We start from the raw sequence: 114,329 nt of genomic DNA, 5'->3' as shown, positions 1-114,329 counted from the left end.
TCTAATAAATTCAAAACAAATTAATTAATGATTAAAAAAATGAAATTACAATCTTTTAAATAATGAGATCAAACCTAGGACAGAGTTTTAGACTCAAAACTCCCTAAAAACATGACTTAAATATAAATAGTACCATTCCTATTAGACTTCATGATTTTTGCCAAAAAATAGTAAGTAATTTAGCTTAACCACTTTTTTCTCTTAACTTTTCTGAGCCCTTTTCATGTTCGGCACAACTCTTATAACTCAAAGGATCAAAAGTTATATGAGAACTAGAACTTACTACTACTAGTAAAAATGAAAATAAAATGGACTTTTGACCGTTGATATGATGGAATCTCACAAATTTAGCATGGGCAACCTAGTCTAGCCAGTTTATTGGCTAAAGTAGCTTCTCCTACCCAAAACTATATAAGATTTGTCAAAAAACTCATCCTGACTTGTGAGATACGATTGTTTTAAGGTAATAATGATAGTCTAGATCATTTCTGCCTCTAATTGGGCCTTCTCTGGTCCATCTTTGCCATGAAATTTTCTGCAACCCACTTTACATCAACATATACCCCACAACCAACTCTAAAGAAACCTTACTTGGGACTAAACCCCTCTCTAAGGTTGCCATAACTACTTCATCAGGAAAAGGGTCCAATGGATAGAAGAGGTGAGGTCGCATACAGCCTGGTAAGTCCTGCTAAAATGAGATTTGTTATCCAATCGAGCCAAACTATCCACTACTCCATTCGCCTCTTTGTAGACAAAAATAGCCCGACATGACTTGATATACACACTTGTTATATCTTCCAAAGGTGTCATTCTAATCCCAACTTAGGCTACCCTTCCACCCTTCCATACTATATATATTCTACCATATTATCACATTATATATATATATATATATATATATATATATATAAAAACAATAGTAGCAGCAACAGTGTTCTTTCATACATTTGTCTTGCTAAAGAGGAGGATGTATCACAACAAACAAGAAAAAAAAAAAATCAATTCTTTTGACCCTTGTGACCTCTCCCTGTCGTCTTTCCTTTCCTATATCCAATCCCTCTCTAGTTCATTTTCTTCATTCAGATGATTCTAGAGGAGATGGAGGGATGCCACAAGAATTTGATTCTCGCAATTATATTTCACCATTTGAAATTTCGTTGTATAAAATTCAGAAATTATGTTTTAGTTTTGAATATTTGGAAAGGTTTGTTAGCAACTTACGGTGTATATTCATAAGAAATATTTATTCGTCATTCAACTTATTCATAAGGTTACACAATCTTGTATGAAGGAAAAACATAAATATCAACTTGATCTATGTCAAGCTTTAAATCCCCAATGCTTCATATGGTGTGGTACACTTGCGACTGTGATTTGCTTCATTTTTTAGCTCATGCACTCAAATGATAAGGCAAAATATATGAATGTCAAGGTAAAATATATAGATCAGTGTGGACCCCACAAAGCCCCTAACATGACCATCTGTCTCTAGCCTGGTCCGATGGGGTAGCACCCAATCCACGCCCTTGATAAGTACTTAACGACAGTCTTTAAATCATCACTACTTCATGTGGTGTGGTCTACTTGAGACTTGGATCTGCATCATTTTTTACTCATGCACTCAAATGATATGTCAAAATATATGAATGACATGGTTAAATATATAGATCAATGAGCCCCACATAGCCCCAAACATGACCGTTTATCTCTAGCTTGGTCCTTGTAGGGTAGCATCAAATCCATGCTCCTTTATCTTTTAGCTCGTGCCCTAAAATGAGCTGGTAAAACAGATGGGCTGGTGGGGCCTACTGACAAGTTCAGTAGCCAAATCGCTATTGAAGTTCACCAAGCTTTGTGGACCCCATCATGATGCATGTGTTGTATCCATACCGTGCAACCATTTGTAGAGATTGTTTTATGGCATGAGAAAAAGAACGAGATAGATCTAAAGTTCAAGTGGACCCACCACAGAAAACCATGGGATCAGTCACACTCAACGTTGAAACATTTATAGGGCCCACCATGATGTATTTTTAGATCCAACCTATTCATAAGTTAACATAGAGATAGATGAAGTGAAAACAAAAATGTAAGCTTGATCCGAAACTTCTGTGGCCCCTAAGAAGTTTTGAATGGTGGATGTCATTGTCCCCACTATTTTCTATAGTGGGGTCCACTTGAACTTTAGATCTATCTCATTCTCTTTGTAATGACATAAAATGATCTCTAAAAATGGTTGGACGGTATGGATACAACACATGCATCATGGTGGGGTCCACATAGCTTGGTGACGTCACTTCAGTAGCCATTGGCTACTGACCCTGCCAGTGTCTACTCCGCGACCGGGTTCGTAGGCAGTCGGGGTCGCCTGTGAAGGGTGCGCTGGTATTTCCTAGTGCGTGTTGTTGGTTGTTTCTCTCTTGCGTGGGAACGAAGAAATCAGATTGTCTGAGTTGCTCAGTACGCACTCATCGTACTGAGTAAACTCTGTTGGGCCCACAGTGAATGTGTTTGGTTAATTCACACCGTCCATCCATTTTCTCAGCTCAGTTTAGTGGTTGAGCCCAAAATTGAAGCTTATTCAAATCTCCAGCCAACCATACCACAGGAAACAGTGGAAATAATGATTTCCACTGTTGAAACCTGGATGAATAGTGATGTTTATTTATCATCCAACCATCTCATAAGATCACAGAAACATGGATGAATTGAAAATAAAAATATAAGCTTGATCCAAAACTTCTATTGCCCCTAAGAAATTTTCAACGGTGGACATTCAATTCACACTGTTTCCTGTGGTGTGGTCTATTTTAGATTTTTATATGCTTCATTTTTTGGATAGCGCCCTAAAATCATCTGGTAAGATGTATGGACGGATTGGATAAAATACATAAATTATAGTGGACCCCACAGAGTTAGCCTACTGAGTTACTCATTACCAATCCGCCTCCGGGAATGAAAGGATGACTCTCTCGGAGATGATACGGTGGATTCAGCAACATTTTCGATCATTCTCTTGATGGTACAAGTGGCAATGTAACAAATGAATCAAAACCGTACATCTAGTAATGATCATGTTGCATGGTCTCTTTTCTAAAAGCTATCTATAATTTACTATTCTATCTGATTTAATTAACTTATCTGCAAGAAAGGTGATCGTAAAATGGCGGTTGTTTACAGCCACTGATCAAATGGATATAATAATCTGATGAATGATTTATTATTATTATTATTTTTTTAAAAACCTTCTTCCACCGATCCAGCAAGAAAGTGAGCTAGATGGACAGTCCCGATTGCATATAAACTGTGTGTTGTGGAGAGATGGATCTACCATATGCACCTTTTCTTTTTTCGGATGGAGGGACCCACCTCTATATGATGTCAGTGCTGACGCATAGGAACCCACTTTCCTTGGTATGATGCGTGGCCATGCCTCTTGGCTTACTATGGATTTTCAGTTTTGATAATGGGGGTTCATAGGTTGGTGATCAAGACCATTGGTGCGTTAGATCCAACCGTTGAACGAATAGATATAGATTGTCCAATTGTGATAGATTTTAGAGCTTATAAGCTTGATTTCATGGTGTAAGCCACTCTCTTGGTTCCGTTGATCTTTATGATGAGGCCCACCTTTTTGGCCGAGTGGATGGTGGAAAAGAAATGCATGTACCATGTTTGAACATTTCCATTGGACTAAGGGTAATTAAATAAGTATGCTAGCCTCTTTTGACTTATATATATATATATATATATATATATATATATATATAGAGAGAGAGAGAGAGAGAGAGAGAGAGAGAGAGTAATGGTCTCCCGCAAACCATACCGTAAGAAATTTATCTGCGAACCTTCATGTAAGCCATGAGATGACGAGAGTAACTGGGATTCAGCTACATTGAGAGAGGAAGAGTCTTAAAAAAAAAAGACTCTCTCATACACTCAAAGAGATACTCTTGGAATTGTAAGCAGATCTTTCGTTAGAAGATCCTATGCAAGGATTTCGTGTGGGGCCTACTATTATGTTTGTCATAAATCCAATCTATCCATCCGTTTTTTAAAATCATTTTAGGACATGTGACCAGAAATAAGGAGAATCTAAAAATTAAATGGGCCACATGAGAGGAAACAGTGCAGATTTAGTGACCACCATTGAAACATTCATATGGCTACAAAAGTTTTGTATCGGTTTATGTTCTCAGTGTTTTCATTTCATCTCAGTGAAAATAACCATAAAAACGATTTGAATGGAATACCAAGGTTTCAACGGTAAGCATTCATTTCCCCACTATTTCATCTTGTATGGCCCACCTGAATTTTGTATCCTCCTCAGTTTTGGTATAATGTCCTAAAATGATATCTAAAAATGAATGGACGGGTTGGATTTCACATGAAGATCACAGTGAGCCTTACATAGAATCCTTCGCGGGATTTTCTTGGAAAAGGCTTTAGCGGGAAATCCGTGTCCCTTGGGTTTGGTAAACGGACTGGCTACTCCCCTGCCACCGACCAATAGCAGGTGGTCAGTGCTATGTGGGCCCCACCATGATTATTTGTTTCATCTATGTCATCTATCTGTTTTTCTAGATCATTTTATGGTATGAGACCAAAAATGAGGTATATCCCAATCTCAAGTGGACCACACTACAGGAAACAGTGTTTAATGGACGCCAACCATTAAAATTTTTTTGGGGGCCATAAAAGTTTTGGATCAAGCTGATCTTTGTTTTTTCCCTTCATATGGGTTTGTATGACCTAGTCAACAGATTGGACGTCAAATAAACAGTACAGTGGGCCTTAGGATGATTTTAACCGTGGGCATCACTCTAAGGAATTTATGTGCGAGCCTTCATTGGAAGGTCCTTCATGTAAGCCGTGAGATGAGGAGAGCGGCTGGGATGCTGCATTGAGAGAGGGAGTGTCTTAAAAAAAAAAACTCTCCTATACTCATGAAGACACACTCTTGGAATTGATTTCATGCAAAAGCCTTTCGTTGGAAGATCCTATGCAAGGATTTTGTGTGGGGCTCACTATGATGTTTGTGATAAATCCAACCCGTCCATTCGTTTTTTGAAATCATTTTAGGACATGCGACCAAAAATGAGGAGGATCCAAAAATTAAATGGGCCACATGAGAGGAAACAGTGGGGATTTAGTGACTACTGTTGAAACATTCATATGGCTACAAAAGTTTTGTATTGGTTTATGTTCCTTGTGTTTTCATTTCATCTCAGGGAAAATGACATTATAAATGGTTTGGATGGAATATAAACATCAAGGTGGAGCCTATGAAGGTTTCAACGGGAAGCATTCCTTTCCCCACTGTTTTGTCTAGTATGGCCCACTTGAATTTTGGATCCTCCTCATTTTTGGTATAATGTCCTAAAATGATATCTAAAAACAAATGGATGGGTTGAATATCACACAAAGATCGCAGTGGGCCCCACACAGAATCCTTCCACTAATCTTCGTGGGAAAGGCTTTAGGAGGAAATTCGCGTCCCTAAGTTTGGGAAACGGGCATGGATTGGATACTGACAAGGTAGGTCGATAGCCAAATGGCTACTGAAGTGATGTCACCAAGCTCTATGGACCCCACCATGATGCATGTGTTGTATCCATATCGTCCAACCATTTGTAGAGATCATTTTATGGCATTACAAAGAGAATGAGATAAATCTAAATTTCAAGTAGACCCACCCGAGAAAACCATGGGAGCTGTCACACCCACCGTTGAAACATTTATAGGGCCCACAGTGATGTATTTTTGAGATCCAACCTATTCATAAGTTAATATAGAGATAGATGAAGTGAAAACAAAAATATCAACTTCATCGGAAACTACTGCAGCCCCTAAGAAGTTTTGAACGGTGGATGTCACTGTCCCCACTATTTTCTATGGTGGGGTCCACTTAAACTTTAGATCTATCTCATTCTCTTTGTAATGACATAAAACGATCTCTAAAAATGGTTTGACGGTATGGATACAACACATGCATCATGGTGGGGTCCACAGAGCTTGGTGACATCACTTCGATTTAGCTACTGACCTTGTTAGTTCCCAATGCGCCCCCTTGGGAAACGGACTGGCTACTCCCCCGCCACCAGCCAATGGGGGGTGGTCGGTGCTATGTGGGCCTTGCCATGATGTATGGGGGTGGTCGGTGCTATGGGGGGTTTCAATGGTAAACGTTCAATCCCTAACTGCTTTTTGCAATTTGGTCAACTTGATATTTATATCTGTCTTATCATTCTACTCATGCCTTAAGTCGAGCTTGCCAAATGGATGGACGTTTTGGATATAACACATACCTCATGATGGGACCCAGAGAACTTGTTGACATTAATACACCAACCATATAGCTGGTGTGTGGTACACCAGCCAATCCACTTCCGTCTCGGAGTGGGACGCGGATTGCCTAATGAGAGGTGGAGTAGCTGAAGTGACATCAGCAAGTTTTGTGGGTCCCACCATGATGTATGTATTATATCCACACCGTCCATCCATTTTGAGAGATTATATTATGGCAGTATCAAAAGCTCTAGTGGACTCCACCACAGAAAAAAGTGGGGAGAGTGATGCCCACAGTTAAAATCATCCTAAGGCCCGCTGTACTATTTATTTGACATTCAATCTATTGATTAGGTCATACAAACCCATATGAAGGGAAAAAACAAAGATCAGCCTGATCAAAACTTTAATGACCCCTAAAAAAATTTTAATAGTTGACGTCCATTTAACACCGTTTCCTGTAATGTGGTCCACTTGAGATTGGGGTATACCCCATTTTTTGTCTCATACCATAAAATGATCTAGAATAACAGATAAACAGCATAGATGAAACACATACATCATGGTGGGGCCCACATAGCACCGACCACCCGCCATTGGCCTGTGGCGGGGGAGTAGCCAGTCTGTTTCCCAAACCCAGGGGACACGGATCTCTTGTTAAAGCCTTTCACATGAGAATCCCGCGGAAGGATTCTATGTGGGGCCGACTGTGATCTTTGTGTGAAATCCAACCCGTCCATTTGTTTTTAGATATCATTTTAGGACATTAGACTGAAAACGAGGAGATCCAAAATTCAAGTGGGCCATATATACGAGATGTAACAGTGGGGAAAGGAATGCTTACCGTTGAAACCTTCGTAGGCTCCACCTTGGTGATTATATATATTCCATCCAAACTATTTATATGGTTATTTTCACTGAGATGAAATGAAAACACCAAAAACATAAACTGATACAAAACTTTTGTAGTCATATGAATGTTTCAATGGTGGTCACTAAATTCCTACTGGTAGCTCTCATGTGGCCCATTTAATTTTTGGATCCTCCTCATTTTTGGTCACATGTCCTAACATAATTTTGAAAAACAGATGGACAGGTTGGATTTATCAAAAACATCATAGTTGGTCCCACACAGAATCCTTACACAGGATCTTCCAACAAAAGGCTTTTGCGTGAAATCCCTTGCAATTCCAAGAGTGTCTCTATGAGTGTAGGATATTCTTTTTTTTAAGACTCTCCCTCTCAATGTAATTAAATCCAATTGCTCTCCTCATCTCACTTAATGGTTCGCAAGAGACCATTATATATATATATATATATATATATATATATATATATATATATATATATATATATATATATATATATATATATATATATATATATATTGTAGTGACACTAGATGTCGTACTTTGAATTTCACACATGGATATCGTGTTGTAAAATAGTTGTTCCCTTGTGACCTTATGCGAAACGTCGCAAGATAGTGCAAGAAAATGTAATATGACTTGAGTTTTATAGGCTGTTAGAAACGGTTAAATCAATGAATCTAAAACTATCAATCATATTAAGAATGATTAGTGGCCTTAATAGGCAAAACAGTCTAAAAATGAATGGGCCTTGATGATCCAACGATCTAAAACGTTCAGAATTAGTGCAAACAGTCATAAATGTTTCACAAACGTTCTGAATCATTTATGACCACCTAGCAATGGTCCACACCTTAAATAGTATATAAACCGGACCATTCAAGTACAGAATCATCCAAGTCCAACAAATTCAATAAGAATATGATCCGATCTCTCCAAATATTTTCATTTAAAGAAATTGTTGAGTAGCTCGAACATTGTTTGAGTTACTGAGTTCAATCACTCATCAGATTTATTAGACGACCAAATACGTTAATCGAGTTACCTTGTAGAGACCCCTCCTCAGTTCGAGTTTCTCGGACTCGAATTCAGTAATGACCCCACGTGCAGACGTCGGTGCTGGAAAAGCTGTGTGTGCCCCCACCATGATGTATTTGTTTTATCCCCACCTTTCATCCATTTTGCTAACTCATTTTAAGGCATGATCCCAAAAATGAGGCAGATCCAAATCTCAGGTGGACAACACTACATGGCATATGGTGGTTGAATTGCTATCATTAAAAATGTTATGGAGGCCACAAAATATACATTCTTTTTCATTTAAGTGATACTATTTTATTGTTTGACAATGGCTATGCTTGATTTGGCTAATTGAGTGTGTGAGAAACTCATAATAAACTCTTTTTGTGATTGAGAAAAGAAAAGAGAGTGGAAGGAAAAAAGAGAGAGTAATCTACTTCATTTCAATCTCATCCATAGATCAAGGTTTAGTTGCTGTCTACGGTATCTGTTATGACCAGCATAAAAACAACATGCATGTTGAGCTAGATGTTCCAATTGAGTGTCCCACTTGATGAGAGAATCGGCTAATTAATTCCACGCCAAGCGATTTTAGCAGTGGCAAGGTAAAATCCCCACATGGCATGGTTAGATCCTTGACTGGGTCCATTGTAATGTATGTGTCTTATATCCACACTGTCCATCCGTTTCTCCAGCTCTGTTTTGCACATGAATACAAAAATGAAGCAGATCGAGGAGGCTGATTTTCTGTGAAGAACCCAAAAATGAGGAAGATCTAGGAGGCTGATTGCCTGTGAATGGCTGGGAAGTTCGGTGGTGCTCACTGTGATGTTTGTGATAAATTCACACTATCCGTACATTTTCGGGTTCATGTAAGGGCATAGATCTGGCTTATTTTTTTAGGAAGTTGGATTGGCGGGTGTACCACACACCACGGATCTTGCTGGTGTCACCAGGTTCTGTGGTTCCCGTCATGAGGTATGCATTCTATGCCAACTGTCCTTTCATTTGACGAGCTCGTCCTAAGTTTTGAATTTAAAAATAAGATAAATCCAAATATCAAGTGGACCACACTGCAAAAAGCTGTGGGTAATTGAATGTCTACCATTGGAACCCTTTTCATGGTTACAAAAGTTTTGCATCAATATGATATTTGTTTTTCCTCTTCATCCAAGTCTGTGTGCCCTTATTAACAGATGAGATTGAAAATAAATGCTATGGTGGGCCCTACGTAAATTTTAATGGTGAGAATCATTGTCCCACTGCTATTTCTCGTGTGGTCCACTTAAGCATTGAATATGATATTCATTTTAATTTGGTATCATGCTCTAAAATGATCTCATTGGATGAGCGGTTTGGATATAATAAATACATCATTATAGAGCCCTGGTAACTTTAATCTCCGTTAAGCAGGAACAATTTAGAGATCGATGATCGGCAGTGCTCGTCTCCGCACGATCGTAACCACACCAGCCAGATCGCTGATGTGCGGTACACCAGCCAATCTGCTACCTACTTTTTATTGCATGATTAATGGCGCCACCAAACTTTAGCAAAGGAACTTTCTGCGAAAGCCTTCGGCAGCCAATCAACGTCCGGATATCCATATCTCGAGCCCTCTTTTCTTCTTCTTTTTTCTATGTTTCCTTTTTGATTTTTTATTTTTTTTCTATGTTTCCTTTTTGATTTTTTATTTTTTTTCTATGTTTCCTTTTTAATTTTTTGTGTCCTTTTCGTTTGTCTCCTCGATGTTTGTTTGCTTTTTGCTTCGCCTTTATTAGGCAGCGGACCGGGGACGCGGCTTTCCTGCGGAAGTCTTTAGCAGGAAGTTCATGTTTGTGGGAAACCTATTCCATTCATCCTTCTTTCGAGATCATTTTACAACATTCAATAAAAAAATGAGTTGATCCAAAACTCTAAGTAGTCCACACGAAAGGAAACAGTGGAGATTTAGTGAGAACCGTTAAAATATTCTTATGGCCATAAAAGCTTTGTTTTAGGTTAAATTTTTTGTCTTTTTACTTCATCCAAGTGGTAATGACCTTATAGACGGTTTTGATGGCATATAAAAATCCAGGTGGAGCCCAGGAAAGTTGTAGCGACAGTTCAAAGAAGATCAAAGTTACATGGACCTCACATTTATGCATTTATTATATCTACACAGTTCATCTATTTTTAGATATCATTTTAGAGCATTATCCGAAAAATGAACCGTATTCAAAGATCATGTGGACTACACCACAAATAGTAGCAACTGAGATAATAATTTATATCATTAAAAAATTCATAGGCCCACTGTAATATATACTTTCCATCTAATCTATCTATAAGGTCACAAAGACCTTAATGAAGAGGAAAAACAAATTTCATATTGATCCAAAACTTCTGTGAACCCAAAAAAGATTTCAATGGTAGATGTTCAATTCCCCACTAATTTTGCAGTGTGGTCAACTTGATAGTTAGATTTGTCTTATTTTTCGTCTCAACCCTCAAGCCAAGCTCGCTAAATGTATGGACAGTTTGGATATAACACATATCTCAAAACCAGACTCACAAAACTTGCTCATGTCATGTAGCTGGTATGAGGTACACCAGCCAATCCACTTCCTTTTATTTTCTCTTTCTTTCATCTTTAGCTTTGGTTTCCCACTCTAGCTCATTTTGCCTCTTCTTGCGGCCCACATGCTGAGTGATGTCGTATAGCTGGTGTGAGGTACACTAGCCAATCTGCTTCCTTTTATTATCGGGTTCTTTATCTTTGGCTTTGGTTTTCCAATTCCAGCTCATTTTGCCTCTTCTTGCGGCCCACATGTCGAGTGATATGGCTTGAGCTGTGCATGTCTTGCTGGGACGTGCTGATGTCATATAGCTGGTGTGAGGTACACCAGCCAATCCGCTTCCTTTTATTATCTCTTTCTTTATCTTTGGCTTTGGTTTTCCAATTCCAGCTCATTTTGCCTCCTCCTGCGGCCCACATGCTGAGTGATACAGCTTGAGCTGTCCATGTCTTGCCAAGACCAATGAATTATTGGTAGATAAGCATACTTTAAAGAGGATTCTAATTTTTGAATTTTACAATTGAATGCTATTTTGTGGGAAGTTTTTTTCCATTGTTACAAACTCATCTACATAGAGTGCTGATAAAAATCATCAGATTATCTACACACTCTATAATAAGCCACGCCAGTAGCAAAATAAACATTTTTTTAAAAAGGACGGATCAAATCCACTTGTGGGGCTCATCTTGATGTTTTTGCAACATCCAATCTATCCTTCATTGATGCCCCAACCTAATCTTTTTGGCTTCTGAAACTTAAGTTGGTCCAAAACTCCAATGGGCCTTATCTTGTAAAATCATGCTTAAAACCTCTAAAATCACATTTTGTGGCTCATCTGATTTTTGGAATGGCTCGATTTTTTTTAATTATTCGTTTATCTTGAATGGATGCTTTCTCCCAATGGATTAGATGGAATATGCAAAACACAGTAGGCCCCAAATACAATTTGAAAGACTTTTAGAGGGTATGTGGATTGTAAGTTAATTAAAATAAGCTATTAATGCCTCAAGTTGCTTATCTTGATTTTTTACTTATTAACTTAAAATAATTAAAAAAATTTAAGTAAAAAAGTTACTTATAATTAATCTTAAATCAAACTTACTTATCTCAAGTAAGATACTTATCTAAGCGGGTCTTTCAAGGTACGCATCACATCCCTATCACTCCCTGTGGCGAGGCCAAGGAAGGAAATAAGGCCAATTTGTTCAAACGTTACTTAGTTGAGAAACGTTCACATGCAAGAAGACCTACATGAATTTTCTATACAGTGATTTGTTTCCTGCCATTGTATCATTTTGTGTGGATCATCCGAGCCATTCAAAAGGTAGGCTGTACCATAAATGTCTTGTAGGGAAACAATTGGACCTATATGCTCATTAGGTAGGCCACGACCATCAAATGAGAATAAGTAGACTATTTATCGTGGTTTTGGTGATCCGAGGCCCTTTTCTTTTTCTGCCGGAAAATGACATGTCAGGGGGAAAGAAAGGGGCGCATGTGTTGTTTGTATGCATTTCCATTTGATTGGAGGACAGCTAGACAAATTTCACCGCCTTTGTTGACTAATGCTTTTTCTTTTGCTTTTGCTCCGTGGAAGGCGCAAACATTTTTGAGAAGCTTAATCTACAAGTCCGCATGTTAGGGCCACTATTAGACCCCTAAAAGCCTATTTGGGAGCGTGGATTTGGAACCCCTATATTTGAAATCCTCTTATTGTATATGGCACCCTAGATTCTTAATCTCCTGTGATCCAAAAGTAGTTGTATATAATATATTTATAAGGGTTTGAGTTTAATTACTAAATGAACTTTAATATCTTTAATTAGTGTACGTATGTAATATTCGACACAATAGTTGTAATAAGCCCTTTGAAATATGTACTTTGCATGAAAATGATGAAATTTCATGTTTAGGATGGGCCACAACCCACAAGCACAAGATCACATCTGAGTGAATTATTAATTTACATAGACAATGTTTGGAGGGTGCAAATCATCATATTAAAGTAATTATAATGATGCAATTGATAATCTAATTATTTTGGGATATAATCAGTGGATCATGTGCCAAATAAATTAGTAGTCTACTGACACACGTGTTACACATGTAACTCTTCGCAAGGATTTTAGATGTGATCCAAGCTTTTAGCATGGATGGGGATTTGACACCCCAATTACTTAATGGGGCCAAATATACCATCAAACCCTCCCAAATCCATGGTGCCAAACGACTCCTAATGCTCCCAGTTGCATATAAAAATATGGCCAACTCAAAACTAAGGAGAGCCATGCCACAAATTTTATAATTGGGATGTGGACACCCATGGTAAAATCTTTGCCGATTGTATGTGAGCCTACCACATCTTGTATATGTTATCTAAACCATTCAAAAGATGCATCTGATTAGGATGATAATACACTAAAAGTCAGGCCACGAGTTTATCCCGCACGTGACGCCAAAAATGAGGCAGATCCAAAACTCCATGGGAAAGAGTGTGGATGGAAATGCCCACTATAATGTTTATACCATTCAAGCCATTGATTAGGTCATTTTAACTAACTAAATAACTATATGGGTGTGGGAGGGGCATGCTCACCTATGGACATGCGCACCTTTGTACACGTGTCGTGGGTGTCTAATCCGAACGGTTCATGTGATGCGGCATCCCATGAAACCAATGTTGACCAATTTTCGTCCTGATCTAAAACTCTGGTGAGCCGTAGCAAAGAGAGATGCAAATCAATGGAGTGAATTGTTTTCTTTTTCGATGGCTCAACAAATTTTGGATCAATTTAAAGTTGGGCCACAGGAGTTTCATGGGTGCTGCATCAAGTGGACCATTCAGATTAAGGACTCACGTAACTATGATGAGTTCCCAAAAAGTTCTCATTAGAACTAGTGCAACTGATTCGCAGCTGAGCATTTGAGTTTTAAATGTTGTGTATTTCATCCCAGCAATTTCGTATTAGTGTTGTGTATATGAATTTTGGATTTGCGCTATTTTTAAAATCAAGTCCTAACATGAGCTATAAAAATTAATGGACCGTGTAGATTTCGCACCTATATCTTGGTGGGCCCCATGTAGCTTCCAACCACGTGAAATTGGCAAGTCGCATACTGGCCGCACATGATATATTGATCTGACGTTACCAAAACATTATCATCAAGGTGATTTACCTTCTTTTCTTAGTTGTTTCTCTTCTTTCCTGTATTCAGCTCTAATTTCTTGTGATTTTACTCGCTCTTCTCACCGGTTTCTCCTCCTTCCTCTCCTCAGCTCTATTTTCAGGTGATTTTACTCACTTTTCTCACTGGTTTCGCCTCCTTCCTCTCCTCAGCTCTAATTTCAAGCGATTTGCTTCCTCTTTTCTCAGCAGTTTCTCTTTCTTCCTCTCCTTTGCTCTAATTTCAAGTGATTTACTTTCTCTTTTCTCAGCAGTTTCTCTACCTTCCTCTCCTCAGCTTCTTAAAAGTGATTTGCTCTAATTTCAAGTGATTTACTCTCTCTTTTCTCGGCAGTTTCTCTGCCTTCCTCTCCTCAGCTTCATAAAATTGAAGTCACATCCATAGATTTTGCGCTATGATATATAGTTTTATATATATAGATAATATAAAACTATATCTGCCCATAACCACACCCTTCTCCTAAGGTTGTGTATATAGGCTTCCTTCATCTGCTCATTTGAGATAAATCTGAAAAAGAACTTTTTCCTTTCAAATACAACATCGACCATCCAACAGTACTCAATAGCAACGATTAAAAGGTATGAGTAGATCTAAAGTCTCAATATTTTTAATTAATTGTAGATGCATGATGATATCTTTTGGTGATCCACAAAGCTTAATTAATTGATCTAAACCTTCAAGAAATTTTATTTTCTGCTTTGTTTTCAAAAACTTTAGCAGTGATGCACATAAGTATTGAATCAACTTGATTTTTTGAGAGTTGTTGATACAAAAATTTGGTTAGCCTTCCGCTCAACCTTCGTATACCTGCACAAGGAACAAAGGAGACCCTAACTAGTACAAGGGACCCTCCGATACATAAGTCAGGTAGGGAATCTGGGTCTAGTTGAGTAAGAAGTTTTAGGCTAGAAATTGTGCGTACCTTTTACCATTAGAGGTGTTCCTATTTATAGTTGAGAAGAGGTGATGATGTATGGGAGATCTTCGTATTTGGTAGGTGCGTATTGTAGAAGGATTCGGATCCTGAATGACTGGGAGAATTTTCCGAGATCCTTGGTAAAGATCTCGGGATCCCGAGCGTGTCGCAGATACTTTCCAAGTTCTTTGGACAAGATCCAGAGCAGATCTTTGATTGTTTGGAATCACCGGAGGTGTGCAGTAGGAGGCCGATGTGGTCTTGGCCAACCTGAGCTGGGGGGACGCTGACTGGGTCCTGACCTGATCCTTTCGACACGTGTTTGGGCTTCCTTTGGTGTTGTGTAGGTCGGCCTATTTCCCAACCTGCTGACAAGAGACCGAGCTTGAACCCGACTGTTGCTTCTTGCAGAGCCGAGTGGCAGATTTCCCATTTAGGTTCCCTGGTTAAGTGCACGAGTGCCTGACCTGACCTTGAATTATTGGCCGACCTATTTTCCCCAGGAGCAAAGACCAAATTTGGACATAAACCCAAAAACCTAGCTAATTTTTTGGGAACAAAGGACAATTTTGGACATGAAACCAAAAATCTAGCTCATTTGAATGGGAGCAAATGTCAAATTTGGACATGAACCCAAAAATCTAGCTGATTTGAAAATAAATCAGGTGGCTATGTTCAGATAGACGCCCACCTAAAAACCTTTTAAAAGGCGTGTGGTATCCATTATGGTTTGTATATGCTATCCAATTCATCCATCTAACATGCCCCACCAAGATGGACTCATATGGGCTACACCATGGTGAATTTTGTGATTTTAGGCATGATTTTACACCTTTTGATCAATTGGCATGAGTTGTTGCATTCATTGGTGGACTTGCCTCGGACATGATCTGTCTATGTCATTGCAAATGGGCCGTGTCGATCTGATACAAAAGGAGAGCTTTGTAGTCATTCCATCATGTTTTTTTTTTCTAGAAATATATTTCATTCACCAGCTACACCCATTTATTATTAACTCTTACCTAAATTTCAGTCCAAAATCAAACTCAGGTGCCAAAATAGTGAGAACGATCGAGGCAAGGGCCCATCGTAGAAAAATATACAATTGTATTGTGGCCCACCCTTATGTCTATACCCATCCAGCCCATTAGTAAGATACACCCTATCAAGTTCAAGACTTTTGGAATATCAGGTTGGTCAAATCACTTGAAATCAGAATATTAGGTTGGTGAATTAATTTTACATTATTTCTTTCGGTGTGGCCCACCTGAGTTTTGTATCTTTATGGAAGGCTTAACATGAAGCACGGTTTGAATTCGACACATGTCAATATGGTCCCAAAATACATCGATGTGATGATCTATACACGGTGAGCCTATTAGGGGATCGCGTAGAAGCAAATTCGAATTCAATCAAGCAAGGCAAAATCAAATACAAACCAAAACACGCAAAGATTACATGATTTTTACGTGGAAAAATTTCATGGAAAAAAACCACGGCACAAAGCAACAATCAATCCACTATTAAATGATATTACAAGATATGAATGCGCTTACTAATCTAAACAACCCCAAAATCTCTTCTCAAAACCCTGGCTTTGCTCTGGAACACCCTAGGAATGTCTTAACATTCACTTAGAATATCTTAATTCCGATTACACTGATGTATATTCTATCACAATCGGAATTAGAAACAAATTACGCACTTATATAATTCTACGCGCTGCATCGACGGGACATTTGATGGCATTGACAGCCATTAAAGACTAGTCGATGACATTGAAGCCGCCTTCCATGGCATCGAGTAGCAACTCTAAAACCATCTAAGGAGCAACTGGAATTTTTCTAAACTTTTTTTATGGCATCGAGTGGTTAGTTGATGGAATCTACGTACCCTTAACAGCAGTTAGATTGAAGACATCCTGATAACATTTATGAGGTGTTTATATCTTTGTGATAAATACTAATCTCTTCTTCTCTTGTGTATTTAGCTTATGTTTCCCAATGTCAGCGCATTTTCCCTCCTAAGGACACATGCTGAGGTGTACGATTTGAACTGTCCATATTATAGCCAGGAGCAACCAACTATTGGTCCATAATCAAGCTTGGTAGAATATCCTAACCTTTTATTTTTAGAATTGAATGTTAGTCATTGGTAATTGGAAATTTTATTTTTATTTGTTCTAAATTCATTTATCCATCTAAATGATAGTCACAATCATCAGTTCATTGTTTTAGGCCGGATCCAATACACACCATGTTTCTACCAACAAACTCACGTGTGGGGCTTACTGTGATGTTTTAGTGACATCTAATCCATCCTTCACGTGTGGCCCCTCCTATTCTTGTTGGCTTCTGAAACTCAGGTTGATCCAAACTCAGGTGGGCCTATCTTGTAAAATCATGCTTTAACATTTCGTGACCCACCTGAGTTTTGAAATGGCCTAATTTTTTGGGTGTTCATTCATCCTGTTTATGCATCCCCTGAACGATTTGGATTGAATATGCAAAATCAGCAGACCCCAAATATGATCTGGAAGGATTTTAACGGTGGGAGTCTCCATCCCAACTTTCCCTGTGGTGTGGCATACCCTGAGTTTTTTATCAGCCTGATTTAGGGTAACACAGGAGAAAATTAGGGGGTTCACATGATGGACATGTCGGATGCCTCTGGAAGATCATGGTGGGCCTCATATGCGGATTTGTTCATACATTTCCTGTGGTTGAGAAATGTTCACAAGCAAAAGCTTCTACCTGAACTTTCTGTACTATGATTTCTCCCTGCCAAACGTTCATTTTGTGTGGATCATCCAAGCCATTCAAAAGGTGGGCTGCACCATAAACATCTTTTAGGGAAACATAGGACCAATCTACTCATTAATTAGGTAGGCCACAACCACAAAATAAATCGTTTCTCCCCATCAATGTCGATGGTGAAGCCCAACTGATGAGTTTTGGGATTTCACCACCTATGGGTACTTGAACCCTTAACCTGGTGTTGAAACTCTTGTGAGTCTACCACCGGGACAAGAGTAAGGACCCCAACTAATGAGTTTGAATATCCATGGTTTTGGTGATCCTTATGTTGAGGGCCACCATGTTGACGGATTGGATGTTATTTAGAATAATATGTTAGAGGGAAAGAAAGGGTTATGTGACCATTTCTCTTTGATTGGAGGACAATTAGATTTAACACTGTTTCAAAGGACTAATGGACTCAAAGTCCTGAGAAGTGGGCCCCTCCATGTGACAAACTTGTGAGGGATCCAGGCCATACAAACATCTTGTCTTGAAAAGCAGGCCGATAAATTCATTAGGTGGAACACACTTATGCTTTTAGGAAGAACTGGTCTGATTGATTGAAATGGCTATGATATGAGCATTATAGGCTTCTTGAAAACTGTTATGACCTGGGTTTTGGTGGTGGACGTGGGATCAAGTGAGGTGAAGGCGGAATGAATTTAGGTGTCTTCTTTGGTCGACCAATGGTGAGAGAAAAAAAGACTATAGGATTGTTAAAGGGATTCAATCCCTGCTGCAGACAACTTTTTGGAAATAAACTTCATGTCCTTCCTTCATTCCTTTTCCGTTTTTGTAGACTTTATTTATAACTTTTTCCACTACACACCCAACTTTTCCCACTACACAGATGTGGGGATGTCTTCCCTAAAACTAGGACTAAAACAAGGAAACTACCTAAGACTTATGCATGAAATAAGGAACTAATACAACCAACTATTGACCTCACTTGTAAACATGCCTAAATACATGTAAACAGAATGACACGTACAACTGTTCACTTCCAATTACTGATTTGTAACAAAAACAACTAAATACAAGGATGATGTTAGTAAAAAATAGAGAAAGTCTTACTAATGTTTATTCCATTATGTTAAATCTGTTAATGTTTCATAGTTCTAGTGTTGGGAAGGCAAAGTGAATGTTTAGGCACATGAAAATGTGATTGTGGCCATCCCTCATTTATGTATGTCCTGCCATGTAGATTGTGGAACATGAAAATGCAGTGTTTTTATTGTAGTAATATAATATTTAATGTTGTGTATTATTGCATTGGCAACATACTATTCTACTGTGTCAGTAGGGTAGTATTTACTATTGAAAGTGTTATCTTTTATTTCAAACTTATAAATTGAGTTCATCCTCATCTAAAAGCTAAATAAGTTTTGAGAGAGCTGAATAAGAGAGCTAGAAACAATGTCAGTTTAAAAGGTACCGTTCCATAAATTTAAAAATAAGATTTGAAAATTAATTTAGTTGTTGAAAACTTAAAATGCTGAATTCAAGTATTTATGAGTACTGAAAAATTGTTTAATAATTTGTCTAAAGAACATTCTGATTTCTGAAAATAAATTTTTTTTTTTTCATAAAAATCTAATTAGTAATAAACTACAAAGGTTTGAAAATTAACACTTTATCATATTTTCTTTTATTATCTTTTTTTTTTTTTATCTTTTGTAGAATATGATTAGACAAAATATATTATTGTCTTATACCAAATTTAGCACATTTATACCTCATCCACGCACATCTCTCAAATATGACCCTTAAATTGATGGACCATATATGCTATAGCCTTCTTGATAAAATAATCATATCCACGCACATCTCTCAAATATGACCCTTAAATTGATGGACCATATATGCTATAGCCTTCTTGATAAAATAATCATAACCCTTGGACTGGTGTACCATGATGTCTCATTCAAGCATAGCATTCATCGCTACTTATTCCATCAACAATATACTTTTGACTGGATAGCTATTAATAATATTTTATTTTTTTACTCTGGACTGGATAACCATTAATAATATTTTATTTTTTACTTTTGACTGGATGACCATTAATAATATTTTATTTTATTTTTAAATTGTTGTGGGTAGGAAAAAATATTCACGGAGCCCACTACGTTGTTTATTTGCTATCCAAATCATTCATAAGGTCCTAACAGCCCGGATGAACTGAAAACACTTATATTAGTCTCATCCCAGACTTCTGTGGGCCTATAGGTTTCCACGGTAGGTGTTCCATCTCACTCTTATAGTGGCCCCACGTAGCTTCCAACAACGGGGAAGCGGATTGGCTGGTGTACCACACACCAGCTATATAGCTGGTGTAGATACGTGTCGTGCGAAGATGAGCATGGACGCTCCATGAGCTCCAAGTTGTACGAACAGTTCAAAGGATATCAAAGTTACATGGGCCTCACAATGATGTATTTATTATATCCACGCCGTTCATCAAATTTTCAAGATCATTTTAGAACATTAGCCAAAAAAGTAATCATATCCAAATCTCACATGGACCACACCAAAAATAGCAGCGGGATAAGGATTTTCACCGTTAAAAATTTTGCAGGGCCCACCACGTTTATTTTCCATCTAAACTCTTAATAAGGTCACAAATACCTGCATGAGAGGAAAGACAAATTTCATATTGATCCGAAACTTCTGTGACCCCCAAAAGGGTTTCAGTGGTAGAAAGTTCAATCCACCACTGCCTTTTTCACTGTGGTCTGCTTTAGCTTTAGATCTGTCTTATTTTTTGGCTCAAGCCTTACAATGAGCTCGCCAAATGGATGGATGGTTTGGATATAACACATACCTCATGATAGGACCCACAGTACTTGCTGACGTCAATACATCTGTGTGTGGTACACTAGCCATCCGCTTTCAACAATGGGATGCCGCACATGATGGACAAATTGGATGGGATTAAAACATGACATCACAATGGCCCCAGACGTCTATCTTGTGGAAGCAGATTGGCTAGTGTACCACACATCAAGTATATAGCTGGTGTATGTACGTATCGTACGAAGAAGAACGCTGACGCTACTCCAGCTCCGAGTTATATGAACGTTCAAAGGATCTCAAAGTCACATGGGCCTCACAATGATGTATTTATTATATCCACATTGTTCATCAAATTTTCAAGATCATTTTAGAACATTAGCCAAAAATAAATGATATCCAAATCTCAAATGGACCACCCCAAAATTAGCAGCGGGATAATAATTTTCACCGTTAAAAATTTGGTAGAGCTCACCATAATATTTATTTCCATCCAATTTGTTCATAAGGTCCAAAATACCCTAAGGAAGAGGATAAACAAATTTTATATTGATCTGAAACTTCTGTGACACGAAAAGGTTTTAATGGTAGAGGTTCAATCCACCACTGCTTTTTTCAGTGTGGACCACTTTAGCTTTAGATCTGTCTTATTTTTCGGCTCAAACCTTACCACGAGCTCGCCAAATGGATGGATGGTTTGGATATAACACATACCTCATGATAGGATCCACAATACTTGCTGACGTTAATACACCCCTCTGTGGTACACTAGCCAATCCGCTTCCAACAACGGGATGCTGCACATGATGGATAGATTGGGTGGGATTAAAACATCACATCACAATGGGCCCCACACGTCTATTTTATGGAAGCGGATTGGCTAGTGTATCACACACCAGCTATATAGTTGGTGTATGTACGTGTCATGCGAAGACGAGCGCTGATGTTCCTCCATCTCCAAGTTGTACAAACGGTTCAAAGGATATCAAAGTTATATGGGCCTCATAATGATGTATTTATTATATCCACACCGTTCATCAAATTTTCAAGATCATTTTAGAACATTAGCCGAAAAATTAATCATATCCAAATCTCAAATGGACCACACCAAAAATAGCAGCAGGATAATGATTTTCACCGTTAAAAAATTTGTAGGGCCCACCATAACGTTTATTTTCCATCTAAGCTGTTAATAAGGTCACAAATACCTATATGAAGTGGAAAAACAAATTTCATATTGATCCGAAACTTCTGTGACCCCAAAAGGGTTTTAATGGTAGAAGTTCAATCTACCACTGCTTTTTTCAGTGTGGTCCACTTTAGCTTTAGATCTGTCTTATTTTTCGGCTTAAGCCTTAGCACAAGCTCGCCAAATGGATGGATGGATGGTTTGGATATAACACATACCTCATGATGGGACCCACAATACTTGCTGATGTCAATACACCAGTGTGTGGTACACAATCCAATCCGCTTCCAACAATGGGATGCCGCACATGATGGACAGATTGGGTGGGATTAAAACATCACATCACAGTAGGCCCCACACGTCTATTTTGTGGAAGTGGATTGGCTAGTGTACCACACATCAGTTATATAACTGGTGTATGTACGTGTCGTGCAAAGACGAACGCTAACGCTCCTCCAGCTCCGAGTTGTACGAACGGTTCAAAGGATATCAAAGTTACATGGGCCTCACAATGATGTATTTATTATATCCACGCCGTTCATCAAATTTTCAAAATCATTTTAGAACATTAGCTGAAAAATTAATCATATCCAAATCTCAAATGGACTACACCAAAAATAGCAGCGAGATAATGATTTTCACCGTTAAAAAATTTGCAGCGCCCACCATAATGTTTATTTTCCATCTAAATTGTTAATAAGGTCACAAATAACTGTATGAAGAGGAAAAACAAATTTCATATTGATCCGAAACTTCTGTGACCCACAAAAGGGTTTCAATGGTTGAAGTTAAATCCACCACTGCTTTTTTCAGTGTGGTCCACTTTAGCATTAGATCTGTCTTATTTTTCAGCTCAAGCTTTACCACGAGCTCGCTAAATGGATGGATGGTTTGGATATAACATATACCTTATGATGGGACTTACAGTACTTATTGGCATCAATACACCAGTGTGCCGCAACGTGATGATAGATTGGGTGGGATTAAAACATCACGTCACAACGGGCGTCACACGCCTATTTTGTGGAAACGGACTGGCTAGTGCACCACACACCTGTGGGTGTAGTGACGTCAGCAAGTTATGTGGGTCCTATCATGATGTGTGTGATATATCCAAACTGGTCCATCTATTTTTCGAGCTCATATTAAGGCTTGAGATGAAAAATAAGACAGATTAAACGATTAACTGTGCCACACTAGAAAAAGCAGTGGGAGACTGAACATATGCCATTGAAACCCTTTTGGGGTTCACACAAGTTTTGAATCAATATGAAATTTGTTTTTACCCTTCATCCAGGTCTTTGTGACCTTATGAACAGATTGGATGGAAAATAAATGTTATAATGGGCCCTAAGAAATTTTTAACGGTGAAAATCATTACCTCCGCTGCTATTTGTGGTGTGGTTTAGTTGATCTTTGGATATGATTCATTTTGTTGATAGTACTCTAAAATGATCACGAAAAATGGATGAACGGTGTGGATATAAAAAATACATCATCATGGGCCCATGTAACTTTGATCTCCTTTGAACATTCGTACAACTCGGAGCTCGAGGAGCGTCAGCGCTCGTCTTCGCGCGACACGTACATACACCAGCTATGGTAGCTGATTTGTGGTACACCACGATGGAACTCACGAAGCACTGTCGCTGTTAGTAGGCAATCCGCGTCCGGTCGATCCGCTTCCCTACTTTGTACACAGCATCGAACCACTTCCGTCTCTAATTCCATTCTCTCTTTTCTTTTTCTTTTTCTTTTTTTTTTTAAAATTTAATTTAATTTAATTATTATTATTTTTTTGTTTCTACAGTTTCTCTTGCTCTCTCTCCTCAGCTCTCGGAACTGAAGTCATATTCACAAGCATTATTTCGGGCAGCACTTTCATTTCATTCCTCTGCCACCTTCAAAAACGCCATCCATCCATCCATCCGTCCGGAATGGATTTCTTGGGTCCAGTTGTGCAGATCATTCTCTTCTTCTGGGCTCCTGTTTCTCAGCAGATCGGTTATCTCAAACACCTTAATAACAATGTAGAGACATTGAAGAAGGAAACGCAAGAACTACAAGACAGGCGTGACGAAATTCAAGCGGACGTCAACCATGCTATATCAGTCGGAAAGACACGGGTTCGCCAAGCGGAGAACTGGCTTGTGGACGTCACCACTATCGAAGCTCAAGTCGATGATTTAAGAAGGGAATTCGAGCAACCTAGAACGTGCTTGAACGGTTGTTGCACCAATCACTTCTCTCGCTACAAGCTGGGCAAAAGGGTCGTTAAAAAGCTCAAAGATGTGAAAACCTCAAAGCTAAATGGGTCTTCGATAAGGCTGAGAGCCCTCGCCGGCCGCCAGTGTTGGAAATGCAACCCTCGCTGCCACGAGTACAGCAAAGCACGTCCGAGGAAACCATGGAGAAGATATGGGAATGCTTACACGACGAGGAAAATGGCATCATAGGCGTTTATGGGATGGGCGGAATAGGGAAAACCACTCTCATGAAAGCCATAAACAATAAGTTCATCGGAACTGATTACTTCAACATCGTGATTTGGGTAACTGTGTCCAAGGACCTCAACTTGGGATTAATCCAAGAGCAAATTGGAAAGAATTTGGATATCACGTTCGGCGATAACGAAGGTATGGCAGAGAAGCGGGACAGGCTGTTTACTCGGTTGAAGAATGTGAGGTATCTGATCATCTTAGATGATCTATGGGAAGCATTTAGCTTGGACCAAGTTGGAATTCCAAAGCCAGACAAGCAAAACAGACGCAAGATCGTGATAACATCCCGATCCGTCGCAGCGTGTAATGCAATGGTGGCTGATAAGTTTATTAAAGTCGGAGCTCTTACGCCTGAGGAAGCATGGAATTTGTTCTGTGAAAGATGTGGGGATGTAGTTCTGTCATCAGAGATTCGACCGGTAGCTGAGGAGGTTGCAAAGGAGTGCGGCGGATTACCACTTGCGATTAAGACAGTGGGTGGGGCCATGCGTGGCAAGGATAAAAAAGAGGTATGGAGGAATGCATTGAGGGCATTGGAAGGAGCATCACCTGAGATTCGAGGTATGGAGCGTCAAGTGTTTCTTCCTTTGAAACTTAGTTATGATAGCCTAGAAAATGAAGAGATAAAATCTTGTTTCCTGTATTGCTCATTGTTTCCGGAAGATTATGAAATACCAATAGATTGGCTAGTAAGATTCTGGGCCATGGAGGAAGGATTCATAAAAAATGTGCATAACTTCGAAGAAGCATCAAACAAGGGACATGACATCCTTGAAACAATCAAGGACGCATGCCTCTTGGAGGAATGGTTTGAAGGAGATGAAGATGTTAGGATGCATGATTTGCTCCGTGACTTGGCTATATGGATCACTTCACCATCGTCGTCCATTGAAGGCTCAAAATTCCTTGTGAAAGCCGGGGAGGGACTAGTGCAGCCACCTGAAGAGAATATGTGGAGAGGGGTTGTAAGGATTTCATTGATGCGCAACAAGATAAAGCATCTCGATATTACGCCAGATTGTCCTAACTTGATCTCCTTGTTCCTCAATGAAAACGATCAATTACGTACCATTCACAGTAATTTCTTCGAGCTCATGCCAAAACTACAGATCCTTGATCTAACTTATACTGGCATTGAATCTCTCCCGATGTCATTATTGCAATTGGTGAATCTACGTGTGCTCATTCTAAGACTCTGCAGAAATCTAGTGGAGGTGCTGCCATTGGGAAAGCTGAAGGAACTCCAAATTCTTGATCTCTCAGATTCTGGACTCAGAAACTTCCCTCAAGGCATTGAAAGCTTGGTTAAACTCAAGAGGTTGGATATATCATCGACTTCATTCACTGCAATTCCCTTCACTATGATATACGGGCTACCTAGTCTGGAGGAAGTAAGCATGTGGCATTTGAAGGAAAACGTGGACGGAGCTACTTTCGGTGAGGCTGTGAACATGAAACGCCTGAGATCTTTACGTATCAGTTTGTCCAATCTTAATGGCTTCATCGCACATGATATGTTCCATCGATGGTTTTCGGGCTTGACAAGTTTCCATGTTGAGGTTAACTCTACACCTTACGCGCCTGTTTCTGATAAGCATATAAGCATTTGTAAATGTGACAAATTCCCCTGCGGGATTGAGGGGTTGACAAAACATGCATTCTCTTTAGACTTGTTTGGAAGCAAAGGTTTAACAAGTCTTTCTAAGTTCCAAGGCGATTTAAAGAGCTTAAGAAAACTTCGAGTCATTGAATGCAGTGGAGTGGAATGCTTTATAGACTGGAGAGAGGTTGGAGATGATTCATTCCAATGTTTACAGAGTTTGCATCTCTATGATTTACCAAACTTGGAGAAGGTATTCGATGGTGGAGCGCCTCCTCCGCTGAACACAAGCCTGCAAAACCTCCTAAGTATACGGGTTCGTAATTGTGAAAAGTTAAGGAGTCTCTTCTCTTCTAGTATGGTAGAGCAACTACATCAGTTAAAGGAGCTTGACATATCGTATTGTTTTCGAATGAAAGAGATTATAGAAGGAGACAAGCTGCCCCATAATTCATTCCCAAAATTACGCATCCTAAAGTTGGATGCCTTACTAGATTTAGAAAGCATTTGTAGCCAGCGATTTATGTTTATATCTTTGGAAGAGATGGAAGTAATTTCTTGTCCAAAGTTGAAGAAGCTCTCCCTCTTCAGCTCAAGCATCCATGAAATAAAAGGAAAAATAGAAGGCAAGAGAGAATGGTGGGAAGGATTAGAGTGGGAAGACGAGAACGCCAGGTCCCTCTGCTCCACAATTTACAAAGAAGCTTCCTGAGAAGTAGAAGAGGTGAAGTAGATTTCTTTCATTAGCTCATGTTTTACATTGTGACGAATATCGACAGTATTTTTAAAATATCACGATACTTTCATGGGAAATTGATAATGCGCTATTATTATGATAATGGTGTGGGATTTTCAAAATCTTAGAATATTTTAATTTTTTCAGCTTAAATGGCAAAATTTATTACTATAAAGGAATTTCATTTATGATTTCATTTAGGCTGGTGTAATTAAAATTCTAATGATTTATTAGTTTATAGTAACTGTTTTTAATATTTTACTTTCAGGAAGATTCTTCTGAATAACATTACGATAACATCATTGAGCTCTAAAATCTCTGGAGATATTCCAGTGTCGAGAAATGGCTGAGAAGGTATATCTGTTTTAAATTTATTTTGCAGTTATTATTCTGAACACCATCTCACGTGCAGAAGCACTCGTAGCCGTTCACTTTTGCTGCAGGAGATTATGTGCGGGCCCTGCCTCACATGAGAACTGGGGGCCCACATTGTCGTATGTATTGTATATCTACGCTGTCCATCCATTTTTCAGGATCATTTTAGGATATGGTTCCGAAAATGAAGCAAATCTGTATCTTATTGGTACCACATGATAGGCAACAGTGGTGATTGACGTTAACCGTTAAAAACTTTTTATGGCTCATAGTAGCGCTCAAACATTATTAATGTTTACTTGCCATCGAAGTTGTTGTTGGAAAGGTCACAGAGACTGGATAAATGGACGCTGATTGCGTCCCCGCCCGGACGGACGCGGATTGCGTACTACCTTTCCTTTTCTCAAATCATTTTAAGGCATAGCACAAAAATGAGCAGATCCAACGCTCAAGTGTACCACAGCAAATAATAAGCTTGGTTGCATTAAAATGCACAGAGCATTAAAGGACAGTTGCATTAAATGCAAGAGTCATCTATGGTGTGGTCCATTTGACCGTTGTATCTGCTTCATTTTTGTTTGGATGCCTTAAAATAATCTGAGAAAAGGGATATATGGCTTGGATGTACAGATACATTACGATGGGCCAGCCCACAGAACTGCCCGTTCGGAGCTAGTGACGGGCGGGGTCAGTACGCAATCTCAAGAGGACTACATTACAGGAAACAATGTTGAGTTTTGGATCAAGCTGATATATGTCTTTTCTCTTCATCTGGGCCTCTATGACCTAATCAACAGTTTGGACGTCAAATAAACAGTATAGTGGGCCTTAGGAGGATTTTAGTGGTGGATATCCAATCACTATTGTTTTCATGTGTTGTGGTTTACCTGAGATTTATATCCCTCTCATCTTTGGAATCAAGCCATAAAATGATCTATAAAAATGGATAAACGGAATGGATGAAACACATACATCATGGTAGGGCCCACAAAGCACCAACCATCAGCCACGGAGCTGGTGGCAGGGGGAGTAGCCAATCCGTTTCCCCCGGACAGGGACGGGGATTTCCGGTGAAAGCCCTTCGCAGGAAGTTCTGGTTATGTACATCAGAAACGGATTGGCTACTCCCCCGACACTAGCCAATGGCCGGTAGTCAGTGCTATGTGGGCCCCACCATGATGTATGTGTTTCATCCATGCTGTCCATCCATTTTTAAAGATCATTTTACGATATGAATCTAAAAATTAGGTATATATAAATCTCAAGTGGACCACAATACAGTAAACAGTGTTGAATGAGGATCGATCATTAAAAACATTTTAGGGGCCATAAAAGTTTTAGATCGAGATGATCTTTGCTTTTTCTCTTCATCTGGGCCTGTATGACCTAATCAACAGATTGGATGTCAAATAAACAGTATAGTGGACCTTAGGAGGATTTTAATGGTGGATATCCAATCACTATTGTTTTCATGTGGTGTGTTCCACCTGAGATTTATATCCTTCTTGTTTTTTGTAGCAAGCAATAAAATGATATTTAAAAGTGGATGAACGAAATGGATGAAACACATACATCGTGGCGGGGCCCACAGAGCACTAAACATCAGCCACAGAGCTGGTGGCAACAGGAGTAGCCGCTGCTACAACTATATAGTTGTTGTAGGTATGTGTCGTGCGAAGACGAGCACCGACACTCCTCGAGCTCCGAGTTGTACGAATGGTTCAAAGGAGATCTATATCTACACCGTTCATCTATTTTTAGAGATCATTTTAGAGTATGATCCAAAAAATAATCATATCCAAAGAACATCGTGACCACACCACAAATAGCAGCAGAGATAATGATTTTCACCATTAAATAATTCGTAGGCCCACCACAATGTTTATTTTCCATCCAATATGTTCATAAGGTCACAAAGACCCGAATGAAGAGGAAAAACAAATTTCATATTGTTCCAAAACTTCTCTGACCCCAAAAAGGGTTTCAATGGTAGATGTTCAATCCCTCATGGCTTTTTGCAGTGTGGTCCACTTGATAGTTAGATCTGTCTTATTTTTCGTCTCGAGACTTAAGAAGAGCTCGAAAAATGGATGGACGGTTTGGATATAACACATACCTCATGATCAGACCCATAGAACTTGCTGACGACAATACAGCACCTATATAGCTGGTGTGAGGTACACCAGCCAATCCGCTGCCCACCCATACAGTATTGGGGGCCTTACACAAAACCTTAGGATCTAGCCTCCCGAAACAAACCAAAATTATGGGATAATAAAGCAATGAAATAAATCAAAGCATCAATCACACACCACACAAGAAATTTTTACGTGGAAAACCCTCAAAGAGGTAAAAACCACGGGACCTCGTCCATATTAACAATCCACTATGAAGTAGAACGTTACAACCTTCGTCACTCACGCAGGAGTGGATAAACAATAAGAGAAACAAAAGAAAAAATGGAGAGATCTCACCGATTACGAGGACATAGAAGCGCTGAGATATAAACTGCACAGTAGAGAACCTCCACGAGCATAACCTCCCTTCTATAAGCTTCCTCCCTCTCTTTCCCTCTCTTTCTCACAACTTTGAAAGCCCTCTTGTGTTTTTCAAGTCTTTCTCATACCCTAGAAAAACCCTAGGGACCCCTTTTTATAGTTTTAGGAAACTTCTTTCCGCATCTAAGTTGAGAAAGGACTTGCGACACGAAATCCACGCAAAATCGCGGACCAAATCTGCATAACCTCTACTGGTCGAACCGAGTCCACGACCAATCGAGAGCCACCTACAACCAGTCGTGGACCACCTACGACCGGTCGAGTACCCTGGAGAATAATTACTCAAAGTCGCTGGACTTTAAGTCGTGGTAGGACTCGAACCCATAACTGGTTGAGCGCCACCCACGACTGATCATGCACTACCCACGACTGATCATGCACTACCCACGACCGATAGAGCAGCGCGGTGAACCACTCCGGATTTTACACCCTCTGCTCCATCTCTCCTCTGATATGAGGAGGAAAACTCACTCAAATCTCCCCCTTTCCGACTCAGGAGGGATGCACCTTCTTCAAGCCAGCCAGGTTTCTACAAACCTCAAACTTGCCCTTGAGCAAAGCCTTAATCATCATGTCTGATCCATTATCGTCCGTGTGGACCTTCTCAAGCTGTAACACCTTCTGTTCCAAAGTATCTCTGATCTAGTGATACCGAATCTCTATGTGCTTCAACTTAGAATGCTGACTTGGATTCTTGCTCAAGTGTATAACACTCTGACTATCATAATAGACCACGTGCTCCTCCTGCTTCAGGCTAAGTTCCTATAGGAACCTCTTCATCCAAAACATCTCTTTACATGCCTCTGTGACTGCAATGTACTCGGCTTCTGTCATCGACATTGCTACAACCTTCTATAGCTTGCTCTGTCAAGAAACCGCTCTCCCTGCAAACGTGAACATGAACCCTGATGTAGACTTCCTGGAGTCTATGTCACCTGCCATATCTACATCTGTGTAGCCCTCTAACACAGGTTTACCGTCACCATAGTATATGCTCAACCTGGATGGGCCTCTTAGATACTGCAGTATCCATTTCACCGTTCCCAATGCTATTTGCCAGGATTGGCAAGATACCGGCTGACAACACCAACCGCATATGCTATGTCTGGGCGTGTACACACCATAGCATACATCAAACTTCCTATAGCTGACGCGTTGGGTATCTTCTGCATCTCTTCCACCTCTGCCTTCGTTTTGGGACACTGTCTGTCGCTCAATCTGAAGTGACCATCCAATGGAGTACTGACCAGCTTCGCTGCATTCATATTGAACCGCTTTAAGACTTTCTCAATATACCGCTTTTGTGACAGTCAAAGCTTTCTGCTGCTTCTGTCATGGGTTATCTCCATTCCTAGGATCTGTCTAGCCGGGCCCAAGTCTTTCATTGCAAAGGACTTGCCCAACTCCTGGTTCAGCTTGTCGATCTTCTTGATGTCTTTTCCCATTATGAGCATGTCATCAACGTATAATAGCAGAACTAAGAAATCACTATCTGAGAACTTGTACGTGAACACACAGTGGTCCGACTCCGTTCTGTCATACCCATGCTGTAACATGAACGAGTCAAACTCTTGTACCATTGCCGTGGAGCTTGTTTCAGCCCGTATAAGCTCTTCCTCAGCCTACACACCATATGCTCCTTGCCCTTGACTTCGAACCTCTCTGGTTGGTGCATGTAGATCTCTTCTTTCAGGTCACCATATAGGATGGCAGTTTTAACATCTAACTACACTATCGCCAGATCCATGCTAGCCGCCATCCCAAGCAACACCCATATGGATGTCATCTTCACCACTGGTGAGAATATTGTTCTGAAGTCTATGCCTTTCCTCTGACCAAAACATTTCACCACAAGTCTGGCCTTAAACCTCGTCTGTGAATTCTTCTGCTCAACCTTCTTTCTGAACACCCACTTATTGCTCAAAGCTTTCGTGCCCTTAGCCAATTTCACCATATCATATGTGTGGTTTTTATGCAAGAATTTCATCTCCTCTTGCATAGCTTTCAATCACTCCCCCTTATGCTCGTCGGCTAAGGCCTCAGAATAATCTTCTGGCTTTCCCCCATCAGTCAACATAATGTACTCATGCGGCGAGTACCTCTTGGATGGTTGTCTGTCTCTAGATGACCTCCTCACCTGTGGCTCAACAGGTGGATCAAGTGGAGGTTGCTCCCCTGGTCCATCTTCTAAAGGAACTCCCTCGTCCTCTACACCTCGCTGTACTCCCCCGTCATCAGGCATCACGGGAGGAATAATCGGATCCATGTCCTCTAGCTCACCTGAACTAGGCTGGTTCTTTTCTGGCTTACCAATGTCTTCTATACACTGACCTTTAAAGAAAACCACCTCTCTACTCCTGACGAGCTTCCTCTTGGTCGAATCCCACAATCTGTAACCGAACTTTTCATCATCATACCCTAAGAATACACACTGTCTGATCTTTATATCGAGCTTGAACCTCTCGTCCTTCGGTACGTGAATGAATGCCCTACATCCAAACACCCTAAGATGACTGTACGATGGATCCTGTCCAGTCCACACCTTCTCAGGTACTTCTCCATTTAACGGGACTAATGGAGACCTGTTTATCAAATACACCGCCGTGTGCATTGCTTCTCCCCAGAACGTCTTGGGCAATTTTGCATGGGATAACATGCATCTGATTCTCTCAACAATGGTGCGATTCATTCGCTCAACTATACCATTATGCTGGGGGGTCTCGGGGACCGTCTGTTTATGCCATATACCCAGGGACTTACAATACTCATGGAAGTCACCAATGTATTCACCACTATTGTCAGTGCAGATGCACTTCAATGATCTACTTGTCTCTCTCGACCATAGTATGAAACAATTTAAACACACTAAAGACCTTGTCCTTGGATTTCAAAGCATAAACTCAAACCCTCCTAGATGCATCATCTATAAAAGTAACAAAATACAATGCCCCACCTAAGATTTTTCTCCTCATAGGACCACAAACATCAAAATAAACCAAATCTAATGCATGTACTTTATTAACATGAGAAGCAGATTTACTGAATGAAACTCTATGTTGTTTCCCTGATAAATAATCAAGACAGGCTTTAAGAGGCATACCTGTCACGTCTGGAAAGAGCTGTTTCCTCGCTAGTAGCTAAAGCCCTTTTTCACTCATGTGACCTAGACACCTGTGCCACATGTCAATAGCTGAATCTTCCACTGTGTACAACCCATCCTTGCATATACTGATACTTGTCTTGTAAAGGGTGCAACACTTCTTTCCTCTGGCTGCAATCAACGAACCCTTGATGAGCTTCCAGCGCCCACCAGCAAACCGGCTTTCATAACCATCATCATCCAACCTTCCTGTCGACATTAAGTTGAGGCGAAGGTCTGTGATATGTCTCACATCCCTGAGAACCAATATGCAGCCCACATCAGTTTTCACACAAATATGACCGACTCCCACGATCTTCGATACGCCAGAATTTTCCATCCTCACGGTCCCATAGTCCCCTGACTTGTAGCTTGTGAAGAAGTCCCTGCGTGGAGTCGCATGAAAAGAAGCTCCTGAGTCAATCACATAGTCAATGTCTTAGCTCGTATCCGTGAGACATACATCATGATCTGCTGAAAGAATAATAACAACGTCGCCATCTGAAGCGACCACAGTGGAATCTGATTCATCTTCTTTCCCTTTTCCTTTCTTGTCGTTCTTAGCTTTACGACATTCATGCTTATAGTGGCCCTTCTTGCCACAATTCCAGCATTCAACATCTTTTTTGTTATTCGACTTGCCTCTTGATTTATCTCGGGCATTCCTGCCTTTCCTGTTCTTTCCTCTCCCCCTTTCCTGTGTCACAAGGGCCTCTTACTGAGTACACCCCTGAGACTTTCTCCTTATCTCTTCATTAAAGAGACAACTGGTTACCTGTTCCATGGATATCTTTTCGTCTGGTGCAGAGTTACTTAGAGACATCATCAATGTCTCCCAACTGTCAGGTAATGAACTAAGCAATAGCAAAGCCTATAATTCATCATCCAGGACCATCTTCATAGAGGAGAGTTGGTTCACTATATTACTGACCTCATTCATGTGCTCGCCCACAGAACCACCATCCTTGAACTTGAGATTCACAAGTCGCCTTATCAGAAAAATCTTATTATCGGCTGTCTTCCTCTCATACAGCCCTTCTAATTTCAGTCATAGGCTAGCGGCTGAAGTTTCCATAAACACATGGTGGAACACAAAATCATCCAGCCATTGTCTAATAAACCCCGCCGCCTTTCGGTCCATCTTCTTCCAATCATCATCAGACATATCCTTGGATTTTGCTGATATGCCTAAAATTGGATAATATAGGTCCTTGCAATAAAGCAAGTCCTCCATCTTAGCTTTCCATATGTTCCAGTTAGAACCATTGATGCTGATCATCCTTGATGAGCCACCTTCCATAATTCAAAATCGATTCTACTCGTTCAATGAACTTAGCTCTGATACCACTTTGTTGGGGGCATTGCGCAAAACCTTATGATCTAGCATCCCGAAACAAACCAAAATTATGGGATAATAAAGCAATGAAATAAATCAAAGCATCAATCACACACCACACAAGAGATTTTTACGTGGAAAACCCTCAAAGATGTAAAAACCACGGGATCTCGTCCAAATCAACAATCCACTATGAAGTAAAACGTTACAACCTTCGTCACTCATGTAGAAGTGGATAAATAATAAGAGAAACAAAAGGAAAAACGGAGAGATCTCACCGATTACAAGTACATAGAAGCGCTGAGATATAAACCGTACAGTAGATAACCTCCATGAGCATAACCTCCCTTCTATAAGTTTCCTCTCTCTCTCTTTTCCTCTCTTTCTCACACCTTTGAAAGCCCTCTTGTGTTTTTCAAGTCTTTCTCATACCTTAGAAAATCCTAGGGACCCCTTTTTATAGTTTTAGGAAACTCCTTTCCGCATCTCAGTTGCGAAAGGACTTACGACATGAAATCTACACAAAATCGTGAAACGAATCTGCATAACCTCGACTGGTCGAACCGAGTCCACAACCGGTCGAGAGCCACCTAAGACCGGTCGTGGACCACCTACGACCAGTCGAGCACCCTGGAGAATAATTACTCAAAGCCGTTGGAAATTGAGTCGTGGCAGGACTCGAACCCACGACTGGTCGAGCAGCGCGGTGAACCACTCCAAATTTTGCACCCGCAGCTCCATCTCTCCTCTGATCTGAGGAGGAAAACCCCATCATACAGCTCCCTACTTTTCCCAGATCAGGTGTTTGTCGCCAACGCCCACTCCCAGCGGTGGTGTTTTGATGTGTTGGGTGCTGTTTTCATTCCTTTTGCCTCCTTCATTTTAGGGCATGAACCCAAAAATGATGCTGATGCAGATTGTTGGCTTTTGGGCTATGGACAACATAAGTATTATCTTTGACAGTGAGAGGTTTTTGGAGTGGAAGAGAGGATGTGAAGTAGAGATTTCCTAATTTAGAAAGTGATTTTGTTGGTTTTGGTATGGATGGAGAGCTCCAATGCAAGCCTTCTCCTTGTAGAATAAACTACGAAGGTCAATTTTGTCTCTTGTTTTCTTTTTTCACTTCTCTTCATGTATTAATCTGTTTGCTAGGTTTCTCTTAGCATAGCTTTAATAATAAATTATATATGCTTGTTTAGATTAGCTAGAAATGCTTGGGAGTGTATTCTTCCCTCAATTCCTTTGTTCTTATGAGGTTATTGCGAGAGCTTGACAGCCAATTCTATGGAAGAAGTCTTTGGCTAGACATATAGATTCTATTCACAGGATAAGGTTCCATTTAACAAGTAGTTCTGATATGTATGTGCACTAATACAAAACTCCTCATAAAGAAATTGGAAACTCTACCCGATCCATGGTGCTGGTTGTTAAAGGGCACCACAAGGCTTTGTATCCTGTTGACTTCTTCCATGCTTCAAATTTCCATACATTTTATAAGGAAAAAATGACAGTCATAACCTTTGTTTTTAAACCCGGAATGTATCAGACAGTTGAAACGGATTAATAGCAATGCAGCAGCTATTCAGCAAATGCCAAGAGCATTACCAACAGCATGTGATAACAGATTTAATGGGGAAGCATCATCATCAGATCTATTTTAGAGCATAAACCTGCGAACAAAGTGCTTAGAAGCTACTACAATGATTTAGGAGATTTGGAGCAGTTACAGGCCTGTTTTGGGGAGGGGGATCTCAGAGAAACAGAGTTTGGAGCTATTTCTAATTTTCTTTCTCCTGATCGAGCATGTGCTCAAGCAGATGGTATATGCCCTTGGTTTGTTTGACTATGACTTGTCCTAGCTTGAGGCTGTTTCAGAGTGTGTTTGGTTGCAATGTGGAATTAACTCATAATATTCTAGCAACTCTATAAGAGTAGAAGCATGGAAATGATTGAATTGTAGTTACCTCACCTTGCACCATATTGAGAGATTGGCCTCCAAATCACAATGACATTCCTTTCAAGCCAAAAGGAATTGTAACCGCAATTTGTGTGCTAGTTCCTCGTTATAAATTCTAAGAGACATCGCCAATTTTTGTTGTTTCCTCTTGGCAAAAATAAATTTTCACAATTCAGTTCAACTATGTGTCCATCTCAGCCCATGACAGAGGAATAGAAATATGATATGCGCATGTTGGTGTGTATAGGTTTTACAGAAATCAAATAAAGAAGACCCCCTCTGTATGAAGCCTATAGAAGGGAGACAACTCCATTATATAACTTGTAGAGAATATTATAAAGCCTCTAGCATGGAGAGAACTCCTTTTCTAACTTATAGCGTTCATCGTTGAGTCTTTGTCTCTTATTAGTGGCAAATACTAAGCTGTTGTGTCCAAATAAGGTGTCCAACTTGTAGCTGCTAAGTGATTTATATAAATAGAATTTAGTAGCTATGAGTCGAGCATTTGATTAGGTTGATAGCTCTTGCTATTTGCAGGCAAGCTTTAGACCTCTCTAACAACCTCATTCATGATGATCAGAGGTTGAGACCTGTATTAGGCTATTTTGCGCTTGTGTAAGTACAGTATGACAGGAAACATGCTACTAAGTTTAGAAAGATAACCCTTTACTCTAGGACTCTATTTTCTTTTTTATTTGTTATACATAAGTATTCGCTAGCAGCTCTCATGGTGATTATTAACATCTAGTTCAATAGCGTATCGTGCTTCTCCTTTATCTTTTAACTAATGTAGCTATATGCCTATTTACTGGGCAACTGAAGTTCTCTCTTTGTCGGTACCTTTTCCAGTTAAGTTCTGATTAGATGTTAATATTGTTTCTCAATGAGCACTCAATAACATCCCTTTCTTTTTTACTATTTCGTATATCTTTTGTTTACAGGAACCAGTGTGGCATCTAAGTTTTTACGTGCTAATGGAATTAATATTTTCAAATTACGAGAGGAAACTGTCTATTTACTTGGAAAATAGGACATGTACTGTTTCAGTCCTGAGCATTCACCCTTGACTGAACTAGTTCAAAGGACATCCAATTGGACTCTAGATGAGAAGATAAAATCAGGTAATTTTGAAATTATTTTCTCCTCACTTTCTTGTGCTAATTGTAGCTTTAATAGCTTTAAGGACATGATTTCTCAAGTTTGTTTGCTAGGAGGAAATGAATTTAGCATCTTGAGTTTTGTTTGCTTGGAGGATTGAATTTGACATTTTGGGTTTTGTTTTTAGGAGAATTTTGAGGATGCTTGTATGATAAAGATGGGACTTTGGTGATTTAGTGGGGTGAGATTTCATGTTTCTGCATGTGGGTTTTGTTCTCAAGAAGATTTTGAATGGAAAAAAAAAGGGTGGGAATTTTGAATCTTTGAATTGGTGCTGAAATGGTGGTCTGATTAGAGTGGAATTTCAGTCTTTTTTTTTTCTTTTGCAACTGAGTGGTTTTTTATTGGGTTTTTAAATGAAGAAGCTGAAAAGCTCTTCTTTTTTGCTTTATTTCTCATGAAAATGGTGGTTCTGGTGTGAGAATTTTAGGTGGGAGGTTTTCTTGTTGTGTTGAAATTGTTTCTCATTTGGCTTTTACTTTTGTGTTTGCATTGGTTTTGTGTATGAAATTTCATGTGGAAATTACTGGCTTTTGGGTTATGGTGGTTTTGGTATATTATCTTTGACAGTGAGAAGAGGGTTAGAGATTTTCAGAGTGGAAGAAAGGATGGAAAGGAGAGATTTCCCGTTTTGGGAACTAACTTTGCTGGATTTGGTATGGATGGAAAGCTCCAACACAAACCTTTTTGCTTCTGTCATAAACTATGAAGGTCAGTTGGGTTCTCTTATTTTTATTTTTTATTTTTAACTCCCTTCCCTTCACGCATCATCTGTTTGCTAGGATCGTCTTGACACAGGTTTAATGGTAAATTATATATGCTTGTTTGGATTGGCTTGAAATGATGAGGAGTTTGTTCTTTTGAGGTTTCTATGAGAGTTTGAAAGCCAATTGCATGGACAAAATCCATTGCTAGACATAAAGATTTTCTTCACCGGCCATAAGGTTCCATTTAACAACTGGCTCTGATGTGTATGTGCACCAATTAGGACCTCGACCCAATCCATTGTGCTAGTTGTTAAAGGGCACTACAAGGCTCTGTATGGATTTTCCTGTTGACTTCTTCCATGTGCTAAATTTGTAAAAAAAATTATAAGAAAAAAAAAATGATTGTCATAACCTTTGTTTTTAAACCCAGAAATCAGAATGTATCAGACAGTCAAACTGGATTGAAAGCAATGTAACAGCTATTCAGCAAATGCAAAGAGCATTACCAGGAGCATTTTGTAACAGATTTGGTCGTCATCATCAGCTCTATTTTAGAACTTGGAGAACCTGCAAATGAAGTGCTTGAAAGCCACAGTGTATTACAAGATCAGTTACAGGCCTCTCAAATTTGTTCTCAGGTACCTGAATCACTGGATGTAAAATGCAGTGCATCTTCAACCATAAAAGTTGGGAGTATGAAACAAATCCATGAATTTGTTAAATATTCAAACTTTAGCAGTCAAAGGAACAAAGAAAGAGAGCATTCAGAAAGGAATGCATGTAGCCAACTGATACTTCTGTTAAGGAGACATCTGATACTTCAGAGAAAGGAATGCCTGCACCAGTAATGAAAGAGATCAGCTTGAGTGCTTGACTATGGATGAACCTCAAATGATACCAAAGATACTGCATTAAAGTTCATACATGTATTTACTTTTGTGGATTTTCTTTTACTCTTTTTTTGGTAGGAAGTGAGGTAAAGGGAAGTATTTTAGCATGGGTGTGATGACAGTTTGAATTGTTGTTATGTATATCCAAGTATAATATAATGACTGTTTGAAATGTGTATCAATTTCATATTCCCTGCATATCAACTATCACACCCTGCAAGAGTACCCAAGATTTTCTCTTAATACGCCAGACACAGTACGATCGAGAAATTGTTGATACATAAAATTTTCAGCATTGCATTCATAGGTGCATATACATTGTGATGAAATTTTCATTCAAAATCTAGCTTTGTCAATCTTCATTGTTGCAGCAAGGTGAAGGGAATTTAGATTAACACAACAACATGTATTCTGAAGCTTATTTGATTTTTTTTTTTTTTTTTTTGGTGAAAATCAAAGAGAGTTTAGTATAATGTGTTGCCGACATCTTGGTAGTACAACAGATGTGGTCGATGACTTGCTAACTTGCACTTAGTCCTGTTAAGTCTGTAAAGGTGGCCTATTCATGTTTCTCTGCTGGGAAAAGACAGCTGATATCTAAAGCTGAGAAAACTGTCACTGGCTGCATCTCACAACACCCATTATAAATGCCGTCATTGTCATGCAGCTTGGTTGCCGCTCATGTTTCTCTCAGTGAATTCAATTTGCTTTATCACTCTCCCATTGCCATTCAAATTCTTCAAATGCCCAGTCTTCTCACCAGGTCTCTTCTCCAAGTTTTGAGACCGAAATTTTGTTCTAATCAATAAAATTATAAGCGTCCCCATCCCCCCCTGTCTCTCTCTCTTAGCGTCTCCTTCCCTCTCTCTCTGCTCTGGCAAGGTAAGCAAGCCCGATCCCTCGTTCGTTTTTCTTTTTTATTTTTTCCTCTCCTTCATTTTTTAACTTCTGCGTAAGTGCGGAACGGGGCTGTTTGGCGAGGCCGTTTCGGATGCCAAACTGCGGGGCCAACAGTGATGAGCCTTAGAGAATTTACTCGGTACGTAGTTTGCTTCCATTAATAAGGTAACAAAGACTTGGACGAAGATACCAAGCAAATATCATCTTGATCCAAAAGCTTTGGTGCCCACGAGAAGTTTTTAATGGTCAATTACTACTATTTCCAATACTATGATCCACATGAGATTCAAGTATTCTTATTTTTTGTATCATGTTCTGAAATGAGTTTTCAACATAGATGAATGATGTGGATATAAGAAGAATACATAACAATGGGCTTCATAATTTAGGATTCCACACACCTCAATGGATCCATTTAAGTTTGACTAGCAACGTTAGCCAATAACTATATCACTACTAGTTGGTGCTTTGTGGGAATACTCGCTCAACTCAACTAGACTCAACTCAAAAAAGCTCGATTCAACTTGGTTCGAAACTAAGTTCGAGCTAAGTCGAGCTAATTTTTGGAGCTAGAAAAAATTTCGAGCCGAGTTCAAGCTTATCCAAGCTCGAATTAACTCGAATTGAACCTCAACTCGAATTGAATTCGAATCGAACCGGTTTGGTGACTTGTTTATTTTGATATTAATGTTGCTCACCAAGTGTTTGATGAAATGACTCAATGAAGTGTCGGTTGGTGGCGAGGAAGGTATTATGGATATGAAACAAATACCATTGTATCTTAATTTTGATGTTGCCTACTGAGTGTTGAATGAAATACCTGTAAATTGCTGATGTGTTTTACATACTGTGAGAAATTGAAGATGCACTCCATATGTTTGAGAAAATGCCTCACAGGCTCGAACTCGACTCGAACTGGCCCGAACTGCTGACCGAACCGAGCCAAGATAGCCAGTTAGGCTCGAGGACTGAGTCGAGCTGTGCCAAGCTCAACTCAATTCGACTCTTGTATAGTTCTAATAGGCATACCCAACCTACACTATAGTAACTTAAAAGATAAAGTCAAGTTCACTTTCCACCGAGCTTCAAGAGGCTTAAATTTTAAGCTCAAGTCCTAGTAATTCACCCCAAGCTCAGCTCAAAGCATATCTGGACTAAAGTCAAATGGGTCCCTAGTCCATTGACAACCCTAACTTTTAAGACCTAAACACTTTGCATTCAAAGCCACTTGTGAGAAATCATTAGTGGGTCAGCCCACACAAGTTTCCTTCCGTAATTCTTTTTATACTTTATTTTTAAGGATTATCTTTCAATATTAAGAAAATCAAATTTAAATTTAATGTTAAATTTTGATTTTTATTTTGTTTGAATGAGAAAGCAATATTTGATGAGATGAATGTATCCTTTCCTTCTCCGAACTTCTAGATCTCTCACTCTATAAAAAGAGGATCCTTTGTGCTATTCAGGTACTTAAAATGATTCCTTAAAAGAAAAGAATAGAGAATTTCATATATCCATTGTCCATTTATTCCATCCTTAAATGATCTAAGTTATTGATCATAATCTAAGGTTATCTTACCCATAGAATCAGAGATGTGATCATATGGGTATATTTTGTGGGGCCACCTATTCAGGTTGTCTTTCAATATTATCATTTCAATTAGTTAATGAAAAGAAGGTTTCTGTTATGGGTAAAAATAGATTGACTAGGATAACTTAAGACAGGAGAGCAACTTCCCTCGAGAAATCTACTAAGACATGGTTCACTTGCCCTCGTGGATGAGTTGGGGTCAACCAATTTTAACTACGACAAGCCAAGACCACTATCTGTCTGACCCCGAGCTCAATCTCCACCCCAGTGCACTTAAGCACAGGGACGAGCTCAGCACAAGTTCAAGGTTGGGCTTGGTCTTATACCCCGACCTAAGTAACCGACCACTCACCAAAGAAGACAGGTCGGCATATCCCACTAGGGGCGTACACGAACCAAGCCAGCTCGATTGGCTCACTCGACTCAACTCGAAAAAGCTCACCTCAACTCAGATTGAGGTTGAGTTTAAATCGAGTTGAGCTGATTTTTGGAGCTCGAAAACGAGTTCGAGCCAAGTTCGAGCTTGCCCTAGCTCGACTCGACTCGGATCGAATCCGGCTCGACTCGGTTTGAATTGGCTCAACTTGGTGCAGGGTATATATACCCTTAAAAAAAAAAAAAAAAAAAACTCCCTCCCTTATCTACACGGCTGCCCGCACGAACCCTAATCAGCTAACCCATTTGGCCATTTTCCTAAACCCTAACTCATCTCTCTCTCTCTCTCTCTCTCTCTCTCTCTCTCTCTCTCTCTCTCTCTACTCTCTCCCTCCTCTCTCAGGTGCTCACCTCGCTGTCCGGCCATTTTCCTAAACCCTAACTCCCATGTCTAGTCACCACATCGACTGTCCGGCGGCAACTCCCTTACCAGGTCACCCCTGCCCCTGCCTCAACTTGAGAGTCCGAGTCCAACCACCGGTAAGCCGCAACCCCGGTCGCCCTTGCCCGAATAGAACTTACAACTCGAGTTTAATGTTGAAGTTTTTATTTATTTTAATCTTTTGTCAAACTTACAGCTTGAGTTTCCTCTCTAGGTATAATTCTTCAAACACTTCATCAATTGCAGATTTGCAGTTTGCTCAGGTGTTAACTCTTTCCTTTTGAACAAGTTGTAATAAATGTATTCCATTTTTTGTTATTTTTTCTGCATTTGTGTTGATTTAACATGGTATAAACCAGAATCTGCAAGAAATACATTCCTCTGCATTGTTGTTATTCTACAGTTCTTGGTGCCAATCTAGGAAACCAACCCGAAAGCTCGAAACAGGCTCGAACTAGTCCGATTGTTGACCGAGCTGAGCCGAGTCGAGTCGAGCTGGAGATGCTGGCTCGATCACCGAGCCGAGCCGAGTTCGAGCTGGGTGTGCCTGGTGACCGAGCTGAGCCGAGCCGAGTTGAGGCCAGCTTGACTCTGTTTGACTCCATGTACACCCTCATATCCCAGTTCAGCGAAACTCGCACTCTACCAAAGTCGACCTGATCTCAACTATGTTCGTTCGAGATCCTAGCCAAAAATCTAGGAAACCCACCACAACACAGATCTGCCCAAAATCTTAGTCGAGAATTTAGGAAGATCCTTACAACTTACAGTAGGATCCGAATCCTACTACGAATTACCAAATAAGGAGATCCCTCCTACTCCACTGCCTATTCTCAACTATAAATAAGAGCGTCTCTAATGGTGAAAGGTATGTGCAATCTCTAGCCTAAAACTCATTACTCAACTAGACCCGGATTCCTTACTTGACTTAGGCATCGGAGGGTCCACTGTACTAGCTACGGTCTCTTTTGTTTGTCTCTTGTGCAAGTACACAAAGGTCCAGGGAAGGCTAATCAGATTTCTGCATCATCAGTTTCAGATAGAGATGTTATCTTTAATTTTCTTGTGCATGATAGGCCTACCAAGGCCCATGGTATTGTGCATTCAACCATTCATGGTGGGTTGTGAGTATTTGAGCCCATCAACAATGGCTCAATTGTACAACTCGACGATGACTGCTTCACAATTTATGTTGAGTTTTGACAAAATTGTTCAAGCTATTTATAATAAGCTTGTCTTGTTTTTTAGTTTCTAGTGTAATTTACTGTGAATGTACCATCATTAGGTTTCTGGATGTTTGTTTAAGGGAGAATTACAATATAAAAATCAATAGTTAAATACATTTGTAAACTAAATAGGTAAAGAGAAATGTAACTATTGCATTTCTATACTACAAAATTATCATTTTTGAGTAATATTCTCGTGGAACAAACAATAGTAGAATATAATCATTGTGGTTAAATATAAGTGATGTCATCTCACAATTACAAAGGTAAATAAACATTACACATTTCCAATTAATTACTTTTGTAATTAGAAAACAAGACATTTTCTGAGATTTTGTGCTCCTTTGATTGCATTAATTTCAAGTGGAGCGGAATCATGTCTTTTCACTTTTCAACCCAAAGCTATTTTGATGGTGGGTGTTTTATGGGGATGGGCTGCTTTTGAACGATTTAACCTAGGGGATTTTGCATAAGCATATGGCTTCCAAGCATATTTCACATGCTACACAAAAGTTGCATCATGGCTAATATTTTCAATTACTCAGGGTGGCTCTTAGTTTAAATTGACTTCTAAATAGACATGTGCAAAGGCAGGCCTAATTTTATAATAGGAGGCAACTTATCTACGACCCCGGATCTACTGATGCAGATGGGATTCTCACCATGGGGGATGCCTCAATGTATGCATCGTATATCTATGTTGTTTATCTATTTCGCCAGATTATTTATAACATGGGCCGAAAAATGAAGTAGATCCAAGTCTCGGGTGGGCCACACATGCAAGAAATTGTAGTAAAAGATCATTATTATTTTTAGGCCACAAAAGTTTTGAATCAAGTTCATGTTTGTGTTTTCCCTTCATTCAAGTGTGTGATCTCAACAACATATATGAATAGTGCTATGGGAAAATCTGAGCCGAACACTACCAAGATCAACTTAGAGAAGTCGACGAGCAAAGCTTCGGACTGATAGCATCCAAACTGACTCGATTTCATATTCTTTTGTAGAGCTTTGACACCGACCTGAAACTTGGAAGAAGCCTTTACCCATCCGACCTGTTGGCCCTGACCAGGATCAGCTCGCTCGTGAGCTTAGATGGTTGTGAGCAAGGCTCGGCCCGGATGGGAACGTGGTCAAGGATTACACTGAAGGATTAACTCCAATAAAGCATGTCTAGAGAGTCGTCTGGTGCATGATCTCAAGGTAACGGCCGATATCAGAGCGGGCGTGGCTCTTGCTTGATAGCAGAGATCGTGCCGATATTGACGGACACGTTTATCTCAACCCAAAGGTATAAATAGAGGACATAACGACAGAAAAATGTACGCAACATATCACCCCCTAAGCTTAATCTACTCCACTTAGGCCCAGATTCCTATCCTGACTTTGACATCGGAGGGTCCCCTACTCTAGCTAGGGTCTCCTTTGTCTTCCCCTTGTGCAAGATACAAGGTTCGGTCCAAATACTCAGAGTTTAGTAAAGGATGAGCCAGATTTTAGCATCAACAAATAGCAATCATACATCATGGTGGACCCTATGAAGTTTTTAATAGTGAGCATTCAATGACCATTGTTTCTTATATACGAAGTAAGGTTTGGTCGCTCAAAAATAACTTGAGCCAAGCATAGTCCAAAAGTTGATCAAGCCCATAGGTCAAGCTAATAGGTCTAATTCTGGTTTAGAGCCAAGCAACGCTCGTGCCTGGGCCAACCACCCCACAATTGCAACTCACTAGTGGGTTTCCTGGTGAGTTAACCCGGTCAAGATGAATTGGCCTAATGGGTTCATGGATTTTAGTAGTGTGTACCCTCATCAAGTGTGTGGGCCATAGCTGAATTTAGACCATGGATCATTTAGTTTTGACTACCCATTTGATAGCCACTGGTTCATATGGATTTCTTGATGTGTCATTTTGGGATATGATCTGTCCATGATGGGCCCACATACTGGTCAGGTACAATACCCCTTGTTTGTCTTTGATCACAAAAAGATGTAATATGCAGGTGGCCACTCCAAAAGAAACAACAGATGTTATACCTAAAATCTAAATTCACCTGGCATGGCTCACCTAAGTTTAGGAATAGCATGATTTTGGAGGGAATGCTTTCATCCTGCTGAGTCACGTCGAGTTAATGGATTGGATGGAATATAAATGCCCTGGTGGTCCCTATATAAAACTATTGGCCTCCATTGCAAGTTTTCCTCTTATTGTAGTCTACCTGATTAGTTTTGGATTCACCCTTTGTGTTTAGAATGCATTGGAATCCAAACCACAATTACATTGGAACTGAGTTGATTTAAATCTTTAATTGTGTTTGACAGCTTATAATTGAAATGCACTTGAATAAAATAAAATAAAATAAAATAAAAGATTGTATTTGGATGTTTGTAATTGTTGTAAATAAAATTGGTTACTATATTTATAGGAAATTGAATTTGATCAATTAAATCAGTTTTAATATTTCAAATTAATGTAATTATGTGATATTTGATGGAATGATTGTAATAAATCCATTGAAATATATACTTTAACCAAAATTGACAAAATTCCGAGCTTCAAGTGGGCCACAAATGAGTGACTCGATTTTTTATTTTTATTTTTTAACTATCCAATTAAATGGCTAATATTGGACATTTTGGATCATTCTTTCATGTGATTTTATTTGTTGTAGCTGATAATTGGACTATTTTAGGTTATCAATGCCATGTGCATGGCAGATTAATGGCCTGGCAATACATTTGTCAAAAATGCGACTCTTATCATTTTAAAAAGCAAGCTAAAAAAATTCTTTAACTCTAATTACACCCGACTCATAATAAAAAGGTGAGATTCCAAAATACTATAAAACTTGTATTTCAAATACCTCCTATTTCATTATCTCCAAAAACCTCAACGCCGAACATAAAAAGTTCATATGAGAAATCTATTTACATATAAATACATTCAAAGCTAGGTTCCTAAACAACCTATTATAATTTTTGAGCTCCACAAACAGAGTAGATCTAATGAAAGTTACACCCACATGGAGCTTGATAGCAACACGTAATGATTCTATGGTAGACATTTCAACTTTGCAGACTTGTCGGAGATGTGATATATTCATCAAGACATGAATTGGATATTGCCCTTGCTTGGACCGAGCTCCCTCTACCATGATGTAGTGGGATTTGGTTGGCTCCAGGCCACTATTAGATATGGGGTAATGCAAGGCATGTTTGGAAGGGATTCAAATTGGTTACTTATGTGCCTATACCAAGCTTAGCACAAGCACGATACAATAGGATTTTGTTGGACGGTAGGCCACTATAAGAGGGATGAAGATTGGGTATTACCTCACCTGTATCGATGTTGACAAGGCATGTGGTGGTGGGATTTGATTGGCCATAAGTCACTGTTAGAGGTGGGCCCACTTGAGTACATACTTGATGGAATAACTTTCAAACGTAATTTGTGTGAACCCTACCTCTAAATAGAGGCATGTCCGCCAATCAAACCCCACCACATCATGCATGTATGGACAGCCAGATAGACCATGGCAATATCCAATCCACTTCCGTAGAAGAGATGGGCCATACAAAGCATGTATGAAAGTTATTTGGTTGAGTACGTACATGAGTAGGCCTGATTTGCCTGATCTTTAATAACAAACGGTCGTCTAATCAAATTTCATCACATCTAGCCTCTGCTTAGTCAGGCGGCACAACATGCAAAGTAGATTAGGAGATGCACTTGTCCGTACTTACGTAGGTACTGACAAGGCATGACAGGATTTGATTGGATAACAGGTGTTCACTCCCCAAGTGTAGGGTTGTGATGTAGTAATAAACTCGGTAAGACCGAGGTCGAATCCACAGGGACTGATACCTGTACGTTATCTGAAACCAAGTAGAACTAGAACTAGACTAAGATGCGATCTAAACAAAATAGAATTTAAGAAATAATTGTGGAATAATTATCTAAAACTTTAAGGAATTCAGAGGAAGGAAACTAGGGATTCAGAAGATCCACTTGTAGAGATCAGAGAGATCTTATGCCTGCATTAAGGATTCAAACTGAACTTACTTGATCTGGTTTTCAAGAGATGAAAGGTATATGAATTAGAATGGATTCCATCATCCTACCATGCCCAGGAGACAAAGTAAATAACGGGATTAAACTAATTGCCAACCAATCGAAAGTACATGAAAGTTAGGAAGAGTACTATCATCCAACCATGCCCAGGAGACGATGGTGAACAACAGGGCCTCCTGACGTCATAAACATCAAAAGAGAAAAAAAGATATTCAAAGCCATTGCAAACCCACTGTAATTTCAGTCACAACAGACCATTAAAGACTGAGTAAATATTCTTTTAATAATCAACTCAAAACCAAGTTCAGTTCATGAAAAGCAGGAAATAGTCTCCCATCTCGCTACAGGCTTCACCTCTTAGCCCTAGCTAAGAGGTTTAGCCGAGCATGATATGGGTTAAATTCCAATTAAAAAGAAGAAGAAGGAAAAAAAACATTAAAGGAAAGAAATAAAATAAAAGAAAAAGAAAAAGGAAAACCTCTTTCTTCCTATCTCCTCAGCCTTTTCTCCTTCTGTTTTCTCCAGCCACGTCTAGCAGGAATCCCACCTGCTGCTTCTGTGCTCTCTCTCTCCAGTTTTTTTCTTCCTTGAATCCTAACCGTAGCTCCCTGTCTTCTTCCTCCGTTTCTCTTCCTTCGTCAAAGCCAAAAACGAGCCAGCTCCTGTGCTCTCTCTCTTTCACATGTGCCAGCTAAAGACCAGCCACGTCCTGCAACCCTGCTCGTCCGCAGCCTCCAGCCACCTAGCACCAAACCACCTCCAGACCCACGACCGAGCACCAGCAGCCAAAACTCCTTCAAAGAACACCTCTCCTCTCTCCTGTTTAAAACCAAAACCGAGCACCCCTTTTTCTCTCCGTTTTCCTTCCTTTTAAAGATGAAAAAAAAAACTCCCTCTGGCGCTGCTGTGGAGTCCTGAAAGGGTTAGGCTGCGGAAACAATCCCTCCGCAGCCTGGAACGCAAGTCCTCTGCTGCGGAATACCTTACGCAGTCCGGAGTTCAGCGTTGCCATTCTTCTTCTTCCTTGCTTTCTTTCCAGAAGGACAGCGTCCTCTGAGAGATTTTTGGCCCACCTACATGATGAACGGTTCAGATTAGCCGTCCGACCGCCCCCAAGGGCGTACAACCCGCCGCGAAAGTCGGACGGCGTCCGGCTTTCACGAACGCCCGTAACAGGGCACGCGCTAACACGTGGTGGGGCCCACTTCACTGTTTTTCTGGGAAATCCAAGCCGTCCATTGAATGAAGAATGAAAAACCAGGTGGGAATAGCTGGTTTCGGATCAAACTTGGTGTGGCCCACGGATTTCTTCGTTGCACCGTCTATCCTGCCTTTACATGCACTGTACCTGTGTGTGTGTGCATGGGACAAAAAAGAAAGCTAGGCGATGGTTTTGGTCACCTCGCCGAGCATATGGACGGTTCTGATTTCCAATACCTATGACGGATGGGGCCCACTAATGAAAAACGGACGGACAGCATCCGTCCGCTGTTGATGCGGAAGAAGAAGACGGGTCAGCCCGTCTTTGACCGGGCTGACCGTCCGGTGCGGCGCGGGCAGCGGTGCACTATGTACACGCGATGTACATGCGGAGTCCACTGAGATGTTTGTGAGAAATCCACTCCGTCCATCCGTATTGTCAGCTCAGTTAACGCGTTGGGACCAATTTTCAAGTACATCTGGATAGCGGGCGGGCCCAAAATCAATGGTTTTATGGGCTGATATGTCTGTTGGGCCAATTCCACAGCGATCCAATGGATGAAATTTTATGTGTACGGTTCATTTATGGTCTTCAGGCCACGTATAGAGTCTCGAACTAATTGGATGGTGGGAACCTTATGATCTTGCATTCTGTACACTTTTCAGGCCGCTTGAGCTTCAATTCCTCGATTTTCTTAGATCCCTGGCGTGCAAATCTATCGATCTTGGTCTCATAGGGTCCGTCCCATGCTTTGGTGTCATTAGAGCGTTAAGTCCATGCTTTAAGCACCCTTTTCGGTCCAAGCTCGTACATACACTCTGCATTACAAACATGATTAATCAGGCCAATAAGCGGTATCATGCGTATAAATCTATGCAACAACTGAGTCTGATATGCAATATTTGACCCTCAACAACAGGCTACTGTGAAAAACAAGTCCAACCGAATATATATTCAACAACTTTCAAACATGATTTGCAGGCTTATTTCATTATCAATTTGACCTACAGTCAAATTCCACTACCCTAACAGTACCTAATCAGAGTACATTCATCAGGTAGAGGGGCCTGGTCCAAAACTCTGGCCATACAACTTATCAAGCGGACCAACGTTTGGATAACCCGATGGCTGGGAAAAAATGACCCACGGTTCTTATTTGCCAAACACGTGTGGTCCACATGACGAGGGTCATGCTCAAATCGGCACAACCTGTATGGTCCACATGATGAGTGGGCCACTCGTATCATGTGGACCGCTCTTATTTTCCAGTTGGAGCATGCTTACAATGAGCCCCACGGGATGAATCTTCTCGATTCTTCGCAAGACTGCAACATTGACCCGGTGCACATAGCTGTATTTGGATTGTTGGCATTCACATCACCTATCTGGACCGTCTATCAGGTCCAAACGATCATTTCTTCTGTTGCTGAGAAATATTATAGCAATCGGATGGTATTGGACATCTGTGATTGGACCCTTCTTCTAGAAACTACCTAGTCCATCCATTTTCGCATGCACTTACTGGACGGTTTGGAGCATAGTCTGATTTTCAAGGTAGCCTATAAAGAATGGGCTGTACCTAATGAACGGTCCAGATGTTGATGCCCACAAGTCCAAATACTAAGATGTGCATGGGTAGCCAGCCAGTTGGGCCTGGTCTTGGGCTTGGACGGGCTTTAAATCTAGACCCACTTTAATATAAGATCTGGGCTGTTCATAAAGTGTGACCCATACACTTTTATATAAGATCTGGGCTGTTCATAAAGTGTGACCCATCAAGCATGATATTTGACCAAAATGCCCTTGATATTTGAAATGGGTCTGGTTTGGGCTATCTGACGGGCTCCTAACTATAGGCCCAGTATTCCTACCCAATGGGAGAGAGACACCCACCACAGAAAACAACAGGGAGAGAGACACCCACCGTTGAAACCTTCCTATGGTCCACTCTGATCTTTATTTAAGATCTAACCTGCTCATAAGTTACTTAGACATTAAAGAAGGGAAAACTCTAATATCAGCTTGATCGAAAAACTTTTGTGGCCCTTAAAAGTTTTTAATGGTGAACGTTACTCTCTCCACTATTTTCTGTGGTGGGATCCACTCAAGCTTTTGATCTGATTCATTCTTTGGCTCATGCCATAAAATAATCTCTACAAATGGATGGACAGTGTGGATACAACACATACATCATAGTGAGGCCCACATAATTAGGTGACGTCACTTCAATAGCAAGTCTACTCAACCAATCAATTTTGGACAGGGATTGCGTCCTACCCCCGCCCGGATGGGCAGGGCTCTGCGAGGTGGAAAGTAATGTTTACATGTCATTAGTAGCCCTGCGAGGTCAACAGTAATGTTTACATAACATCCGCACCGTTCATAACATCATTTCTACTGAGATAACTAAAAACAAAAATATTATCTTGATTCAAAACTTATGTGGCCCCATGAATATTTAAACCACGGACATTCAATCCTCATGTTTTCAGTACACTTGAGTCTTGGATCCAGCTCATTTTTTACCCCATGTCCTAACATGATCTAAAAAAATGGATGAATGGGATAGATTTCTCAAAAACATCACGGTGCACCCCACCTATGTTCTAGTGTAGGAACTTGATCATGCGAAAGGCTTTGACAGGAAATCGGGAACGGATTGGCCGGTAACCGGCTAGCCAATGGCTAGTGGTCGATGCTCTGTGAGCCCCACTATGATATGTGTGTTTCATCCATTCAGTCCACCCATTCTTTTATATCATTTTATGGTATGAGCCTAAAAATGAGGTTGATCCAAATCTCGAGTGGACCGCAAAGTGTTGATTGAACGCCCACCATTAAAAACTTCTTGGGGCCACAAAAGTTTTGGATCAAGCTGATATATATTTTTTCACTTCTTCCAAATTTATATGACCTAATCAATAGGTTAGATGTCAAATGACCATTACAGAGGCCTAGGAGGTTTTTAGTAGTGGACTTTCAATCAAATTTCTTTTCCATGGTGTGGTCCACCTGAGATTTAGATCCACCTCATTTTTGGTATTAAGATATAAAATTATCTTTAAAAATGGATGGACGGTGTGGATAAAACTTATACATCATTGTAGGGTCCACATAGAACCGACCACTAGCCACTTGGCTAGTGGCAGCGTACTAGCCAAACCACGTCCAGAAGTCTAGATTGGAAGTGGATTGTGTGCTCAGTAACTTAGTACCCTAAGTATATTAAGTAAAATCTGTGGGGCCCACCGTGATTTATTTATCTTATCCACTCTGTCCATCCATTTTATCATATAATTTTATTGCATGAGTTCAAAACTTAAACTTATAAAAATCTTAAGTGGACCACATCATAGGAAATAGTATGAATTGGGATCAAGTTGATATTTTAGTTTTCCCTTCATCCATGTATTTGTGATCTTATGAACGGGTTGAATGACAAATAAACATCACTGTGGGCCATAAGAAAATTTCAACGGTGGAAATCATTATTCCCATTGTTTCCTATTGTATGGTCCACTTGAGCTTTGGATATGCTTCAATTTTGGGCTCAACCACTATAATGATCTGGAAAATTGGATCGACGGTGTGGATAAACCAAATACATTCACTGTGGCCCCAACGATAAGAGCGTGCTGAGTAACTCAGTATGCAATCCGATTTCATCTGGATCGGACGTTGTACCACACACGAGTGGAAACAGATTGGCTACTCCCTGCCACTAGCCATGTGGACCCCACTAAGAAGTATGTCTTTTATCCATTCCCTTCATCCATTTTTAAAGATGGACCACACCACAAGAAAACAATAGTGATTGGATATCCACCATTAAAATCCTACTAAGGCCCACTGTACTGTTTATTTGACATCCAATCTGTTAATTAGGTCATACAAACCTGGATGAACTGAAAAAAACAAAGATCAACTTGATCCAAAACTTTTATGGCCCCTAAAAAGTTTTTAATAGTCGAAACTGTTTCAATCTCTCCTTATTGTTTTCTGTGGTGGGTCCATTCCAGCTTTCGATATGCTCATTCTTTTTCTCATATCCTAAAATGATCTCTAAAACTGGATGGACAGCGTGGATACAACAAATACATCAAGGTAGGCCCACAAAACTTGGTGACGTCACTTCAAGTCTCGCTACTCAACTTGGCAGTAGCTAATCCGCCTCCCTTGGCATGAATGTAGAATGAATGTAGGAGAGAGTCAAAGACTCTCTCTTTCTCAATGCAGTGGAATCTCAGCCGCTCTCCTCATCCCATGGCGTACATGAAGGCTCGCATATAAATTCCATATAGTACAGTTCGTAGGAGACCGACACTACACACACACACACACACACACACACACACACACACACACACACACACAGAGTGGGAGTGCTCACTTGCGCACCTTATTATGTGAACACCCTTGCGCAGATTTACCCACATGTCTTAGGCACGGAATCTAAACGGTCCATGTGATGCGACACTCTTTGAAACTTCACATGCCCACCACATGGAACTTCACAAGCCCAACTTTTATCCTAATACAAAATTTTGGTGGGCCACGAAAAATGGAAACAGTTTCCTCCTTTGATTTGCATTTCTCTTTGCTATGGCTAGTTTTGGATTAGGCCGAAAATTAGGCCCATAAAGTTTCATGATGTGTTACATCACATGGACCGTTCAGATTTCGTGCCTAGCAGAGGTGGGCATGGGTGCTTATGTAAGAAGGCGTGCAGGTGAGCATACTTATATGTATGTATGTATGTACGTGTGTGTATGAGTGTATAGTATATCCACTTCATCAATTAGATACACCTTTTATGATGGGTCATGGGACTTAAAATTAGAGCTGGGCATCAAGTTGAGTCGGATCGGATTGGGTCCAACTCGACTCGGTCCGAAATTTTCCCGAATTGACTCAAATTCGATCCGACCCAGGACCGAGTCTAGGTCATCTGACTCGATTCGATCCGGTGCACTGTTGGCCTGATCCGAACCAAGTTCGACTTGATCAGGGAAACCGAGTCAAATCGGATTGGGTACGGTTCGGATCTTACTTATATAACATGGTCAATCCCGTACAGCTTGGACGTTTTACGTGCTGCCTAAAATATTATCGACATTTCCAATTCCTAAAAAAATGACTAGGATTGTGTGTGGCGTCTGTGCTACACGGAGCCCGTCTGCCACAAAACTATGCAAGATCTTTCCTCCCATATAATTGATGCCTTTCAAATGGATGGTTATTAGTAAAAGGAAATGCAGGAAGTCAAAATTCGAAGACTTACTGTACCTTCTTCTTAGTGAAACTACTCTTTCATGCTCAGAAATTTGGATGGTCTAGATTTTCGTACAATCATGCCATTTGTGTGGTTGAAGCATCACCTCTAATTTTAAATTGTGGTGGACTACCGTTGGAGTGGAAGCGGACTAGGATCAGGGTCTGTCCTGAGCTCGGCGCTGGCAGAAGCGGATTGAGATGAGTGGGTGTGGCGCCGCTCGTTCGGGTAGAGAAAGAGAATGAATTAGGGCTTCGTTCAAGTGAGAGTAGTAAAAAAGTTTTAAAAAATGTAAAAATATCTTATATAGGTACCAGACTGGATTGGATTGGATCCCTGATCAGATCGATCCGGATTGGCCACTAATCCGAACTCGACTCGATGTACAGTCGGATCTGAGTGGGCCTACTCAATCCAACTCAATCCTGACCTTCGAATCAGATTGGATTGGGTCGGATCCGTCGGATCGGGTCAGATTCTACCCAGCTCAACCTAAAATCATGTCAATGTATTACTTAATTAAGGAGGCTACACCTTTGAAAATAATTAAGAGTGGATGTCACTCATTTAAAAAAATTTGATTATTTATAGGGTCCACTAAGTTGGTTTAGATATCTAACCCATCTATTAATGTGTGATTCATTAGGATAACGGGTCACACATAATTTCAAGCCATTTCAAAACTCAAGTGATCCTCATCAAATGCTTTTAGATGTTTTAGGCATGATTTTATATAATTTTAGATTAGGTGACCACCTAAGTTTCTAATATGATTGATTTTCAGGACATTTTATAACTTAGAGGGGACCTAATAAGTGCATGATGCGAATGCCCGATACTGTTCATGGTAAAGTCCACGGAGCTTGTCCTCATGAAAAGTTCTCATGAGAGGAAACCTATCATACATCCATACATACATATACATATATGCCAAGGATGAAAAATTAGACTAACTTGTGATTTAAGTAGGCCAGAGAACCAAGGGAAATAATTGAGGCGGATCCTTAGTTTTTACAAGGCCCACTTGATGATTACAGGAAATCTACTTTGACCATTAACATTAAAAACAAAAACAAAAAACAAAAAACCTCTACTAGCTGGTTAGGTGGGCGACAATGACATCAATTTCCATGGTGAAGCCCACCTAATGAGATGACTATGTCGATTGGAAGTGGATTGGCCAGTGTACCACACACCTCCGATTTGGCTTGTATAGGTACGACGAGCGCTGACGCTCCTCTGGCTTTGAGTTGCACAAAAAATTTTAAGGAGATCAAAGTTACACGGGCCTCACAATGTTTTATCTATTATATCCATACCATTCATCCATTTGCATGAGATCATTTTAGAACACGAACCCAAAAACGAGTCATATCCAAAGCTCAAGTCAACCACACCACAAATGACAGTAGGACAATGATTGTCACCATTAAAACATTCGTGTGCCCACCATAACATTTATTTTCCATCCAATGTATTCATAAGGTCATACAAACCTAGATGAAAAGGAAAAACAAATATCATATTGATCCAAAACTTCTGACCCCAAAAAAGATTTCAATGGTAGACATCCAGTCCTCTACTGCTTTTTGAAGTGTGGTCCACTTGATCTTTGGATTGTCTTCTTTTTCAGCTCAAGCCTCAGACGAGCTCGCCAAATGGATGGACGGTTTAGATATAAAACATATCTCATGATATGACCCACAAAACTTGGTGACGTAAACACACCAGCCACGTCGGTGGTGTGTGGTACACCAGCCAATCGGTTTCCATGCCCACTTTGGTGATCTTTATTTGAGAACCACCTATCCAGCAGATATGAAGTTTCATGGAACGGGCATGTTCTAGGCAAGAAAGGGATGTATGGTTTTTTTTTTTTTTTTTTGTTATAAATACCAAAAGAAAAAAAATAATACAGGGATGTGCGCGCTGTATGTGACCAGTTCTGCTCGAGCAGAGGAAAATTAGACTAATTTGGCCGCTTACATATATTGACTAATGCTTTTTTTATTCTTCTATATTGAAGCGGATCCAATGAGAATCAAGTGCAACCGGTTTTTGAGAAGCTTAAATTACAAATCGGCAATAGAGTTTATCACGGATGTTTTAATCCTATCTAATCTGTTCATCATGTGAGGCCCCTAATGTTCTTCGTAGGAAAAAAAAAAAAGAGCCGACTGGAAATTCAGGTGGGCAACGACTGAGGTATAGCTGGGATGAGGACACCCTACTTAAGAACCTTTCAGATTGTATGTGAAGCCTACCACTTTTTGTATATGTCATCTGGTCCATTCAGAAGATGCATCTGATCAATTGATTGGACACTTAAAAAAAAAATTGGCCATTAGAAACTTAAGTGGGCCACAACATACAATTCAGATGAATATAAAGGTTTTAAGAATGATTCCATGGTGCAAGCCACCTAAATTTTCAATCTTACTTATCTTTGGACAGAAGCTACATGGGGTCCATGGAGAAATCTGTAAGAAATCAACCTTGTCCATTAGTTTCCACAGCTTATGTTAGAACATAGTCCAAAAAATGAGGCAAATCTAAAAGTTAAGGCGACAACACTGCTGGAAACAGTGGGGATGAAAATGCCCACCATTGAATCCATCCTAGGACCTACCATGGTGGGCTCTATGGCGGTTTCAATGGTGGGATGAACTGAAGGATGAACTGAAAACTCAAATCTCACTTTTGAGATCATAACCTAACATGATCAGAAAAAGCTGATGGACTGTGTGAATTTCTTCTCACGGACATCTTGGTGGGCGACATTAAGATTTTAAAAAAAAAAAACCTACAAACTCTTCACCTTGGGTGGGCGACAACCGACGTTAATTTCCAAGGTTAAACCCACCTAATGAATAGACTATTTCGATTGGATGCAAATTATGTTGTAAAAATTTCTTTTGGATACACTGAAAATCTAAAAAATAGAAAAATAAATTATCACTAGGCTGAATCACGTATAAAATACGCTGTCCTTAAAGCGTGATTCGCCCCCTTATCAACTGCTGATAGGTTACAGGCGAATTGCTCTCAGGATAAGACAAGCCTTATCTGGATCCAGCGTGCAGCAATCACGATAGGTCCACTATGGAATAGTTTTAACGCAATAGATTTCTTCTGGCAGACTTAGACGATGGAGATGATAACAGTATTATAAAATTGAGCTATGGACTGTATCTGATTTGATGGGAGAGATGGTGTATTAAGATGATGAAATCGGACTGGAATGGTCCAGTTTATATAGGCCCAGGTTTAGACCCGTTGCTATGTGGTATTCAATGGTCCAGAACATTTGAAAAACATTTCTGGCCGTTGTCCATTAATCCCAGACGTTTCTGGTCATTAGATCTGTAGATCTAACAGTTGGATCATCTTAGCCCGTCCATTTTCGGACCGTTGTGGCTTTTAAGGTAGCTATTCGTTTATAGAAATGGCTGGATGTTTCGGATTTATGATCCAACCGTTCTCAGTCACCTATAAAACCCAAGCTCATTTTCAACTTTTCAGATCCACACCGCCCTAAGTGCAAAGTGCGCCATCTAGCACCACTACAGCCACACTGCCTCACTGCCCACGCCCGTGCCCGAGCCAGAGCGCCCGCGCATGCATGCGTGCGTGTGTTCCAGTGCTTCTCACCGCAACCCGTGTTTCATCTCCTCCAAAAATCTCCAAGTAAGAATACTCTTCTCAACATCTCATATAAACCACAAAACTATTCTTTGCATTTTCGATGTGGGATAAAGCACACACACCGCACTTTTTAATTTAAAAAATTTAAAAAGTATTTTGGCAGGGAACTCCTTAAATTTTGAAAATTTTGAATTTTCATTTTTATTATTTTTAAAACCACTAATTTTCAACAATCCCCCACTGGTTTTAAAACAATGAAAACTCTGCTAAAATAATAATAGTTATTATGCATAAAGAAAGATATCTTGCGATTTGAATCTTTCCTTAGTGTAAACATTTTAAAGTTATTTTAAAATTTCTGGTTGCCGCAGCATTGAACCAGTTATTCCTTTATGATATAACCGAAAATACCACACACATAATAGTTTATGCGTTAGGTGTTCCTTTATAATCTCGCTTAGCACTTTTAATAACCAAGTGCTTATCCTGTTTTATTAACGATCCCGAGATAATTCTAAGTCTCATGAGAAGCGGCACCACTTCTACGTTCACATAGGTGAAATCCTTCCAGTGTTTCCGTTAAAAACACTTGTCCTGTTTGACTGGACTTCATTAAGAGTTTTAATACTCATCCCTCTTTTGTAACGGCCAGCACTATCATTCTAGATGAGGTTTTTTATTTATTTAGTGCTGAAACTTTTTACTTATCAGTGATTTGTTTTTACCCATTAAATCTAATATTTAGAGATTTTCTAATTTAGAGTTGGGTTTCTTTCACTGGTGAAACTTTAAGTAAAGAGTTTCAACCACATCCCTCTAAATGTTGTCCTTACTACCACTTTCGTTAGAGGTTTAGTAAAAGGATCAGCCAAGTTATTACTTGACTTTACATATGAGATCGCAATGATTGCATCTTGAATCAGTTGTCTTACATAGTCATATCACAAACTTATGTGTCTGGACTTCCCATTATAGGTACCGCTATAGGCTCTTGCTAGAGTGGCTTCACTATCATAATGAAGTGAAACAGCTGGTATAGGCTTCGTATAGAATGAGATTTCTAAAAGAAGATCCCTTAACCACTTAGCCTCTTTGCCTGTAGCAGCTAAAGCTATGAACTCAGATTCCATAGTTGAGTGGGTTATACAAGTTTGTTTCTTGGATCCCCAAGATACAGCTGCACCTCGTAGGGTGAATATCAACCCTGTAGTAGACTTGTTGTCCCCTACACTCGATATCCAACTTGCATTGGTATATCCTTCCAACACTGCTGGAAATTCTGAGTAAAATAGCCTTAGTTCTTTGGTTTCTTTAAGATAACCTAGAACTCTACTAATTGCTTTATAGTATTCAATACTTGGATTACTCGTAAACCTACTTAGTTTACTCACAGCGTATGCTATATCCGGTCTTGTGCATTGCATTGCATACATAAGACTACCTATAGCACTAGCATATTCTAGTTGTGCAACTGCTCTTCCAGTGTTTTCTTTTAACTTAATACTTGGATCAAACGGGGTCTTTGCCTCTTTAATTTTCAAGTAATTAAACTTGTTTATTATTTTCTCAATATAATGAGACTGAGATAATGCAAAATCCCCACTATATTTTTTAACTTTGATACCTAATATGGTATACACTTGTCCAAGATCCTTCATTTTGAAAACTGAAGAGAGAAACTTTTTTGTTTCAGTTACACCTTCCATTTTATTACTGATTATTAACATATCATCTACATACAAGCATATGATTATAACATAATCATTACATACTTTTGAATATATGCATTTATCAGCAATATTGTGTTCAAAACCATAAGACCGAACTTTAGAATCAAATTTATCATGTCACTGTTTTGGTACTTGCTTTAATCCATACAAAGACTTAACTAGTCTACATACTTTTCTTTCATTTCCTGGTACAACAAACCCTTCTGGTTGCTCCATGTAAACCTTCTCATCAAAATCACCATTCAGGAATTCTGTCTTCACGTCCATTTGATAGATATCAAGATGATGTATGGATGCAAGAGCGAATAAGATCCTAATCGATGTTATTCGAGCTACTGGTGAATAAGTGTCAAAATAATCAATTCCTTCTTTCTGTCGGAAACCCTTAGCAACTAATCTTGCCTTAAAGGTTTAAATTGTACCATTTGTGTGATATTTTTTCTTAGATACCCACTTACAAGCTATTGGCTTAGAACCTGGAGGTAGATCTACCAATTCCCATGTTTGGTTAGACATTATGGAATCCATTTCATCATTAATGGCTTTTTTTCAAAAGGCGGAGTCTCTTGAAGACATAGTTTCACTAAAGGTTTTAGGTTCATCTTCTATAGTCAAAACCATAGGTATTTTCCTAATCACATTCTCTCTATCACCCTCAACTAGATGAAAAGAGAGTCGTTGAGAGTCAATTTGAGCAGGATCAAGACTCTTTTCTACTCTTAATCTTTGACTCGTACGAGGTTTATTAAGAGTTTTCTCTTCTATTTGTGCTTCTTTTATAGTTTCATTAGGAGATTGAATCTCGGCATTCTTTTTCTCCGTGTATACAGAATTCTCAAAGAACTCTACATCTCTAAACTCTATGATTACATTAGTATCTAAGTTTACAGGTCTATAGGTCTTACTATGTTGTGCATATCCTATAAGAACGCACTTGATAGCTCTTGGTCCTAACTTAGTTCTTTTAGGTTCCGGAGTTCTGCTATATGCAAGACACCCCCACACTCTAAGATACCTTATTTTTGGTTTTCTTCCTTTCCATATTTCGTATGGAGAAGTCTTGATTTTTTTAGATGGAATTCAGTTTAAAACATGACATGCAGCTAACAGTGCTTTTCCCCATAGATTTAATGGCAACTGTGCTTGTATTAGCATTAAGTTGACCATTTCTACTAACGTCCTATTTTTTCTCTCTGCTACACCATTTTGTTGTGGTGTATAAGGTGTTGTGCACTGATGTATGAGGTCGTGTTCTTCACAATAGTTAGAAAATTCATTAGAGAAATATTCTCCTTTTCGGTCACTACGAAAGATTTTAATATTTTTATCTAATTGATTTTCTACTTCAACTTTATAGATCTTGAATGCATTAAATGCTTCATCTTTGGATTTTAACAGATATATATATATATACATATCTCGAACAATCATCTATAAACGTTATAAAGTACCTTTTACCTCCATGGGTAAGAACGTCATTTAGTTCATATATGTCAGTATGCACTAAGTCTAATATTTGAGATGATCTCTCAACGCTAGGGAATAGTTTCTTGATTATTTGAGACCATATGCATGCTTCACATTTATCTTTATCACTATCATTGTATGATATTAGGCCGTTCTTAGCCATGAGTTTTATGGTACTGTAGCCAATATGGGCTAGTCTACCATGTCATAGTGTTACAGACTCAATCATGTAAGTAGAAGAATTCTTTTCATTTAAAGAAAGTTTGATCATCCCATTACAAGTGTATCCCTTACCCACAAAGTTCTCATTCTTAGACAAGATCAACTTGCCTGATTCAAATACAAACCTAATCCCAGGCTTACTTAAGAGATCCCCTGAGATAAGATTCCTTCTTATGTCTGAGACATGCAATACGTTGGTCAGGATTACCTTCTTTCCAGAGGTAAAGAGTAATTCCACAGTTCCTTTGCCTACAACTTTCGATCGTCCTTCATTTCCCATTTGTACCTCCTGACCATTGGTCTCGTCTTCATAAGTTTTGAAGGCAGATCGATCATTTCATACAAAGACTGTGGCACCTGTATTATACCACTAACCAGCGATTTTCTCTTGAACTAGGTTCACTTCTGTGACCATGGCTACGATTTCATCGTCTACTACATTAGCCTCTTTCTTAGGCTTTTTTCGGTCTCTACGGACTCGGGCAAAATGCCCAGTCTTGCCGCAGACATAGAAAGCTCCCTTAGGTTTGCCGTTTTTCTTCTTTTGGGTTTTCTTGAATTTCTCTTAATCTTTGTTAGGTTTAAGGGAATCAACTTTTTCATAGATATTATTTTGGGATGTCCTTTCTACTACATTCACTTTGGATGAGGATGCACTATTAGCGTCATCCTTTTTGTCTCGGTTACGAAATTCTTCTTCAATACGAAGATGCTTCTGGATTTGTTCAAGGGTGAACTCTTCGGATTTATGCAGTAGTTTCTTCCTGTAGTCTTTCCAGCTCGCAATTTTGCAAATATATCTCCGACTTGAAAGGATTCAGGAAGATCAATTTTTATGGCTTTTATTTTATTTACAATAAGCTGTAATTCTTGGATTTGGGCAAGCAGCGGTAGATTGTCTACCATCGTGAAGTCGAAGTACCTAGTAATCAGAAATTTTTGTGTACCTTCCTCTTCAGCCTTGTATTTGTATTCCAGCGCGCTTCAAATTTCTTTCGCTGATGTGGTCCTCATGTACAAATTGTACAACTGATCAAAGAGAGCATTGAGGATGTGGCCACGACACAACAATTCATCTTCTTGTCGGTAAATCCTAGCAGCAATCTGTTCTGGAGTGTCAGTGTCCTTTGTTTCAGACAGAGGCTGGAGAGTCGGGTCCAGGATATAGAAGATCTTTAGAGCGGTCAATAGGAATTTCAGCTTGTCCTGCCATCTAGTGAAATTTGAACCATCGAATCGGTCCAATCGGATCAGATCCTGATTCATCAGTTTGATTGATGCAACACTTTCGGTGTCCATTAAATCACGTTTTAAGATTGTTGTAAAAATTTCCTTTGGATACACCGAAAATATAAAAAATAGAAAAATAAATTATCACTAAGCTGAATCACGTATAAAATACACTGTCCTTAAAGCGTAATTCGCCCCCTTATCAACTGCTGATGGGTTACAGGCGAATTGCTCCCAGGATAAGACAAGCCTTATCTGGATCTAACGTGCAGCAATCATGATAGGTCCACTATGGAACAGTTTTAATGCAATAAATTTCTTCTGGCAGACTTAGACGATGGAGATGATAACAGTATTCTAAAATGGAGCTATAAACTGTATCTGATTTGATGGGAGGATGGTGTGTTAAGATGCAAAGTGCGCCATCTAGCGCCACTACAGCCACACTGCCTCACTGCCCACGCCCTCGCCCACGCCTGTGCCCGAGCGCGAGCGCGTGTGTGTGCGTGCATGCGTGTGTTCGCACTGGAACATGCAACCGGTGCTTCATCTCCTCGAAAAAGCTCCAAGTAAGAATACCCTTCTCAACATCTCATATAAACCACAAAACTATTCTTTGCATTTTCGATATGGGACAAAACATACACACCGCACTTTTTAATTCAAAAAATTCAAAAAGTATTTTGGCAGGGAAATTCCGAAATTTTGAAAAAATTGAATTTGAATTTTTATTATTTTTAAAACCACTAGTTTTCAACAAATTAGCGGGTGTACCACACACCGCACACCTAGCTGGTGTGGGAACATGTCACATAGACCTAGATGAAGAGGAAAAACAAATATCATGTTAATCGAAAACTTCTGTAACTCCCACAAAGGATTTCAATGGTAGATGTTTAGTCCCAACTGCTTTTTAAGTGTGGTCCACTTGATCTTTGGATCTATCATATTTTTTTGTTCAAGTGTCATGATGAGCCCACAAAATGGATGAACGGTTTAGATATAATACATTCGTTATGATATGACCCAGAGAAGCCAGTGGTGTGTGGTACACCAGCCAACCAGCTTTCATGCATATTTTGGTGATCTTTATCCGAGAATCACCTGCCGATAGGATGTTCTATAGAAAGAGCGTGATCTAGGCACGAAAGGGATGTATGCTCTTTATTTTTTTTCTTCTTTTTTTTTAAACCAAAAGGGAAAAAAAAAAAAAATTAAGGGATGCACGCGCTGCATGTGATCAGTTCCGCTTGATCCGAGGAAAATTAGATGAATTTGGCCGCCTTATATTGACTAGGACGCGGATTGCGTCCTAGCCCTGGCGGGTCAGTAATCCATCCGGGCAGGGCCTTGTGGGGCTCAAAGCGACTTAAGTATTTTATCCATGCCGTTAATAGCTTTTATTAGACCATTTTAAATTATAAATCAAAGAACAAGGCAGGTCCACAGCTCTAGTGGACCACACCAAAGGAAATTGCGGTGATATTGACATCCACCGTTGAAACCTTTATGAGGGCTACTGTGATGTTTTTTTACCATCCAACCTATTAATAAGATCATGTAGACGTGGATGAAGTGAAATCATAAATATAAGCTTGATCCGAAACTTCTCCAGCTCACAAGAACTTTTTAATGGTGAACGTTCAATCCCCACTTTGTGGACTTGTACTGCCTGTTATTTTGCAACTTTGTGGACTTGTACTGCCTGTTATTTTGCATCATACCTTAAAATGATCTGAGAAAAACGATTAACGGCATGTATAGAACCCTTACATTACTTTGGGCCCCACATAGCCCTGCTCGGACGGATTAGCAGGACGCAATCCGGATCCTACTAATGCTTTTTTCTTCTTCTGTGTTGAAGCGGATCCAGTGCAGATCAAGTGCAACCGATTTGTGAGAAGCTTAAATTACAAATCGGCAATAGAGTTTATCATGATGTTTTAATCCTATCTAATCCGTTCATCATGTGAGGCCCCTAACGTTCTTGGTGTTAAATAAATCAATAAATAAAAAGTGATGATTGGAAATTTCAGATCGTAGTGAAGCCTACCATGCACTTTTTGTATATGTCATCTAGTCCATTCAGAAGATGCATCTGACCAATATGATGGCACACTGAAAAAACTCTGGCCATTAAAAACTTAAGTGGGCCACCTAAATTTTAAATCATATTTATCTTTGGACAGAAGCTACATGGGGCCCATGGAGAAATCTGTAAGAAATCAACCTCGTCCATTAGTTTCCGCAGCTTATGTTAGAACATAGTCCAAAAAATGAGGCAAATCCAAAAGTTAAGGCGACAACACTGCTGGAAACAGTGGGGATGAAAATGCCTACCATTGAATCCATCCTAGGCCTACCATGATTTTATAAGCCATCAAAACAATGAAAACTCAGATATTAGTCTCATCCAAGACTTATTCACCTTTTAAAGGTTTCAATGGTAGGTATTCCATCCCACTATTTTCTGTCGTGTGGGCCACTTGAGTTTTGGATCTATCTCACTTTTGAGATCATGTCTTAACATAATCTGAAAAAACTGATGGACAGTGTGGATTTCTTCTCATGGACATCTTGGTGGGCTCCACGTACGTAGCTTCCAAACCACAGGAGCTTCACATGCGCAGGGCACATTCAACTCGCGTCCTAGATTTTGGAAGATGTGGGCGGCTCATGATAGACAGACAGAATGGAATTGATTAAAAAATCACATCACGGTGGGGCCCACAAATGGGTTTTGTAATATCTAATCTTCGGACGCGGATTGGTTAGTGGGGACGTCACCAACCATCCCCCTTGTCCATATCAGAAGGCCGTCCGTCTCTAACCTTATGCTCTTTTGCAGGCCCTTTCTCTATCCTCTCCGTTAAGAAGGTACCTTATGCTCTTTTGCAAGCCCTTTCTCTATCCTCTCCGTTAAGAAGGTACGTTCTCTCTCTCTCTCTCTCTCTCTCTCTCTCTCTCCCCTCCCACGGAATGGGATTTTGGTGGCGAACATTTTGTGATCAGAACTCTTATTCTGGTGTGACCATCTCAGAAATCAACAGATATGTACGGTGGTAGCCATCTAACGAGTTATCTGAATTAGGTATTGTTAGATCAGCGTTTTACATTGAACGACTAAAACTGTCAACAGCTTGATCGTCAGAAGTGCCCGTCACAGCCATTTTTGGCGCAGTGGCCTGTTCAGATGGTGGCCCACCAGATTAACAGTCCTGATTTGCCACGTGCAGATTGAGATTGAGAATGGGAATTCATACAAGTTCTATATATGCACTGTCATTCCTCTTTCCTTATATCTCAGTGTATCAATAGTAGCCAAGGTTTGGCCATTTTGCTGTCAAATTATGAATGGATTTTCTCATATGACCGCTGACTTTTTTGCTATGGATCGAAAAGCATCCTCTGAAACTATTTTTGAAAATTCATCTATAGTTTTCATCATTAGACGTTAAACCTCCTCCTGCGTATATGTGTATATGCGAAAGATTTTTGTATTTTTACATTGGCCAAATTGCCCACTACTTGAAGGTTTTCCCACCCAACTTTTGATTGACGTATAATCCCACCTTAATTGTAGGTGAGCCCACCATGATGTCTGTGAGAAATCTATCCTCTCCATGTGTTTTGCTACCTCCCTTGAGGACATAAGTCCAAATATGAGATTGACGCATGAAAGGGAGTAGGAAATTAAAGAGGAAGAAGACTGTTTTCTCCACGTGATAAGAACTTTAATTTGAATCCACAAGGTGTAATAATTCTTAAATATATAAGAAATAAGAAAATTTTTAAATATTTTATTAAGTCAATTTCTAAAATGAGATTATAATGTTTTAAATAATAAAATGCAAACTTTAATTAAGAGTCATTATGCGACTAAACTAAAACTTTTCAGAAATAGTAAAACCTATTAAAAATAGAAAGTCCAAATTATCAGATAAAAAATATGCCACATACTAAGACTAGGGGTGTACACGAGTCGAACCGAGTCGAGGTTCGCTCAGCTCGACTCGGCTCGGCTACTAGCTGACTCGGCTCGGCTCGGCTCAGTCCTCGAGCCTAACTAGTCAGCTCGGTTCAGTTTAGTCAGCAGCTTCGGCCAGTTCGAGCCAAGATCGAGCCTCTGTGGCATTTTCACAAATACATGGAGTACACTTTCAATTTCTCACTGCGTGTAAAACAACAGTGGCTATTTACAGGTATTTAATCAAACACAATGTAGGTAACATCAAAATCAAGAAAAATGGTATTTGTTTCATATACATACCTTCCTTGCCAGTAGTTGACACTTTGTTGAGTTATTTCATCAAACACTTGGTGAGCAACATCAATACCAAAGTAACCGAGTCACCGAACTGGTTCGATCCGAGTTCGATTCAAGTTAGGGTTCGATCCAGTTGAGTTGATCTTGGGCAAGCTCGAAATCGGTTCAAAATTTTTTTGAGCTCAAAAAATCAGCTTGACTCAGCTCGAACTCAGCTTTGAACCAAGTCGAATCAAGCTTTTTCGAGTTGAGTTAAGTGAGCTAACCGAGCTAACTCGGTTTGTGTACACCTAACTAAGGCTCTAAGATGAAAGTACATCCAATCTGGCTTGACTCAGATTAAAAGTTATGATAGATTTATGGTTCACACTTCAAATGACAATTTCTCTTGATTCAGATGCACCTAAGGCCTAATTACATCATGCCTTATGTAGGATTGGTCTCGATCTAACGGATTAGGTCCCCTTCTGTTTGGGTTTCTTTCGGTCCATCTATGCCAAGAATATATCTGCAGCCCTCTTTACGTGAAAAATAATTCTAAAACTCGAGTAGAGTATAGCACATGATATAAAACAATGGGAAATGAAATCCAACAATTGAAACATTTCTAGGGCAAATTATGATGTGTATATACCATTTAAATTGAAAGCGGATTACCTATCGACACTTTTAGTAGCAATGCTACTGGCTAGTGTTTTGTAGGCCCCATCATAATGTGTCTAGTTTTTCCATGCTATCCATCTATTTTTTTTTCCATATTACCTTAGTTGTTGAAAACTTAAAATGCTGAATCCAAGTATTTATGAGTATTGAAAATTTTGTTTGATAATTCGTCTAAAGAATGCCTTGATGTCTGAAAATAAATATTTTTTCATAAAAAACTAATTAGTAATAAACTACAAATGTCTGAAAATTAACAATTTATCATATTTCCTTTTATTGTCTTATTTTTTATCTTTTATAGAATATGAGACAAAATATATTATTGCCCACTACGTTGTTTATTTGCTATCCAAATCATTCATATGGTCCTGCCAGCCCTAGTTGAACTGAAAACACTTATTAGTCTCATCCCATACTTCTGTAGGCCCGTAGGTTTCACGGTAGGTGTTCAATCTAACTTTTATATAGGCACCACGTAGCTTCCAACAATGGAGAAGCGGATTGGCTGGTGTACCACACACCAATACTTGTGGTGATAAGACGTATTTATTATATCCACATTGATGTATTTATTATATCCACACCTTTTATCAAATTTTTGAGATTATTTTAGATCATTAGCTAAAAAATTAATTATATCAAAATCTCAAATGGACCACACCAAACATAGCAGCGGGGATAATGATTTTCACCTTTTAAAAAAATCGCAGGGCCCACCATAACGTTTATTTTCCATCTAATCTGTTATTAGGGTCACAAATACCTGGATGAAGAGGAAAAACAAATTTCATATTGATCCAAAACTTCTGAGACCCCAAAAGAGTTTCAATGGTAGAAGTTCAATCCTCCACTGCTTTTTTCAGTGTGGTCCACTTTAGCTTTAGATCTGTCTTATTTTTCAGTTCAAGCCTTACAACGAGTTCACCAAATGGATGGATGGTTTGGATATAACACATACCTCATGATGGGACCCACAGTACTTGCTGACGTGAATACACCAGTGTGTGGTACACCAGCCAATCCGCTTCCAACGACGGGATGCCGCACATGATGGACGATTGGGTGGGATTAATACATCACATCACAATAGGCCCCACACGTCTAGTTTGTGGAAGCAGATTAGCTAGTGTACCACATACCAGATATGTAGCTGTTTTATTTACGTCAGCCTGCCATTGAAACCACAAGTTTACCACAAGTTTTGAATCAATATGAAATTTGTTTTTACTCTTCATTTAGGTCTTTGTTACCTTATAAACGGATAGAAAATAAACATTATAGTGGGCCCTACGAAATTTTTAACGGTGAAAGTCATTATCTCCACTGCCATTTATGGTATGGTCCAGTTGATTTTTGGATATGATTCATTTTCTGGATATTACTCTAAAATGATCTCGAAAAATGGATGAACGGTGTGGAAATAATAAATACAACATCGTGCGCCCATGTAACTTTGATCTCATTTGAACCGTTCGTACAACTTGGAGCTCGAGGAGCTTCAGCACTCGTCTTCGCACGACACGTACATACACCAGCTATATAGCTGATCTGTGGCATACCAGCCAATCCGCTTCCCTACTTTGTACACAGCATATAGCCACTTCCGTCTCTATTTCTCTTTTGATTTTTTTTGTTTGTTTTTTTCTTTTGACAGTGTCTCTTGCTCTCTCTCCTCAGCTTCTCAGAACTGAAGTCATATTCACAGGCATTATTTCTGGCAGTACTTTCATTTCATTCCTCCGCTACCTTCGAAAACGCCATTACTTGTCCATCCATCCATCTGTCCAGAATGGATTTCTTAGGTCCAGTCGTGCAGATCATTCTCTTCTTCTGGGCTCCTGTTTCTCAGCAGATCGGTTATCTCAAACACCTTAATAACAATGTAGAGACATTGAAGAAGGAAACGGAAGAACTACAAGACAAGCGTCACCAAATTCAAGCGGACGTCGATGATGCTATATCAGTTGCTATATCAGTCGGAAAGACACGGGTTCTCCAAGTGGATAATTGGCTGCTGGACGTTACCATTATGGAAGCTCAAGTCGATTCTTTAAGATCGGAATTCGAACAACCTAGAACGTGCTTGAATGGTTGTTGCACCAATCACTTCTCTTGCTACAAGCTGGGCAAAAGGGTCGTTAAAAAGCTCAAAGATGTAAAAAACCTCAAAGCTAAAGGGGTCTTCGATAAGGTGGGTGAGAGCCCTCGCCGGCCAAGGGTGTTGGAAATGAAAACCTCGCTACCACGAGTACAGAAAAGCACAGCTGATGAAACCATGGAGGAGATATGGCAATGCTTACACGACGAGGAGAATGGCCTTGTTGGTGTTTATGGGATGGGTGGAATAGGGAAAACCACTCTCATGAAAGCCATAAAGAATAGGTTCATCGGAACCAATGACTTCAACGCTGTGATTTGGGTAATTGTTTCCAAGGACCTCAACTTGGGATTAATCCAAGAGCAGATTGGAAACGCGTTGGATATGAAATTCCACAGAAACGAAGAGAATAGAAACAGGCTGTTTTCTCGGTTGAAGAATGTGAGGTATTTGCTCATTTTAGATGATCTATGGAAAGCATTTAGCTTGGATCGAGTCGGAATTCCAAAGCCAGACAAGCAAAACAGATGCAAGATTGCCATGACCACCCGATCCATTGAAGTATGTAATAACATGGGGGCTGATAAGAAGATTAGAGTCAAGACTCTTACATGTTAGGAAGCATGGAATTTGTTCTATGTAAGATATGGGGATGTGGTTCTATCATCAGATATTCGACCGGTAGTAGAGAAGGTTGTGGAAGAGTGCAGCGGATTACCACTTGCCATCAAGACAGTGGGACGGGCTATGTACGGCAAGGATAAGAAAGAGGTATGGGAGAATGCATTGAGGGCATTGAAAAGATCATCACCTGAGGTTTCGGGTATGGAGCGTGAAGTATTTATTCCTTTAAAATTTAGCTATGATTGCCTAGAAAAAGAAGAGAGCAAATTATGTTTTCTGTATTGTTCATTATTTCCAAAAGATTATGATATAGAAATAGATAAGCTAGTAAGATATTGGGCCATGGAGGAAGGATTTATAGAAAATGTGAATAACTTGGAAGAAGCATCAAACAAGGGACACGACATCCTTGAAAGAATCAAGGACGCATGCCTCTTGGAGGAAGGGTCTCACAGAAATAAATGCGTTAGGATGCATGATTTGCTCCGTGACTTGGCTATATGGATCGCTTCACCCTCGTCGTCCATTGAAGGCTCAAAATTCCTTGTGAAAGCTGGGGAGGGACTAATGCAGCCACCAGAAGAAAAAATGTGGAGAGGGGTTCTAAGGATTTCATTGATGCGCAACAAGACAAAAGATCTCGAAATTACGCCTGATTGTCCTAACTTGGTCTCCTTGTTCCTCAATCAAAACAATCAATTATGTACCATTCACAGTAATTTTTTCGAGCTCATGCCAAAACTACAGATCCTTGATCTAAGTGATACTGGCATTGAATCTCTCCCGATGTCATCATTGCAATTGGTGAATCTATGTGGGCTCATTCTAAGATTCTGCAGAGCTCTAGGGGAGGTGCCGCCATTGGGAGAGCTGAAGGAACTCCAAATTCTTGATCTCTCATATTCAGGCCTCAAAAACTTCCCTCAAGGCATTGAAAGCTTGGTTAAACTCAGGAGGTTGGATATATCAGAGACTTCATTCACTGCAATTCCTGAGCTACTTTCAGTGAGGCTGTGAACATGAAACGCCTGAGATCTTTACGTATCAGTTTGTCCAATCTTAATGGCTTCATCGCACATGATATGTTCCATCAATGGTTTTGGGGCTTGACAAGTTTCCATGTTGAGGTTAACTATACACCTTCCCAGCCTGCTTCTAATAAGCATATAAGCATTTATGAATGTGACAAATTCCCCTGCGGGATTGAGGGGTTGACAAAACATGCATTCTCTTTATACTTGCATAAAAGCAAAGGTTTAACAAGTCTTTCTAAGTTCCAAGGCGATTTAAAGAGCTTAACACATCTTCAAGTCAGAGAATGCAGTGGAGTGGAATGCATTATAGACTGGAGAGAGGTTGGAGATGATGCATTCCAATGTTTACAGTCGTTGTATCTCCATATATAGTTTGCGAAACTTGGAGAAGGTATTCGATGGTGGAGCACCTCCTCCGCTGAACACAAGCCTGCAAAACCTCAGAAGAATAGTGGTTTATCATTGTGAAAAGTTAAGGAGTCTCTTCTCTTCTAGTATGGTAGAGCAACTACATCAGTCAGAGGAGCTTACCATAAGGAATTGTTCCTAATGAAAGAGAATATACAAGGAGACAAGCTGCCCCATAATTCATTCCCAAAATTATGCGTCCTAAGATTGAATCACTTACCAAAATTAGAAAGCATTCGTAGCCAGCGATTTATGTTTATATCTTTGGAAGAGATCTATGTTATTTCGTGTGGTATGTTGAAAAAGCTCCCACTCCTCAGCTCAAGCATCCATGAAATAAAAGGAAAAATATTAGATGAGAGAGAATGGTGGGAAGGATTAGAGTGGGAAGACGAGAAGGCCAAGTCCCTCTACACCAGATTTTACATGGGTCGCTGATTAGCAAATGAAGAAGCTTCCTCTCTCCTTGATGTACAGAAAAGGTTATGTAGATTTCTTTCATTATCTCAAGTTTTACTTTACGACTAAATTATTTATTTATTTATTTTTATTTTTATTTAAAAGCTCTCGATACTTTCACGGGAAATTGATAATTGGATTCTATCTTTATAATGGAAATGGATCGGCTACTCCCCCTGCCGCTAGCACGGTGGGCCCCTTCATGATGTATGTGTCTCATCCATTCCGTTCATACATTTTTACAGATGATTTTATTGCTTCATCCCAAAAATTAGATGGATATAAATCTCAGGTGTATCACACCATAGGAAAAAAAAAAACGATTGGATATCCACCATTAAATCCTCCTACGGCCCACTGTACTGTTTATTTGATATCCAATCTGTTTATTAGGTCATAAAGGCCCAGATGAAAGGAAAAAAACAAATATCAGATTGATTCAAAACTTTTATGGCCCCCAAAAGGTTTTTAATGGTCTATGCTCATTCAACACTGTTTCTTGTAATGTGGTCTTAATGAGATTTTTATATACCTAATATTTTGTCCCATACCAGAAAATAATCTTAAAAACTATATGGACAGCATGGATGAAACACATACATCATTGTAGGTCCCACAGAGCACCGACCACCAGCCATTGGCTGGTGGCAGGGGGAGTAGCCAATCCGTTCCCCTTTGTAATAGCGCGATATTTTCAAAATCTTAGAATATTTTAATTTTTTTTTTCAGTTGTATCTTAAAATTTATTACTATAAAGAAATTTCTTTTGTGCTCATACATTTAAAAGTTTGAAATTATTTATTATTTATTATACAAATTTTTTTTTTTATTTACTTGCAGAGAGATTTGCTGGATAATATCGCGCGGAGAGCATGAAGCTCCAAAGTCTCCCGAGATATTCCCATGTCGAGAAATTGTTCTGTTATTACTGTATGAATTATTGCCTTTACAAGCAATCGTGGACGTGGATTGCGTGGTGTCGCAATCTCAGTGGTTTGATGACATGGCAAAGTTCTGTGGGAGTTACCATGATATATATGATGTATTATATCCACACTGTCCATTCATTTTTTGAGATCTTTTAGGGAATGAACCAAAACACCAGACACATCCAAATCATTAAGTGAGACCACACCAATTTCTTACGGCCAAAGAAGTTTTCTATCAAGCTGATATCTGTATTTTCCATTCATCCAGGTCTGTGTGACCTTATGAGAAGTTTTGGATGAAAAATTAATATCATGGTGGACCCTAGGAAGATTTCAATGGTAGATATCATTGTCCTACTGCTTCTGTGGCGTGATTCACTTGGGCTTTGGATCTACCTCATTTTCGTGCTCATGCCCTAAAATGATCTCTAGAAATAAATAGACGGTGTGGATGTAATACATACATTATTTTGGGTCCTCAGAACATTGCCACGTAACACGCTAGGGAGGTACCCATTCAGTCTCCGGCAATGGTAACCTTCGAACGTGTAGAAGCATTTCTATGAGCTCACTATGTCTTCTATATTTATTTTGAAGCACTTATTGTTGTATTAATTACTGCTTTGGAAGGCTTTGTCACTCTCTTTTTAATTTTATTGGTGAGATTAATGGGTTTTTTTTTTCTCTGTACTTTTACCAGAAACTAAGCATTTTTGTGGCTATTACGTTGTCACTAACTATTTCTTTCCTTCTATAATCGCACACTCCTTTATTTGCTGGTTTTGGAAGGATTCGGTTTTAGCCCAACAGTTGAAGATGTTTATTTCTCATATAAGCTTGATCCAAAACTTGTGTATACCTCCAACAAGTTTTCAACACTAGGTGTTCAATTCCCACTTATTCCTATAGTGGGGTTTACTTGATCTTTGGATATGCTCAATTTTGGGGTGATGCCGTGAAATGAGCTTGAAAAATGAATGTATAGCATAGATAAAACACATACATCACGATGGCCCAACAGACTTTACTCAAAACTCTCCTTCACGCCCAGAGTAAATTAGTTCTCCATTGACTTTACTCAACCCCCTAAGTGGGACCCATCGTGATGTTTGTAAGAATCCACGGAGATGTTGTGAGAAATCACCTGGTCCATCCATTTTGCTAGCTCATGTTAAGACATGACCTCAAAATGAGGTAAATCCAAAACTCAAGTGGACCCCATGAGAGGAAATAATAGGACTGAATGCTCATCGTTCAAACATTCATCGGAGCCACGGAAGTTTTGGATCAGGCAAATATATTTTTTTCTAGTTCATATCAGTGGGGAGTAACCTCATGGACGGTTTAGAATGCATATAAACATCAATAGACCCTACGAGGGTTTCAATGGTAGGCACCTTCGGCTCCTCTCTCTCTCTCTCTCTCTCAGGCATTTCCTACTCCAATATTCCCCGTCATATGGCCCACTTGGGTCTTGGATCTGCCCCACTTTTGGGCTTATGTCCTAAAATGAGCTATTAAAAGGATGATGAACAAGACTATAGAAAACAATATCTTGCCATTGATAAATATGAAAACACAGTTGTGGATCACTCAATAAGTGTAAGTGGATATAGCTGGCTATTGCATTGTGCGGTGCACATAATAAGCCCACCAGATGAACCATTCTAAACACGGCTGGAGATTTTGGTAGCGGTGACTGTTTATGCACACCACCACGACCGTTTATGCACACCATGAACTCATTGAGGTCCACAGTATTTTATGTATAAATCCATTCCACCCATCAGCTGAGAACCATTAACCCTCAATGACCAGCCCGGGCTTATTTGATTTTTCAATTCATTGGTAAATACCCTGTAAATGGGTAATAATTATTTCATTAGGTATCTACGCCACTCTTCCTGATGCTTGATTTGACTAACTGTGATGCAAAAACCGAGAATGCTGCAAAATATGTGAGTCCCACCGTGATGCATGTTGCTTATCCACACCGTTCATCCATTATGGAAAAAAAAAAAAAAAATGTACATATACTTGTTTGTTTGTTCCTGCAACCTTATGAGATTTCCCAAACCTTATGCATGCAAAAGGGAGCCCATTTACACACCAAGCATCACTACAAGAAAACTGGCCTTCACCAGCGGGCGGTCAGGTAACAGCCGGTAAAGCCTGCATCGGTAAAGGCTTTACCGGCAGTCAGCTTCCTTTACTGACGGTTATGCTGGCTGCCACTTCGTGTGGTATTTACTGGCAATTGTGTTGGGCACCGCTTCATGTGGGATTTACCGGCAGTTCATATGCCTTTCTGGCGGAACGTTGTGGTATTCGAATTTTATAATGCCAGTTTTATAATGCCTACGGATGGATGGACCTTATCATTGACCCTTTTGGTCAAGGCCCACCTGATTTCACATTCCTCTTAGGAAGTGGATGGTGCCTAGTGATTGTTTTCCTATAAAAACATTCATGCCTATTTGGCCCCTTGACATGCAACCCAACACTCCAACCTTCATGTGTATTTATTGGAAACATATGGTACACAACCTTCATCCAGGGACATTACAGGCCTTCTGGATTTCCCAAAGTGGAGCCCTTTGTTTGGTAATCCAGACCATTTGTCTGTTGCATCCAACTTTGGATGGATTGTGCCCCAAAAATCTCCTTGACAGTTCATCTTAGCCATTCATTTGATGCCACTGAGTAAAAGGTCAGCATTAGGCATCCACCTTATGTGCTGATGTGGCACACGAATGTGCAAGCCAAAAAAAATGGTTGTTTCATTGGTAGGATGGGCTATGGCTTACAAAGCAACTTATAAGCAAGTAGATGGAGGCTTCTTTGTTCGATGTTGTAGCCATTTCCCTTCTCTATTCTACTAGAGCTGCCGCAAATAATATTTACAATAATAAATTGAATAGTTTCAAAAAATAAATAAATAAATAAATAAAATCCATCGATCTAGCTCCCATTCATCCATGCCTAAAACCTGCTAAACAAAATAGCAAAAAGAAATTAATTGCTATTAGAGTTAAGATTGGAATTCAACTCAATATTGCAACAAAATACATATTAAAGCTACAAGTTCAGTACAAATGAGTCATATACATACACATTAAGAAGTTTATGGCTTTTTTGGGATGGCAGTGTATCGGACATGCTATTGTTTCCAAGAAACCTGAAAATCGCGATGATGAAATATATACATCAAAGAGAATTATGCAAAGAAAATTAGATTCAAGAAAGGCAGTTGGATTCTTACAAGTAAACAAGTGAACTTACCATGCCATGGCTTTGTAGGTGGAGATGCTATTGACTAGAAAGCCTGCAAATCACCTTGCGTGAAGATGTATGACAATGTACTGGTGTACCATGTGTTGAATATGAAAATATGGCTAGACTCACCTAATAACCACCGTCAAACATTGCACGGAGAATGCCCTTTTTTCACCATATAAATTTTGGGACTTTCTAGTAGGAAAATTATAATTCCAACATTTCTATCTAAAGCCCCAAAGAATGAGAGCATATAGACTACCAAATTGATTCAGTCAAGAATGATTTACAACCTTCAACTAGAAACGTAACATCTGACAGTGTAGGATTGTTTATGTATTGTCCACCCAAATACACCTGCAACAAGAATTGCGTTTCAGCATGGACACGTAGAATCCGAACAAAAAACAAGACCTTTAAATTCAAAATCGATTCCCAAATATTCCTACATTAGGAAAAACTTTTTCAAACAGATTAATACAAAATGCAGACAGGATATTGGAGAGAGCGGATAAGACAGTGCATGCATTTTTAAGAACAAAGCAAGTGACTTTCCTTAAAACATTTATTGGCAAGCAGAAGAAAACCAGAAAGTTTGCTCTATATGGCTAATAACTAATTGCACACATGGCAAAAAAATGTAGTAAAAGGAAAAACAAGCATTCATAGCACATGGAAATGTTTAACATGCGCATAATCAAGAAATCAACCAAACAAATATATACAGGAGACCTCAGGGGTTTCCCAACTTCATATCTATGTCAATATCACCTCTTAAACTGAAATACTTTACTAGATAAGTATCAACGTACAAGGGAAAAAGAACAAACCTCGTATATTTCCCTCGTACTTGGGACACCAAAAATTTCAGTTGAACGAGCTATGTAAATTTCATACATGTTCATTTTTTCATTTTCAGGGACAGCCTTCATAGCTTGCTCATAGACTTTCATTGCACTCTTTGCAAGCCCATAATCTTCTTCCAGCTTCGCATATTGTAGGTACATTGGTTTAACATCTTCAGCAGGTGTCTGATAATAGAAAGGTAAAGAAAAACCACATGCCGGTTAGCAACGTGATGATTTCTAATAAAAGAAAGAAAAATAAAAGCAAAGCAGTCAATGTGAAATACCCAACAAACTACAGACTATTCATCTTAATAAGAGTAGTAGCAGTCGTAGCCTTGCGCAGCTAAGTGGAGTTGGCTCTTGCAATTCATGTTTTGTCAATGAAGATTCAAGTAAATATGATCTCTATTATGTAAATGCATGATTTCAAATAGATTTTGGCCAAATAAGCCCAACTAAATCAGTTCACTGATGGAAGGGTCAGCATTATCCACCGAGGAGACTTTTTGGTCTATCCACTGAGGGAAACACGCTAACTATATAGACAAGTAAAAGAACCACGGATCATTATCAATGAAATGAATTCACAAACTGCATAAGTAGAAACACCTATGTTTGGGACTGCCCGAACATCCATACTTCAAGAAAGCATGAACCATTTTTTGCTGCCTTAATTATCCAAAGCCTACCTTTTAAAAGATGCTTGGTACTTGTGGACCCACGTCTATTGTCACGAGATAAAAAAGAATTCATTTGAAAAGATTAGCCTCATTTACTTTTAGTAAATGCATGAGCGGAACATAATTTTGATGGAATGATTAGAGACGTACTTTTAGTAAAAGAGTCATACGCTGCCAGAGTATCAAATAACTCCCTACATACGTAATGGGTGTCTCTTAACAGTATACACAGGTATTCAACAATGACAAGTGGGGCCCATAGCCCAGTAATATGTACCATTGATCTATTGATTACCATCATTACAATTACCAAAAATCAATTATCAGCCTTATCATGGTCATGTCAATAGTTATACATGCTAAATCAGGCAGTTAAAATAGAAGATACAGGGACAAATTTATGAATGGGCCGTTCAATGGAATGATTATAAGCATAAAGACCTACATGCAAATTTTTCCACAAAGGCTAATATGGATATTCATATACAAACTGTAGAATCCATAAATATTGGTAGCTGCACTGGTAAAAATTTAACTATGATCTTAAGCTGAAACATTTCATTGGAAATTTATGTGAAAAGAAATATAGAATCTTGGTGAAGATAAAGAAGCCCCTGGGTGATTCCCAAAGCCATGTTGAATCGCTTTCCCACGTTAATGCACCATGCCCATAAAGGTCGACGGTGTGAACAACCTAACCTATCCAGTAGTCTTGATCTTTTATCAGTTGAAAGCAAAACCACATTGAAAGTAAGTCCAATGCTAATTCCAAGCATGAGCATCGATTGGAAAAGCAACACCAAGTCCTCTGACTTAACTGTTCAAACAGAGGATAGGACCTGAGCACCATTAGATAGCTAAATAAATATCTCCAGCCTGAAATTTGGATTGAAACATCTGCCATCTATTTTTTATGGTCTTGAGAAAGCAAGGCAAATCATCTGCATAATGCGAAAAAAAAAAAAAAAAAAACCAAAAAGAAGAACGATTTTGGCTACAAAAGCTGACAGGAAGTAGCACCAGACAAGGAAAAGTTTCAGGTAGAGATTGAATCCAGGAAGTGAACATTATAAAAAGAAAAAAGGAAAAAATAAAAATAAAAAAATTCATTGCACACAAAGTACAAAGAAGTCTGTTCTACATACCATGTTAATCAATCATCTTGTGATAAAGGAAAAAGTCCTAATTTAACAAAAACATGAGCATTAGAACTCTGTTCTAATTATAGTACAAGGACACCAAAACATTCTAAAATCATCAAACTATCCAATCGTGAGACTTCCATGTACAGCTCTATGGCTTCTAGATGCCATGAATTAATGTGTAGTCTCAAACATATCCCACCATGAGTAATATATTTCTAAAATTGGCCAAGAAGACCAGTAATACACATATTATTTACATAGGATGGGAAAGAGATTGCTCACAACAATAATTATCTTTGGAAGAATCACACAAAAAGGAAATCAGTGATGCCAACCAATATATCCACACCTAAAGTCAGTGAAGATCTATTAGCAAAGTTCAAACATATCAATGTTGATGTATTACTGCAATAATTCACATTAATAATTTCATTTGCTAAATATTTATGAGTTGTTAGCAAAGTGAAGCTATGATCAAAATATTTTTAAATCGTGCATGTCTAAAGATTTATTTGGATATTGAACCTATCAGAGTTGTTTTCAATTTTATTTTTTTTATTATTAAAACAAGTTTTTCTAAAAAGGTGGTTAGCATGTGGATCAAGTCAGCGAAAGTTAGCAGCATTTCCTTTTCTTTATAAAAAAAATAAATATAAAATAAATAAATAAATAGAAGAAGAAAGAAGGTATGTGCTTGGTGGTGAGTTGAGGTGATAGATTGAGATTTTGGACTGATGTGTGGATCGATGGAACTCCATCAGTGGAATCATTTCCTTCCCTTTTTAATGCTTTCTGTGATAAAGAAGCAAAAGTTGCAGACTTTAACAAAAAAAAAAGTTAGCATCATTTCCACCATGGTAGCTCACATGTACGCACACATGTTCAAATGCGCATGCATGTAATGAATGAACAACCAAGGGTCATATTCATCATACAAGTGTGGCCTACCTTACAAGTGGACCAACCTCATTTAGAGAAGGGCTGCATGATGGGGCTATTGCAATACATTCTCAATTGAATATAATACATTCTGATGCTTTAAAAACACCCATTAAAATAAATAAATAAAAAGAATCTGCAAACCAAATATGATTTGGGTGGGGCTCATAAGGAGGGTTCAGCCAAGGACTCAACCCATGGATGTGAGGCTTGTGCTATGAGATAAAGGGATTGATTCACCATGCTCTATCAGTCCAATCAAATCAACAATAAATCAATTAGAAATATGACGACGTACCTACCATCATTGTTGAGGGTCAAATATTGCATATCAGACCCAATTATTGCCTAGATTTATAAGCATGATACCGTTCAATGGCCCGATTTAATCATGTTTTTATTGCAGGATGTAATCAGGAGCGTGGACTGAAAACTAGCACTAAAAGCGTGGATTTGACACTCCGAAGTCACCAGAGCAAGGGACACACTCCAGAGAACTAAGACTGAAGAATTTACATGCCAGGGATCCGAGAAAATAAAGCCATTCATGTTAAAGAGGCCCGAAATTGGTGAAGAATGCAAGATCACATAGTTCTCGCCATCTGATTGGCTCAAAACTTCATACATGGCCTGAGGGCCATAAATTAACCGTACATATCAAATTTCAACCCTCGGATCACTATGGAAGTACCCCAACTGACAGATCAGCCCATAAACCGTTGATTCTGGGCCCACCTGATATCTGGAACTGTCCAACTTTGGTCTCGATAGTTTAAATAAGATGAGAAAATGAATGGATGGATCAGATTGTTGAAACACATCATAGTGGGGCCCGTATGTGATGTGTGTGTGCACAGCACACGTAGACCCGAGCCGCACCGAGCCAACAAACGCAGGTCAGCAACGCTGACCCGTGTCTCCTTCTCAAATACGGCAACTGCCGTTTCACGCGGCAATACGGACGGACGCTGTCCGTTTTTACGGACGCTAGTGGGCCCCACCCATGGCCTATACGGATGATCCAATCCGTCCATCGTGTAGAGGACCTCGACTACTACAAAACCTTACTGAACTTTTGGACCCATGCAAGCACACGTGCGCGATGCAGAGGCCACAAACAGGCGGTCCTACGACGTTCAAAACGATTTTTGAGGTGATTTCTTCTCTGAGCCGCGTCAATAGACGTTCAAAACCACCCATTCTTGACTGAAATTTCGTTCTGAATCTAATGGACGAGGTGAATTTCTCCGAAAATACCTCTGTGGGGCCCACCGATCACGTCAGCGCCGGACGTGCGAAAGGCTACGCACGTCCGCGAAAGCGGATTTTCCAGGCAGTTGTGGCCCACCATCTTTGATCATATGGCAAATCTGAACCGTCCATCATGTAGGCCAGCCAAAATACTTCTAGGAAACGTTGATTTTATAGAAATAATGAAAGGAACGCGAGAGTTATGAAGCCCCGAACTTAGCTGCGAAAAGGCTTTCGCTGCGCGTGCGATAGCTTCCCAAATCCGATTTCCACCACTCCAAAAGCTACAAAAAGAGTTCCAAACGTGGGAGAGGGTGGCAGGCCTTGGGCGGGACGTGAGCACAGGTTTGGAACTGCCGTGGAGGCATCCAAGAGGTGGAACGTGAGAGAGAAATGGTAGTTTTATTTTATTTTTCTTTTCTTTTTATTTTGTTTGTTTTGGATCCAGCCCATTCATGTTGGGCTGAACCTCTTAGCTAGGGCTAAGAGGTGAAGCCTGTAGCGAGATGGGAGATACTATTTCATGCTTTTAAATTTTTGAATTGAATTTGATTTTAGTTGATTATGGAAGGAATGTTTTTAGTCTTTAATGGTCTGTTGTGACTGAAATTACAATGGATCTGCAATGGCCTTGAATATTTCCTTTTCCCCTTTTGATGTATATGACATCAGGAAGCCCTGTTGTTCACCATCGTCTCCTGGGCATGGTAGGATGATGGTACCCTTTCTAACTTGCATGCACTGTGATTGGTTGGTAATTAGTTTAATCCTGTTGTTTGCTTTGTCTCCTGGACATGGTTAGATGATGGAATCCATTTTAATTCATATACCTTTCATCTTGTGAAGACTAGATCAAGTAGGTTCAGTTTGATTTCCGTGACTCTTGATGCAGGCAAAAGATCTCCCTAATCCCTACAAGTGAATCCTCTGAATCCCTAGTTTCCTTCCTCTGAATTCCTTAAAGTTTTAGATAATTATTCCACAATTATTCCTTAAATTCTATTTGGTTTAGATCACATCTTAGTCTAATTCTAGATCTGGTTATTTTCAAATAACGTACAGGTTTCAGTCCCTGTGGATTCAACCTCGGTCTTACCGAGTTTATTACTACATCACAACCCTGCACTTGGGGTGTGAACAATCATATTCACACGTTTATGTCAATATGATGAAAGAAAAATTGAAGAAGATAATCAGTTGAAAACTCTTGTGAAAATTTTCAATGTTTTTGAAGAAGATAATGCAGTTCTTCAACAAGTACCTGAAGATGTGAAGTAGTTGTTGCAGCTCTGAGTCACCAATGCGCTCATATATATCCACTCAGTCTCGACGTTGGGGTGTTCCTTCGCCTCGAGAGTTTAAGAATTTTCACCCATGGATATCTATCACGCCTGTATGTTAAAACCAAACATTTCCGGTGTCCCATATATCCATCCACGACATACCTGTGGAGGCCACAGTCCTGATGTCACTAGGGCATATGGTGATCATATCATAAAATACGAGATGCATGAGTCATATATACCATCCAGTCATGCATTAAACCTGCACGTATCGCACGCTCATGTGGGACAACTCCGTCTCTCAGGGAGTCCCATAATCAATCAGCCCAATGGCACATGCTATGCTCAATCACTCCCCATAACAACCTTCGTATGGGCATGCGAACTTCTTTACAATAAATAACTACATATATAATTAATAAAATTATAGGTACAAAAAATAAGATATAATAGACTAATGTAATAATGAAAATATTAACAATAGCATATATCTACCTGACCAACCCGACCCAGCCCGCTTGGGTTGGGCTTGGGTTGAATATTCCTAACCAAAGGTTGGGTTGGGTCAAAGTTGAGGTATCGGAACCTTGGGTTGGGCTAGTGTTGAGCACCAACCCGGCCCAACCCGCCGGACTTTCAACCCAATATGTCACCCTAATTTTAGGTTGTTAGGATTAACATGTGATTACATGTCTAATAGTTAGAGTAGATCTTTCATACACATTCAGGTGGGCCCCATAAAATGTCAATGGCTGGTCCCCTGATGTGTTTTTTTCTTCTTTTTAAGAGAATGTGTATAAGTCCAACCGGTTGGACCAGGAGTTATAATCCACAAAGTGGAAAACTTCCAGCCCACAAAAGGATAGCTTATTGAAAAATCAGCCCCATCTAATCATCCAGTGGGCGAGAATGGCGTCAGATTCGAGTGGACCCAGCAAAAATCCGGCGGCTTTGGCCGGAAGATGATCGGAGGAGCTTGCGAGAGAGAGAGAGAGAGAGAGAGAGAGAGAGAGAGAGAGAGGCGTGGGTTGGAGCTTGGAAGAAGTGGGTTATGGATTGGAAGATGAGAGAGAGGCGTGGGTTGGAGCTTGGAAGAAGTGGGTTATGGATTGGAAGATGAGAGAGGGAGAGAATGGGCTGGGAGAGGAGAGGGAGTTGGGGTTGCCGGAGAGGGAGCGGAGTAGGTTTTCACCGGGTACCGTAGGGCCCAATCTGATGATGTTTTGTATCTCGATGCCGTCCATCCATTTATAAAGCCAATTTTAGGACGGGATACCAAATTTTACGTAGATCCAAATCTAAGGACCACACCACAGGAAACAGTGTTAATTGAGTGTCTAACCATTAAAACTTCCAAAGGCCCCATCATAAGGTTTTAATAATGTTTATTTTCAATCCAACCCGTTCAGAAAGAACAGATTGATCCAAATTTTTATGTCCCAGAAAAAGTTTTGAATTGTTATTCATCACTGTTTCTATTGGGTAGGTCCAATTGAGATTTGGATCTTATTATGATTTGGGAAAAAAAAAATAGATGGACAAAAAATACATCAAGGTGGCCCCACACAGTTAAGGGCCCAACTTCATGTACATGTCAAATCCATTCAGACTATTAGATGTATTCTAACGTTAGGCCCTAGGATAAAATAAAAAATAAGTTGGCTGGTGATTCAGGTGGGCCGCAACAAAGAAAATACTTGGGATAGAGATGTCCACCCTTGATTTTGATGGGGTCGAACATAATGATTATATAAAAACTACTTCAACCGTTAGTTTCCAAACTAAAATTTAGGCATAGGGCCAATCAATTTTTGAGTTTGGCTTTTGGCCAATTAATTTTAGCCCACTCAATTTTCTGTCTTACCTGATTCTAGAGAAGATGGAGCTGTTGTTGTTGCATCTAAAATTTCAGAGTGTAGGGTGGTTTTTAGTTCTGTTCAAGGAGACTGCAAACGTATAGCACTAACCAGGCCTAAGGTGGCACTGAGACGGGAAGCCCACCCGAATTTCTGCTAGGCTTGGACCAACTAGCTTGGCCATGTGTTGGGCTCGACCCTTGCACGGATGGCCCAATCAACATTCGAGTCAAGCTTGGGCTCAACTCTTTTAGCCTGACTTGACCCCTTTTTCTTTTTCTTTTTTTATTGGTAAATGAAATAACTCCTTATTAATTAAAAAGGAGAACTATACAACTTGGAGAGTAACACATTTGAGCGGACACACAACACCAAAAAAGATCATGGCCCACCTATCATTGACGCACCTAGGGAGGGATGTGATGAGGTCCATAACTGTCTTTTTTAGGGAATAACTACTCCGAATCGATGGAGCTCCTTGGACTCCGCACAGAGCTTCCTCAAATCCACGAGGTATAAAAATATAAATAAATTCTAATAAATTCAAAACAAATTAATTAATGATTAAAAAAATGAAATTACAATCTTTTAAATAATGAGATCAAACCTAGGACAGAGTTTTAGACTCAAAACTCCCTAAAAACATGACTTAAATATAAATAGTACCATTCCTATTAGACTTCATGATTTTTGCCAAAAAATAGTAAGTAATTTAGCTTAACCACTTTTTTCTCTTAACTTTTCTGAGCCCTTTTCATGTTCGGCACAACTCTTATAACTCAAAGGATCAAAAGTTATATGAGAACTAGAACTTACTACTACTAGTAAAAATGAAAATAAAATGGACTTTTGACCGTTGATATGATGGAATCTCACAAATTTAGCATGGGCAACCTAGTCTAGCCAGTTTATTGGCTAAAGTAGCTTCTCCTACCCAAAACTATATAAGATTTGTCAAAAAACTCATCCTGACTTGTGAGATACGATTGTTTTAAGGTAATAATGATAGTCTAGATCATTTCTGCCTCTAATTGGGCCTTCTCTGGTCCATCTTTGCCATGAAATTTTCTGCAACCCACTTTACATCAACATATACCCCACAACCAACTCTAAAGAAACCTTACTTGGGACTAAACCCCTCTCTAAGGTTGCCATAACTACTTCATCAGGAAAAGGGTCCAATGGATAGAAGAGGTGAGGTCGCATACAGCCTGGTAAGTCCTGCTAAAATGAGATTTGTTATCCAATCGAGCCAAACTATCCACTACTCCATTCGCCTCTTTGTAGACAAAAATAGCCCGACATGACTTGATATACACACTTGTTATATCTTCCAAAGGTGTCATTCTAATCCCAACTTAGGCTACCCTTCCACCCTTCCATACTATATATATTCTACCATATTATCACATTATATATATATATATATATATATATATATATATATATATATATATATATATATATATATATATATATATATATATATATATAAAAACAATAGTAGCAGCAACAGTGTTCTTTCATACATTTGTCTTGCTAAAGAGGAGGATGTATCACAACAAACAAGAAAAAAAAAAAATCAATTCTTTTGACCCTTGTGACCTCTCCCTGTCGTCTTTCCTTTCCTATATCCAATCCCTCTCTAGTTCATTTTCTTCATTCAGATGATTCTAGAGGAGATGGAGGGATGCCACAAGAATTTGATTCTCGCAATTATATTTCACCATTTGAAATTTCGTTGTATAAAATTCAGAAATTATGTTTTAGTTTTGAATATTTGGAAAGGTTTGTTAGCAACTTACGGTGTATATTCATAAGAAATATTTATTCGTCATTCAACTTATTCATAAGGTTACACAATCTTGTATGAAGGAAAAACATAAATATCAACTTGATCTATGTCAAGCTTTAAATCCCCAATGCTTCATATGGTGTGGTACACTTGCGACTGTGATTTGCTTCATTTTTTAGCTCATGCACTCAAATGATAAGGCAAAATATATGAATGTCAAGGTAAAATATATAGATCAGTGTGGACCCCACAAAGCCCCTAACATGACCATCTGTCTCTAGCCTGGTCCGATGGGGTAGCACCCAATCCACGCCCTTGATAAGTACTTAACGACAGTCTTTAAATCATCACTACTTCATGTGGTGTGGTCTACTTGAGACTTGGATCTGCATCATTTTTTACTCATGCACTCAAATGATATGTCAAAATATATGAATGACATGGTTAAATATATAGATCAATGAGCCCCACATAGCCCCAAACATGACCGTTTATCTCTAGCTTGGTCCTTGTAGGGTAGCATCAAATCCATGCTCCTTTATCTTTTAGCTCGTGCCCTAAAATGAGCTGGTAAAACAGATGGGCTGGTGGGGCCTACTGACAAGTTCAGTAGCCAAATCGCTATTGAAGTTCACCAAGCTTTGTGGACCCCATCATGATGCATGTGTTGTATCCATACCGTGCAACCATTTGTAGAGATTGTTTTATGGCATGAGAAAAAGAACGAGATAGATCTAAAGTTCAAGTGGACCCACCACAGAAAACCATGGGATCAGTCACACTCAACGTTGAAACATTTATAGGGCCCACCATGATGTATTTTTTAGATCCAACCTATTCATAAGTTAACATAGAGATAGATGAAGTGAAAACAAAAATGTAAGCTTGATCCGAAACTTCTGTGGCCCCTAAGAAGTTTTGAATGGTGGATGTCATTGTCCCCACTATTTTCTATAGTGGGGTCCACTTGAACTTTAGATCTATCTCATTCTCTTTGTAATGACATAAAATGATCTCTAAAAATGGTTGGACGGTATGGATACAACACATGCATCATGGTGGGGTCCACATAGCTTGGTGACGTCACTTCAGTAGCCATTGGCTACTGACCCTGCCAGTGTCTACTCCGCGACCGGGTTCGTAGGCAGTCGGGGTCGCCTGTGAAGGGTGCGCTGGTATTTCCTAGTGCGTGTTGTTGGTTGTTTCTCTCTTGCGTGGGAACGAAGAAATCAGATTGTCTGAGTTGCTCAGTACGCACTCATCGTACTGAGTAAACTCTGTTGGGCCCACAGTGAATGTGTTTGGTTAATTCACACCGTCCATCCATTTTCTCAGCTCAGTTTAGTGGTTGAGCCCAAAATTGAAGCTTATTCAAATCTCCAGCCAACCATACCACAGGAAACAGTGGAAATAATGATTTCCACTGTTGAAACCTGGATGAATAGTGATGTTTATTTATCATCCAACCATCTCATAAGATCACAGAAACATGGATGAATTGAAAATAAAAATATAAGCTTGATCCAAAACTTCTATTGCCCCTAAGAAATTTTCAACGGTGGACATTCAATTCACACTGTTTCCTGTGGTGTGGTCTATTTTAGATTTTTATATGCTTCATTTTTTGGATAGCGCCCTAAAATCATCTGGTAAGATGTATGGACGGATTGGATAAAATACATAAATTATAGTGGACCCCACAGAGTTAGCCTACTGAGTTACTCATTACCAATCCGCCTCCGGGAATGAAAGGATGACTCTCTCGGAGATGATACGGTGGATTCAGCAACATTTTCGATCATTCTCTTGATGGTACAAGTGGCAATGTAACAAATGAATCAAAACCGTACATCTAGTAATGATCATGTTGCATGGTCTCTTTTCTAAAAGCTATCTATAATTTACTATTCTATCTGATTTAATTAACTTATCTGCAAGAAAGGTGATCGTAAAATGGCGGTTGTTTACAGCCACTGATCAAATGGATATAATAATCTGATGAATGATTTATTATTATTATTATTTTTTTAAAAACCTTCTTCCACCGATCCAGCAAGAAAGTGAGCTAGATGGACAGTCCCGATTGCATATAAACTGTGTGTTGTGGAGAGATGGATCTACCATATGCACCTTTTCTTTTTTCGGATGGAGGGACCCACCTCTATATGATGTCAGTGCTGACGCATAGGAACCCACTTTCCTTGGTATGATGCGTAGCCATGCCTCTTGGCTTACTATGGATTTTCAGTTTTGATAATGGGGGTTCATAGGTTGGTGATCAAGACCATTGGTGCGTTAGATCCAACCGTTGAACGAATAGATATAGATTGTCCAATTGTGATAGATTTTAGAGCTTATAAGCTTGATTTCATGGTGTAAGCCACTCTCTTGGTTCCGTTGATCTTTATGATGAGGCCCACCTTTTTGGCCGAGTGGAATGTGGAAAAGAAATGCATGTACCATGTTTGAACATTTCCATTGGACTCAAGGGTAATTAAATAAGGATGCTAGCCTCTTTTGACTTTCACACACACACACAGAGTAATGGTCTCCCATATATATATATATATATATATATATATATATATATATAGAGAGAGAGAGAGAGAGAGAGAGAGAGAGAGAGAGAGAGAGAGAGAGAGTAATGGTCTCCCGTGAACCATACCGCAAGGAATTTATGTGTGAGCCTTCATGAAAGCCATGAGATGAGGAGAGTGACTGGGATTCAGCTATATTGAGAGAAGGAGAGTCTTCAAAAAAAGAGTCTCTCCTACACTCACAGAGATACTCTTGGAATTGCAAGCTGATCTTTCGTTGGAAGATCCTATGCAAGGATTTCATGTGGGGCCCACTATGATGTTTGTGATAAATCCAATCCGTCCATCCATTTTTTGAAATCATTTTAGGACATGCGACAAAAAATGAGGAGGATCTCAAAATTAAATGGGCCACATGAGAGGAAACAGTGGGGATTTAGTGACCACCATTGAAACATTCATATGGCTACAAAAGTTTTGTATCAGTTTATGTTCCTGGTGTTTTCATTTCATCTCAATGAAAATAAACATCTAAACGGTTTGGATGGAATACAAAGGTTTCAACAGTAAGCATTCCTTTCCCCACTGTTTCATCTCATATGGCCCACTTGAATTTTGTTTCCTCCTCCTTTTTGGTATAATGTCCTAAAATGATATCTAAAAATTATGGACGGGTTGGATTTCACACAAAGATCACAATGAGCACCACATAGAATCCTTCTGTGGGATTTTCATGGGAAAGGCTTTAGTGGGAAATTTGTGTCCCTTGGGTTTGGTAAACGAACTGGCTACTCCCCTGCCACCTACCAATGGCAGGTGGTCGGTGCTATGTGGGCCCTACCATGATGTATTTATTTCATCTATGTCGTCTATCTGTTTTTCTGTATCATTTTATGGTATGAGACCAAAAATGGGGTATATCCCAATCTCAAGTGGACCACACTACAAGAAACAGTGTTTAATGGACGCCAACCATTAAAAATTTTTTTGGGGGCCATAAAAGTTTTGGATCAAGCTGATCTTTGTTTTTTCCCTTCATATGGGTCTATATGACCTAGTCAATAGATTGGATGTCAAATAAACAGTACAGTGGGCCTTAGGATAATTTTAACCGTGGGCATCACTCGAAGGAATTTATGTGTGAGCCTTCATTCGAAGATCCTTCATGTAAGCCGTAAGATGAGGAAAGCGGCTGGGATGCTGCATTGACAAAGGGAGTGTCTTAAAAAAAACTCTTTCCTATACTCACGGAGACACTTTTGAAATTGATTTCACGCAAAAGCCTTTCGTAGGAAGATCCTGTGCAAGGATTCTGTGTGGGGTTCACTATGATGTTTGTGATAAATCCAACCCGTCCATCCATTTTTCGAGATCATTTTAGGACATGCGACCAAAAATGAGGAGGATCCAAAAATTAAATGGGCCACATGAGAGGAAACAGTGGGGATTTAGTGACTACTGTTGAAACATTCATATGGCTACAAAAGTTTTGTATTGGTTTATGTTCCTTGTGTTTTCATTTCATCTCAGGGAAAATGACATTATAAATGGTTTGGATGGAATATAAACATCAAGGTGGAGCCTATGAAGGTTTCAACGGGAAGCATTCCTTTCCCCACTGTTTTGTCTAGTATGGCCCACTTGAATTTTGGATCCTCCTCATTTTTGGTATAATGTCCTAAAATGATATCTAAAAACAAATGGATGGGTTGAATATCACACAAAGATCGCAGTGGGCCCCACACAGAATCCTTCCACTAATCTTCGTGGGAAAGGCTTTAGGAGGAAATTCGCGTCCCTAAGTTTGGGAAACGGGCATGGATTGGATACTGACAAGGTAGGTCGATAGCCAAATGGCTACTGAATTGACGTCACCAAGCTCTGTAAACCCCATCATAATGAGTGTGTTGTATCCATACCGTCCAACCATTTGCAGAGATCGTTTTATGGCATTACAAAGAGAATGAGATAAATCTAAATTTCAAGTGGACCCACAACAGAAAACCAGGGAGCCGTCACACCCACTGTTGAAACATTTATAGGGCCCACAGTGATGTATTTTTGAGATCCATCTTATTCATAAGTTAACATAGAGATAAATGAAGTGAAAACAAAAATATCAACTTCACCGGAAACTATTGTAGCCCCTAGGAAGTTTTGAACGGTGGATGTCACTGTCCCCACTATTTTCTATGGTGGGTTCATTTGAACTTTAGATCTATCTCATTGTCTCTGTAATGTCATAAAACGATTTCTAAAAATGGTTGGACGGTATGGATACAACACATGCATCATGGTGGGGTCCACAGAGCTTGGTGACATCACTTGAGTAGCGCTTTGGATACTGACCTTGTCACTATCCAATCCGCGCCCTATTTTACTCTCCTATGTGGGCCTTGCCATGATGTATGGGGGTGGTCGGTGCTATGGGGGGTGTTCAATGGTAGATGTTTAATCCCCAACTGCTTTTTGTAGTGTGGTCAACTTGATCTTTATATCTATCTTATCTTTCTGCTCATGCCTTAAGTCGAGCTTGCCAAATGGATGGATGTTTTGGATATAACACATATCTCATGATGGGACCTACTGAACTTGTTGACATTAATACACCAACCGTATAGCTGGTGTGTGGTACACCGGCCAATTCGCTTCCGTCTCGGAGTGGGACGTGGATTACCTAATGAGAGGTGGAGTGGCTGAAGTGACATCACCAAGTTTTATGGGGCCCACCATGATGTATGTATTATATCCACACCGTTCATCCATTTTGAGAGATCATATTATGGCAGTATCAAAAGCTCTAGTGGACCCCACCACAGAAAAAAGTGGGGAGAGTGATGCCCACAGTTAAAATCATCCTAAGGCCCGCTGTACTATTTATTTGACATTCAATCTGTTGATTAGGTCATACAAACCCATATGAAGGGAAAAAACAAAGATCAGTTTGATTCAATACTTTTATGGCCCCTAAAAAAATTTTAATGGTTGACGTCCATTCAACACTGTTTCGTGTAATGTGGTCCACTTGAGATTGGGTATACCCCATTTTTGGTCTCATACCATAAAATGATCTAGAATAATAGATAAACAACATAGATGAAACACATACATCGTGGTGGGGCCCACATAGCACCGACCACCTGCCATTGGCCTGTGGCGGGAGAGTAGCCGGTCTGTTTCCCAAACCCAGGGGACAAATCTCTTGTTAAAGCCTTTCTCATGAGAATTCCGCGGAAGGATTCTGTGTGGGGCCGACTGTGATCTTTGTGTGAAATCCAACCCGTCCATTTGTTTTTAAATAGCATTTTAAGACATTAGACCGAAAATGAGGAGGATCCAAAATTCAAGTGGGCCATATATACGAGATGTAACAGTGGGGAAAGGAATGCTTACCATTGAAACCTTCGTAGGCTCCACCTTGGTGATTATAGTCCATCCAAACCGTTTTTATGGTTATTTTCACTAAGATGAAATGAAAACACCGAGAACATAAACCGATACAAAACTTTTGTAGTCATATGAATGTTTCAACGGTGGTCACTAAATCCCTACTGTTTCCTCTCATGTGGCCCATTTAATTTTGGATCCTTCTCATTTTTGGTCGCATGTCCTTAAATGATTTTGAAAAACGGATGGACGGGTTGGATTTATCAAAAATATCATAGTTGGCCCCACACAGGATCTTCCAACAAAAGGCTTTTGCGTGAAATCCCTTGCAATTCCAAGAGTGTCTCCGTGAGTGTAGGATATTCTTTTTTTTAAGACTCTCCCTCTCAATGTAGCTAAATCCAATTGCTCTCCTCATCTCATGGTAAGGTTCGAGAGACCATTATATATATATATATATATATATATATATATATATATATATATATATATATATATATATATATATATATATATATATATATATATATATTGTAGTGACACTAGATGTCGTACTTTGAATTTCGTACATGGATATCGTGTTGTAAAATAGTTGTTCCCTTGTGACCTTATGCGAACCGTCGCAAGACAATACGAGAAAGTGTGAGATGACTTGGGTTTTATAGGCTGTTAGAAACGGTCAGATCAATGAATCAAAAACTGTCAATCATATTAAGAATGATTAGTGGCCTTAATAGCCAAAACGGTCTAAAAATGGATGGGCCTTGATGATCCAACAACCTTAAACGTTCAGAAATTAGTGCAAATAGTCATAAACATTTCACAAACATTCTGAATCATTGATGACCACCTAGCAATAGTCCACACCTTAGATAGTATATAAACTGGACCATTCAGGTACAGAATCATCCAAGTCCAACAAATTCAATCAGAATATGATCCAATCTCTCCAAATATTTTCATTTTAAGAAATTGTTGAGTAGCTCGAACATTGTTTGAGTTACTGAGTTCGATCACTCATCAAATTTATTAGACGACCAAATACGTTAATCGAGTTACCTTGCAGACCCCTCCTCAGTTCGAGTTTCTCGGACTCGAATTCGGCAGTGACCCCACGTGTAGACGTCGGTGCTGGAAAAGCTGTGTGTGCCCCCACCATGATGTATTTGTTTTATCCCCACCTTTCATCCATTTTGCTAACTCATTTTAAGGCATGATCCCAAAAATGAGGCAGATCCAAATCTCAGGTGGACCACACTACATGGCATATGGTGGTTGAATTGCTATCATTAAAAATGTTATGGGGGCCACAAAATATACATTCTTTTTCATTTAAGTGATACTATTTTATTGTTTGACAATGGCTATGCTTGATTTGGCTTAATTGGGTGTGTGAGAAACTCATAATATACTCTTTTTGTGATTGAGAAAAGAAAAGAGAGTGGAAGGAAAAAAAAGAGAGTAATCTACTTCATTTCAATCTCATCCATTGATCAAGGTTTAGTTGCTGTCTACGGTATCGGTTATGACCGGCAGAAAAACAACATGCATGTTGAGCTAGATGTTCCAAAGTGTCCCACTTGATGAGAGAATCGGCCAATTAATTCCATGCCAAGCGATTTTAGCAGTGGCAAGGTAAAATACCACGTGGCATGGTTAGATCCTTGACCGTGGCCCATTGTAATGTATGTGTCTTATATCCACACTGTCCATCTGTTTCTCCAGCTCTGTTTTGCACATGAATACAAAAATGAAGCAGATCCAGGAGGCTGATTTTCTGTGAAGAATCCAAAAATGAAGAAGATCTAGGAGGCTGATTACCTGTGAATGGCTGGGAAGTTCGGTGGTGCTCACTGTGATGTTTGTGATAAATTCACACTATCGGTGCATTTTTCGGGTTCATGTAAGGACATAGATCTGGCTTATTTTTTAGGAAGTCCGATTGGCGGGTGTACCACACACCACAGATCTTGCTGGTGTCACCAAGTTCTGTGGTTCCCATCATGAGGTATGTATTATATCCCAACCGTCCTTTCATTTGACCAGCTCATCCTAAGTTTTGAATTTAAAAATAAGACAGATCCAAATATCAAGTGGACCACACTGCAAAAAGTCGTGGGTAATTGAATGTCTACCTTTGAAACCCTTTTCAGGGTCACAGAAGTTTTGAATCAATATGATATTTGTTTTTCCTCTTCATCCAAGTCTGCGTGCCCTTATGAGCAGATGAGATGGAAAATAAATGCTATGGTGGGTCCTACGTATATTTTAATGGTGAGAATCATTGTCCCACTGCTATTTCTTGTGTGGTCCCCTTAAGCATTGGATATGATATTCATTTTTGGTATCATGCTCTAAAATGATATCATTGGATGAGCGGTTTGGATATAATAAATACATCATTTTAGAGTCCTCGGAACTTTAATCTCCGTTAAGCAGGAACAATTTAGAGATCGATGATCGGCAGTGCTCGTCTCCGCACGATCGTAACCACACCAGCCAGATCGCTGATGTGCGGTACACCAGCCAATCTGCTACCTACTTTTTATTGCATGATTAATGGCGCCACCAAACTTTAGCAAAGGAACTTTCTGCGAAAGCCTTCGGCAGCCAATCAACGTCCGGATATCCATATCTCGAGCCCTCTTTTCTTCTTCTTTTTTCTATGTTTCCTTTTTGATTTTTTATTTTTTTTCTATGTTTCCTTTTTGATTTTTTATTTTTTTTCTATGTTTCCTTTTTAATTTTTTGTGTCCTTTTCGTTTGTCTCCTCGATGTTTGTTTGCTTTTTGCTTCGCCTTTATTAGGCAGCGGACCGGGGACGCGGCTTTCCTGCGGAAGTCTTTAGCAGGAAGTTCATGTTTGTGGGAAACCTATTCCATTCATCCTTCTTTCGAGATCATTTTACAACATTCAATAAAAAAATGAGTTGATCCAAAACTCTAAGTAGTCCACACGAAAGGAAACAGTGGAGATTTAGTGAGAACCGTTAAAATATTCTTATGGCCATAAAAGCTTTGTTTTAGGTTAAATTTTTTGTCTTTTTACTTCATCCAAGTGGTAATGACCTTATAGACGGTTTTGATGGCATATAAAAATCCAGGTGGAGCCCAGGAAAGTTGTAGCGACAGTTCAAAGAAGATCAAAGTTACATGGACCTCACATTTATGCATTTATTATATCTACACAGTTCATCTATTTTTAGATATCATTTTAGAGCATTATCCGAAAAATGAACCGTATTCAAAGATCATGTGGACTACACCACAAATAGTAGCAACTGAGATAATAATTTATATCATTAAAAAATTCATAGGCCCACTGTAATATATACTTTCCATCTAATCTATCTATAAGGTCACAAAGACCTTAATGAAGAGGAAAAACAAATTTCATATTGATCCAAAACTTCTGTGAACCCAAAAAAGATTTCAATGGTAGATGTTCAATTCCCCACTAATTTTGCAGTGTGGTCAACTTGATAGTTAGATTTGTCTTATTTTTCGTCTCAACCCTCAAGCCAAGCTCGCTAAATGTATGGACAGTTTGGATATAACACATATCTCAAAACCAGACTCACAAAACTTGCTCATGTCATGTAGCTGGTATGAGGTACACCAGCCAATCCACTTCCTTTTATTTTCTCTTTCTTTCATCTTTAGCTTTGGTTTCCCACTCTAGCTCATTTTGCCTCTTCTTGCGGCCCACATGCTGAGTGATGTCGTATAGCTGGTGTGAGGTACACTAGCCAATCTGCTTCCTTTTATTATCGGGTTCTTTATCTTTGGCTTTGGTTTTCCAATTCCAGCTCATTTTGCCTCTTCTTGCGGCCCACATGTCGAGTGATATGGCTTGAGCTGTGCATGTCTTGCTGGGACGTGCTGATGTCATATAGCTGGTGTGAGGTACACCAGCCAATCCGCTTCCTTTTATTATCTCTTTCTTTATCTTTGGCTTTGGTTTTCCAATTCCAGCTCATTTTGCCTCCTCCTGCGGCCCACATGCTGAGTGATACAGCTTGAGCTGTCCATGTCTTGCCAAGACCAATGAATTATTGGTAGATAAGCATACTTTAAAGAGGATTCTAATTTTTGAATTTTACAATTGAATGCTATTTTGTGGGAAGTTTTTTTCCATTGTTACAAACTCATCTACATAGAGTGCTGATAAAAATCATCAGATCATCTACACACTCTATAATAAGCTACGCCAGTAGCAAAATAAACATTTTTTTAAGGACAGATCAAATCCACTTGTGGGGCTCCTCTTGATGTTTTTGCGACATCCAATCCATCCTTCATTGATACCCCAACCTAATCTTTTTAGCTTCTGAAACTTAGGTTGGTCCAAAACTCCAATGGGCTTTATCTTGTAAAATCATGCTTAAAACCTCTAAAATCACATTTTGTGGCTCATCTGATTTTTGGAATGGCTCGATTTTTTTAATTATTCATTTATCTTGAATGGATGCTTTCTCCCAATGGATTAGATGGAATATGCAAAACACAGTAGGCCCCAAATACAATTTGAAAGACTTTTAGAGGGTATGTGGATTGTAAGTTAATTAAAATAAGCTATTAATGCCTCAAGTTGCTTATCTTGATTTTTTACTTATTAACTTAAAATAATTAAAAATTTTTAAGTAAAAAAGTTACTTATAATTAATCTTAAATCAAACTTACTTATCTCAAGTAAGATACTTATCTAAGCGGGTCTTTCAAGGTACGCATCACATCCCTATTACTCCCTGTGGTGAGGCCAAGGAAGGAAATAAGGCCAATTTGTTCAAACGTTACTTAGTTGAGAAACGTTCACATGCAAGAAGACCTATATGAATTTTCTGTACAGTGATTTGTTTCCTGCCATTGTATCATTTTGTGTGGATCATCCAAGCCATATAAAAGGTAGGCTGTACCATAAATGTCTTGTAGGGAAACAATTGGACCTATATGCTCATTAGGTGGGCCACGACCATAAAATGAGAATAAGTAGACTTTTTATCGTGGTTTTGGTGATCCGAGGCCCTTTTCTTTTTCTGACGGAAAATGACATGTCAGGGGGAAAGAAAGGGGCGCATGTGTTGTATGTATGCATTTCCATTTGATTGGAGGACAGCTAGACAAATTTCACGGCCTTTATTTGACTAATGCTTTTTCTTTTGCTTTTGTTCCGTGGAAGTCGCAAACATTGAGGACAAGCTTAATCTACAAGTCCGCATGTTAGGGCCACTATTAGACCCCTAAAAGCCTATTTGGGAGCGTGGATTTGGAACCACTATATTTGAAATCCTCTTATTGTATATGGCACCCTAGATTCTTAATCTCCTGTGATCCAAAAGTAGTTGTATATAATATATTTATAAGGGTTTGAATTTAATTACTAAATGAACTTTAATATCTTTAATTAGTGTACGTATGTAATATTCAACACAATAGTCGTAATAAGCCCTTAGAAATATATACTTTGCATGAAATTGATGAAATTTCATGTTTAAGATGGGCCACAACCCACAAGCACAAGATCACACCTGAGTGACTAACCAACGATTTTTAATTATTAATTTACATAGACAATGTTTGGAGGGTGCAAATTATCATATTAAAGTAATTATAATGATGCAATTGATAATCTAATTGTTTTGGGATATTATCGGTGGATCAGATTCCAAATAAATTAGTAGTCTAGTGACACACGTGTTACACGTGTAACTCTTCTTCGAAGGATTTTAGATGTGATCCAAGCTTTTAGCATGGATGGGGATTTGACACCCCAATTACTTTACAGGGCCAAATATACCATCAAACCCTCCCAAATCCATGGTGCCAAACGACCCCTAATGTTCTCAGTTGCGTACAAAAATATGGCCAACTCAAAACTCAGGTGAGCCATGCCACAAATTTTATAATTGGGATGTGGACACCCATGGTAAAACCCTTCCAGGTTGTATGTGAGCCTACCACATCTTGTATATGTCATCTAAACCATTCATCTGATTCGGATGATAAGACAGTACTAAAAGTCAGGCCATGAGTTTATCCCGCTCATATTAACACGTGACTCCAAAAATGAGGCGGATCCAAAACTCCATCGGAAAGAGTGTGGATGGAAATCCCACCATAATGTTTATACCATTCAAGCCATCCATTAGGTCATTTTAACTAACTAAATAACTAACTGTGTGCGTGTGTGTGGGAGGGGGATGCTCACCTATGTACAAGCGCACCTTTGCACACGTGTCATGAGTGTCTAATCCGAACGGTTCATGTGATGCGGCATCCAATGAAACCTTCCTTGACCAATTTTCGCCCTGATCGAAAACTCTGGTGATCCATAGCAACAAGAGATGCAAATCAATGGAGGAAATTGTTTTCTTATTCGATGGCTCACCAAAGTTTTGGATCAAAGTAAAAGTTGGGCCACAGGAATTTCATGGGGTGCTGCATCAAGTGGACCATTCGGATTAAGGACTCACGTTACTATGATGAGTTCCCAAAAAGTTCTCACGAGAACTAGTGCAACTGATTCGCAGCTGAGCGTTTGAGTTTTAAGTGTTGCGTATTTCACCCCAGCAATTTCGTATTAGTGTAGTGTATATGAGTTTTGGATTTGCGCCATTTTTAAAATCAAGTCCTAACATGAGCTATAAAAATTAATGGACCGTGTAGATTTCGCACCTATATCTTGGCGGGCCCCATGTAGCTTCCAACCACGTGAAATTGGCTAGTCGCATACTGGCCGCACATGATATATTGATCTGACGTTACCAAAACATTATCATCAGGGCGATTTACCTTCTTTTCTTAGTTGTTTCTCTTCTTTCCTGTATTCAGCTCTAATTTCTGGTGATTTTACTCGCTCTTCTCACCGGTTTCTCCTCCTTCCTCTCCTCAGCTCTATTTTCAGGTGATTTTACTCACTTTTCTCACTGGTTTCGCCTCCTTCCTCTCCTCAGCTCTAATTTCAAGCGATTTGCTTCCTCTTTTCTCAGCAGTTTCTCTTTCTTCCTCTCCTTTGCTCTAATTTCAAGTGATTTACTTTCTCTTTTCTCAGCAGTTTCTCTACCTTCCTCTCCTCAGCTTCTTAAAAGTGATTTGCTCTAATTTCAAGTGATTTACACTTTCTTTTCTCGGCGGTTTCTCTGCCTTCCTCTCCTCAGCTTCTTAAAATTGAAGTCACAACCATAGATTTTTTACAGCACCACTTCCACCAGTACCTTTGTTTCATTCCTCTGCAATCTTTATATATATATATATAAACTATATCTGCCCATCCATCCATCTACCACACCCTTCTCATAAGGTTGTGTATATAGGCTTTCTTCATCTGCTCATTTGAGATAGATCTGAAAAATAACCTTTTCCTTTCATATACAGCATCGACCATCCAACCGTACTCAATAGCAAAGATTAAAAGGTATGAGTAGATCTAAAGTCTCAATATTTTTAACTAATTGTAGATGCTTGATGATATCTTATGGTGATCCATAAAGCTTAATTAATTAATCTAAACCTTTAAGAAATTTTATTTTCTGCTTTGTTTTCAAAAACTTTAGCAGTGATGCACATAAGTATTGAATCAACTTCATTTTTTGGGAGCTTTTGATACAAAAATCTGGTTAGCCTTCCGCTCAACCTTCGTATACCTGCACAAGGGACGAACAAAGGAAATCTTGGCTAGTACAGGGGACCCTCCGATACCTAAGTCAGGTAGGGAATCTGGGTCTAGTCGAGTAAGGAGTTTTAGGCTAGAGATTGTGCATACCTTTTACCATTAGAGGTGCTCCTATTTATAGTTGAGGAGAGGTGATGATGTAGGGGAGATCTTCCTATTTGATAGGTGCATATTGTAGAGGAATTCGGATCTTGAATGAGTGGGAGAATTTTTTGAGATCCTTGGTGAAGATCTCAGCATCCCGAGCATGTTGCGGATACTTTCCGAATTCTTTGGAGAAGATCTCGAGCAGATCTTTAATTGTTCGGAATCACTGGAAGTGTGCAGTAGGAGGTCGATGTGGTCTTGGCCAACCTGAGCTAGGGGGACGCCGACTGGGGCCTGAACTGATCCTTTCGGCACGTGTTTGGGCTTCCTTTGGTGTTGTGTAGATTGGCCTATTTCCCAACCTGCTGACAAGAGACCGAGCTTGAAGCCCAACTGTTGCTTGTTGCAGAGCCGAGTGGCGGATTTCCCATTTAGGTTCGTTGTTGTCCGACCTGGTTAAGTGCATGAGTGCCTGACCTGACCTTGAATTATTAGCCGACCTATTTTTCCCATAACAGAAGCAAAGGCCAAATTTGGACATAAACCCAAAAACCTAGCTAATTTTTTGGGAGCAAAGGACAATTTTGGACATGAAACCAAATATCTAGCTCATTTGAATGGGAGCAAAGGTCAAATTTGGACATGAACCCAAATATCTAGCTGATTTGAAAATAAATCAGGTGGGTATGTTCAGATAGACGCCCACCTAAAAACCTTTTAAAAGGTGTGTGGTATCCATTATGGTTTGTATATGCTATCCAATTCATCCATCTAACATGCCCCACCAAGATGGACTCATATGGGCCACACCATGGTGAATTTTGTGATTTTAGGCATGATTTTACACCTTTTGATCAATTGGCATGAGTTGTTGCATTCATTGGTGGACCTAACTCGGACATGATCTGTCTATGTCATTGCAAATGGGCTGTGTCGATCTGATACAAAAGGAGAGCTTTGTAGTTATTCCATCATGTTTTTTTTTTTTTCCTGAAATACATTTCATTCACTAGCTACACCCATTTATTATTAACTCTTACCTAAAATTCAGTCCAAAATCAAACTCAGGTGCCAAAATAGTGAGAACGATCGAGGAAAGGGCCCACCGTAGAAAAATATACAATTGTATTGTGGCCCACCCTTATGTCTTTACCCATCTAGCCCATTAGTAAGATACACCCTATCAAGTTCAAGACTTTTGGAATATCAGGTTGGTCAAATCACTTGAAATCAAAATATTAGGTTGGTGAATTAATTTTACATTATTTCTTTCGGGGTGGCCCACCTGAGTTTTGTATCTTTATGGAAGGCTTAACATGAAGCACGGTTTGAATTCGACACATGTCAATATGGTCCCAAAATACATCAATGTGATGATCTATACACGGTGAGCCTGTTAGGGGATCGCGTAGAAGCAAAATCGAATTCAATCAAGCAAGGAGAAATCAAACACAAACCAAAACACCCAAAGATTACATGATTTTTACGAGGAAAAATTTCATGAAAAAAAAACCACGGCACAAAGCAACAATCAATCCACTATTAAATGATATTACAAGATATGAATGTGCTTACTAATCTAAACAACCCCAAAATCTCCTCTCAAAACCCTGGCTTTGCTCTGGAACACCCTATGAATGTCTTAACATTCACTTAAAATATCTTAATTTCGATTACACTGATGTATATTCTATCACAATCGGAATTAAAAACAAATTACGCACTTACAAAATTCTGCACGCTTCATCGATGGGACATTTAATGGCATTAACAGCCATTAAAGACTAGTTAATGACATTGAAGCCACCTTCCATGGCATCGAGTAACAACTCTAAAACCATCTAAGGAGCAACTGGAATTTTTCTAAATTTTTTTTATGGCAACGAGTGGTTAGTTAATGGAATCTACGTACCCTTAACCTCAGTTAGATTGAAGACATCCTGATAACATTTATGAGGTGTTTATATCTTTGTGATAAATACTAATCTCTTCTTCTCTTGTGTATTTAGCTTATGTTTCCCAATGCCAGCTCATTTTCCCTCCTAAGGACACATGCTGAGGTGTACGATTTGAACTGTCCATATTATAGCCAGGAGCAACCAACTATTGGTCCATAATCAAGCTTGGTAGAATATCCTAACCTTTTATTTTTAGAATTGAATGTTAGTCATTGGTAATTGGAAATTTTATTTTCATTTGTTCTAAATTCATTTATCTATCTAAATGATAGTCACAATCATCAGTTCATTGTTTTAGGCCGGATCCAATACACACCATGTTTCTACCAACAAACTCACGTGTGGGGCTTACTGTGATGTTTTAGTGACATCTAATCCATCCTTCACGTGTGGCCCCTCCTATTCTTGTTGGCTTCTGAAACTCAGGTGGGCCTATCTTGTAAAATCATGCTTTAACATTTCGTGACCCACCTGAGTTTTGAAATGGCCTAATTTTTTTGGTGTTCATTCATCCTGTTTATGCATCCTCTGAACGATTTGGATTGAATATGCAAAATCAGCAGACCCCAAATATGATCTGGAAGGATTTTAACGGTGGGAGTCTCCATCCCAACTTTCCCTGTGGTGTGGCATACCCTGAGTTTTTTATCAGCCTGATTTAGGGTAACACAGGAGAAAATTAGGGGGTTCACATGATGGACATGTCGGATGCCTCTGGAAGATCATGGTGGGCCTCATATGCCGATTTGTTCATACATTTCCTGTGGTTGAGAAATGTTCACAAGCAAAAGCTTCTACCTGAACTTTCTGTACTATGATTTCTCCCTGCCAAACGTTCATTTTGTGTGGATCATCCAAGCCATTCAAAAGGTGGGCTGCACCATAAACATCTTTTAGGGAAACATAGGACCAATCTACTCATTAATTAGGTAGGCCACAACCACAAAATGAATCGTTTCTCCCCATCAATGTCGATGGTGAAGCCCAACTGATGAGTTTTGGGATTTCACCACCTATGGGTACTTGAACCCTTAACCTGGTGTTGAAACTCTTGTGAGTCTACCACCGGGACAAGAGTAAGGACCCCAACTAATGAGTTTGAATATCCATGGTTTTGGTGATCCTTATGTTGAGGGCCACCATGTTGACGGATTGGATGTTATTTAGAATAATATGTTAGAGGGAAAGAAAGGGTTATGTGACCATTTCTCTTTGATTGGAGGACAATTAGATTTAACACTGTTTCAAAGGACTAATGGACTCAAAGTCCTGAGAAGTGGGCCCCTCCATGTGACAAACTTGTGAAGGATCCAGGCCATACAAACATCTTGTCTTGAAAAGCAGGCCGATAAATTCATTAGGTGGAACACACTTATGCTTTTAGGAAGAACTGGTCTGATTGATTGAAATGGCTATGATATGAGCATTATAGGCTTCTTGAAAACTATTACGACCTGGGTTTTGGTGGTGGACGTGGGATCAAGTGAGGTGAAGGCGGAATGGATTTAGGTGTCTTCTTTGGTCGACCAATGGTGAGAGAAAAAAAGACTATAGGATTGTTAAAGGGATTCAATCCCTGATGCAGACAACTTTTTGGAGATAAACTTCATGTCCTTCCTTCATTCCTTTTCCGTTTTTGTAGACTTTATTTACAACTTTTTCCACTACACACCCAACTTTTCCCACTACACAGATGTGGGGATGTCTTCTCTAAAACTAAGACTAAAACAAGGAAACTACCTGAGACTCATGCATGAAATAAGGAACTAATACAACCAACTATTGACCTCACTTGCAAACATGCCTAAATATATGCAAACAGAATGACACGTACAACTGTTCACTTCCAATTACTGATTTGTAACAAAAACAACTAAATACAAGGATGATGTTTGTAAAAAATAGAGAAAGTCTCACTAATGTTTATTCCATTATGTTAAATCTGTTAATGTTTCATAGTTCTAGTGTTGGGAAGGCAAAGTGAATGTTTAGGCATATGAAAATGTGATTGTGGCCATCCCTCAGTTATGTATGTCCTGCCATGTAGATTGTGGAACATGAAAATGCAGTGTTTTTATTGTAGTAATATAATATTTAATGTTGTGTATTATTGCATTGGCAACATACTATTATCTACTGTGTCAGTAGCGTAGTATTTACCATTGAAAGTGTTATCTTCTATTTCAAGTTTATAAATTGAGTTCATCCTCATCTAAAAGCTAAATAAGTTTTGAGAGAGCTGAATAAGAGAGCTAAAAACAATGTCAGTTTAAAAGGTACCGTTCCATAAATTTAAAAATAAGAGTTGAAAATTAATTTAGTTGTTGAAAACTTAAAATGCTGAATTCAAGTATTTATGAGTACTGAAAAATTGTTTAATAATTTGTCTAAAGAACAATCTGATTTCTGAAAATAATTTTTTTTTTTTTTTCATAAAAATCTAATTAGTAATAAACTACAAAGGTTTGAAAATTAACACTTTATCATATTTTCTTTTATTATCTTTTTTTTTTTTTATCTTTTGTAGATTATGATTAGACAAAACATATTATTGTCTTATACCAAATTTAGCACACTTATACCTCATTAACGCACATCTCTCAAATATGACCCTTAAATTGATGGACCATATATGCTATAGCCTTCTTGATAAAATAATCATATCCACGCACATCTCTCAAATATGACCCTTAAATTGATGGACCATATATGCTATAGCCTTCTTGATAAAATAATCATAACCCTTGGACTGGTGTACCATGATGTCTCATTCAAGCATAGCATTCATCGCTACTTATTCCATCAACAATATACTTTTGACTGGATAGCTATTAATAATATTTTATTTTTTTACTCTGGACTGGATAACCGTTAATAATATTTTATTTTTTACTTTTGACTGGATGACCATTAATAATATTTTATTTTATTTTTAAATTGTTGTGGGTAGGAAAAAATATTCACGGAGCCCACTACGTTGTTTATTTGCTATCCAAATCATTCATAAGGTCCTAACAGCCCGGATGAACTGAAAACACTTTTATTAGTCTCATCCCAGACTTCTGTGGGCCTATAGGTTTCCACGGTAGGTGTTCCATCTCACTCTTATAGTGGCCCCACGTAGCTTCCAACAACGGGGAAGCGGATTGGCTGGTGTACCACACACCAGCTATATAGCTGGTGTAGATACGTGTCGTGCGAAGATGAGCATGGACGCTCCATGAGCTCCAAGTTGTACGAACGGTTCAAAGGATATCAAAGTTACATGGGCCTCACAATGACGTATTTATTATATCCACACCGTTCATCAAATTTTCAAGATCATTTTAGAACATTAGCCAAAAAATTAATCATATCCAAATCTCAAATGGACCACACCAAAAATAGCAGCGGGATAATGATTTTCACCGTTAAAAAAGTTGCAGGGCCCACCACGTTTATTTTCCATCTAAACTCTTAATAAGGTCACAAATACCTGGATGAGAGGAAAGACAAATTTCATATTGATCCGAAACTTCTGTGACCCCCAAAAGGGTTTCAGTGGTAGAAAGTTCAATCCACCACTGCCTTTTTCACTGTGGTCTGCTTTAGCTTTAGATTTGTCTTATTTTTTGGCTCAAGCCTTACAATGAGCTCGCCAAATGGATGGATGGTTTGGATATAACACATACCTCATGATAGGACCCACAGTACTTGCTGACGTCAATACATCTGTGTGTGGTACACCAGCCAATCCGCTTTCAACAATGGGATGCCGCACATGATGGACAAATTGGGTGGGATTAAAACATCACATCACAATGGGCCCCACATGTCTATTTTGTGGAAGCAGATTGGCTAGTGTACCACACATCAAGTATATAGCTGGTGTATGTACGTGTCGTACGAAGAAGAATGCTGACGCTACTCCAGCTCCGAGTTATATGAACGTTCAAAGGATATCAAAGTTACATGGGCCTCACAATGATGTATTTATTATATCCACATTGTTCATCAAATTTTCAAGATCATTTTAGAACATTAGCCGAAAAATTAATCATATCCAAATCTCAAATAGACCACACCAAAAATAGCAGCGGGATAATAATTTTCACCGTTAAAAAATTTGTAGGGCCCACCATAACATTTATTTTCCATCTAAACTATTAATAAGGTCACAAATACCTGGATGAAGAGGAAAAACAAATTTCATATTGATCCGAAACTTCCGTGACCCCCAAAAGTGTTTCAATGGTAGAAGTTCAATCCACCACTGCTTTTTTCAGTGTGGTCCATTTAGCTTTAGATCTATCTTATTTTTCGGCTCAAACCTTACCACGAGCTCGCCAAATGGATGGATGGTTTGGATATAACACATACCTCATGATAGGACCCACAATACTTGCTGACGTTAATACACCCCTGTGTGGTACACTAGCCAATCCGCTTCCAACAACGGGATGCTGCACATGATGGACAGATTGGGTGGGATTAAAACATCACATCACAATGGGCCCCACACGTCTATTTTATGGAAGCGGATTGGCTAGTGTATCACACACCAGCTATATAGCTGGTGTATGTACGTGTCATGCGAAGACGAGCGCTGACGTTCCTCCATCTCCGAGTTGTACAAACGGTTCAAAGGATATCAAAGTTATATGGGCCTCACAATGATGTATTTATTATATCCACACCGTTCATCAAATTTTCAAGATCATTTTAGAACATTAGCCGAAAAATTAATCATATCCAAATCTCAAATAGACCACACCAAAAATAGCAGCAGGATAATGATTTTCACCGTTAAAAAATTTGTAGGGCCCACCATAACGTTTATTTTCCATCTAAGCTGTTAATAAGGTCACAAATACCTATATGAAGTGGAAAAACAAATTTCATATTGATCCGAAACTTCTGTGACCCCAAAAGGGTTTTAATGGTAGAAGTTCAATCTACCACTGCTTTTTTCAGTGTGGTCCACTTTTGCTTTAGATCTGTCTTATTTTTCGGCTTAAGCCTTACCACGAGCTCGCCAAATGGATGGATGGTTTGGATATAACACATACCTCATGATGGGACCCACAATACTTGCTGATGTCAATACACCAGTGTGTGGTACACAATCCAATCCGCTTCCAACAATGGGATGCCGCACATGATGGACAGATTGAGTGGGATTAAAACATCACATCACAATAGGCCCCACACGTCTATTTTGTGGAAGCGGATTGGCTAGTGTACCAAACATCAGTTATATAACTGGTGTATGTACGTGTCGTGCGAAGACGAACGCTAACGCTCCTCCAACTCCGAGTTGTACGAACGGTTCAAAGGATATCAAAGTTACATGGGCCTCACAATGATGTATTAATTATATCCACACCGTTCATCAAATTTTCAAAATCATTTTAGAACATTAGCTGAAAACTTAATCATATCCAAATCTCAAATGGACCACACCAAAAATAGCAGCGGGATGATGATTTTCACCGTTAAAAAATTTGCAGCGCCCACCATAATATTTATTTTCCATCTAAATTGTTAATAAGGTCACAAATAACTGTATGAAGAGGAAAAACAAATTTCATATTGATTCGAAACTTCTATGACCCACAAAAGGGTTTCAATGGTTGAAGTTAAATCCACCACTACTTTTTTCAGTGTGGTCCACATTAGCTCTAGATCTGTCTTATTTTTCAGCTCAAGCTTTACCACGAGCTCGCCAAATGGATGGATGGTTTGGATATAACATATACCTCATGATGGGACTTGCAGTACTTATTGACATCAATACACCAGTGTGCCGCATGTGATGATAGATTGGGTGGGATTAAAACATCACGTCACAATGGGCCTCACACGCCTATTTTGTGGAAACGGATTGGCTAGTGTACCACACACCTGCGGGTGTATTGACGTCAACAGGTTCTGTGAGTCCTATCATGATGCATGTGATATATCCAAACTGGTCCATCTATTTTTCGAGCTCGTATTAAGGCTTGAGATGAAAAATAAGACAAATTAAACGATTAAATGTACCACACTAGAAAAAGCAGTGGGAGATTGAACATATGCCATTGAAACCCTTCTGGGGTTCACACAAGTTTTGAATCAATATGAAATTTGCTTTTACTCTTCATTCAAGTCTTTGTGGCCTTATGAACAGATTGGATGGAAAATAAATCGTTATAGTAGGCCCTAAGAAATTTTTAACGGTGAAAATCATTACCTCCGCTGCTAGTTGTGGTGTGGTCTAGTTAATCTTTAGCTATGATTCAATTTGTTGATATTACTCTAAAATGATCACGAAAAATGGACGAATGGTGATGATATAAAAAATATATACATCATCATGGGCCCATGTAACTTTGATCTCCTTTGAACGTTCGTACAACTCGGAGCTCGAGGAGCGTCAGCGCTCGTCTTCGCGCGACACGTACATACACCAGCTATGGTAGCTGATTTGTGGTACACCACGATGGAACTCACGAAGCACTGTCGCTGTCAGTAGGCAATCCGCGTCCGGTCGATCCGCTTCCCTACTTTGTACAAAGCATCGAACCACTTCCGTCTCTAATTCCATTCTCTCTTTTCTTTTTCTTTTTTTTCTTTTTTTTAAAATTTAATTTTATTTTATTATTTTATTTTTTTTGTTTCTACAGTTTCTCTTGCTCTCTCTCCTCAGCTTCTCGGAACTGAAGTCATATTCACAGGCATTATTTCGGGCAGCACTTTCATTTCATTCCTCTGCCACCTTCAAAAACGCCATCCATCCATCCATCCGTCCGGAATGGATTTCTTGGGTCCAGTTGTGCAGATCATTCTCTTCTTCTGGGCTCCTGTTTCTCAGCAGATCGGTTATCTCAAACACCTTAATAACAATGTAGAGACATTGAAGAAGGAAACAGAAGAACTACAAGACAAGCGTCACCAAATTCGAGCGGACGTCGATGATGCTATATCAGTCGGAAAGACACGGGTTCGTCTAGTGGAGAACTGGCTTGTGGACGTCACCAATATCGAAGCTCAAGTCGATGATTTAAGAACGGAATTCGAGCAACCTAGAACGTGCTTGAACGGTTGTTGCACCAATCACTTCTCTCGCTACAAGCTGGGCAAAAGGGTCGTTAAAAAGCTCAAAGATGTGGAAAACCTCAAAACTAAAGGGGTCTTCGATAAGGTGGCTGAGAGCCCTCGCCGGCCGAGGGTGTTGGAAATGCAAACCTCGCTACCACGAGTACAGCAAAGCACAGCTGAGGAAACCATGGAGGAGATATGGCAATGCTTACACGACGAGGAGAATGGCCTCATTGGTGTTTATGGGATGGGTGGAATAGGGAAAACCACTCTCATGAAAGCCGTAAATAATAGGTTCATCGTAACCAATGACTTCAACGTTGTGATTTGGGTAACTGTGTCCAAGGACCTCAACTTGGGATTAATCCAAGAGAAGATTGGAAAGAAGTTGGATATCACGTTCTGCGATAACGAAGATATGGCAGAGAAGCGGGACAGGCTGTTTACTCGGCTGCAGAATGTGAGGTATCTGCTCATCTTAGATGATCTATGGGAAGCATTTAGGTTGGATCAAGTCGGAATTCCAAAGCCAGACAAGCAAAGTAGATGCAAGATCGTGATAACCACCCGATCCATTGAAGTATGTAATGCAATGGTGGCTGATAAGTTTATTAAAGTCGGAGCTCTTACGCCTGAGGAAGCGTGGAATTTGTTCTGTGAAAGATGTGGGGATGTGGTTATGTCATCAGAGATTCGACCGGTAGCAGAGAAGGTTGCAGAGGAGTGCAGCGGATTACCACTTGCAATTAAGACAGTGGGAAGGGCCATGCATGGCAAGGATAAGAAAGAGATATGGGAGAATGCATTAAGGGCATTGAAAGGATCATCACCTGAGGTTCCAGGGATGGAGCGTCAAGTGTTTCTTCCTTTGAAACTTAGCTATGATTACTTAGAGAATGAAGAGATAAAATCTTGTTTCCTGTATTGCTCATTGTTTCTGGAAGATTATGAAATACCAATAGATGAGCTAGTAAGATGTTGGGCCGTGGAGGAAGGATTTATAGAAAATGTGAATGACTTGGAAGAAGCATCAAACAAGGGACACGACATCCTTGAAACAATCAAGGACGCATGCCTCTTGGAGGAATGGTTTGAAGGAGATGAAGATGTTAGGATGCATGATTTGCTCCGTGACTTGGCTATATGGATCACTTCACCATCGTCGTCCATTGAAGGCTCAAAATTCCTTGTGAAAGCCGGGGAGGGACTAGTGCAGCCACCTGAAGAGAATATGTGGAGAGGGGTTGTAAGGATTTCATTGATGCGCAACAAGATAAAGCATCTCGATATTACGCCAGATTGTCCTAACTTGATCTCCTTGTTCCTCAATGAAAACGATCAATTACGTACCATTCACAGTAATTTCTTCGAGCTCATGCCAAAACTACAGATCCTTGATCTAAGTGATACTGGCATTGAATCTCTCCCGATGTCATTATTGCAATTGGTGAATCTACGTGTGCTCATTCTAAGATACTGCATGCATCTAGTGGAGGTGCTGCCATTGGGAAAGCTGAAGGAACTCCAAATTCTTGATCTCTCAAATTCTAGACTCAGAAACTTCCCTCAAGGCATTGCAAGCTTGGTTAAACTCAAGAGGTTGGATATATCATGGACTTCATTCACTGCAGTTCCCTTCACTGTGATATACGGGCTACCTAGTCTGGAGGAAGTAAGCATGTGTTGTTTGAAGGAAAACGTGGACGGAGCTACTTTCGGTGAGGCTGTGAACATGAAACGCCTGAGATCTTTACGTATCAGTTTGTCCAATCTTAATGGCTTCATCTCACATGATATGTTCCATCGATGGTTTTCGGGCTTGACAAGTTTCCATGTTATGGTTAACATTGCAATTTACCCGCCTTTCTCTGATAAGCAGATAAGCATTTGTGAATGTGACAAATTCCCCTGCGGGATTGAGGGGTTGATAAAACATGCATTCTCTTTAGACTTTTATAGAAGCAAAGGTTTAACAAGTCTTTCTAAGTTCCAAGGCGATTTAAAGAGCTTAAGACATCTTCAAGTCATGGATTGCAGTGGAGTGGAATGCATTATAGACTGGAGAGAGGTTGGAGATGATGCATTCCAATGTTTACAGTTTTTGGAACTCCTTGATTTACCAAACTTGGAGAAGGTATTCGATGGTGGAGCACCTCCTCCGCTGAACACAAGCCTGCAAAACCTCCTAAGTATACGGGTTCGTAATTGTGAAAAGTTAAGGAGTCTCTTCTCTTCTAGTATGGTAGAGCAACTACATCAGTTAAAGGAGCTTGACATATCGTATTGTTTCCAAATGAAAGAGATTATAGAAGGAGACAAGCTGCCCCATAATTCATTCCCAAAATTACGCATCCTAAAGTTGGATGCCTTACTAGATTTAGAAAGCATTTGTAGCCAGCGATTTATGTTTATATCTTTGGAAGAGATGGAAGTAATTTCTTGTCCAAAGTTGAAGAAGCTCTCCCTCTTCAGCTCAAGCATCCATGAAATAAAAGGAAAAATAGAAGGCAAGAGAGAATGGTGGGAAGGATTAGAGTGGGAAGACGAGAACGCCAGGTCCCTCTGCTCCACAATTTACAAAGAAGCTTCCTGAGAAGTAGAAGAGGTGAAGTAGATTTCTTTCATTAGCTCATGTTTTACATTGTGACGAATATCGACAGTATTTTTAAAATATCACGATACTTTCATGGGAAATTGATAATGCGCTATTATTATGATAATGGTGTGGGATTTTCAAAATCTTAGAATATTTTAATTTTTTCAGCTTAAATGGCAAAATTTATTACTATAAAGGAATTTCATTTATGATTTCATTTAGGCTGGTGTAATTAAAATTCTAATGATTTATTAGTTTATAGTAACTGTTTTTAATATTTTACTTTCAGGAAGATTCTTCTGAATAACATTACGATAACATCATTGAGCTCTAAAATCTCTGGAGATATTCCAGTGTCGAGAAATGGCTGAGAAGGTATATCTGTTTTAAATTTATTTTGCAGTTATTATTCTGAACACCATCTCACGTGCAGAAGCACTCGTAGCCGTTCACTTTTGCTGCAGGAGATTATGTGCGGGCCCTGCCTCACATGAGAACTTGGGGTCCACATTGTCGTATGTATTGTATATCTACGCTGTCCATCCATTTTTCTAATTCATTTTAGGATATGGTTCCGAAAATGAAGCAAATCTGTATCTTATGGGTACCACATGATAGGCAACAGTGGTGATTGACGTTAACCGTTAAAAACTTTTTATGGCTCATAGTAGTGCTCAAACATTATTAATGTTTACTTGCCATCGAAGTTGTTGTTGGAAAGGTCACAGAGACTGGATAAATGGACGCTGATTGCGTCCCCGCCCGGACGGACGCGGATTGCGTACTACCTACCCTTTTCTCAAATTATTTTAAGGCATAACACAAAAATGAGCAGATCCAACGCTCAAGTGTACCACACCTAATAATAAGCTTGGTTGCATTAAAATGCACAGAGCATTAAAGGACAGTTGCATTAAATGCAAGAGTCATCTATGGTGTGGTCCATTTGACCGTTGGATCTGCTTCATTTTTGTTTTGATGCCTTAAAATAATATGAGAAAAGGGATATATGGCTTGGATGTACGGATACATTACGGTGGGCCAGCCCACAAAACTGCCCGTTCGGAGCTAGTGACCGGCGGGGTTAGTACGCAATCTCAAGGGGACAACATTACAGGAAACAGTGTTGAGTTTTGGATCAAGCTGATATATGTCTTTTCTCTTCATCAGGCCTCTATGACCTAATCAACAGTTTGGATGTCAAATAAACAATATAGTGGGCCTTTGGAGGATTTTAGTGGTGGATATCAAATCACTATTGTTTTCATGTGTTGTGGTTTACCCGAGATTTATATCCCTCTCATTCTTGAGATCAAGCCATAAAATGATATGTAAAAATGGATAAACGGAATGGATGAAACACATACATCATGGTAGGGCCCACAAAGCACCGACCATCAGCCACGGAGCTGGTGGCAGGGGGAGTAGCCAATCCGTTTCCCCCGGACAGGGACGGGGATTTCCTGCGAAAGCCCTTCGCAGGAAGTTCTGGTTGTGTACTTCGGAAACGGATTGGCTACTCCCCCGACACCAGCCAATGGCCGGTAGTCAGTGCTATGTGGGCCCCACCATGATGCATGTGTTTCATCCATGCCGTCCATCCATTTTTAAAGATCATTTTACGGTACGAATCTAAACATTAGGTATATATAAATCTCAAGTGGACCACAACACAGTAAACAGTGTTGAATGAGGATCAATCATTAAAAACATTTTAGGGGCCATAAAAGTTTTGGATCAAGATGATCTTTGCTTTTTCTCTTCATCTGGGCCTGTATGACCTAATCAACAGATTGGATGTCAAATAAACAGTATAGTGGACCTTAGGAAGATTTTAATGGTGGATATCCAATCACTATTGTTTTCATGTGGTGTGTTCCACCTGAGATTTATATCCTTCTTGTTTTTTGTAGCAAGCAATAAAATGATATTTAAAAGTAGATGAACGAAATGGATGAAACACATACAACGTGGGGGCCCCCACAGAGCACTAAACATCAGCCACGGAGCTGGTGGCAATGGGAGTAGCCGCTGCTACAGCTATATAGCTGTTGTAGGTACGTGTCGTGCGAAGACGAGCACCGACGCTCCTCGAGCTCCGAGTTGTACGAATGGTTCAAAGGAGATCTATATCTACACCATTCATCTATTTTTAGAGATCATTTTAGAGTATTATCCAAAAAATAATCATATCCAAAGAACATCGTGACCACACCACAAATAGCAGCAGAGATAATGATTTTCACCATTAAATAATTCGTAGGCCCACCATAATGTTTATTTTCCATCCAATCTGTTCATAGGGTCACAAAGACCTGAATGAAGAGGAAAAACAAATTTCATATTGTTCCAAAACTTCTCCGACCCCAAAAGGGTTTCAATGGTAGACGTTCAATCCCTCATGGCTTTTTACAGTGTGGTCCACTTGATAGTTAGATCTGTCTTATTTTTATTTTTTGTCTCAACACTTAAGAAGAGCTCGAAAAATGGATGGACGGTTTGGATATAACACATACCTCATGATCAGACCCACAGAACTTGTTGACGTCAATACAGTACTATATAGCGGCGGTGAACTTCCACTGTACGCTGCCCACCCATACAGTGTTGGGAGCCTTGCACAAAACCTTAAGATCTAGCCTCCCGAAACAAATCAAAATTATGGGATAATAAAGCAATGAAATAAATCAAAGCATCAATCACACACCACACAAGAGATTTTTATATAAAAAACCCTCAAAGAGGTAAAAACCACGGGACATTGTCCAGATCAACAATCGACTATGAAGTAGAATGTGACAACCTTCGTCACTCACGTAGGAGTGGATAAATAATAAGAGAAACAAAAGAAAAAACGGAGAGATCTCACCGATTACGAGGACATAGAAGCGCTGAGATATAAACTGCACAGTAGATAACCTCCATGAGCATAACCTCCCTTCTATAAGCTTCCTCTCTCTCTTTCCCTCTCTTTCTCACACCTTTGAAAGCCCTCTTGTGTTTTTCAAGTCTTTCTCATACCTTAGAAAAACCCTAGGGACCCCTTTTTAAAGTTTTAGGAAACTCATTTCCGCATCTCAGTTGCGAAAGGACTTACGACATGAAATCCGCGCAAAATCGCGGACCAAATCTGCATAACCTCTACTGGTCGAACCGAGTCCACGACCAATCGAGAGCCACCTACAACCAGTCGTGGACCACCTACTACCGGTTGAGCACCCCGGAGAATAATTACTCAAAGTCGCTGGACTTTGAGTCGTGGCAGGACTTGAACCCATGACTGGTCGAGCGCCACCCACGACTGATCATGCACTACCCACGACTGATCATGCACTACCCACGACCGATAGAGCAGCGCGGTGAACCACTCCGGATTTTACACCCTCTGCTCCATCTCTCCTCTGATATGAGGAGGAAAACTCACTCAAATCTCCCCCTTTCCGACTCAGGAGGGATGCACCTTCTTCAAGCCAGCCAGGTTTCTACAAACCTCAAACTTGCCCTTGAGCAAAGCCTTAATCATCATGT

The 114,329-nt window shown here is 39.5% G+C and overlaps 4 protein-coding genes across 15 annotated transcripts; 3 read left to right on the top strand and 1 right to left on the bottom strand.

Moving 5' to 3' along the window:
- The first annotated feature begins 14,369 nt into the window (after positions 1-14,369).
- Positions 14,370-111,270, top strand: LOC131236183 (disease resistance protein At4g27190-like). 7 transcript variants are annotated; one of them, XR_009166612.1, is made up of 6 exons: positions 14,370-14,502; positions 16,869-16,947; positions 101,218-101,314; positions 107,791-110,810; positions 111,091-111,176; positions 111,247-111,270. XR_009166612.1 is itself a non-coding variant. In XM_058233315.1 (4 exons), exon 4 carries the CDS (start codon positions 107,919-107,921, stop codon positions 110,796-110,798), a length of 2,880 nt encoding a protein of 959 aa, XP_058089298.1. In that variant the 5' UTR covers positions 14,376-14,502; positions 16,851-16,947; positions 101,218-101,314; positions 107,791-107,918; the 3' UTR covers positions 110,799-110,923. The 7 variants fall into 7 exon arrangements, 1 of the variants encoding a protein (XP_058089298.1); XR_009166610.1 differs by having other exon boundaries at positions 14,376-14,502; positions 16,851-16,947; XR_009166613.1 differs by lacking the exon at positions 16,869-16,947.
- On the top strand, positions 23,220-38,768 carry LOC131236182 (probable disease resistance protein At4g27220). The gene is made up of 8 exons (XM_058233314.1): positions 23,220-23,236; positions 23,431-23,890; positions 23,947-26,445; positions 26,726-26,811; positions 34,829-34,957; positions 36,764-36,943; positions 37,551-37,691; positions 38,125-38,768. Exons 1-3 carry the CDS (start codon positions 23,220-23,222, stop codon positions 26,431-26,433), a joined length of 2,964 nt encoding a protein of 987 aa, XP_058089297.1. The 3' UTR covers positions 26,434-26,445; positions 26,726-26,811; positions 34,829-34,957; positions 36,764-36,943; positions 37,551-37,691; positions 38,125-38,768.
- On the top strand, positions 36,856-70,620 carry LOC131236185 (disease resistance protein SUMM2-like). Its single transcript, XM_058233318.1, has 6 exons — positions 36,856-36,943; positions 37,551-37,691; positions 64,764-64,878; positions 68,559-69,544; positions 69,650-69,802; positions 69,905-70,620. The coding sequence occupies exons 1-6, from the start codon at positions 36,856-36,858 to the stop codon at positions 70,618-70,620; spliced, it is 2,199 nt and encodes a 732-aa protein (XP_058089301.1).
- LOC131236184 (uncharacterized) lies at positions 75,190-79,005 on the bottom strand. 6 transcript variants are annotated; one of them, XR_009166619.1, is made up of 6 exons: positions 77,167-78,195; positions 76,540-76,740; positions 75,839-76,066; positions 75,716-75,758; positions 75,546-75,611; positions 75,190-75,422 (listed from the first exon to the last, which is right to left on the bottom strand). XR_009166619.1 is itself a non-coding variant. In XM_058233317.1 (5 exons), the coding sequence occupies exons 2-5, from the start codon at positions 76,714-76,716 to the stop codon at positions 75,406-75,408; spliced, it is 324 nt and encodes a 107-aa protein (XP_058089300.1). In that variant the 5' UTR covers positions 76,717-76,740; positions 77,167-78,189; the 3' UTR covers positions 75,190-75,405. The 6 variants fall into 6 exon arrangements, 1 of the variants encoding a protein (XP_058089300.1); XR_009166620.1 differs by having other exon boundaries at positions 75,716-75,838; positions 76,003-76,066; XR_009166618.1 differs by lacking the exon at positions 77,167-78,195 and adding an exon at positions 78,665-79,005 and having other exon boundaries at positions 75,716-76,066.
- Positions 111,271-114,329: the final 3,059 nt, after the last annotated feature.

This window comes from Magnolia sinica, unplaced genomic scaffold (assembly GCF_029962835.1).
Source record: "Magnolia sinica isolate HGM2019 unplaced genomic scaffold, MsV1 ctg266, whole genome shotgun sequence".
Lineage (NCBI taxonomy): Eukaryota > Viridiplantae > Streptophyta > Magnoliopsida > Magnoliales > Magnoliaceae > Magnolia > Magnolia sinica.
The sequence above is the reverse complement of the archived record's forward strand: the minus strand, read 5'-3'. Positions and strand labels throughout refer to the sequence as shown.

Coding starts and splice junctions, on each gene's coding strand:
- LOC131236182 (XM_058233314.1), top strand. Junction 23,891..23,946: donor GCTACAAGCTGGGCAAAAGG/GTCGTTAAAAAG, acceptor GTCTTCGATAAG/GCTGAGAGCCCTCGCCGGCC.
- LOC131236185 (XM_058233318.1), top strand. CDS start 36,856: ATGTACTGTTTCAGTCCTGAGCATTCACCCTTGACTGAACTAGTTCAA. Junction 37,692..64,763: donor TTCTGTCATAAACTATGAAG/GTCAGTTGGGTT, acceptor TGTCCATATCAG/AAGGCCGTCCGTCTCTAACC. Junction 69,545..69,649: donor CACCCGATCCATTGAAGTAT/GTAATAACATGG, acceptor TTCTATCATCAG/ATATTCGACCGGTAGTAGAG.
- LOC131236184 (XM_058233317.1), bottom strand. CDS start 76,716: ATGTACCTACAATATGCGAAGCTGGAAGAAGATTATGGGCTTGCAAAG. Junction 76,067..76,539: donor GTACGAGGGAAATATACGAG/GTTTGTTCTTTT, acceptor TTCTTGTTGCAG/GTGTATTTGGGTGGACAATA. Junction 75,612..76,002: donor TGTTACGTTTCTAGTTGAAG/GTTGTAAATCAT, acceptor CGCGATTTTCAG/GTTTCTTGGAAACAATAGCA.
- LOC131236183 (XM_058233315.1), top strand. CDS start 107,919: ATGGATTTCTTGGGTCCAGTTGTGCAGATCATTCTCTTCTTCTGGGCT.